Below are 144,179 nucleotides of genomic sequence, written 5' to 3' on the forward strand. Positions count from 1 at the left end.
GGTATATGATAGTAGACAATATGGAAAAGGTAAGTGTGAATACCAGTAGAACAAGGTTATATGGGTTCAAACTGGGAAAAGACAAATATAATACTGAAATGGAGTTTTTTTTTTCTCAGGAAAGACTGATCAAGGGTATGAACTCCTAGATGGGGTAATGAAGACATAATCCCTGGAATTATTTAGCAAAAACACTTGGTGCTACAATATATGGCATGTATGGTATATTTCTGAATGGATAAGATGGGCCAAATGGCTCTTATCTTTATTTATCTTGTGATTTCTCACACAGTCACCTTAGGCCCACATAAATCAGTATAGGCAGCAAACTTGATCATATTTATACATATTCTGAATAGTACAAATAACATTAACCTGAAAGAGACTACAGCCTGCACAAGTCGCTGCCCCATTCAGTCCCTTATTCTGAATAATTCTCCAATAGTGGGACTTAATAGCAATAAATACAGTATCAATGGAAATATGTTCTTAGAGAAGACCCAAAAATGCTTCTACCATTCTGATAACCTTTGAGTTTCTATTTCATGAAATGTTTTTCAATTCCTTTGTAACTACTGACTATACATTGACCCAAGTATGTTACATACTTCAAGCTTTCTTACAGTATTGTGGCGCATGTAAGATAAAATACTATTCATATTTAAGACTAGTCAGGCTGTTTCCAAGTAAGATCCGCTTGTCTTAAAGTAGCAGAAGGATTGTTTTGGCAATGTTTTGCTTCCTTTCTGTTCTGGGATTGTTGCAGCCTCTACTGACTGTGTCTCCCATGTATAAATTCATCATTCTGCCAATAATTATAGCACAAACGGTCTAACTCATATGTTACTAAGTATGATCACAGTCAAATTCTTATCATGGTGGAACAGTCGCAAAATATGATTACAAAAATGTTAGATTGTCAAGTGGGCTTATACCGTGTCGCTTCGCGAGAACATATTGCGCCAAATAAATGTGATTTAGGAGCAAAGCAATAATACAAATGTTACAGCAAATAGGATCCTAGGGCAGGAATGTGAAACTTAATAAGGTGGATTTACAATACATTTTAAAATAATTCATAAATTATAATTTTAAAATATCCTCGCTGTTATTGGAAAATGACCAAAAATTTGTGTTTGTCGTTTACTGTGAACCACTTGAATTAAGCGGGCCGTTTTCCTGCCCTGAACTATTTAAAGGTTTTATAACACCTTTAGTTATTTTGGTTAACAGTTTAATGAAGAGCAGGGTCACATTTGGACAAAACGTACATACTCATTAACGTGAACGAATATTAGCTACACGATCATCTTGCCTCTGGCGATACTACATTTCTTAAAACTCTTCGTCCGTTTTACTAAGCTGTCAAATACAAGGGGTATGCCGTTTGGAAACAAAAATGAACTAGTCAAGGTTTGAAATGATGATATTGATACATAACTCCCGTTTTGCGTCTCCTGTTCGATACGTTTAAGGACATGCAAATTTGAAAGGTGACCGGAGGCTCCGTGCTCCAGTAGGTCTGATTTATCCATGGTAAAATTTTCCTGAAATTTATTCCAAATTAGATTATTATAACGACAAAGGTGTTGTTAAAATATACATAACGTGTTAATAAAATTGAACGTTCCACACTCAGAGTAAAGTATAACTCTTTTCAGTATTTTCGAGGGGTTTTTTTAGGCAAATGCTCCTGAGATTATTCCATGTTGAACTGTTCTGAGACATCAAAATTGCCCTTCTCTTGACAGTTTCCAGCATTATTGCTTTTGTTTCAGATTTCCACTGCCTGCAGTATTTTGGGTTTCTTTAAAATTATTTTAATCCTGGGTTGCAATTAACCTTAAAAATAAATAGAATCACGCTAATTATTACCGAAGATATATTGTACCTAACAGCCAATAGTAAGACATACAGAGCGGAAAACTAGAGCCTTGATTTGATTCCCATGTGACAGCCCTGGCAAATGATCATGAGGGTGCTGGGCTCTATATTCCCCTGACAGGTGGGAATGAATTTGTATTAAACGCTGCCCCGTTAGAGAGAATGAGCGGAGCTGGATTTCTTCCAATTGCTCCGTGTCTTGTTGGGGGTCCGTCCACTCCCGGTGTAATCAGCAAGCCTTCAAGATCGAGCTCTCACTCTCCCACCGCGTAGCCTGCTTCTCCTAAGTGCGACCCCGTGAATCTGAAACCACAATGAAGAGATTTGGAAGCTATCCGTTTTGATCAATCCCTTCAGTCTTCCAGTAGCGCGCTCGCTGTTATCTCCTGCCCAGAATCGAACTGGCAATAGCCCTTCTAGATTTCGTTGTCACCTCCTCTGCCAGCGAGTTCGCGGTGTATTTACTGAGTCCTCAGGCAAGGCTAATCAGTTCTGTAATTATTAAACAGGTAAAGCGGATGGCCCAGAGGGAGGGTTTTTTTGGGTTTTTCCTTTTATTTTGGTTCATTTTGAAAACGAAAAGGTGGAGGGTTAACAAAATGTGTTGGTGTATCAGTGTGCCAAACAGTTCCGTTTTGATCTTTTAACTTGCAAAAAGGCAAGTTGAATAAACTGGAATTAAGATATAGTGTGGAGGTGATAATTGTACTTAATTAAGTCTGTTTTGGAAAACGTTTATTTCATGTGACAAGCAGTATTTTTTCCGGGTGAAATGGTAAGCATGTCATTCTGTTTCAACTGTTTTAGACGGTGCTGCATTTCCGGACAGAGGGAAAAAACAATCTCCAGATTTGCCTGGCAGCTGAAGTCCACGCTAGCTGGAAGGAACTTGTTAGGTACAATTATTGCAATATTGATCCTACAATCTTGCTCCAAAACAGATGGAAGCTAGAATTTATATCAGATAAAACTGCGTATGCATGCGCGATATGTTTGCAAACACTGTTAGCGTATTTTTCCAAATATTGCTGATATTTAACGCTGTTAGAGTTTAACAACAACAATAATTGAGTTAACTTAAAAAGCAAACATGCAATCTATATTTACTATATGATCGAATCATTCGAATGGAAAATGACTCGCGGGCGGTACTTTTCTATGTACATAGCCTAGGAACTATTCCACATATATCCATTGTATAAAAACAAGTTATCGAATGTCACACAGGAACCTGATCAATAGAATTAATGGTCACTGTTTCAAATGTACGGCTCGTCCTTCTTGTTGTTTCCTGATGTGTTCGGTGCAGTTCGAATCGGTAAATTGATTGATTAAGGGTTCCGTGTTCTCCTGTTTCCTAGCTTGGATCGGTCACAGTGACTGACATTTTTTGCTGTCCCTGCCCTTAAAGCCCAATTGACGAGTGATCGAGTCTTGAGGCGGTTAAAGATCTGAAGTGCGCAGGGCTCCCATGATCAAAGCCAAACTCCCCAGCCTAATGTCTTCAGTCGTGGCTCCAGTCCAAGAGTTTAACAGGATGGAGACCAAGAAGGTGGAGCTGATCCTGGTAAAGGAGCAGAATGGCGTTCAGTTCACCAATTCAACTCTGAGCAGATCTCCCCAGCCTTCCGGGGAAGGAGATAGCGAGACCGTGAACAGGGAGACTTGGGCCAAGAAGATCGATTTCCTTCTCTCGGTTGTTGGCTTTGCCGTGGACTTGGCCAATGTCTGGAGATTCCCCTATCTTTGTTATCGCAACGGCGGAGGTAAGAAATCTACACCATCAGTCCCTCTCTGCCTTTCTCGTCTCTCTGAAATCTTTTGACCTCTTCTCTCATGCTCCTCCGAAGAAATCGTGCATCAGCCCTAACCTATGTTAACAATATATCGGATTGTGTGTTTTGACAGCACGCTGATTGGACCACAGTGATAATGACCGTTTGTTAGTTTAGCTTTTTTATCCCAGAGGCTAAATCAAAACTAGGTAGTGTAATCTGACAGTATGTCCCCCCACCCCCTACCCCTTCCAAATCATTTCCCGCCTGCTCCGTGACTGAGGTCAGTTAAATTCCGAGTGTGCTTTCAGTTAATTTATTGAATTAGTAATTGCAAATATAATGAAGTATTTCATTGAGATATCAAAGAATCGGCATGTCTTTGTAACTTAAATGAGTGAATTGACAAAATGAAAACATGCGATTATTCCGTTTGAAGCTCTTTTATCTGCTGGCAAGGACCTATGATTTGTTACAGAACTCCCTTCTCTCCATGTACCATATTGGCGACTTCTGTTTGCAATGCAGTTATTGCTCTGTGACTAAACCCTAAGGACAATGTAATTGTACATCAACAGCTCGAGTCTCCTCGCTGAGGCTGCGCTGCCGTAAGCATGCTATAAGATTCTTTGTTTTCCCCTAGGGGCATTTCTCGTTCCTTATTTGTTCTTTATGTTCATTGCTGGAATGCCACTATTTTATATGGAATTGGCACTGGGACAGTTCAACAGGGAAGGGGCAGCAGGAGTTTGGAAGATCTGCCCCATATTTAAAGGTAAACAGCTCCTTTTGCATTCATTCATTAGGTCTTTTGAAAATGGGGCAAAAATTCAGCTAGGGTTTGCACTCTCGGTCACTTCTTATTGTCCTGTATGAGAGAGTGCACCGTGTGAATGTCGAATAAGGTAGCATGAGGCATTTTTTAAACAGCCTCAAGAACAAGTCTGTCCACACTTAAAGAACGGGTGAAGTTGCTTGTACACTGGAATTATCGTTTAGCGTGAATCAGACATTCAGGAAAGGAGCGAAGAAAACTAGGAAAAATTAAAATTGCACCGTTCCTTTTTTTGCTAGGCCATGTATTCATCCAAACTCTGAAAGGAGGTTTTTACAGTATTATAATTATTAATGCATCCATTAACTGCAGAGCTATTGCTGTTGGAAAGATTCTGGTCTACCCTGTTAAAGCAGATAGCGACGCTAATCTCAAAACTAGATAACCGCGCAATTTTCAATGTTGAAAGTCATATACAGTACTTCATGTCAATGTCCTAATAGATGTTGCGGTTTGAACTGTCACACAGTCCCTCACAATTGTTTTTAGCTTCAGTGTTCTAAACAAAAAAGTACATTTTCTCGGTGCTTTTGTTAAGAAGTGGGAGTATTTCAGAGCAGTTTATCCCGGGGATTGTGGGGAAATCAGACATTGGGGGTGCAAAAGCTCACTGCAGAAACTTGAGTTCAGAGCAAATCGCACATGTTTCTCTGAGGACTTGGCTACGCCCAATGCTAATCTTCTCATATTTCAGCTAAGACATTGTGTCAATAGTTTCATGGTGCAGGCGCACACCCTTCAATATGGGAAGCCCTGTAAGGGATACTCTAAAAACATCCTCCGATCTCTGAAGGAGGAGGGGCATATTAGTGTGGTGGTGAAAAAGTCATATGGGACACTTGCCTTTATCAATCGAGGCATAGATTACAAAAGTAGGGAGGTCATGTTGGAGTTGTATAGAACCTTAACAAAAATAGAATTACCTGGAAAAACTCAGCAGGTCTGGCAGCATCGGCGGAGAAGAAAAGAGTTGACGTTTCGAGTCCTCATGACCCTTCGACAGAACTTGAGTGAGTCCAAGGGGTGAAATAGGATTGTATAGAACCTTGGTGAGGCCACAGCTGGAGTACTGTGTGCAGCTCTGGTCGCCACATTACAGGGAGGGTGTGATTGCACTGGAGGGGGTGCAGAGGAGATTCACCAGGATGTTGCCTGGTGTGAAACACTTAAGTTATGTAGAGAGATTGGATAGACTTGGGTTATTTTCGTTGGAGCAGAGAAGACTGAGGGGTGATCTGATCGAGGTATACAAGATTATGAGGGGAATGGACAGGATGGATAGGGAGCAGCTGTCCTCCCTAGTTGAAGGGTCAGTCACAAGGGGACATAAGTTCAAGGTGAGGGGCAGGAGGTTTAGGGGGGTGTGAGGAAAAACTTTTTTACCCAGAGGGTGGTGACGGTCTGGAATGCAGTGCCTGGGAGGGTGGTGGAAGCTGGTTGCCTTACAACCTTTAAAAAGTACCTGGATGAGCACTTGGCATGTCATAACATTCAAGGCTATAGGCCAAGTGCTGGTAAATGGGATTAGGTAGGTAGGTCAGGTGCTTCTCCCGTGTCAGTGCAGGCACGACGGGCTGAAGGGCCTCTTCTTCACTGTGATTCTGTGATAATGTTGCTGTGTAAAATATTCTTTATAACAGTAGCTGTCAGAAAAGGCTTATTCGATATTTATTACTATCTCTCTTTGCTCAATAGTTTGGCTCTCTAAAATCATCTACAAAGCTTTTGGTTCAAGTTATTTTGCAGGCCTATTGTGATAAATACCAGATACAATAATCTGATGTTGAAATTTATTGAAAAGCATTGGAAGGAGACTCAAAATACCTTCTCGTAATCCTGGTTCTCATCCAATGAGTTTAAGTTTCATTTAAATCAAAGTTATTTTAGAGAATTTTGCATTTGTGAATAAATTTTTATTGTATGTGTATAATGGCATGGATTTACACATTAAGGATCAATATTCCTTGAAAGAACTCCATACATTGTGTCTTTAGCTTTAAATGTTATATTGAAGGAGATGTGGAACATCATAATTTAACACTATTTAATGAAACAAATGGTTTACCACAGCCAATATTCAAATTTACTTCTGTAAATTCTTCTGGTATAGAAGAATAAACAGAAAAGCAAGATGATAAATAAAAAAAACATAATTCCAGTATAAACCTGAGCCATAAGGAAAGGTTTTCTGAGGCATTGTGGAGTTTGAGTAATATTCCTGTAGTGATAGAAGTGCTATGTGTGATGTGCCATATAACAACCACAACACAAATCAATCACACGTGCATGCCCCATCAGAAAGCCTCTGAAGCAATATGAATGTCTCTGAAGTCAAGTTTATTAATGCATATAATAATGGCTAATGATATCCTTGGCAATCAAATAATTAATAATGTTGCATTTGTTAATTCTCTGGAGTGCATCATCATTCATTAAGTGTGCTAGTGGTTGCTATCTGCACTCATTGGTTGCTGCTGGCATTACACAGACCTCAAGTGGAGTAAAATCGTTATAAAGCTGACAGTGTAGATATTATTAAAGCATATGCACTGATATCCTGGTGTGATTTCAAGATAACAATCTAATGTCAGACATCAGTTAATACTTATAGAATACTTACATGATGAACTCGCAGTTCGTAACACTTTTGAAATCCTCAGTTAGATTTCACCCTTGTAATCACTATCCACTATTCTCCATGTTATCAACCTTTGGAGTCACATTTTTTGTATAGTACAATGAGTGGGATTGTCATGATTTTATTTGTATAAGAAATGTTCTTGATTCTACTTTTAAAATAACAATGAAGAGCTACACCAGACATTGATTCTCTGTTATCTGCACAATTATTTTAGGTGTTGGCTTCACAGTTATCCTGATTGCACTGTATGTTGGTTTCTACTACAATGTAATCATCGCCTGGGCTCTCTATTATCTGTTCTCATCCTTTACCATGGAGCTACCCTGGATCCACTGCAACAATAGTTGGAACAGCCCCAATTGCTCTGACTTCACCAGCTTTACCCAGCAAAACACATCCACAAAATATTATGAGTACAAAAGCAACCCTGCAGCTGAATACTATGAGTAAGTAGAAGAGCTGCTCCAGGTATTAGATGCTGTCTTTCATAGCATTACCTTTGCCTAAAAGCAATTTATCCTTTTTATGTTGTAACGCTGGTTCTGATTTGCTAATTCTTCTGGTGTGTGTCATCATTCCTGAAGAGTACCTATAGCATTGGTTGCTAAGGTTATAGTTTCTGCTACTTTGGGATTTTATTACAGGGGAGGTTTAATAGGGAATACAATTCCCAGGCATAAAGTAACTGAAAGTGCCAAGAAGGACACTATCTGCCTGCCCCTGCAATTAAGAAAAAGATGGTGTCAGATAGGTGACTCCTCTATCTCTTGCCATCATAACTTTCCTATTTCTTTCTCTCTCTCACTTTCTTCTGCCTACTTTGTCTTTTCCTTTTTGTCTTTTTCCTTTGTTGTCTCTTGTTCTCTCTAGGCTTAATATTTTTATGGTCATTGTTCCTCTCTAGTTCACTTTCTTGTTTCTTCTAAGCTTTAAATACATCACTCTTCTTGCAGCATTTTTCTCTTTTGCCTTCTCTTCCTCTCTCTCTTTCTTGTTTTCTCTGTTTAATAATGTTTTCATGATCATCGTTCCTCTGCACTTCAGTTTCTTGTTCCTTCTAAACTTTAACTATATCATTCCATTTCCCTTCTTCTTCCTGTGACTAAACAATTTTAAAAGCAAGGCTCATCACATGATTCCTAACTTTAACTCACAAATTTGGCAAAAATTCAATCAAAAGAAAAATCTATGATTCTAAGTTGTCAATCAAATTGTTTTCATTATTTCATTTAAGGCGTTTGTGAAAGGTTTAAAAATTCCTACCGTATGTGCTTATAGGTATGTGACAAATATAATTGGACTGGATCTTGTTGAAGCGGGGCATCTTGCAGCAAGCAAGCCCCATTAGTTAAACCTTTCTCTGCTGCTCAAACATTTTTGCACCATAACTTGCTGGAAGTGCAAGCTGATAACAACACGATGAGAGCAACTGGGACCTCAATGAATAGCAGGACCGAGTATATCTCTGCAACCAATAAGATTTAAGGATTGAAGAAGAAATTCAGAAGGGGTATGAATTAGAGTCAGATAAGGTACTGAAAGAGAAATACAGAGAGTGAAAGAAAGATAGAACTAAGAGAGAGAAAAAAGTGGGAAAAAGGTGTAATGTTTAAAACTTCTAAGAGCAATTTAACAAGTGACTGCACAGTTTAAATTGTTCAATTTCTGAAACAGAGAATAGATGATATTGCATTAGCAATTATCACATTGTTAAAAAGGAATCACCAGGCCTAACTTTCTGTGGCTAGTTTAATGGGCAATTAATTCATATGTGAACCCTGTAAGTTCTTAAAAACAATGTGTAGGCAAGAACGAGATGTCATTTTGTGTGAAACAAATAGAGGACCAGGGTAAGTAGATCAACAAATTCTGCAAATTCACAATTTATGGCATGTCTGTTAAACCACCGATTTTGATGGTTGATTTGCACTTTAATAATGGTATGCATCGTTAACACAATGTTATTTTTCCGGTAAGATCCCGCCCTTAAAGGAAGATTCTATTTAACAATGGATGAACCCAAGATTTGGGATTAGAGGTCAGTTTCCCATTTGTATATGAAGATGCAGAGAGTTTCCAAAATATTGACCTTTATCTGTGCCCAAAGAAGTTTCTTGGCTGCATTAGCTTCAAATGTCACCTGTCAACATTCACAATGATAGACAGAACTGATTAACTTCCCACTAATTTTTGAGTTGATCTCTGATTTCAAAAGACAAGAGCATGGGAAATATTTTCTCTCCATGGTGCCATGCAGAATTGGGTGGGGTAGCAGAGAAAAATTAACAAAATTTCAGGCAGTGATGTTCACCATTAGCCTCACTGCCCAACCTCAGTTTTCTTCTCACTGCCTCACCTTTCACAGTTGGCAGTACCTTTCATTTTACTTAAAAAATGTGAAACTTCAAATATTTGCACTTCAATATGAATTTTTCTGGTGTTATATTTTGAATGCATTTTATTTGTTGGAAAGGTACATTGATACTTCAGGCTTGTTATCATGTCTAGGAATGCAGTGCAGCACTGGGAATAGTACATGGTGAATAATTGAAGCATGATATGTAGCCTAAAGTACTCACAGTTCATTCGGGTTGGGAATGGGAAGGGGTAAAAGTCATGTTATTTAGGGCTACTGTTCTTATCTGATATAGGTAGCATACTTTCTACTCAGTCTGATTTCATCTTCTAGTAACTAATTTGATTACTGTTCAGGGAGAAGTGTTGTGCCAATTAACCCTTCAGAACTGCATCCCATAAAACTTGATATTTTCCAGTACTAGCTGGAAGCCAAACATTATCCATTCAGATTACAGAGTGCTCCATAAATGTCTCCACCACATATTTATTGTCTGTGGGGAGATCTCCTTGTTTCTCCAATTCTGGCCTTGTATTTCCTGACATTTATCACTCCACCATTGGCGACCATCTAAGCTCTGAACTTCCCCCCACTAAAACTATTCACCTTTAAGACTCTCCTTAAAACCGACTTGTTTGGTTATCTGCTTGATATATCCCCTTATGCCCCTTATGTCATGGTGTCTGAATATATTCTTGTGAAGGGCCTTGGGAAGTTTATTGCATTAAAGGCACCGTTTAAATGCAAATTGTTGTTTTTGGGAAGTGCAGCCTCTCTTAGTAAGTAGTGAGAGTTGAATTAGCTGCATTCTGTGGGGTGCAGTAAACATGGTACTGGATCTGCCAGGACAATAAGAGCAGTCATTGACTCAATGGCTTCTTGTACTGCCACCCAGTGTAGTTAAACCTGCAACATATCTGGAGTATATGCAGGAGGGTTTGCCTACTGGCTACAGCTGATTCAGTAGTTAGAGAAACACTGTTACCTTGTTTTCTGTCCTTCCAGCTTTGCTGGGTTTTTTACCCTGACTTCTCAATAAATAACACTGAAAGCATCTTCAATTAAAGCAAAACTAATCCAGAATTTCCCCCATCTATGGTTTATAAAGTACAGTTTTCATTCCTTGGCTGTTAATATAGTACACGGTGTAGGGTGTTGTAGTGCTAGTGTCACTGGACTAGGAATCCAAAGGCTCAGGCTAATGCCCTGGCAGCATAGGTTTAAGTTCCACCATGGCAGCTGGTGGAATTTAAATTTAACTGATTAATTCAATTGATTAATAAAAATCTGGAATTCAATGCTATTCTCAGTAAGGGTGCCATGAAATATAATCAATTTTCGTAAAAACCCATCTGGTTCACTAATGTCCTTTAGGGTAGGAAATCTGCCATCTTTACCTTGTGTGGCCTACATAGTACTCCAGACTCTCAGCAAGCCAACCAAAGGCCTAGCAAGCCACTCAGTTCTGCAAAATAGCTACAGAAAAGTCAAAAAGGAATAAATCTGGGGATGGGCCACCGAGCATTGACTTAGGCAATGGAAATGACAACAGCACACACAGCTGTGTCGACCCTCGACAAAGTCCTCCCTACTAACATCTAGACTTGCACTAAATTGAGAGAGCTGTCCCATAGATCAGTCAAGCAACAAACTGACACAATCATACTCACTGAATCATACCTTATAGCCAATGTCCCAAACTGCACCATCACCATTCCTGGGTATGTCCTGCCCCATCATCAGAAAAGGCCCAGCAGAGGCAGTGGGACAGTGGAGAGGGTGTTGCCCTGGGAGTCCTCAACATCCATGAAGCCCAATGGCATCAGGTCAAATATGGGCAAGAAAATTTCCTACTGATTACCACCTACCACCATCCCTCAGCAGATGAGAGATGCACTCCTTCATGTTGAACCGCATGGAGGAAGCACTGGGCGCAATGTACTCTGGTTGAGGGCTTTCAATGTCCATCATCAAGACTGACTCAGTGGCACAATTATTGACCAAGCTGGCCGGGTCCTAAAGGACATAGCTGCTAGATTGGGGCTGTGGCAGGAGGTGAGGGAACCAACAAAATGAAAAAACCTACTAGATATTGTCCTCATCAATCTAACTGTCTCAGATGCATCTGTCTATGACAATGTGGTTGGGAACGACCACTACACAGTCCTTGTGAAGATGAAGTCCTGCCTTTATACTGAGGATACCCTCTATCATATTGTGTGACACTACCACATGCTAAATGGGATAGATTTTGAACAGATTTAGCAACTCAAGACTGGGCATCCATGAGGCGCTGTGGGCCACCAGCATCAGCAGAACTTTTTCAACCACAATCTGTAACGTAATGGACTGGCATATCTCCCACTCCACCATTATCACCAAGCCAGGGAATCAACCCTAGTTCAATAATGAGTGCAGGAGGGCATGTCGGGAGCAGCACCAGACATCTAAAAATAAGGGGTCAACCTGATGAAGCTAGAACACATGACTACTTGCATGCCAAATAGTGGAAGCTGCATGCAATAGACAGAGCTAAACAATCCACAACCAACAGATCAAATCTAATGCCCTGCAGTCCTGCCACATCCGGTCGTGAATGATGCTGGACAATTGAACAATTAGGTGGAGGAGGAGACACCACAAATACTCCCATTCTCAATGATGGGGAGCTCAGAACATCAGTGCAAAAGATGAGGCTGAAACATTTGCAACCATCTTCAGCCAGAAGTGTCGAGTGGATGATCCATCTCAGCCTCCTCCTAATGTCCCCAGCATCACAGATGCCAGTCTTCAGCCAATTTGATTCACTCCACATGAAGTGAAGAATTGGATGAATGCGCTGGATACAGCTAAGCCTATGGGTCTTGACAACATTCCCGCAATAGTATTGAAAAATTATGCTTAAAAACTAGCTGCACCCCCTAACCAAGCTGTCCCAGCACAGCCACAACATTAGCATCAACTTGACAATAAGAAACATTGCCCAGGTAGGTCCTTTCCACCAAATGTAGGACAAATCCAATCCAGTTAATTACTCCTCGTCAGCCTCCACTCAATTATCTGCAAAGTGATGGAAGGTGTCATCGATAGTGCTATCAAGTAGCACTTACATAGCAATAATCTAATCACCGATGCTCAGTTTGGATTCCGCCAGGGCTGCTCAGTTCCTGACCTCATTACAGTCTTGGTCCAAATATGGAGAAAGGATCTGAACTCAAGAGGGGAGATGAGAGTGACAGCCCTTGACATCAAGGAATACTTGACTGAGTGTGGCATCAAGGAGTCCTGGCAAAATTGAAGTCAATGGGAATTGGGGTGGAAACATCCACTGGTTGGAGTCACACCTAGCACAAAGGAATACAGTTGTGGTTGTTGGAGACCAACTATCTCAGTCCCAGAGTTTCTCAGGATAATGCCCCAGCATCTTCAGCTGCTTCATCAATGACCTTCGCTCCATCATAAGGTCAGAAGTGGGATGTTCACTTATGATTTTACAATGTTCAGCACCATTCATAACTCCTCAGATACTGAATCTATCCATGTCCATGTGCAGAAAGACATAGACAATATTCAGGCTTGAGTTAGTAAGTGATGAATAACATTCACACCGCACAAGTACCAGGCAATGATCATCCCCAACAAGAGAGATTCTAACCATCTCCCCTTGACATTCAATGGCATTACCATCACTGATTCCCCCACTATCAACAGCCTGGAGGCTACCATTGACCAGAAACTGAACTGGACCAGCCACATAAATACTATGGCTACAAGAGCAGGTCAGAGATTAGGAATCCTGACTCCCCAAAGTCTGTCAACTAACGACAAGGCACAAGTCAGGAGTGTGATGGAATACTCTGCACTTGCATGGTGAGTGCAACTCCAACAACATTCAAGAACATCATCCAGGACAAGCAACCCGCTTGATTGTCACCCCATCCACCAGTGTAAACATTCACTTCCTCCACCACTGACACACAGTGGCAGCAGTGTGCATCATCAAACAAGATGCACTGCAGCTACTTGCCAAGCCTCCTTCAACAGCATCTTCCAAACCCATGACCACTACCATCTAGAAGGACAAAGGCAACAAACTCTTGGGAACACCACCATCTGCAAGTTCTGCTTCAAGCCACATACCATCCTATATCACCGTTCCTTCACTGTCACTGGGTCAAAATCCTGGAACTTCCTCCCTAAAAAGCACTGTGGGTGTACTTGCACCACATGGACTGCAGCGGTTCAAGAAGGCAGCTCATCACCACCTTCTCAAGGGCAATAAATGCTGCCCTAGTCAGCGATGCCCATATCCCATGAAAGAATTAAAAAAACACATTCAGACTGTACAAATCATACAATCTCAGCACTGTTACTAAATGCTGTAGAATTCACCTGTTGGACAAAATTACAACTTCCATCGTCTCACAGACAGTTTGTTGGAGACCGGACAAACTGTGTTTCTTGGCTCTGGTGCTGAATGCAATTATCTAGTTTTATGAGAGAACTCAGCCTGGCAACCAGTCATTTTACGTTGCATTTGAAACACAATAGCTTTGTACGAAATTAAGTGGCTTCAAGCTCATTATAAGTAGTGGGACAGAAGTGCTGACATTGTCTTCTCCCATAGAAAATATTGCAAGCATAAGTTTGTTAAATGCTAATTTTGCTCAACAAAAAGGTACAGTTTTGCCATCATCCATGCTAAGGCAGAGACAAATGTAGCATAAAGGATATGCAACAGGCCCAAAATTGCACAATTCTGCTCCCAGTATGCTTTCAAGTGAAAAATAAAATGACTGAATATTGAGCTGTGTTCTCCCAGCATGGAGTCCCATTTGAACAGAGTGCAGGTCAGAATGGCCAGTCTGTAATGCCCTCAGTTTTTCATCCATTGATTTATGGCTGCAAAATCAGGAGCGATGTGCTTTGGACATGCTGATCTCTGCCTGATTTTCCAATTAGTGTTCTTATCAAGATTGGAAGTGGAGTTTTGCAATTTTGGGATACACTCTAATACATCCTGATGAAAAACACCTTGTACCAATTTATTATTTGAGGACTGACTTTACGAACGTGCGCTACTAGCGATGAGGTTTACCCTTTGGCTGCAGATATCATGCAATCATGGATGCGACACCCATGATTTTAATTTTGAAATACAAGAAATTATTAGGTTTGCACATATGATTCCCTGATAGTTCCTTAGCTCATGATCATAAAATTAATCTTATGATCCAGCAGCATGATGTTAAAAAAGGCTTTTTACAGACTCTTGTGATTGAGATGCAGCAAGTTCGTTGATTCAGATGCATAGGTAATATTCCCAGCTCTTCCACCCTCAGTAACAGCAGTATGTGCCATCTACAAGATGCATTGCAGAACTCATGAAGGCTTTTTTGACAACATGTTCCAAACCCGCAACCTCTACTACCTTGAAGGGCAAGGGCAGCAGATGCATGGGAACACCACCACCTGAAAGTTCCCCTCCAAACCACATATCATCCTGACTTGGAAATATATCATCGTTCCTTCACTTTCACTGGGTCAAAACCCTGGAACTCCCTTCCTAACAGCCTCCTGTGGCCTAAGAAGGTGGCTCACCACCACCTTCTTAAGGGTAGTTAGGAATGGCAATAAATGCTGGCCTAGCCAGCGATGCCTGCGCTCTGTGAAAGAATGAAAAAAAACCTGTGTAATCATTCAAAAATTCTGACCTCTTTTGTTTTTCCAATTTTCACTTATCTGCCATTTACCGCTATGCCTTCAGCTGCTTAGATCTTAAGCACTGGAATACCCTTTCTAGACCTTTCCACCTCTCTACTTTTCTCTCCCTTTTTTAGATGTTCCTTAAAGCTTACCTTTGACCAAGCTTTTGTTTTGCTGCAGGTGCTATATAAAAGCAACTGAAAGTGGCCGCCTGAATAAGTGTTAGCTTCCTGCTACAGAAATTGATTTCGTAGTTGTGACTGGGGTGTGAGTCATAAGCTCTGTATAACAGCAGACAAAGTTTGCTACTGCAAAGTGTGGGGAAGCACAAAGTGACCTGAGAACAGAGTGCTTCATGAACCGAATGCTTAGTTGGAAATTTGGCACTGAGGGGGAGGTCCTCCTGTTCATTCTTTTTGTTTTACCTTCAGTAGCTGGTGAGTCTTCTTTTTTGTTTCCAAGCTTGGAAACTGTAACCTGTCATTGCTTTAACTATCTAAATTAGTAAATAATTGAATAATTAAATGAGTAAGGTTAAAGAGACATGGCAAAGCTGGTGGTGTGTCATGAATGTGACATATGGAAATCTATGAAAAGCATTACGTTGATAGATTGATGAAGATTGGGTTGTTGTCCTTACAGAAGAGAAGGTTGAAAAGTTTTCAAAATCATGAAGGATCTCCTTCTTCCTGCCAGATTAAATTCTCTCCCACCAAAAGCATCTTGTGGGATGGTATTAAATTCCACCCAAAGAGGGATATAGATAAGTTAAGTAACTGGGCAAAAATTTGACAGATGGATATAAAATTGGAAAATGTGAGACTATCCGCTTTGGTAGGAAGAATAGAAAAGCAAAATATTAGTTGAGAGGCTACAGAATGCTGTGGAACCGAAAGATCTGGGTGTCCTTGTACATGAATCACAAAATGTACAGCAAGTAATTAGAGAGACAAATGGAATGTTGGCCTTTATTGTGAGGGGTATGGACTATAAAAGCAGGTAAGTCATGCTACAACTGTAACCTCAACATAGCTACAACTATAACCATTAGTGAGACCACACCTAGAACTCTATACACTTTTGGTCTCCCTATTTAAGGAGGGATATACTTACATTGAGAATAGTTCAGAAGGCTGATTGCTGGGGTGAAGAATCTTATGAGGAATGGCTGAGCAGATTGAGCTCATTAGAGTTTAGAAGAATGAGAGGTGATCGTATTGAAACTCTCACACACACACACTCTCAAACACACACACTCTCACACTCTCACACACACTCACACACACTCACACACACACACCCGGTAGCAAGTGCCTTCGCCCTTACCCAGGTCCTGTGGCCTCACTCCCTTGCCTCCCTGGCCCGGCAGCCTCTCTCTCTCTCTCTTCCCTGGGCCCTTCAGTACCTTCTGTCTCTTCCCCACATGCATGCGAAAGAGCGCATGGATCTCCCTGAGGCAAAGTGCAGCCTCAGGGACATCAGCTCAGATTTGAAACCTCAAATAAACATGAGAAAAAAATTTCACTGCCATGTTCCCTCATGTGACACTGTCACATGAGCTGGGATATGTCCATAACTTTTATTTTGAAATATTCAGAGATTTTTAAATCACTCATGAAACCGCATCCTGCCCATGGATGAGGCTTCATGTTTTTTCAGAAGCCTGTCTGGGCTCCAGGCCTGCCCGACAACCTTAAGGTTGGATGGGCAGGTCCATTAATGATTTCAATTCATTTTTTAATGGCATTAATAGGCCATTAACAGGTCGGCGGACACGCAGTCGACCTGGCTGTGCGCCCACTGACCAGAAAATCTAAATGATGTGGGGTGACATCAGGACGCACACCCGATGTCATCCCGTGTCATTTTACACGTTGGCGAGTGCCCCCCCCCCACTTCACCAAGCAGAAGATTCTGCCCACAGAATAGCTTCAAGGACCACAATGGGCTGTGGCTTGGACAAGTCTGCTTTAGTGCCATTAGTTTGCTTGGTACTTTTTCTCCTGTAATAGTTTTTGTTTTAAGTCACTCCTCCCATTTTACCCCTTGAATTTCTACTGGCTTTTAGTGTCTTCAGCAGTGAAGACAGATGAAAATATTTGAGGCAAAAGTCGCTTCCATTTCCTTGTTTCATGTTATTAATTCCCTAACCTTGTCCTTTAAGGGACCAACATTTACTTCAGCTGCTCTCTTCCTTTTTATTTATTTGTATAAGCTCTTACTGTCTGTATTGATATTTTATTGCCCGTTTACTCTGATATTCTGATTTCTCCCTATTTACTAGTTTATAGTCATACTTTGCTGGTTTCTAAAATTTTCCCAACCTTCTTGGCCTACCACTAATCTCAGCAATGTATGTCTATTCTTTCAATTTGCTACCATCCTTGGCTTCCTTCACCACAGTTGGTTCATGATTCTTGTAGTTTTTCTTTCTCAATAGAATATATCTCTGTTGAGAGTGATAAATTATCTTCTTAAATGTCTGCCACTCCTTATCTATCATCTAACTTTTTAACTTATTTCTCAGTCCACTTTAGCCAACTCTGTCTTCATATCTTTGTAATTGCCTTTATTTAAGTTTAAGACACTAATTTCATACCCACATTTCTCACCTTCAAACTGAATGTCAAGTTCTGTCATGGTATTATCAATCTTGCCTCAAGGATTCTTTACCATAAAATTATTAATTAATACCATATCACTACACGCAACCAGATTTAAAATAACCTGTTCTCTGGTTGCTTCCACAATGTATTGTTTTAAGAAACTGTCCTGATTACATTCTATGAACTTATCCTTGAGGCCACCTTTGCCAATTTGATTTGTTCAATTTATATGAAGATTAAAATCACCCACAATTACTGCAGTATCTTTCTTACAAGCCCATTGTTAGGGAGCCTAAAAACTACTCCCATCAGTGACTTATTTCCTTTGCTATTTCCTAGATCCACCCAAACTGATTTTGCATCTTGATCCTCCTGGACAATATAATTTCTCACTACTGTACTGATCCCATCCTTTATTAATAGAGCTACCTCACCTTTCCTTTTTTCTTATCCTTTTGAAATACCAAATACTCTTGAATACTCAGTTCCTAGTCTTAGTCACTTTGTAGCCATGTCTTTGTAATGGCTATCAAATGTTAGAATCATATCTCTCAGGACTGAAGTTTTATTTTATAAAATGGAAGGATTTGGCATGATCTGGACATGTGGAAGCTAACCAGGATTTTTTTTTAAACAAGGTCATAAGTTCATCTTGGAACAGTAAACAAACAGTTTAAGAAATCACCTGACCTATATGGTACTTGAGAAGGAGTTGTTTGTACGTGTTGAACTGCAAAAACTTTCATTAATGAAAAACTGGAAGACAAACGGCAATCACATAGGAGAGGAAAAAACTTAAGTTGTGAACCAGGTTGTTTTGAAGGCAGTTTTTTTTTGGAGAACAAGTTGAGGAAAAAAGGCTACCTTGACTGGCTCCCTCTTTCTACCGTACTTAAAGGGGTTTTGCAGCATCCGCCCCTGTTTGCGCTCATATAATCAAAAACAGATAAGAGAAAAAAAGGGGTACAGGGCTAGACAATGATTCACATAAGAGTTATGCTTTCAACTGAGTCCAGAATCAAAGGTCCAGTGGCGTATTCCTTCAGAGGGTAGCAGGCTGAAACTGTTGCAGGGTGATCCGACTTTCCAGAAGTGAGGACTTCCATGAGGAAAGAAGGCACATAGAGATGAATCCGTTTTATAGGCACCGATATAGGAATTCCAATATTCCAGTGTAGACCATGGCCAGGCAATTTACCTGGACAGAGCTCTTTCTGCTTCTACCTGTTAGATGGTAAAATGGTAGGCTGTCTGGGCTCAGTTCCACACAGCAATATTACAGGTTCTAGTAACTTGGGGAGGTCATGTGACATACCTTCCACTTCTTCTCCTGAGTTTTGGACAAAGGATGTATTTTCCCAGGTCTGGAATATTGAGGTGTTTAATAGAGGAGTCAGTGTTTCTTTTGTCCTTACAGACATGCCACCCCTGTTGGCAGCTTTGCCTTAGAAATGTAAAGGGTGGTGGTGCATTTCTTTGGAATTTGAGTTTCTGTGGCATTAGCACCTCTTTAAAGATAACAAGGTCCCTGTTGGTTTCTGAAGGCTCTAAATTCCTCTGGTGTGAGTCATGGCTAGTCAGGGAAAAGCCTTTGTCTATTTTTAAAAATATAATTTTATTAAGTAGCTAGGTTGACATAGATAGATATACTTTCCTTCCTGTTTTCTGGATGGGTCAGTACCCTCTCCTTTCACCGACCAGCAGCAGGTTATTTAGATGGAGTGTAATATAAGGAAGGGTGCAGTTATTCACTTCGGTCGTAAGAATAAAACAGCAGGATATTTTTTAAAAGATGAGAAACTTGTAAATTCCAAAGATTCACACCGCCTTCAGTGAAGAAATTTCTCATCATCTCAGTCCTAAATGATGTTCAAAGAGACTTGTGTATGGTTGTACAAAGAATGCAGAAAGTTAGCCTGCAGGTACAGCAAACAATCAGGAAGGCAAATGACACGTTGGCCTTTATTGCAATGGGATTGGAGTACAGGAATAAAGATGCCTTCTAACACTTGTACAGAGTTTTGGTGAGACCGCATCTGGAATACTGTGTGCAGTTTTGGTGTCCACGTTTAAGAAAGGATACAATTGCATTGGAGGTGGTACAGTGAACGTTCACTAAATTGGTCCCTGGGATGAGGGGATTGTCCTATGATGAGAGCCTGAGTAAATTGGGCTTATATTGTCTGGAGTTTAGAAGAATGAGAGGTGATGTGATTGAAACTTTAATAGGGTTTAATAAGGTGGATGCTAAGAGATTGTTTCCATTGGTCAGGAAGTCTTGAACACAGGGGCTGGGATTTTCCATGCCCGCCAGTGTTGGACGTGTTCGGTGGGGTGAGCTGACAATAAGGCGCAATTGGTTTCATGCTGTCGTGAAACCAGTTCATGATTGTCCCCTCAACCTGCTGATGGCAGGCTGCGTTCCCCACCATCGGACGTCGGGAACCTCATTGTAATACATCAGAATATCATTATTAGGCCTGCCCACTGGAATTGCTCTCTATCCCCCCACTGCCCCTGGCTGGATTGCTTGCCCAGATCCGTGGGAAAACACGCTGACATGTTTGACAACAGCACATACATGACGTGCACCTGGCAGGCTGCACTTTACTCGGGACTTCAAGGCTTGTTTGTCTATCTTGCTTTGGTCAGCACTCGCAGTCATCAGCACCAGGCTTCATAGACAGCACCACATCACTTTTAGGGGGGCTCATGGGCAGGTCTCTACCTACCAGACCAGCCATATTTGGGTGGCTTTTCAATGGCTGCAGGGCTAGGGCTTGCTTGGCGAAGAGGGAGAAGAAGCCTCAGGCAAGGGAAGAAGCTGCAGGACGAGGGCTGTACTGGGCAAGGAGGGTATCCCAGGGTGTGTGTGGGGGACATGTTGATCTGTGCAAGTGGCCTCAAGATAGTGAGGGCTGAGGAGGCAGTCTCCAGAGGAGATCAGGCCAGATGGACATGTGAGGGTATGTGTGTGAGAATGGGTGGTGATGTCCCTTGAGCTGGCAGTGAGTGAGATGCCAGTGGATGTATGATGTGCTTGAGTATGTGAGTTTAGAGTGATGAGATGGTTGCCATGCCCTGGCTGCATGAATGAGACCTTTCCATCCTCTATCTCCATTGGATGGCCAACCTCTTCTGTGCAGCATTGGTAGTGACCAATTGGCCATGCTGGATTGGTGATGTCGCTGCCCATCCTGCGGCCAGAGTGCTTCCAAAAGATATTCGAGGGACACGTCACTAAACCAGGGGGCTGCAGTCTTTTGCCTTTCCTGTCTTCTGTGCAGCAGTCGTGGGCTGGAAGCGTTGAGAGGTGTGCACGCGGCTGCACACTTTAAATATGGCACCTGACGTGATAAAGCAGCAAAATGATGGTGGGTGGGCGAATGTGGGCCTGCCTGGTGTATTTCCCAGGAATGCATAACTAATGCGCCGGGTTTGAAATGGTATGGTATGAAAACCCGCCCACTACTGCACTTAGTACACATCAGCGGCGATTCCACCCAAAGGCTCAGTCTCAGGAAAAGGGGCCAATCATTTAGGACTGAGATGAGGAGATGCCTATTCATTCAAATAGGTGTAAATCTTTGAAATTCTCTACCCCAGAGGATTATAGGTGCTCCATTGTTGGATACAGTTAAGTATGGATAGACAGATTTTTGGTCTCTCAGAGAATTAAGGCATATGGGGAGCGAGCAGGAAAATGAAGGTGAAGCCCAAAATCGGCCATGTTCGTCTTGACTGGTGGAGCAGGCTCGATGGCCCATGTGGTCTGCTCCTGCTCCTATTTCTTGTGTCCTTATGTAAACCTGCCAGGCTTCACATTGGGCTTCTCCCTCTTCCCATTATATCGGAGCAGCAATGGGATGAGGCCCCAGCCTGTCAGCCTGACCCCAGCGGGATCCTGGACTTACCTGAATGTCAGAGAGTCCATCGCTGAAAGCCACCTCCTTTGTCTACCCACAGTACTGGCAGTGATACCACTCCTGGTTGGTGCTGCTGTTGTGCAGAGCTGCCAATCTCTGATTGAAAATGGACAGAAGTCCCACGTCATACTAATTAAAGGGTTGTTGGTCAAAAAAATTAAAGCGGGGCAAGCCAACTGAGTAGAGGTGGGCTCGTCTGCACCAACCCAAGATGATTTGGATGAAAGGGCTGACTGTATGGTTGCTAAATTTTCTGATGACATAAAGATAGGTAGGAAAGTAAGTTGTGAAGAGGACATAAGGAGTCTACAAAATGATATAGTTTAAGTGAGTGGGCAAAAATTTTGGCAGATGGCTTATAACATGGGAAAATGTGAACTTGTTCACTTTGACAGGAAGAAGTGAAAAGCAGTACAATGTTTAAATGGAGAGAGCTTGTAGAACTCAGTGGTATGGAGGAATCTGGGTGTCCTGGTACATGAATCACAAAAAGTTAGTATGCAGGTACAGCAAGTGATTTAGAAGGGCAAATGGAATGTTGTCGTTTATTGCAAGCGTATATAAAAGTAGAAAAGTTTTGCCACAGTTGTACAGAGCATTGGTGAGACCACGTCTAGAATACTGTGTACAGTTTTGGCCTCCTTACTTATGAAAGGATGTAATTGTATTAGACACAGTTAGCGAAGGTTCACTTGACCAATTCGTAGAATGAAGGGGTTACCTTATGAGCAAAAGTTGGGCATTGGAGTTTAGAAGATTGAGAGGTGATCTTATTGAAACGTAGAAGATCCTGAGGGGACTTGACAGGGTGGATGCTGAAAGGATGTTTCCCCTTGTGGGAGAGACTGAAACTGAGGGTCACAGTTTACAAATAAGGAATTCACCATTTAAGATGAGAGGAGGAGAATTTTTTTTTCTCTGAGGGTTGTTAACCTGTGGTATTCTGTTCCCCAGCTAGGCCAAATGAGATGGATTCTTGATTCACAAGGAAGTCAAAGGTTATAGAGGCAGATAGGAAAGTGAAGTTGAGCCACAATCAGATCATCCATTATCTTATCAAATGGCAGAGCAGGCTCAAGGGGCCAAATGATCTACTCCTGCGCCTAATTTATAAGCTTGTATATTTGTATGTTATCAATTTTTAGCTCATCCACCATCTCAACCACTTCCACTTTATATGTGATTCGGGCAGAATCTTCTTCCTTGGTAATGACAGATACAGAGTAATATCATTTAGTATCTCAGCCCTGCCCCTGCCTCCATGCATAAGTTGCCTTTTTGGTCAATAATCAGCCCCACTCCTCCTCTTACCACAGTGTTACTATCTATCTGCTTATAGAAGATTTTTTGATTCCCTTTTATATTAGCTGCCAGTCATTCTGGAACTCTCTCTGTATAAGGGTGGTGGAAATAGAAATGATGAATGATTTCAAAAGGAAATTGGGTGGGCACTTGAGAGAAATAAACTTGTAGGGCTACAGAAAGAATGGGACTGATAGGTTGCTCTACAGAGAGCCAGCATGAACTTGATGGGCTGAATGGCCTCCTTCTGCGCTGTTATGGCTATGATTCTTCTCAAACTCTCCTTTGCTTCTCATTTCTTTTTTCACTTCCTCTCTGAACTTTCTATATTCTGCCTGATTCTCAATTGTACCATCTAACTGACATCTGTCATATGCATGGTTTTTCTGCTTTACCTTATTTTCTATCATTGTCCCCATCCAGAGAGCTCTAAATTTTTTTGTCCTAACTTTCCCCCCATGGGAATGTATTTCAGCCGCACTCAAACTATCTCCTCTTTGAATACAGCCCATTGTTCTGTTACAGTTTTCCTGCCAATCTTTGATTCCAATTTACCTGGGCCAGATTTGTTACCACCCCACTGAATTTGGCCCTCCCCCAGTCAATTATTTTCACTTCAGATTGCTCCTTCTCCTTTTCCATAGTTATCCTAAATCTTATGATGTATGATCACTGTCCCCTAAATGATCCCCCACTAACATTTGATCCACTTGACCCACCGTATTCCCCAGAACCAGATCCAGCAACGTCTCCTTCCTCATTGGGCCAGAAACATGCTAATGTAGAAAATTCTCCTGAACGCAAATAATAAACTGTTCCCCCTCTTTACTGATAGTAATGCTACTGTATTACCATTCCAATCTATGTTAGCATAATTAAAGCTCCCCATTATAACTATATAATTCTTGCACCTCTCTGTAATTTCTTTGCAAATATGCCCCTTGATACCTTTTGCACTAGATGTGGCCTGTAGAACACACCTAGTTGTGTAATAGTACTTCTATTTTTTATTGGCTCTAATCAGATAGATTTTGGCTTTGACTCTTTGACATTCTCATTTTCCAGCACTGTAATGTTCTCCTTAAGTACATCCTTCCTTTCCTTCCCTCTCTTTCCTTCACACCTTGTATCCAGGAATATTTAGTATCCAGCCCTGCCCTCTTTTGAGCCAGATCTCTGTTGTCACCACAACATCATATCCCCCCCATGGCTATCTGCGTCTGCAGCTCACCAACCTTATTTACCATTCTCCACACATTGCATGGTGAACTTAATTTAGATCTTTTTTAATTCCCTCTTATTCTGACTCCACCTAATACAATAATATTTCCTACTCTTGTGCTATCTGTCTCTTCCAATTCTCTTGCTCCTTATTTTTCCTGGCTCGCACACCCCTGCTATATTAGTTCAAATCCTCCCCAACTTAGGCCACCACCAGAGTATCGCATCCAGTTCTGGTCCTTGCACTTTAGCAAGGATGTGAGGGACTTAAAGAGGGTGCAGGAGATTTACCAGAATTGTTCCATGAATGAGGGATTTTAACAATAAGGAGAAGCTGGGGCATTCTTCTTGGTGCAAAGGTGATTGAAGGGAGATTTGATAGAAGTGTACATGATTATGTGAAGTTTAGATAAGGTAACCAGAGAAAAGCCTTTCCCATTAGCTAATGGTACAAGATCTAAGGGGCACAGATTTAAGGTTTTGGGCAAGTGATGCAGGGAGGATGCGAGGAAGAACTTTTTTAACACAGCAATTTGAAACAACCTGGAACTTGCTGCCTACTAGATCAGCGGAAGCGTTAATTATGAATGATTTAAAATGAAATCTAATGGACACTTGTGAGAAATAAACCTGCAGGGCTAAGGGGATAGATTGGGGGAATGGATTGCTCTACAGAGAACAGGCATGGATACAAAGGGCTGCATAGTCCCCTTCTGTGCTGTAATGACTCTATGACTGTTTTGTGTGGTACTGAAAACCGATTGATTAAAAGGTATTGATATTTTCTCTTCGCTATTAGGTTATATAGGATCTCTATTAGTTACTCTAGAAATAATCTAGTAAATTTCCATACTGGTTCATCAGTAGTGTATCCAGTTTCATTAAAGAGGACAATAGCAATTTTTGTGGTACTACAATAATAATATAAATTATAATGCAAAGTAAATCTGTGGTATTAAGAGAAGTCTATTAGTGAACTGAAAAGTTAAAAACAATTCTTGTCTAAGTAAGTTTTTTTAAATTTTTGTTTCTAAACAGACGTGGTGTTCTTAACCTTCATGAAAGTGTCGGGATCCATGACATTGGCAAGCCCAGGTGGCAGCTCACCTGCTGTTTATTTGTGGTTATTGTCATCCTTTACTTCAGCCTGTGGAAGGGAGTTCGAACTTCTGGCAAGGTTATCCCATTATTCTGTTAAATTCTAACATCAATGAGCCATACAGACCAGCAGATTTAACGGTGGTTCCGCCAATGCAAAAAAAACAAAGAGGCTTTGAATTGTATATATTTTTATTTCTGAATAAAGGCATTCATGTTTCTGTTTGGATAACCAAAACAAGTAACTTTAGATATGAAGTTGCCAGCCTTAATATTTGTTTCTCTGTGGAGGCTTGAATCCAGCCCAGTTGCGTTCTCACTGATTCTTAATAAAGTTCGATCAATATTACAGAAGTCCACATTGGAAGCCAGATTCAAGATTGTTAGCTTTAACAAGTAAATAATTAATGCTAGGTCATATTAGTATACACTAACATTGGGATTGCTTCTCAGAATTTAAGATTATTAAAGATGTTAAGCTTTGATAATTGTTAAGAATTGGTAGTATTGGCTTTTGCCTCTGACATTCTCCCCTTTTTCAAGATTTCCCTATTTACCTATTTAATCAATCACATTGATTAATATTTAATGAGATGAAGCAAAAAAATAAATCAAAAACTGATTTAATTTACAATTTTTAAGCGAATGAGCAGAGCAGTAAATCTCAACATTTTTGATTTCATTTCCTCAGAAAAGAAAATAATATCACACATCATATTGCCACATTTAGTAACTTAAATGTTCACTTTTCTGATCAACTCTTTCTTTGATTCTAACTGACTCAATCTTATGAAGACCTTGGGTGGAATTTTTCGTGCCCGCTGGTGTCATGTTCGGCATGTGGGCATGTTCAGCTGCATAAGCCGACAATATGGTGAGAAGGTCAGAAATTGGTTTCACTATGTCGTGAAACCAGTTTGCGGTTGATTGTCCGCTCAGCCCATCGATGGCAGGCCACATTTCCCACATTCGGACGTCAGGAACCTCATTGTAATACACCTGCATATCATTATAAGGCCAGCCTGCTAGAATCATTCACCCCCCCACCAAACCCCACTGGATTGCCTGCCCACACCAACTTGTTTCACAGCAGTATATATAAGACATGCACTTGGCGCCTGCAGATGACCAAAACCAGTGTTGCCAAATATTGCGCATGTCTAGGGACCTGGTCGGTCACAACTGCCACTTACTGCAGGATTTGGCACCACAGGGGTATGGAGGGCATCCACTGCCCATGGCTGTGAAAGTGACCATGGTGCTCAATTTTTATGCCAGTGGCTCTGTTCAGGGCTCCACAGGCGACCTCTGTGGGATATCACAAGCCTCCACCCACAAATGCATCCATCAGGTCAGGGATGCCATCTTCACAAGGGCACACAACTTTGTACATTTCACCCAGGACCAGGAAATTCAGAATGCAAGAGCGATTGGATTTGTCCAGATCTTGGGTTTCCCACAGGTGCAGGGTGCCATCACCCGAACTCCATGGCGCTCAGGTCTCCATTGCAACAAGCAGTCAACTATTGTACCGCAAGAGATTCCACTCACTGAATGTGCAGCTGGTGTGTGACCACCACAAACACATCCTGCAGGTCTGTACACGGTTTTCAGTGAGTGTCCATGACTCCTACATTCTCAGTAGGTCTCAGATCCCTGAGTCTTCCAGTGTCCACAGAGGCTGTGGGGATGGCTCCTCAGGGGCAAGGACCCCTTGTATGTTGGTTGTTGTAGGCTGCACCCTCTTTTTACTGTTTTGTTTTCAATTCAGTCCCATGCCCCTGATCTATGGGCACCTGGTGCAGAGGGGGGCCGGAAGGGAGGAGGACCTCTTGGTGAACCTGCTCCTGGGCCTGGCCAGGTTGGCCATTAACAGATCCAGGCAGTGGGTGATTGAGGGACTCGTCCAACTTGACTGTCTGCCCTTCTTCTGTGGCCATGTTCACAGCCGGGTGTCCCTGAAGAGGAAGCACTCAGTGTCTGCCGGCATTGTCGAGGCCTTCCATTCTTGATGGGCACTGGGGGGACTGGGTGCTTTATCAATCCCTTTAATTATATTTTGATTTAATTTTGGTAAGTTTCCTTTGCATTTTGTCTTTTGTTTTTGCAGTTTCCCTTTAAGGGCCTGCCTTTTACTTTATCTGTGATTTTGTTAATTTAGTTTAATTGTTTGACTCAAAAAAGTTACATCTTATTAACCTTGTGCTTTGTTGCTGTCTGGGATGGAGATCCCCAGTGGGGGGCCCTCTATGGGGGGTGTTTTCCCACTTTCCACTAGGGACCTGGGGTGGAGGGTGTTGCATGCAGCAGTCCCATATAATCATAGGATGTGTCACTTTACGGACTCACAAGATACCTGTGTTTTCTGTGGCCTTGTGGAATCCATGGACCACACTTCTGTAAGTTGTTGTAGGCTGCACTCCCTTTTTAGTTACTTGAAAAAACCTTTGTTTTCGTTTTGTTTGCACTTCAGTCCTATGTTCCTGATCTACGGGCACCCAATGCAGAGGGGGCCGGGAAGGAGGAGGACCTCCTCGTGAACCTGCTCCTGGCCAAGTTGGCCATTAACAGGTCCAGGCAGTGAGCGATTGAGGGGATTGTCCGACCCGACTGTCTGCCCCTCTTCCGCGGCTACATTCATGGCCTGGTGTCCCTGGAGAGGGAGCACGCGGTCTCTGCCGGCACTCTCGAGCCCTTCCGTGCTCGGTGGGCATCACGGGGACTGGGGTGTTTTATCGACCCCTTTAATCACATTTTGATTTAATGTTTGTAAGGTTCCTTTAAATTTTGTCTTTTCTTTTTGCAGTTTCCCTTAAAGGGGCTGCCTTTTACTTTGTCCCTGATGTTGTTAATTTAATTTATTTGGGCAATGTTTTACATCCCGCAGGCGGGTGCACACCTGGCCAACTGGGTGTAAATAGCACACAATGACGTCAAGCAAGAGTCCCAATATCATTGCGCACTCGGGTGATATTTCGGTCGATGGACATGCGCAAGAGTCAGCAGCGCACCCACCAACAACTAAGAGGCCTATTAAGGGCATTAATATATTCATTAACTGGGATTTTACGCTGCTCGTCCAAAATTACGATTAGCGGGCGAGCAAATCGGCCCGGCGGCCTTTGGGTTTTTGAGGAAACTTCATCCACGGGCGGGATGAGGTTTCTGATATTAATTTTAAAAATATAATATTTTGACAGATTTTGAATATTTTATAATCTGTATGTTCATGTGAGGGAGTCTGTTGTGTAGACAATTTTTCCTTCATTTCCAAATCTTCATTTCATGGTTTAAAATTCTTCAGCTCCCCAATGCACGCTCCCCACCCCGCCTGGGCAGTCGCCATCCTCCTGGCCCCCCCACCCCAGCAGCGATTCATGCTGGCTGCCTGTTAATTGGCCAGTGTGAAATTGTGGCCGGGAGCCAATTGAGGGCAGCGGACCTCTTCCCGGACACCCCTGGGCCCGCCCACTGCACCCGTCTGACGACCCAAAAATCCTGCCCTTTGTGTTGGAACAAAAGAGTTACATCTTCCTAACTTTGTGCCTTGTTGCCATCCGGCGGCGGAGGTCCCCAGTGGAGGGCCCTTTATGGGGGTGTCCTTCTTCTTTCCATCGGGGATCTAGGGTGGAGGGTGTTACACACAACATTCCCATACAACCACAGTGTCGGTTCACAGGCTCCCAAGGTGCCTGCGTCTTTTGTGGCCTTGTGGAGCTCGTGGACCATGTTTACATAGGGTGATATAGGCTGCACCCCCTTTTCAGTTATTTGAAAAATCTTTTGCTTTTGTTTAGTTTGCATTTCAGTCCCACGCTCCTGATCTATGAGCACCCGATGCGGAGGCGGGCTGGGAGGGAGGAAGCCCCCCTCATGAACCTGCTCCTGGGTCTGGCCACATTAGCCATCAACAGATCCAGGCAGCGGGCGATCGAGGGGGTTGTCCAGCCTGGCTATCTGCCCCTCTTCTGCAGCTGCTTTCGTGGCCGGGTGTCCCTGGAGAGGGAGCATGCAGTGTCTGCTGGCACCATCAAGGCCTTCTGTGCTTGATGGGTACCGCAGGGGCTGAGGTGTTTTATAGATGCCCTTAATCACATTTTGATTTGCTGTTATAAGTTTCCTTTAAATTTTGTCTTTTGTATTTGCAGTTGCCCTTTAAGAAGCTGCCTTTTACTTTGTCCCTGATTTTGTTAATTTAGTTTATTTAATTTGCAACAAAGAGTTACATCTTATTAACCTTGTGCTTTGTTGCTGTCTGGGATGGAAATCCCCAGTGGGGGGCCCTCTATGGGGGGTGTTTTCCCCCTTTCCACAGGGGACCTGGGGTGGAGGGTGTCGCATGCAACAGGCCCATACAACCGTAGTATGTGTCAGTTCATGTACGCCCAAAACGTCTGTGTCTTTTGTGGCCTTGTGGAGTCCGTGGACCATGTTTACATAGGGTGTTGTAGGCTGCACCCCCTTTTCAGTTACTTAAAAAACCTTTTACTGTTGTTTTGTTTGCACTTTAGTCCCACGCTCCTGATCTACAGGCACCCGGTGCAGAGGGGGGCCGGGAAGGAGGAGAACCTGCTCCTGGGCCTGGCCAAGTTCCAACAGATCCAGGCAGCAGGAGATCGAGAGGGTCATCCGACCTGACTGTCTGCCCCTCTTGCGCAGCTACATTCGCGGCTGGGTATCCCTGGAGAGGGAGCACCTGGTGCCCGCTGGCACCTTCAAGGCCTTCCGTGCTTGGTGGGCACCGCGGGGACTGGGGTGTTTTATTGACCCCTTTAATCATATTTTGATTTAATGTTTTAAGTTTCCTTTAAATTCAATCTTTTGTTTTTGCAGTTTCCCTTTAAAGGGCTGCCTTTTAATTTGTCCTTTGATTTGCTAATGTAGTTTATTTGGTTTGTAACAAAAGACTTACATCTTCTTAACCTTCCTAACCCTGCTGCTACATCTTGGTGCTCCCCTGACATCCACAGCGGAGGTGGAGGCAGCCTGCTGACTGCTACACCCTGTCTGTGATGTCCTTGACAGGCGTCCTTTGGAGGGCCAAACCCAGAGGGCTCCTGCCTGCTTTGGGGGTCCTGCACATGGCAGTGACACCCTCCTTTACTTGTGGAGCAGGAGCTGCTGGGGTCACAGGAAGAGGGGATTCAGATGGGGGCACACTCCCGGAGTCACCTGTTTGGATGGCCACATGGTGTGCACCTGCTGATCCTCCTCCCTATGGGTGCCCGATTCCCCTTGTTGACTCCTTGAGGAGAAGGGGATGTTGGAGTGAAATCGAGCTGTCCGCACCCCTCTCGTGTACACACTGTTGGAAGCCAAGTATGACTTCAGTGATGGAGTTCAGCCCATGCAGCAGTGTAGGACTGATGTCCTGGATCAAAGTCTCCATGGCGACCGCCATCCTGTCAGAGTTGACCTCGATGCGTTGTGATGCTGGCGTTATCACCTCAGCCTGAAGGCAGACGAACTCCTCCATCATGCCTTACAATCTGAGGAGTGCAATGGACATCCCTTCCTCATGTTCCTGAGCTTGCCTTTGCAGCTCCAGCAACTGAGGTATGGCCAAGCCCAGAGGATCTGACTTGTATTCAGCAAATCTCTGGCCTCCAGAAGTCCTCTGAGTTCTGGGGATCTGGTAAGGAACTGCCACTGCCTGCTGTGGATCAGAAAGTGCAATGTGCTCAGCAGCTTGTGATCCCTAGGCTACTCTAAAGCTAGATCCGAGGTGTGTGTTTCTGCACTGGTGGAGGGTTTGGTGAGCGCTGTGATGGGACTTCAGGGAGGGTGCCTTCAGATTCCTCTTCAGAGGTTTCTTCGGGGCTTTATTGGAGGCCCTGGGTTGTGGATTCTGTCGGCTGTTTGGCAGATGTGCCTGCGAAAGCAAGGAGAGAGAATTAGTACATGGCAGGGGACTGTGGAACAGGGCACACCACTCACAGCACAGTTCTCTGATGGATATTACACTGTTGGATCCTCACTTGGTAGAGCAGCGCCAACCTCATGATCAACACAGGATCGGTCCAGATCCCCATCAGCCAGCTGGATGGCTCTATTTTCAAAGTCCGTGATGACCTTGATGTCAGGCAATCCTCCACCACTCTGTGACCTCTCCCTCTTGTTTGCCAGCTCGTCCTGCATGAATACAGATGGAGAAAGTGTAAGCAGGATGTCTGCCAGGTCAGATGATAAGTATGCTTGACATGTGCGGGTGGCTATTGACGGGATGAGGACAATGAAGGTGTGTGTGAGAGAGTGAATGGTGATGTCCCTTGAACTGGCAGTGAGTGAGGGCCCTGCGAATGTATGATGGGTTTGAGAGTGTGAGATTTGAGAGTGATGAGAAGAGTAACTTATCCTGGTGGAACAAAGGAGATCATTCATCCTCTTTCGGCACTGGGTGGCTGTCCCTTTACCAGACCGGTGGCACTGACCACCACAGTCACTGCCTCCCATGCAGGAATGGTGATCCTGCTGCCCCTCCTGTGGCCAGAGCAGGGGTGGAGGACATCACAGTGGCCTCCAAGTCCTGCTTCCAAAAGGCACTCGAGAAACACGTCACTAAACCAGGGTGTCAGTCTTTTTGCCTTTCGGGGCTGTCCTGTCTGCTGTGCAGCAGTCCTGGCCTAGAAGCACTGAGTTGTACACATGGCTGCAATTTAAATATGGTGCAAATGAGAGCCCGACTGCCATGCAAATAGCGTATTTCCCAGGAATGCATAATTAATGCAGCAGGTTTGGGATGAAACGGCGTGAAAAGCCACCATTGCAGCTGGTGGGTTAAACGTCATTTTTACCCACCTGCTACCAGACTTAGTGCAAATCTGAGATTATTCCGCCCCTTGGCTCTAGACTATTTCTCACTGTAGGCCTCCTACAACTCACCTGGAGTGAAGAATGTACTTCCCTGTTCTTTAATTCATTTTATGGACAGAAAGCCAACAACCAACCCTGGCTGGCATCAAAAACAGGCTTTAGAGCCTTAGAGATGAACAAGGGACCTAGCTCGTATTTTCACCCTCTTCTAGGAAATCGGGCATCGGAAAGCAGAGGAGGGAGTGGGCCTGCTGCACTCTGGCTTCTTCAATGGCCGCCACCAAAAGATTAACTTTGAAGAAGAAGAATTCTTTAATAGACATTGCCGTGATGAGCAAGAGTGCATCCCCCAACACCACAGTGTTCTGACTGGTCATCCCTTCGCTGCCACTGCATCCACTCCAAAGACTTACCTTTGGACTGCTACCGATGGGGCAAGCTGACTGGAATTCATCAGTGCAAGAGATAAGGCTGAAGCATTTGCTACAATCTTCAGCCAGAAGTGCCAAATGGATGATCCATCTTGGCTTCCTCCGGAAGTCCCTAACATCACAGATGCCAGTCTTCAGCCAATTCGATTCACTCCACGTGATATCAGGAGATGGCTGGAGGCATTGGATACTGCAAAGGCTATGGGCCCTGACAATATTCCGGCAATAGTACTGAAGAGAAAAAAAAACAGAATTACCTGGAAAAACTCAGCAAGTCTGGCAGCATCGGCGGAGAAGAAAAGAGTTGACGTTTCGAGTCCTCATGACCCTTCGACAGAACTTGAGTTCGAGTTGCACTCGAACTCAAGTTCTGTCGAAGGGTCATGAGGACTCGAAACGTCAACTCTTTTCTTCTCCGCCGATGCTGCCAGACCTTCTGAGTTTTTCCAGGTAATTCTGTTTTTGTTTTGGAATTCCAGCACCCGCAGTTTTTTTGTTTTTAGCAATAGTACTGAAGACTTGTGCTCCAGAACTTGTTGCGCCCTTGGCAAAGCTGTTCCAGTACAGCTGCAACACTGACATCAATCCAGTTATGTGAAAAATTGCCCAGGTATGTCCTGTACACAAAAAGGAAGACAAATCCAACCCAGCCAATTACCACCCCATCAGTCTACTCTTGATCATCAGTAAAGTAATGGAAGGGGTCATCAACAGTGCTATCAAGCGGCACTTGCTTAGCAATAACTTGCTCACTGATGCCAGTTTGGCTTTTGCCAGGGCCACTCAGATCCTGACCTCATTACAGCCTTGGTTCAAACATGGACAAAAGAGCTGAACTCCTGAGGTGAGGTAAGAGTGACTGCTCTTGACATCAAAGCTGCATTTGACCAAGTGTGGCGTCAAGGAGCCCGAGCAAAACTAGAATCAATGGGAATCAAGGGGAAAACTCTCCACTGATTGGAGTCATACCTAGCAAAAAGGAAGATGGTTGTGATTGTTGGAGGTCAGTCACCTAAGCTCCAGGCTATCACTGTTGGAGTTCCTCAGGGTAGTGTCGTCAGCCCAACCATCTTCAGCTGCTTTATCAATGACCTTCTTTCCATCATAAGGTCAGAAGTGGGGATGTTCGCTGATGATTGCACAATGTTCAGCACCATTCGTGACTCTTCAGATACTGAAGCAGTCCATGTCCAAATATAGCCAGACCTGGACAATACCCAGGCTTGGGCTGACAAGTGGCAAGTAATGCAACACAAGTGCCGGGCAATGACCATCTCCAACAAAAGAGAATCTAACCATCGCCTCTTGATGTTCAATAGCATTACCATCACTGAAACTCTCACTATCAAAATCCTGGGAGTTACCATTGACCAGAAACTGAACTGGACTATCCATATAAATACTGTGGCTACAAGAGCAGGTCAGAGGCTAGGAACCTTGTGATGAGGAACTCATCTCCTGACTCGCCAAAGCCTGTCCAGCATCTACAAGGCACAAGTCAAGAGTGTTATGGAATACTCCCCACTTACCTGGATGAGTGCAGCTCCAACAGCACTCAGGAAGCTTGACACCATCCAGGACAAAGCAGCCCGCCTGATTGGCACCCCATCCACAAACACTCACTCCCTCCACCACCGACGCACAGTAGCAGCAGCATGTACCATCTACAAGATGCACTGCAGGAATTCACCAAGACTCCTTCGACGGCACCTACCAAACCCACGACCACAACCATCTAGAAGGACAAGGGCAGCCTATAGATGGGAACACCACTACTTGGAAATTCCCCTCCAAATCACTCATCATCCTGACTTGTAAATATATATTGTCGTTCCTTCGCTGGGTCAAAACCCTGGAACTCCCCCCTTAACAGCACTGTGGGTGTCCCTACACCACATGAGCTGCAGCGGTTCAAGAAGGCAGCTCACCACCACCTTTGTAAAACTTTGTGTATTTTTAAATTAATTCTGAAATTATTTTGTCACAATTAAATAGTATTTTATATGCCTAGGTACTAGATGAAAAATCAATGTCACCAGAAGTGAAATTGTAAAATATGCAGAAAGCCTGCTTTTCATAGGTATGATCAAAATGTCTTACTGTGTTCCTACGTTTGTGTTCAACTATCTTTATATATAGTTGTACATTAAATTTATTTTTGAGACTTTTGTGCTTATATTGTGAAGGTGTTAATGAGCATTGAATTTATCCTTGTTTTAAATGCTTGGAAGCTTCAACGTAGGTGAAACCCAGTCCAATAGAAATCAATAAAACATGCAAAAATGTCAAATTCAACTTGTTTTCCCTTAATATATAACAGGTCGTCTGGATTACTGCCACTATGCCATACGTGGTTCTCACTATCTTGCTGCTTCGTGGAGTTACTCTTCCTGGAGCAATAGATGGAATCAAAGCGTATCTCAGTGTTGACTTCTTACGTCTCCGTAAAGCCTCAGTAAGTCTTTAAGACCACAGTCTCAATGTTTGTGTGGTGTTCAGTTATAAAAGAGGCACTGATCTTTTCCCCCAGTTAAAACATGGGTGCACATGATTTATGCTGTAATAAAAACATATGGTATTTAAGTACCAAAACCTGTATTTATTACATTTTAAACACCTGGCAGATTAACAAAAACAATTAGAAAATGAACTTGGGAGGAGAAAAATAAAAAATGAATAATTTAGAGAACACTAAATGTGTTTGAATAAAGCAAGTAAAACATTATAAATGCAGAGTACCTTAAACAAAAACAGAAAAAGCTGAAAAACACAGCATGTCAGCATTTATAGAGTCAACAGACAAGTTAATGATTTGCTAATGAGCTTATCATCCAAATAAACATATTAAAATTTATTTTACTTTAAATTGAGTGTCAACCTTTAACATATTTATATTAAATTGTTTCATCCAACTAACATTATTCATTGAAGCTAGAAGGATTTTGCTCTGGATCCTCTGTTGTTTATATTGTTCTAAAAATAATGGAGGGTGAATACTTCTAGCAATATTAAACTATTTGTTGATACTATCAAGCCATATATTAAATAGCACAACTGCAAAATTATGCTTCTTAGTGCCCTTTTTTGGACCAGGAGTGTCATTTAGTCTACAAAGTGTTGCCCACTCTGTGAAAGCATGCTCCTGGTACAAATTATGCCAGTGATCATTTTGGTGTGTGCAGGAAATATGCAGAGTTGGTAGATCATGATGTTAATCAGCTTCTAGCTGATTTGACATCAGTACTGCCATTTTGGAGCTCAGTGCTTCAGCTCATGCCTTCTCTTAATCTCACACAGCTTAATATGTGTTCAGCAGCAGGAAAACCCCTCTCCCACTGCTATTTAAAGGGATCATTAACCATTTTCATGTTAGTCATTAATTGATTTCTACTGGCTGCTGCTTCGATTGTAGAAGAGTTTGCTGGCTTCTGAAATTCATTAAAAGTTGTGGAAGTCTTCAGGCAGTGTGCAGCAGATACTGAAGGACTTTGTCTTGTCTTCAACAATTCTGCACAAACCACTTGCTCTCAGACATGGGTGCAATGGTGTGCATTCCCCTTAGACTGCAACATTAGAGGAAAAATGGACAGACATGACACAAGGAGATCCTTACTGAAATCTTCCAACTCCTACAGCCACAATTATGCTCTCAGAGCAGTTCAAGGATGGCATTGTTAGTGCCTATGGTAACTGTGGCCACGAGTTTTTATATATCTGGTCCCTTTTAGCTGGAGCAGCATCTCTCAGTTTTACATCCACTATAGCACTGAGGTTCTCTATTCCAAGGAAGCTAAATTAATCTCATTTCCTCTTGCCAGAGAGTCAGGCAGTATGAGCATGCAGTCACTAGGATCGCCAGCTTCCCTCTGGTGCAGGGTGCCATTGACTGTATGGACATCGCTTTGTGTCAACACTGCATGTCAACACTGAAATGTATCTCAACAGGAAGGGATTTTACTTCCTCAATGTCCAGCTTGTCTCTGACCAAATCCAGCAGATCATGCAGGTCAATGTCCAGTATCCTGGAAGCAGTCATGATACCTCTTTTCTACGATAGCCCACTGTGCAATCTACATTGGAACCATTATGCCAAATAAGAGGCAAAATTACGAGGCGACAAGGGCTATCTTTTGATGACGTAGCTCTTGACTCTGATGCACAACCCACACACAGGTGGGAAGCATGAAATGTGGTAAAGCATACAATTGTGATTCTGAAGAAAACCACTTCTGCTGCCTGGACCACTCTGGAGGAGCCCTGCAGTACTCAACAGAATGTGTGCCAGGATTCATGGTGGCCTGCTGTTCCAGCTGCACAAGCTCACCATCATGAGGGGGCACTCATTGTCATCAGCTATATTTGAGCTAGCTGAGAATGAGGAAGAAGAAGCAGTAGAGCAAGGAAGGAGGCAACCCAAGACAGTCCCTTGCTGTCTGTGGTTGACTCATCTGGATGTGATACCAGTAAATACAACCCTAATCCCCCTTCACCAACAATTCTGAACCTTACCATGTCTCAGTTACTGACCATCACAATGCCCTCTTCATCACAATGCTAAAATAAAAGCAATCCCAAATAAACATTCCAAGCCAAACTTCATCAAATAATGCCATTTGCATACAAGTGTCAACTACTCACTCTTGTGCCTTCCCTTTGCACATGTTTTCCATGAACCTTTTGCCTGGACCAGGGTTCCTATCCAGGGCTATCCTAGTGGCTGCAACATGGCTGGTGAAAGGTGGTCCTGCAGGTCAGCCTTGAGCTGCTTTAGGCCGGGAAGTCTTGGCTGTGAACTGTACCATCTTGGCAAGGGTGGCAGCAGTCTAAGCTGGCTGGCTGATAGGTATTGGCAAGGGCACTGGCAGAGCAGCAGTGGTGGAAGAATGAATACAGACTTCATGCGAGGGGAGAAAGGTGCATTCTTCCTGGAGCCACTGGCACTCCTGAGAGCAGCGTCTCAGCAATTCTAGTAGTGGTTTGGAGGAGAGATTGCCGTGGCAACTTGCAAACCCCTGAATCACTGGTATCTGCAGCCATGACGGTGGCAGTCTGTGCTCACATGAAAGCAGTCTGATTTCCCATGGAAGCATGTTTTCACTGCAGCACCCAGATGTCTGATGGCTTCTGCTTGTGCTACAATGAGTGCTGAAGTTGTATCAGGGTTACTGACCATCACAATGTTAAAATAAAAGCATGTTGACCCATGCTTGGATCATCAAATGACCTCATGGAGTTGGCCTCCGCTTTCATGCTGGAAGGGATGGCCTCCAGGACTGTGCAAAACCCGACTAAAGCCAAATTGGTGCCAGACTCCTTCATGCTCTTTGACCTTGACAGCAGGCTTTCAGGCAGTTCTACTAATACACTAAGCATACTAGAAATAGAGGATTAGATGGGGGCTAAAAAGTGAGGTAATTAAAGTAATTAGTATCAGCAGAGAAAAAATACTGAAGAAATTTAAGGAACTAAAATCTGACAGATTCTCAAGACCTGAGTCCTACATCATAGGGTTCTAAATGAGATAGCTGCAGTGATTGTGGGTGTGTTGGATATGATTTTCCAAAATTCACTAGATTCTGGAATGTTCCCAGGAGATTGGAAGATAGCAAATATAACACTTCAATTCAAGATAGGATGGAGAGAGAAAACAGGGAACTACAGGCCAGCTAGTCTGACAGTCATCGGGAAAGTGCTGGAATCTATTATTAATGAAGTCTTAACAATGTACTTAAAAAATCATAGTATAATCAGATATAGTCAACATGGCTTTATGAAAGGGAATTCATGTTTGACAAATTTATTTGAGTTTTTTGATATGACTAGTAGGATGGATAAAAGGGAACCAGTAGATGTAGTATATTCGGATTTCCAAAAGGTATTTGATAAGGTGCCACACAAAAGGTTAATATGCAAGATAAAGGCTCGTGAAGTTGGAAGGTAATATGAATAGAGGATTTATTAATGGACAGGGGTAAAAAAAGGTAGGTGTAATGGAGCTAAGACCTCACACTATATGTTTATGAACTATATATATAATACTGGCATGGCCACTTCCTAAAATTTTAGAACTGGACAAAGACTTTAAAAATGCTGAAGCTATGTCTGCCTGTAACCCTGAGCAAAAGGAACTTCCTGGCAGTATCAGAGAAGCCAGCACCTCATTATCTCTGAAGGGATGTTAACGATCTGTGTGGTTTCAGAGATCAAATCCAAAGGTAATTCTACAAAGGCCACCTATATTTCATAAGCCACTGGAGTCTTCCAGTCTGCTAGGACAAAGAACCCTGCAACCTCCTTTGGAATTCTTAATGGTTGGGACATTAACAAGGCTTTGTCAAAGCCAAATTGGACAGGTGGGAGTCATGTGACATGATCCCTACCTGGAGGAACCTGTAACACTATCTTGCTGTACTGCAAATCGGTCTGCCATTTTCCACATAGCAAGCAGCAGCTCAGAAAAAGGGGTCTTTCCAGGTTTGAATACCTGCCACCCCACCCCCCGCATCTACACTGTTTCCACTGGAACCTCTCAACTCCTGTATCAGCACCTACAGGACTAATTCATTTTTTTGTGTGCTTTTCTCATCATCAAAATCATCTCTATTATAAAAGTGAATCATCCAGCATCAGTCTTCAACCTGCTGACCGCTGTGAAGGAATTTGCCATTGGACTCTGGGCTCACATGAAACAATACCTCTTTTATTCTGTGGTTTTTGCCCTGTAAATCTTTCTTCTTCTATCCCTCTTATTATACAAGTGTAAAAGGAGGCTTCATTGTGCCTCTCCTCTCGTGTTCGCGTACGTGCGAATAAACTACCCCTCTGAGTTGCCCTATCTCGAGTTTGCCGTGGGCTATTATTATTGGATCACATCAAAACTGAGAGGTTGGGAAATATGCCACTGCAAAAAAGGAGGAAACCAAAATCAAAACGTTTTTCTGTTTACAGACAGGCAGTGAGTGGAGAAATCAGGGCTGTTTAAATTAAACACTCTCCTGTCTGTAACAGTGGGCATAAATGCAAGAATTTTCAAGTTGGCAGGCTGAGACTAGTGGATTGTTACAAGGGTTAGTGCTAGGGCCTCAGCTATTTATAAAGAGACAGAGAGTAATGTATCTAGGTTTGCTGATGATACAAAGTTAGGTGGGAATGCAAGCTTTGAGGACACAAAGGGGCTTCAAAGAGATTTGTACAGGTTAAGTGAACGGGCATCAAGGTGGCAAGTAGTGTATAATGTGGGGAAGCGTGAGATTATTCAATTTGGCCAAAAGAATGGAAAAGGAGAATATTTTTTAAATGGTGTGGAACTTGTAAATCTTGATGCTCAGAAGGATTTGGGTGTGTTCATAAAAAGAACACAGGAAGTTAGCATGCAGGCACAGCAAGCAGTTAGGCAAATGAGCGTGTCTGAGAAAATTGAGTGCAAACCTGAGAGTTTAATGAGTTGGGGAGTTTGAAGTGATAATTTTGTTTTGTTCTTAAATTTTGTTCCTAAAATCTAATCTAGTGTGTAATTAGCAAGTAACTGGAAAGTATTGTGCAAGTAGACTAGGTTTCTTTCTTGCAGTTTAGACAGGGTAAACACATTCTGCTGCGAGAGCTGAGCAGCTAATTAGCTAACTGGGTGAATATGGTTCTCTAGCCCCAGTTTAGTTAACTTTAAATACAGGGTTCTTTAGTGCAGCATCGGCAAATGAGTGCAGCTGAGGAAACTGAGTGAAAACCTGATAATTTGGTGAGTGCGGGAGTTCAGTGAAGTCAGAGAAGGAGGTGTTCATTTCCTTTTGCTTTTCTACCACTCTCACCATGTAGGAATTGATTCTTATTCTACAACACGGAAAAGAGCTAACTGTTTACCCAAGGTTTAATATAGTATACAAATTGGTGATAAAGTTAATAAAATGTGTTTAAAAAACTACATAAGTGCACAATATAATTAAGTAAGCAATTAAAATACATTAAGAATGGCAGGACAGATGATGTGTCAAGGCTGCAGCATGTGGGAATTCCTGGATAATATTCTGATCCAGGGCAAATGCATTTGCCGTAATTATTTACAGCTCGAGGAACTTCAGCTCACAGTCATTGATCTGGAGGCTGAGCTGCAGACACTGTGACACTGAGGGGGAAAGTTACCTGGATACTTTGTACCAGGAGACAGTCATGCCACTTATGATAGGGTCTTCTGATTTGGTCAGGGACAGGTGGGTGTTGCTGTGAGTGAGGCAAGTAAGGGGACCCAGATTGCAGAAGTGTCAGGCTTGGCAATTGTCCACTAGGTTTGAGGTTCCTCAGCTTGTTTGGATGAGAGCGGGGGCTGCAGGGTGGATAAACAAACTGACTGTGGTACAGGAAGTCATTCAAGTGAGGGGGGAGGGAAAGGAATGTAATGGTAGTAGGGGACAGTATAGCGAGGAAATTGACATTGTTCTCCGTAGCAATGAGCAAGAGTCCAGACGGTTGTGTTGCCTGCCTGGTGCCAGGGTTTGGGACATCTGCTCAGGGCTGGAGAGGAGCTTGCAGTGTGAGGGGGAGAATCCAGTTGTTGTGGTTTGTGTAGATACAAATGACATACATAGAGCTAGGAAAGAGGTCCTGCATAGAATATAAGGAGCTAGGCACTAAATTTATAAAGCAGGACCTCAAAGGTTATAATCTCTGGATTATTAGCTGTGTGCAAATTGGCACAGGGTACATAAACTTAGAGAGATGAATACGTGGCTCAAAGACTGGTGTGGGAGAAATGGGTTCCAGCTTGTGAGGTACTGGGGAAAGTGGGGGCTGTACCATTGGGATGATCTACACCTGAAACCTGTGGGGACCAGTATGCTTAAAAATCACATAACTAGGGATGTAGAGAGGGTTTTAAACTAAATGGTGGGGGCAAGGGATTAAATGTGGAAAGGTGTGGTATATCAAAGAGTAGAGACAAAGTAAGAGAGGAAAATAGTAATGTGTGAAATGAAAGCCAGAGAATAGCAGGGAGGGACAGAGAGAAAATAACCTAAGAATGCACAAACAATCAAGACTATGTATTACAAAGATAACAAAAAGACAAAACTAAAGGCTCTGTAAACAAATTGATAGCATGTATTGAAGTAAATAAATGTGATCTGATAGCCATAATGCAGATGTGGCTGCAGGATGAGAAGTATTGGGTCCTGATTATTGAGGGGTATATGACATTCAAGAAGAATAGGAAGCTAAGTAAAGGTGGAGGGGTAGCACTGTTAATCAAGATTGGCATTTGTACAATAGTTAGAGATGACCTTGGTTCAGGAGATCAGGATGAAGAACTGCTTTGGGTGGAGATGAGGAATAGTAAGGGAAAGAAGTAATTAGTAGGAGTGATTTACAGGCCCCCTAACAATAACCACAATGTAGGACAAAGGGTACAAGAAGAAATAGTGGGTGCTTGTGATAAAGGGATGGCAATAATCATGGGTGACTTTAATCTGCATATAAACTGGGAAAATCAGACTGGCAGTAGCCTGGATGAGGAGTTCATAGAATGCTTTTGAGATAGTTTCTTGGATCCAGCCAGAGAACAGGTTAAATTAGATTTGGTATTGTGTAATGTGTCAGGATTAATTATGACCTCAGAGTAAAGGCACCCCGAGGTAGCAGCAACCACAATATGATTGAATTTTGCATCCAGTTTGAAAGGGAGAAGAGTGGGTCTCAGACTATTATTTTAAACTTAAGTAAGGGCAACTATGTGGCCGTGAAAGCTGAATTAGCTGGAATGAACTGGGATACTAGACTAGGGGATAGTTCAAGACAGAAGCAGTGGCTGACATTCAAGGGGATATTTCAGAATACTCAGAATAAGCATGTTCACTATAAAGAAAAATTCTAAAGGGAGGACCCACCACCCGTGGTTGACTAGGGAATTTAGGCAAAGCATCAAACCCTAGGAAAAAGCATATAACTGTGCAAAGGTGAGTGGCAGGTCAGATGATTAGTTAGAATATAAAGAATGGCAGAGAATGACTAAAAGGTTAATCGGGAGAAAGAAATTAGAGTATGCAAGGAAGCTAGCTAGAAATGTAAAAATGGATAGCAAGAGTTTGAAAAGGAAAAGAGTAAGTAAAGTGAGAATGGGGAGTTTATAGTAGATATTAAGGAAATGGTGGATGAAATGAACAAATATTTTTCTTCTGCCTTCACAATAGAGGATACAAAATCATTTCAGTAATAGCTGTAAATCAGGAGCTGGAAGGGAGAGAGGAATGAAAATGAAACTTCCAAAGGTTCAATACAACCTTTTTGAAACAGGCAAAGCTCAAAACTTGTAACTCAGGCATAAGCTGTCACTCTTTTCTGAACTCAAAGCACAATTCTACAGTAGAACATTGGTTATCCAACATGATAGAGGGCAGAGAACCAAAGCTGATTGAAAACCAATGTTCCACTGAAATGAAGTCTCTGTTTGTCATCTGTTGAGAGCAATGAGACAGAGGAGCAGTGTGATCAGCTATTCAGGGAAGAATGGAACAGCCTCTTTTATATGACTTTTCTTATGCTAAGTTTCTTTTTAAATATTTTGCTAGCTCAAGCTTGATAAAACTAACTACTGGAGTTCAGCTGTGTTTAGGCGATTGGAAGACAGCAAAGCCTGTTGATTGACTTGGCAAAATGATAGAATGATTTCAGAAGTTCAGCTGTTTAAACATAGATAACACATCATAACCTGAAATTCTGAGCATGTACTGTGTTGTGGAAAAACAGCTAGAATCATGCAGCACAGAAACAGGCTATCATCTCACTGAGTCTCCTGCAGTGTTTGTCTCCATATGACCCATTTGATCTCTTGTTCACTCTCCATGCTCTTTAATATTCCTGTTTTTCAGCTGTTTGAATTTTTAAAGAACACAAGGACTTTGCTTCAACAATGGTTTGTGTTAGAATTATTCACATTCTAACCACTGTTTGTGTAAATAATTATTTTCCGACCTCTCCTTTAATTCTTTTATGATTATCTTAAATTTGTGCCCCTTTTGCCACCATCTGACTAATTATTGGAAACAATTCATTGCTATCTTACAATATCCTTTCACTTCCTTGATGACTATCAGGTCACACTACCATCTTCTCAACTCCCAAGAAAAAACACCCAAACATCTCAAGTCTTGCTTGATAAGTGTAAACATTCAACTCTGCGCCATCCCAATGAATCTATGCAGCAGCATTTTCTTTGTTTTCATATCCTTCCTATAAAAGGTACTTAAATCTTTGTCAAAAACTCAAACTGCAACTTAATCAAAGTCTTGTAAAAGTTTAAGATTATATCCTTCACTTTGTGTTGAATTCCTCTGAACAAAAAAATCAGAGATTCCCTTTGCTTTATTAAGGCCTTAACTATCTGTGCTGTCCTCTTTAATTATTCATGTATCTGCAAACCAAAGTCCCATTGCATCTCCACTTCATTTAAAATGTAGCCACTTAAGATATATTTCTTTTCATTAATCTTGTTTTCAAACATCATGTATTCTATCATCAATGTTCTGCACTGAACTACAACTGTATCTTTCTGATCATCTTACCATCCTATCTGTCCTCCTGCAGTCTTGCACAATCTTCATCACAATTTGCATTACTCTGCATCGTGATTTTGCATGCAAATTTTAATATTGCTTCCTTAAATTCTAAGTCTAGATCATATATTGCAGGCAAGGCAACTCTGAGTGGTCCCTAACACAGACCCATGTGGAACACCACTAACCATATAGGAATGGAGAAACAGGAGTGGGCCATTTAGGTGATTTGCTAATGCTCTCGGGACTAGTGCTATTATTAAACTAACTGGGCAGGGGTGTGGGAACCAGGAGGTAATAGTAGAGAGGAATACCAAGGTAAACAGAATACTGGGAGAGATGGATAACACTAGAGTATGAAATGCTAGGGGCGGAATAGTCCCAGATTTGCACTAAGTGCGATAGCAAGAGGGGAAAAGAGCGTATTACCCAACAGCCACAGGCTTTTTACGTCGCATCGTCCCGATTCTGCCTCATTAATCATGCATTCCCAGGAAACATGCCATTTTGATGGCAGGTGGCCTCCAATTCTCCCACCACACCATCACCTTGCCACTTCCTCCCACCGGGCACCATATTTAAAGTGCAGTCGCACACACTCTCTTGGTGCTTCCAGCCTAGGACTGCTGCACAAGAGACATGGCCCGAAAGGCAAGAAGACTGCAGACCTCCAATTCAATGACACGTCCATGGAACACCTTTTGGATGCCATGGAGGCCGCCAAGATGTCCTTTAATCCCTCTCTGGCTGCAGGAGGGGCAGCAACATCACCAATCTGGCTTGGGAGGCAGTGGTAGAAGTGGTCATGCCAACACCCTGTCACCAGTGCCAAAAGAGGATGAATGATCTCCTCCGTTCCACCAGAATAAGTCACTCTTCTCATCACTCTCAACTCTCGCACTCTCAAACCATCACACATCTACAGGGCTCTCACTCACTGTAAGTTCAAGGGACATCACCATTCACTCTCTCACACACACCTTCATTGTCCTCATCCTGTCTATGGGACCACTCACCACCCACACGTGCCAGGCATACTTATCATCTGGCCTGGCAGGTGTCCTGCTTACACTCTCTTCATCTGTATTCATGCAGGACAAACTGGCACCCAAAAGGGAGAGGTCACAGAGTGGTGGAGGAATGCCTGGCATCAAGGTTCTAACAGACTTTGAAACCAGAGCCGTCCAGCTGGCCAGTGAGGATCTGGACTATTCTTGTGCTGATGGTGAAGTTAGTGGCTCTATACCAAATGAAGACCCAGCAGTGCAACATCCATCAGGCAACCATGCTGTGAGTGATGTGTCCTGTTTCACATGCCACTGCCATGCACTAATTATCTTTCCTTGTTTTTGCAGGCACATCTTGGAAACAGTCGAGGGAGTACACAGCACAGGTCCTTGACTCAAGCCCCAAAGAAACCTCTGAAGAAGAATCTGCTGAAATCCCAATTGAAGTCCCGTCACAGCCCTCAGCCACACCCGCCACCAGCGCAGAGACACACACCTCGGTGCGACCTAGCTTTAGAATAGTCTCAGGATCACAATCTGGTGAGCACATCGCACTGTCTGATCCACAGCAGGTGGTGGCAGGGACCCCCTTGGTGTCCGGCATTCAGAGGACTGTTGGGGGCCAGAATGTTGCTGTGTCCAAGTCAGATGACGAGCCTCTGGACTTGGTCATGTCACAGTTGCTGGAGCTGCAAAGTCTCGGGAACAACAGGAAGTGATGTCCACTGCAATCTTCAAATTGCAAGGCACGATGAAGGAGTCCATCCGGCTTCAGGCTGAGGTTATATTGCCAGCATGCCAATGCACTGAAGTCAACACTGGTAGAATTGTGGCCGCAATGGAGACCTTGGTTCAGGACATCAGTCCTGCACTACTGTACGGGCTGAACTCCATCACTGCTACCATAGTTGGCCTCCATCACTGTCAACACGAGAGGAGTGTGGGGCAGCTTGATCTCACTCCAGCCCCCCCTTCTCAAGGAGTCAGCCAGGGGCCCACAGGCACCCATAGGGAAGATGATCAACAGGTGCACATCCCGGGGACATCCACCCAGGTGACTCCGAAAGTGTCTGGCCCATCCAAATGCCCTCCTCCTGTCACCCCAGCAGCTCCAGCTCTATATTGCCACACCACCAGATCCCGAAAGCTGGCTAGGGCCCTCCAGGCCTTGGCCTTCCAGAGGACACCCATCAAGGTCACCACAGACAGGGTGTAGCAGTCAGTGGGCTGCCTCCCACCTCTGCTGTGGATGTCGGGGGAACACCAAGACGTAGCATCAGGGTTAGGAAGGTTAAGAAGATGCAGTTGCATAGCCTGGGCATGGGTGTTAATTACTTGTTCACTATTCACTGTTGTAAGTAAACTCCCAAGAATGCCTCCCTGCCTATGGCTCCTTGTTCTGACGAGCAGTGTTCATGTTGCTCAGATGTGAAGCTTTAGTTCCTGCACAAGATAAAGGCAGGTGTCTCAGTCCAGGGCCTCTTCCCTGTGCAGTGTGTAATTTTCAGACCAAAGTGATGGTCCTGCCTCACACTCCCTGGCCACATTACTGATGTCTGCCCCTTGATGGTGCTTGTCATTGCTGCCAGAATGTCGTGGGCAGGCATCACAGAGTTCCATCATTCTCTCTGTGTGCTCTCAGCACCTTTAAGGTGGGGTTGGCCGCCATCTCATCAGCATCTGTGACCAGTGACGCTGTGCTCCTGAAGGGGTTGGGTGCTGAAGGCTGACAAAGGATCAGGTGCATTTAAAGTTTCACAGCTGCAGCTCCATGGTATGACTCTGATCACAGAGCTCAAACAAGTCTGCCCTCAGCCAGACAGGAGTCAGACATTCACAGTGGAAATTTGAAGATCTATGGAGTGTCCCCACTGAAAGTCGTCATCACCCTCCTGGAATTGAACAACTATTAAGGCCTCCGCTGCTTCTCCATGACAGAAGGCTTATCACAGAGGGTATGTGCGCTGCCGTCAGCCAGACTGGAGTTTTTTGTCTGCACTGGAGTGCTGCTTTGGGCTGCATTAAAGTTCTTCAGTTGGAGTTTCATGAAAGAGGGACTTTTAACAGTTCATTTCCATCTAAAGTCTAATCTTCCTTTAATTTAGCAACTAACTAAAAGTTGCTCTTTGGATTGGGAGAAGGTGAATTTTAGTCCAGCTTTAAAACAGGGGTTATGTAGGCTCTGTTTACAGATGCAGATAGTAATTAGTTAACTGGCTTAAACAGGTTTTCAGAAGCTAGATTCAGATAGCATAAAAGTAAGTCATCTACAGCACTGCTTTTGTCTGCACTGGAGTGCTGCTTTGGGCTGGTTGGAGTTTGGTGAGAGAGGGATTTCAGTGAAGAAGGAGGGAGGTGATCCTTTCATTTTCTACCTTTTCTCAGTAAGAAGACTGGTGGCCTTGGTAAGTAGTACCTGGTAGTATTTCTTCTGTCCTTAATATTCTCTAAACTAGAGGAAGTAAAAGTAAAGGGAGTAATTTAAGGGTAAGTCATAGCAGGGCAGCTCAGCAAAGTGGAATGCTCCTCCTGTGTGATGTGGGAAAACAGGGGCACTTCCAGTGTCCAGGGCGACCAGGTGTGCAGGAAGGGTCTCCAGCTGCAGCTACTCAAAATCCATGTTTTGGAGCTGGAGCTGCACTCGGAGTCACTGTGGAGCATCCGCAAGGATGAGATCTTCGTGAATAGCATGTACAGTGAGGTGATCATATCGCAGGTAAAGAACGCACAGGCAGAAAGGGAATGGTCGACCACCAGACAGAGTAAAAGCACTAGGCAGGTAGTGCAGGAGTCTGCTGGGTCCATCTACCTTTCCAACAGATTTTCCGTTTTGGATACTGCTGAGGGAGATGGTTTCACAGAGGAATGCAGCAAGAGCCAAGTCCGTGGCACTACAAGTGGCTCGGCTGCACAGAGGAGAGGAAAAGACTAGAGAGCAGAAGTGATAGGGGATTCTATTGTAAGGGGAACACGCAGACGTGACACCAGGATGGTAAGTTGCCTCCTGGTGCCAGAGTCACAGATGTCACTGAATGGCTGCAGGACATTCTGAAGGGGGAGGGTGAAGAGCCAGAGGTTGTGGTCCATATCGGTACCAATGGCATAGGTATAAAGAGGGAATGATGTCCTGCAAGCAGAATATGGGGAGCTAGGAAATAAATATAAGAAGCAGGACCTCAAAGGTAGTAATCTCAGGATTACTGCCAGTGCTACATGCTGGCAAGATCAGGAATAGGAGAATAGGGCAGATGAATGCATGGCTGGAGCAATGATAAAAGAGGGAGGAATTTAGTTTCCTGTGGCATTGGAACTGATTCTGTGGAAGAAGGGACCTGTACAAGCCAGATAGGTTGCACCCCGGTAGGACCATGACCTCGCAGGGGCTTTCACCAGTACTGTGGGGGAGGGTTTAAACTAGATTGGCAGGGGGATGGAAACCTGAGAGGGGAGACACAAGAGAGGGAAACAGAGATAGGAATAAAAGACAGAAAAGTGGAAAGCAAAAATGGAAGGCAGAAGAAACCAGGGCTAGCAGCAAATAGGGCCATAGTACAAAAAATGTCTAAAAATATTAAAAGACAAAACTCTAAAGGCACTGTATCTGAATGCATGGAGCGTTCGCAATAAGCCAGATGAATTAATAGATGTAAATGGGTATGATATGATTGCGATTACAAAGACATGGCTGCAGGGTGACCGTAGCTGGGAACTGAATATCCAAGGGTAGCCGATATTTAGGATGGACGGGCAAAAAGTAATAGGAGGTGGCATGGCGTTGTTAGTTAAAGATGAAATTAGTGCAATAGTGAGAGAGGATATTGGCTCAGAAAATCTAGATATAAAATCAGTATGGGTGGAGTTAAGAAGCAACAAGGAGTGGAAAACATTAGTGGGAATTGTCTATACATCTCCAAACAGTAGTGATAAGGTAGGGAACAGCATTAAACAGGAAATTTGGGATGCAGGTAACAAGGGCGCTACAGTAATATGGGTGACGTTGATCTACATATAGACTGGACAAATCAAATTAACAATGCTACTGTGGCGGATGAATTCCTGGAGTGTGTACAAGATGGTGTTTGAGACCAGTATGTCAAGGAACTGACTAGGGAATAGGCTACCCTAGATTTGGTTTTGTGCAATGAGAAGGGGCTAATTAAAATCTTGTTGTGTGGGGTCTTTTAGGGAACAGTGACCATAACATGACAGAATTCTTCATTAGGATGGAAAGTGAAGTAGTCTGATCTGAAACTAGGGTCCCAAATCTTAACAAAGGAAACTACAAAGGTATGAGGTGTGAGTTGGCTAAGATAGATTGGGGAACTTCTTGAAAAGGTGGATAAACAATGGCTAATATCTAAGGAATTAATATATGCATTGCAACAGCTGTGCATTCCTTTCTGGAGCAAAAACACGACAGAAAAAGTGGCCCATACATGGCTAGCAAAAGAAATTAAGGATAGTATTAGATCCAAAGAGGAGTCATATAAAGTTGCTGGAAAAAATAGCAAACCTGAGGACTGGGAGCAGTTTAGAATTCAGCAAAGGAGGACCAAGAGATTGATTAAGAGGGGAAAAATAGGGTATGAGAGTAAACTTGCAAGGAACATATAGAAGCTTTTACAGTCCGCTTTTAAGTATGTAAAAAGAAAAAGATTAATGAAGACAAATGTAGGTCCCTTACAGTCTGAAATGGGAGAATTTATAATAGAGAGCAAGGAAATTGCAAAGTAATTAAACAACCAGGAGGAAGACACAAATAACTTCCCAGAAATACTAGGGAACCAAGGGTCTAGTGTGAAGGAGGAATTAAAGGAAATTAGTATTACTAAAACAATAGTGCTGGAGAAATTAATGGGACTGAAAGCTTATAAATCCCCAGGACCCGATAATCTACATCCGAGGATACTAAGGGAGATGGCCAAGGAAATAGTGGATGTGTTGACTGTCACCTTCCAAAATTCTAAAGATTCTGGAATAGTCCCAGAAGATTGAAGGATGACAAATGTAACCCCACTATTTAAAAAAGGAGGGAGGGAGAAAACAGCAAATTACAGACTGGTTAGCCTAACATTAGTAATAGAGAAAATGCTAAAGTCTGTTGTAAAGGATGTGAAAACAGGACACTTAGAAAATATCCATGGGATTAGACAAAGTCAGCATGGATTTATGAAGGGGAAATCATGTTTGACAAACCTATTGGAGTTTTTTGAGGTCATAACTAGCAGAATAGATAAGGGAGAACCAGTAGATGTGGTGTCTTTGGATTTTCAGAAGGCTTTTGATAAAGCCCCACATAAGAGATTAGTGTGAAAAATTAAAGCACATGAGATTGGGAGTAATATATGGGCATAGATTAAGAATTAGTTAGCAGACAGGAAACGGGATAGGAATAAATGGGTCTTTTTCAGAGTGGCAGGCGGTGACTAGTGGTACCATAAGGCCCAGCCCTTGGGCCCCAGCTATTCACAGTATATATCAATGATTTGGATGAGGCAACCAAATGTAACACTTCCAAGTTTGCTGACCACATGAAACTTAGTGGGAATGTGATCAATGAGGAGGGTGTTAAGAGGCTTCAAATCAATTTAGACAATTATAATGCTCTCGTCGGGACTTGGAAAAACGTATTAATTTTGCTTCCAATCTCCACCCCTCTATCATTTTCACATGGTCCATCTCTGACACTTCCCTTCCTTGACCTCTCTGTCTCAATCTCTGGTGATAGACTGTCCACCAATATCCATTACAAGCCTACCGACTCCCACAGCTACCTCGACTACAGCTCCTCACACCCTGCTTCCTGTAAGGACTCCATCCCATTCTCTCAGTTCCTTCGTCTCCGTCTCATCTGTTCTGATGATGCTACCTTCAAAAACAGTTCCCCTGACATGTCCTCCTTCTTCCTTAACTGAGGTTTTCCACCCACGGTTGTTGACAGGACCCTCAACCGTGTCCAGCCCATCTCCCGCGCATCCGCCCTCACGCCTTCTCCTCCCTCCCAGAAACATGATAGGGTCCCCCTTATCCTCACTTATCACCCCACCAGCCTCCGCATTCAAAGGATCATTCTCCGCCATTTCCGCCAACTCCAGCATGATGCCACCACCAAACACATCTTCCCTTCACCCCCCCCCGGCAACATTCCGTAGGGATCGTTCCCTCCGGGACACCCTGGTCCACTCCTCCATCACCCCCTACTCCTCAACCCCCATCTATGGCACTTCCCCATGCCCACGCAAAAGATGCAACACCTGCCCCTTCACTTCCTCTCTCCTCACTGTCCAAGGGCCCAAACACTCCTTTCAAGTGAAGCAGCATTTCACTTGCATTTCCCCCAACTTAGTCTATTACATTCATGGCTCCCAATGCGGTATCCTCTACATTGGAGAGACCAAACGTAAACTGGGCGACTGCTTTGCAGAACACCTGCGGTCTGTCCGCAAGAATGACCCAAACCTCCCTGTCGCTTGCCATTTTAACACTCCACCCTGCTCTCTTGCCCACATGTCTGTCCTTGGCTTGATGCATTGTTCCAGTGAAGCCCAACGTAAACTGGAGGAACAGCACCTCATCTTCCGACTAGGCACTTTACAGCCTTCCGGACTGAATATTGAATTCAGCAACTTTAGATCTTGAACTCCCTCCTCCATCCCCACCCCCTTTCTGTTTTTTACCCCCTTCCTTTTGTTTTTTCCAATAATTTATATAGATTTTTCTTTTCCACCTATTTCCATTATTTTTAAATCTTTTATGCCCTGCTAGTCTTTCCACCCCACCCCCACTAGAGCTGTACCTTGAGTGCCCTACTATCCATTCTTAATTAGCACATTTGTTTAGATAATATCACTACCTTCAACACCTCTGTGTTCTTTTGTTCTTTTGTCTGTGACATCTTTTGATTATCTGCTCCTATCACTGCTTGCTTGTCCCTACAACCACACCACCCCCCCCCAACTTCTCTCCCCCATCCCCTATCTTAAACCAGCTTATATTTCACCCCTCTCCCTATATTTGCTCAGTTCTGTGGAAGGGTCATAAGGACTCGAAACGTCAACTCTTTTCTTCTCCGCCGATGCTGCCAGACCTGCTAAGTTTTTCCAGGTAATTCTGTTTTTGTTTTGGGTTTCCAGCGTCCGCAATTTTTGTTTTTATCTCTCAATTTAGACAGGTTGAGGGAGTGGGCAAATACACGGCAGATGCAGTATAACATGGATAAGTGTGAAGTAATCCACTTTGGCAGGAAAAATAGAAATGTAGAGTACTATTTAAATGATGATAGATTGGGAAATGTTGATGTACAAAGGAACCTGGGTTCCCTTGTACACCAATCACTGAAAGCAAGCATGGAGGTGCAGCAAGAATTTAAGAAGGCAAATGGGCTTCATTGCGAGAGGACTTGAGTATAGGAGCAAGGATGTCTTACTGCAACTGTACAGGACCTTGGTGAGACCACACCTGGAGTGTTTTGAGCAGCTTTGGTCTCCATAACTAAGAAAGGATATGCTTGCCATAGAGGGAGGGTAGTGAAGATTCACCAGACTGATTCCCGGGATGCAGGATTGTCACATGAGAGATTTGGCCGACCAGGTCTGTATTCACTGGAGTTTTGAAGAGTGAGAGGAGATCTCATTGAAACATAAAATTCTGCCAGGGCTGGACAGCCTGAATGCAGAGATGATGTTTCATCTGGCTGGAGGTCTAGAACAAAGGGCCACATTCTCAGCATATGGGGTAGACCATTTAGGACTGACATGAGGAGAAACATTTTCACTCAGAGGGTGGTGAACCTAAGGAATTCTCTGCCACAGAGCGCTGTGGAAACCACATCACTGAACATATTTAAAAAGGAAATAAATAGAGTTCTGGACTCTAAAGGCATCAAGGGGTATGGGGAGAGAGTGAGAATCAGCCATGATCATATTGAATAGCGGAGCAGGCTCAAAGGGCTGAATGATTTACTCCTGCTCCTATTTTTCTATGTTTCGAAGTCAAACATTCACAGATGCAATGTGAGGATCTCTGGTGTCTCCTCACTGCACGTCATCATCAGCCCCCACGAGTCAAGCAGCTATGAAGGCATACTGAGGGCAGCTGGTTTGTGTGGCCTGTGTGATGGCCTCATTTCCATCATCCTCACCTTCAAGGACCTCCTCACCTTCATCCCCATCAACATCCTTCTCTTTGGAGATGTCCAGCTCCTCCTTAGCTGGCTCCTCACCCCGTTGCAGCTCATGTTGTAAAGGGCACAGCAGGTGACGATGATGCGTGACACCCTCTGTGGACTGTATTATAGGGTTCCACCAGACTGGTCCAGGCACTAGAACCTCATTTTCAATACTCCAATTGTTTGTTCCATCTAGGTGCAAGTTGCAACATGAGCTTCGTTGTACTTTCTCTGTGCTGCAGTCTGAGGCTGCAACACAGGTTTCATCAGCCATGTGCTCTGCAGGTAGCCCTGGTCCCTGAGGAGCCAACCCTGCAGCCTCTATGGACCCTGGAAGATGTCAGGAACCTGAAACCTGCTAAGGATGTAGGAGTTGTGGACACTCCCTGGGAACCATGCGCAGACCTGCAGGGTGTGTTTGTGGTGATCACACACTAGCTGCACATTCAACAAGAGGAAGCCCTTGCGGTTGACATGGCAACCGCTTGTTGCCACCGAGATCTGAGCATCACGTGAGTGCAGTCGATGGCACCCTGCACCTGCAGAAAACTGAGATTTGGGCAAATCCCAGTGCTCTTGCATCCTGGCTGCCCTGGTACCTGGCGAAATGCACAAATGAAGATGGTGTCCCTGCATTTTTGTGTGGAGGCTTGTGATGTCCCACAGAGGTCACATGTGGAGTCCTGAAAGGAGCCACTGGCATAAAAATTGAGTGCTACAGACAATTTCACGACCACTAGCAGTGGATGCCCTCCATGCCCCGCAGTGTTAAATCCTGCAGAAGGTGACAGATGTGACTGACCAGTTCCCTGGCAGTCTTCGGTGACACTGGTTCTTGATCATCTGCAGGAATGAAAGGCAGTGTATATAGACCCTGGGTCTAGCTAGGTACTGACCAGCTGTGGCTCTTTGATGGTGTTGGGAAGCCCCAACCACCTCTTCTTCCTGAGGGTGCTGCTCCTCCCTCTGCACAGCCAGACGCCTCCGCTGCTCTCTTTTCTGTCGTCTCCACTCTCTGTACGCCACAAGGCATACAGCCAGTTCTCTTGACCAGCCAGGCATTGACCATTTCCAACAAGAGAGAATCTAACCATCGCCCCTTGATGTTCAATGGCATTACCATCTCTGTCTCCTGCTGTCAACATCCTGAGGGTTACCATTGATCAGAAACTGAACTGGACTAGCCACATAAATACTGTAGCTACAAGAGCAGGTCAGAGGTTAGAAATCCTGCAGTAAGTAACTTACCTCCTGGTCTGTCCACCGTCTACTAAGCACAAGTCAGGAGCGTGATGGAAACTCTCCACTTGCCTGGATAAGTGCAGCTCGAACAACACTCAAGAAACTTGACACCATCCAGGACAAAGCAGCCTGCTTGACAGGCATCCTAACTACAAACATTCACTCCCTCCACCACCAACACACAATAGCAGCAGTGTGTACCATCTACAAAATGCACTGCAGGAACTCACCAAGCCTCCTTCAACAGCACCTTCCAAACCTATGACCACTGCCATCTAGGAGGACAAGGGCAGCAGATAGATGGGAACACCACCACCTGGAAGTTCCCCTCCAAGTCACTCACCATCCTGACTTGGAAATATATCACCGTTCCTTCACTGTCGCTGGGTCAAAATCCTGGAACTCCCTTCCTTACACCACTGTGGGTGTACATACACCATTTGGACTGCAGCGGTTCAAGAAGGCGACTCACCACCACCTTCTCAAAGGCAAATAGGGATGGACAATAAATGCTGCTCTAGCCAGTGATGCCCACATCCCATGAATAAATATTTTAAAAATCCACTTTAATTTTGGCAGAAATCCTGGATAGATCTATAAATGGCATTTCTCAATTCTGCTGAAGTTACATCAGCCAATTGAGGGAAGCCCTAAAGAAGTTCCTGGCATAGTAGGACTAAATAATGTGTAATTTACTGTCTTAGTTCTGTTTTCTTTCTCACATCTCATTTGATGTCTTTCAATATCCCAGCACAATTTTTGTTTCTGCAAAATTCTGGAGGAGAAGCTATGTTGTTTCTTCTTTAGCTTCCCTCAAGATTCTTGAATTGAAATCAGCAAATCTCAGTGACAGGTCTCTTTTAAGCTTGAGTAACTTCGTTAGCCGCATTTCTCCTTGAATGATGACTACTATTTACAGTTAAGAATCATTCTACATCCAACTCTGGTGCCATTTTGAAAAAAACCTACTACAGCACCTGCCTATTTCAGGAAGTAGATCTCTTTTAATGAGAAAATTAGAGTCCTAGGACCTGATTGCCATTTTAGATTGGAAGTAGTCAGAGTGTGTGCCATACAATTAGATGCACGATGGAACCTGAAGAGTCTTTGCAAAGGTAAGCTTGGAGTTATTTTTGTGGACCATGGAGGAGCAGGAAGTGTTCCCCTGTGGCCCACAAGAAGAACCTGGTCGGCCGCCACTCTTGGACCCTTCCATTCTGCAATCACAAGTTGCCTCCACCATAGTTACTTTATTGCTGGTTATTGCAGCCCAAAAGAAGTATGCCATAATCAGCGAGCTGCATAAGGGAAATCCTTTCAAAATGGCATTGACCACATTATCCAGGTTAATGGGTCAGTCAGGTTACCAACCTCATTTTGAGATTGTCACTGCCCTGTTAATGCTGGGAGCAACAAATGAAAATGTGTCCTTGAAGACAGATGGACAAGACTTTTGTACAGATGCTAATGTAAAACATAGCTTAGAAAGAAGATTAGTTGGGCCAGATTTTCAATGTGGGGCTGGGAACCTGACACACGGGTGAATTCTGTGTCCCAACTCTGTGCCCGAGCTGTGTCAGTATCACAACGTGACTTTTAATCTTAAATGGCCTAATTGGCCAGGAAGCGAGCTCAACGCTCAATTAGAGGCACCAAGCACCTCCAGAAAGGGGGAGCTGTCTGCCTAGGGCCAGCAGCCAAGGTATGCAATAGCCATATTGGAGGCTGCCGCTGCTTTGTTGATTTGAGCAGGCCGCTCGTCAGAAGTGGAAGAGCGGGACTGTGGCCTTGCACGACTGGTAGGACTAGCACTTGTGCCGGTCTTGGTTGACTCCACAGGTTTGTTTGAAAGACCGCTGTAAATAAAATTATTTGGGCTTCGCAATGAACCCAAAAGCTGTGCATTGACATAGACAGAACTGGTCTGGATCACCCGAAAAAGTCTACTCTGCATTGGCTCCTTAAAAAGCTTCCTAAGGAGCTTAAGGTGCTCTTAATTAGTGTCAGCTGCAGTCCCTGCTCCGTCCCTCCTGTTGGTGCTTTGAAAATTTGAAACTGTCATGGAGGTGTCGGGATCCCGAGATAATCTCTGGGACTATGATTTTCAAATCTCGCTCACAACCGTTCTTGCCCTGCCCCAACCTGCTATTGAAAATCCAGCCTATTGACTAATTTGTGTGCTAAGTGGTAGATTTTTGTTTGCTTTATGAAAGAAGGGGAAAATAATACTGGTTAGTTTATGTTTTCCAATAATGTGTTAGTTGTTAAGCCGAGGAGACATTTTACAGATACCTTTCTCAGAAGTATAATTTTCAAGTGGCATTTGCTTTGATTATTTACTTGGGGAAGTTGCAATGTAAATAGATCCTGACTTTTCAATAGCACCTGTGGCAACTTTGTTTTAAATGTCAATAGCTGATCAATATTGAATAAATCAGTTCATTTTTAGCAAGGTAAGTCTGTAAATTTATTGACTGCCTGCATGCAGCGTTTTACTCTGCAGTGGTGTTCACACTAATATGTTGAACTTGTACAAGCAAACACATACAAAAGACATCAATTTATGCATCCTTCCCCCGATTGCCAATAACCAAGTATGGAGTGGTAACCTACAAAACAGATTGTACAGATGCACACTGCAACAATTTACAAAATTGCCCTTATTTTAATATTGTCTTTGATCTCTGTGCTGAATAGGATCCTGCAATTATCTCTAATAACAGCTCTTTTTCTCTCCTTTGTGTATCTGTTTTGTTCTTAGGTTTGGATAGATGCAGCTACACAGATATGTTTCTCGCTTGGAGTGGGGTTTGGTGTACTAATAGCATTTGCAAGCTACAACAAATTTAATAACAATTGTTACAGGTAGGTTATGTTGCTTTCTTTGGTTTCTTTGTATGATGCTTCTAATACCTTTTGGAGCACAGTACTCAACAACTTGCCTTTAGATTGATTGGCTATTAGTTAATACTATCCAGATCATTCTCTTCCAGTTTTCTTATCAAGAGCCAAACTGGATCATTCACTGCTAATTTGAGCACTTCTTGTGACTTGTACAATGGGTACTACGTGTCCCAATTTAAACTTCACCGACTTTGAAAGAACCTCCTGTCTAAGAGGAGAATATTTATTTGGTTGCTTCTGTACAGTTAGGGAGTTGATCCCTACGCTAGATCAGGAAATGATGGGAACCTTCATGTTTCAGGCCCAGCTCATCATTTTATTTCTTGTGAAGGATTTCTGAAACCATTTGGGAATGTCTGTAATGCCATTTGAGAAACAATGGGTGGGATTTTCCGTGCCTGCTGGTGCTAGGCATGTTTGGTGGAGTGAGTGGACAACATGGCGAGTTGGCCAAAAATCAGTTTCACGATGTCGTGAAACCAGTTTGCAATTGTCCTCTCTGCCCGTCAATGGCGTGCCGTGTTTCCCACTGTCAGACATCAGGAACCTCCTTGTAATATATCTGTATATAAGCCCATGATGCCAGAATCATCCCCTCACACTGGATCATCTGCCCACGTGGGCACAGAGCACGTCTTGACAACAGTGACGTACAGAAGTTGCGGGTGAGGTTGGGGGTGCGGGGAACGAATGTGTCGGAGAGGGGGGCAGTGTTGAGGTTCAGAGGGGGGATGAAGGAGTCCCGGGGGCAGGGAGCGAGGGTGGAGGAAGGAGTCCAGCGGGGGAAAGGAATCCGGATTGGGGGATGTCCAGGTCAACATGCTAAGGAGGACTCTGTTGAGTCCCTGACTGCCTGGTGTGGACTGAACTGAGGGTGGGCGTGGTAAGAGGGAATAGTGAGAATGACCAATGGCAGAGTAAGGCAATAGGGTAGGAGGGTTAGGGTGCGGTAGAAGGGATGCTGAGGGTGGTTGGTGGGGACTTGGAGGTGGACACGGAACCTAGGGATGGGAAGGAGGAGGTCAGGGAGGTTAATGTGGATGGGGTTGGGATTTACGGGAAGGAAGAGAACATGCACACTCACCTGGGCATCCCCAAAAGAAAAGGGTTGTGGCTGGTAGATCACGGAGGGGAGGTGGAAAGTGATGCTGGGGGTTTGACAGTGATGGATGAAAGGAAATGGGTGACTCGGGGAGGGGAAAGGATGGAAGGGTGCAAGAAAAACTGTAGCACTATCATGCTTGCTAAATCGAAAGTGAAATGAGAGTTGTGGTGGACAAGAACAGGCACTGCAAGGGAGTGTGATCAGTGGGTGGGATGAAGATGCAGGCCAGCTGAAAGCGAACCCCAGCAGGCAGCATTAAAAACTCTGAGATGAGTGGTCTGTGGGAAGGATCGTGTGTGTGGGAGAGTGCTTGCATGAGGCTCTGAAAGGCCCTGCACTCGTGGGCCAGCTGCATGCAGCTGAACTGCTAGTTGGTGGTGGTGGGGTGCAGAGGGGTGAATGCAAAGCCTGTCAATGAAGCTGAAAGACACCATTACACATTATTCAGTGAAAGTGAATATATTTTTAGATTGTAAAGTGACAAAATGTGTTCACCATATATGATCAGAATTTCTTAGGTTTTGAACACCTTAGATTTCCAAGTGCTGCCCTGACATCCACAGGAGGGGGTGGAGACAGCCTGTGCAATGATTGGTCCTGTTGTCTCTGATGACTTCGGTGTAGGTCCTCTAGGGAGCCGAGGCCTCGGGGGCCCAGGTTTGCTTTGGCTGTCCTCCCTTGGGCCAGCTGCTCCTCTGCGGTGACAGAGGATGTGATTGAGGGGGCTCACAGTCAAAGGGGACTCAGAGGAAGAGGACAGCCTCTAGGATTCCTGAGCAGAACACCTCCTCCTCCCTTCGGATGCCTGACTTCTTGAGGGGAAGGAGCACTCGGGAGACATTGAGGTGCCCTATTTCTCTCTTGCATTGCCACTGCAGAAACTCACCTATGGCTACTGCAATGGAGTGCAGGTCTGTGCACAACTCTGCTTTCTGCTGGACTAGGGTCTCCATGGCATCTGCCATCCCTCCCCATGGAGACCTCCTTACGCGCACCTCTGGGTATCACTTCATCAGAGAGCAGGCAGACAGACTCCTCCAACTTGCATGCCACTCTGCTCAGGCTTCCAACAGCTCCGTGTGATGTTTCCTGCCTTCTACTGACTCTCCACAATGAGTTGGAAGGCCAAACCCAGAGGGTTGTCAGCTGACTCGAACCTCACAAATGTCTCTTCCCCAGCTGTCCTCCGAGTGTTGGGGAGATCAGCTGAACCTGCTTCCTCATGCTGTGGATACGTGTCCATGCAGTGACCACCAGATTGTGAACCTGAGCCTGCCCTAGATCTAGGTCCCACCGAGGTGTGTGTGTCTGTGCTGGTGGAGGGTGTGGGTAAACACTGTGACAGGTCTTCCAGGCTGCTTCTTACCAGCTCTTCAATGGAGGAGGTGTCCTCTTGGCTGGAGGTGAAGGACTGGATGGAGCTGAGGGACTGGCTGGCTGGTGTCGGTCCCTTGGCAGAGCTCCCTGTGCACCCAAGTAGAGATAATTAGTGCATGGCAGCAGAGTCAAAAGCAGGAGAGAGAGCACTGACATTTGTGTTGAGAGAGGGATGATGTGATGCAGGATCCTCATGTAGGTGTTCACTGCTGACATCACTGTCGCCGCAGGCACCATCCACATTCTCACCAGTCAGGGCAATGGCATGTTCCTCAAAGTGAGCCAGCTTCTCCTGCATGAAAAAAGATGGAGAGAGTGTGAGCAGGACACATGGCACTGCATGGAAAGTTTGTGTGTTGAACGGAGCCATGGACGGGATGAGGACATGAGATCGAGGGGGTTTGAGCCTGATGGAGATGTGAGAGTGTGTGTGAGAGTTAATGGTGTTGTCCCTTGAGGTGTGAGATCCCTGTGGATGTGTAATGGGTTTGTGAGTGTGTGAGTTGAGAGGGATGAGAAGAGTGACTTACCCTGGCAGAACGGATGAGACCATTCATCCTGCAGTGTCACTGGGTAGCTGTCCTCTTTTGCAGGGCATTGGCGCTGACCACTGCTGCCACCGCCTCCCATGCTGGATTAGTGATGTTGCTGCCCATCCTGTGGCCAGAGCTGGGGTAGAGGACATCGCGGCAGCCTCCACTGCATCCAAAAGACACTTGAGGGATGCGTCATTAAACTGGGGGTGTGGGGGTGGGGAACTGATGTCATCTTGCCTTTCGGGGCCATGCCTTTTTTGCAGCAGCCCTGGGCTGGAAACACTGAGAGGTGTGCTCATGGTTGCACTTTAGATGTGGCGTACGGTGTGATCAAGCAGTGAGGTGATAGCGTGGCAGGCGAATGAGAGCCCATCGACCCACCATTGAAACGGCTTGTTTCCCAGGAATGCATAATTAATGAGGCAGGATTGGGATGATATGGGGTGAAAAGCCACCATTGCGGCCAGTGGGTAAAACATTTTTTCCCACCTGCTACTGCATTTAGTGCAAATCTGAGATGGTTCTGCCCAATGTATTATGTTTCATAACTGTTACATTACTTTTAGCATATATTTAAGGTATGGCATCGCATGATAGAACTTGTAATAACATATTATTTTAATAGTGAATTACAGGAATCATTCACTAGCTTGAAAATATTACAATTATACTTTGAATGTACTATATTGTCTCCCACTACTATGTGTTTGACCACTAGAGTGCTTTATGGAGGTAAATTATTTTGGCATGTTCATTTACTTTGCACATCAAATTGTTTCTTGAGTTTTTTTGCTCTCTGGGTTAACTCAAAATTCATGTAAGTTTTCCCTGCACCAATCCAGAATGTTAAAATTTCAAAGACCTTGTCTTCTGATGGAGTGAAAAATTGACCTTTAGATCTGACTTCAGCCGAGTAGAAACAGGTTTGGAATGATTTGGGCTGCAGATCAAAAATGCCAGCATTTCAGAAGCAGTTAACATTTTTAGATAAAAATAAAGGAGTAGAATTTCAGCAGTGTCCTCCTGATCTTCCCTCAATCATCCAAAACTCTGTAACTTTTGTAGAAGATCATTGGAAACCATTCCTGAAAGGTGCAGCCAGCCTTTTCTCTAGACTTTCTGCTAATCTCTTACTAAATATACAGCGGGAAATCGGGAGAATCCCCATGGAAATTCTAGATTAAAATGGATACGAAATAATAAAAATTCAAAGTTAAAATTGAAAATGCAGAAGAAAGATATGGGCCGGCAAAGAGAGGACAAATGGTTTTATCATTTAGAACTCTGACAAGTAGATCTTCCACAACATTAATCAAGTTGAAGATGCATTTCTTTCATCTGCACCTGTCTTACTTTTGCTAATCTTACTCTCTGTCTCTTCCTTTCCCCTTCTGCATTTTTGTGCCAATTTTCTGAGCTTTTCTGCTTTATCTACAGTTGGTGCTTTTTGTGCATCACTTGGAATGTTTTCATTATTTGCTGTTCTATTCCGGTGAATATCTGGTGTTATATCTGTCCGTATACAGTTAATGACATAGCCTCTAGCTGTGCCCACCATGGTGGTTCTACCTCACCCCTTTTCTTTGTGCCCATCATGACTATGTAACATGTATGGACTAAAAGGGTCACCTGCACTAAAGGCAGAATTTTCCGAGCCCGCTGATGGCGGGCGTGATAGGAGGTGTGCACAGAAAATATGGCACGACCTGCTTCACGACCGTGTGAAAACAGGGCCGTGATCGTCTGGTCAGCCTGCTGACAGCGGGCTGCATTTCCCACCATCGGTCGGCAGGGAGCTAATTGTAATGCATCAACATATAATTAAAAGGCCATCCCACCAGGCTCTTGAAACCCTGCCATATCATTCATCCATGTTGGCAGGAAAGCACGTCAACGTTTTTCACAACTGCACGCAGGTGATGTGCATTTGGCAGCCTTCACTTTGGGGGAACTGAGATGAATGAGCAGCAGAGTTCTCCACAGCTCGCCCATTGTTCTATTCACCAGAATAGAACAGCAAATAATGAAAACATTCCAAGTGATGCACAAAAAGCACCAACTGTAGAAAAAGCAGAAAAGCTCAGAAAATTGGCACAAAAATGCAGAAGGGGAAAGGAAGAGACAGAGAGTAAGATTAGCAAAAGTAAGACAGGTGCAGATGAAAGAAATGCATCTTCAACTTGATTAATGTTGTGGAAGATCTACTTGTCAGAGTTCTAAATGATAAAACCATTTGTCCTCTCTTTGCCGGCCCATATCTTTCTTCTGCATTTTCAATTTTAACTTTGAATTTTTATTATTTCGTATCCATTTTAATCTAGAATTTCCATGGGGATTCTCCCGATTTCCCACAGCAGGCCTTGGGGCGCCAGGGGTGGTGGGGGGTGGTGGGGGGAGGGGGGGTGGAGGTTGCAGGGGGTGAAATTGGTGGCTGGCCCCGGAGGGGACTGATGATGTGGGGGTGGAAATGTCCAGGTGCAAGTGCTGGTCAGCCTAGGAGGCCACCGTTATCAGTTGGGGGGTGGGGATGGCCAAGTGCTGCCCTGGTGCTGCATCCCGTGCACAGACATTCGAGGTGGGGGGCAAGGTAAGCGAGGGAAATGGCCATGCATTAGGGACACCTGTATAAACTGACCATGCTTCTGCAACTGAGATAGATCAGGCACAGCCACAGTGATATGATTGGGGTCAGGCTCCTAGCCTGGCCACCCAGGCAACCAACACGGAGGCACCAAAGACCCACCAACCGCTCAATACTTTACACTCCACACTGCATTCCCCATCCCATACCGGTCCCCTACACCTCCTTGGCACAAACTTCGAGTCCGCCACCACATTATTGGACCACAGAGCAGTTGGACTGCACACGTTGTACAATCTCCTCGCCAACACTGGCCATGGAGCAGTCACTCTGAAGACGGTCACAGACCCTTGCAATCTCAGCATCCTGGTTTGCACCAGTGTCCCCCATGTCGCAGGTCGACAAAGCAGCCGTGCAGCACACTCATCCCTGGCCATCCGAGGGGTGAGCAGCACTCTCCGGGAAGCAGTAAGGAGCAGTCACCCAGGGCCAGGAAAGGTGCTAAGTACATCCATGATAACCATGTCTCTCTCCCTTTCATGCTGCAGGAGGACCATGTGAGGATCATGGATCCTGGTGACCCAGCTGTATGCCTGATGGCCAACCGAGACTGTAGAAGGCGGAGGAGAGAGCGACTGAGTCACTGGCCGCGCAAAGGCAGGAGCAGCAACCACATGAAGGGGCAGCAGGGGCTCCCGCACACGCTGCCCAGGAGCGACAGCGAGCCGTGGCTGGTTGGAGCCAAGTGACACCCAGGGTCTATAGACGCTGCCTGCTATTCCTGCAGATGACTGAGAACCAGTGTCACCGATGACTGCGCATGTCCAGGGACCCGGCAGCTCACATTTGCCACTTACTACAGCACTTGGTTCCAAGGGGACATGGAGGGCATCCACTACCAGCAGCTGTGAAATTGACCTCAGTACTCGATTTCTATGCCAGTGGCTCCTTTCAGGGCTCTACAGGTGACCTCTGTGGGATATCACAATCCACCACCCACAAATGCATCCACAAGGTTACGATGCCATCTTCTCCATGGTGCAACTTTGTGCATTTCACCCGGGACCGGTACAGCCAGGATGCAAGGGCCATTGGACTCGCCCTGATCTCGGGATTCCCACAGGTGCAAGGTGCGATTGACTGCACTCATGTGGCGCTCAGGTCTCCATCGCTACACTCAGTGGACTTCATCAACCACAAGGGCTTCCACTCACTGAATGTGCAGCTGGTATGCGACCACCAGAAATGCATCCTGCAGGTGCACGGTTTCCAGTGAGTGTGCATGATGCCTACATCCTGAGTCGCTCACAGATCTCTGCAGTCTTCCATGGTCCACAGAGGCTGCAGGGTTGGGTCCTCTGGGACAAGGGTAGGCTGTGGCTGATGACACCTGTGCGATGGCCTCAGACTGCAGCAGAGCGATGCTATAATGAGGCTCATGCAGCAGCTTGCAGCTTGGTGGAGCAGACCATTGAGATGCTGAAGATGTTGTTCCGGTGCCTGGACTGGTTTGGTGGAGCCCTGCAATACCGTCTGCAGAGGGTGTCACACATTGTTGTCATCTGCTTCACCCTTTACAACCTGGTGCTGCAATGGGGTGAGGAGCTAGCTGAGGAGGAGATGGGGGAGCTGGAGGTCTCCTTGGATCAGGAGGACACCGATGAGGATGAGGGTGAGGGGGTCCTCATTGGTAACGATGATGGGGATGAGGCTCTCACACTGGCTAGACCAAGGCAAGCGCACTTGGGAGGGCCTCTAGCTGCGTGATTTGTAGAGGATGATGATGACATGCAGTGAGGTTTCCTTGTAAATCTTCACATCGCAGTTGTGAACGGTTGACTCCGTTCTGGCTTATGGCAGTGCACACACCCTCTGTGAGAATGTTCCTGTCATGGAGATTCAGTGGAGACCCTAATAGTTGCTCAATTACAGGAAGATGATGATGACATGAAGCAAGGACACCCATAAATCTTCACATAGCCCCTAAGAATGTCTGACTCCTGTCTGGCCAAGGGCAGTTCGCTTGTGCTCCATGATCAGGGCCATCTCAGAGACGCAGCCATGAAACTTTAGACGCTTCTGATGCTGTGTCCGCCTTCAGCACCTCAGCCCTTCAGGAGCTGGTGCACAGCATCACTGGCTGCAGATGCTGGTGTGATGAGGTGCTGAGAGCACACAGATTGTATGACAGAACTCTGTGGCACCTGCCCACTACATTCTGGCAGCAATGACCAGCACCGCCGAGTTGCAGGCATCAGTAATGTTTCCAGGGTATGTGAAGCTGGACCATCACTGTGGTCTGAAGGCTGCACAGAGCACAGGGAAGAGGTCCTGGACTGAGACACCTGACTTTATCTTGTGCAGAAAGGCTCCACATCTGAGTGACAAGAACACTGCTTATCAGAACAAAGAGCCACAGGCAGGGAGACATTCTTAGGAGTTTATTGCCATTAATGAACAGTATGTACAAGTGATCAACACCCTTGGCCAGGCTGTGCAACTACTTTTACCTAACATTCCTAACCCTACCGCTACATCTTAGTGCTCCCTGGACATCCACAGCAGAGGTGGAGGCAGCCTGCTGACTGTGACACCCTGTCTGTGATGACTTTGGCAGGGGTCCTCTGGAGAGCTGAGACTTGGAGGGCTCTGGCCAGCTTTCAGGGTCCTGCTGTGTGGCAGTGGCACCCTCCTCGGCCTGTGAAGCTGAAGCTGCGGAGGTCACAAGAAAAGAGGATTTTGATGGGCCGGACACCCCCGGAGTCACCTGGTGGATGACCCCAGAGTGTGCACATGTTTATCCTCCTTCCTATGGGTGCCCGAGACCCCTGGATGACTCCATGAGCAGAAGGGGTAGCTGCTGGAGTGAGATCGAGCTGCCCAGCACCCCTCCCACATACACAATGTTGGAGGCCAACTATGGCATCAGCAATAGAGTTCAGCCCGCACAACAATGCAGGAGTGACATCCTGGACCAAGGTCTCCATGGCGGCCGCCATCATGCCATCGGTGTGTTGCAATGTTGGCGCTATCACCTCAGCTTGAAGGCAGATGGACTCCTCCATCATGCCTTGCAATCTGACGAGTGCAGTGGACATCCCTTCTTGATGTTCCCGAACTTGCCTTTGCAGCTCCAGCAACTGTGACATGACTGAGTCCGGAGGCTCGTCTTCTGACTCGGACTCAGCAACGTTCTGGCCTCCAGCAGTCGTCCGATTGCTGGAGACCTGGGAAGTCCCTGCTTCCGCCTGCTGTGGATCAGAAAGTGCGATGTGCTCACCAGATTGTGATCCCGAGGATATTCTAAAGCTAGGTCCCCCTGAGGTGTGTGTCTCTGCGCTGGTGGAGGGTGTGGTGAGCGCTGTGACAGGACTTCAGGGGAGGTGCCTTCAGATTCCTCTTCAGAGGTTTCCTCGGGGCTTGATTGGACCTGGGTCATGGACTCTGTTGGCTGTTTCCCAGATGTGACTGCGGAAACAAGGGGAGATAATTGGTGCTTGGCAGTGACCTGTGATAGAGGACACATCACTGACAGCATGGTTGTCTGATGGATGTTGCACTGCTGAATCCTCACTTGGTAGAGCAGCACCAACCTCAACATCAGCACAGGACAGGTCTCAGTCATCGCCAGCCAGCTGGATGGCTCTGTTTTCGAATTCTGTCAGGGCTTTAATTTCTGGCATCCCTCCACCTGTCTGCGACCTTTTCCTCCTGTTGTGAGTCAGTTTGTCCTGCATGGATAGAGATGGGGAGAGTGTATCAGGATGCCTGCCAGGCCAGATGATAAGTATACCTGGCCTGTGTGAGTGATGAGTGGTCCCATGGATGGGATGGGGACAATGACAGTGTGTGTGAAAGAGTGAATGGTGGTGTCCCTTGCACTGGCAGTGAGTGAGGGCCCTGTGGGTGTGTGATGGGTTTGTGAGTGTGTGGGTTGGGAGTGATCAAAAGAGTGACTTACTCTGATAGAATGGAGGAGATCATTCATACTTTTGCAGCACTGGGTGGCTGTCCTCCTCTCCAGGGCGTTCACACTGACCACTGCTGCCACCGCCTCCCAAGCCAGGTTGGTGACATTGCTACCCATCCTGCGGCCAGAGCAAGGGTAGAGCACAACCTGTTGGGCCTCCACAGCATCCAACAGTCGCTTGAGGGACCCGCTGTTGAAGCAGGTGGCCGCAGTCTTTTTGCCTTTGATGGCCATGTCTCCCAGGCAGCGGTGGTGAGCTGGTGGTGATAAGAGCTTTGCAGGCGCTGCCTTTTAAAGATGGCGGCCGGTGTGATGCAATAGTAGGGTGATGGTGGGAGGGCAAACGACAGTCCACTCACCATAGAAATGGATTATTTAGCGGGACTGAATAAATAATGAAGCGGGCTTGGGATGATACCGCCTGAAAACCCACCATTTTCATCGGCGGGTATGACTCCATTTTACCCGCCCGCTACTGCACTTAGTGCAATTCTGGGAAAATTCTGCCCAGTATTACTATTCCTTTTTTGTGTCCTGTAGCATTCCATGGAAATGTGAGCAACCTGCATTCATTGTAGTATCTGTACCAGTTTGTTATCTTCATGCCATGTAGCTCAAGTTCATGTCCTTTGAGACAGTCAAACCTCTATTTATCATCATGACTTTATGTTCCTTTGTGCCGTGGTCTATCTGTCTCATGTCCTCTGCTTGAACTTGCTGTATGTTTGCCATCCTATAGTACTATGAATATTTGCTTTGCCTGTTTCTCAATGAATGCTTTTGTGTCCTTGTGTTCACACATCTGTGATGTCCTCCCATTTATTCTAAGTCCCATCTTTGCTTTTCTGATGGCTCCCTACCACTCTGCTCTTTTCTGTTCAGCTTGTCCATCCATCTGCAGTACCTGAAACTATGGCAAGCAAACATCCTCTTTTCCAGCTGGAAAATAAGCATTTGGTTTAAATCACTTAACATGCAATTCCAATAGGAAAAGCACTTTAAAAGGGGCAAGCACCAGTTGCTGTTAGTGGTGTGTTTTGGAGAAGTTAAATGAGGGTGGAGACGGCTGGAAGTTGGATGAGTGGGACCTGAAGTTGTGCCAAATGCCTAAGAACAGTGAACAGTGGAAGTTGGCTGGTGGCCAATGGCCAACATGCCATCAGGAGAAAAAAGACAACTGTTTATGCAGATGGCAGCCCAAAGTTAGGCAACTTCCACCCAGGACTTGTCTTGGGGATGGGAGGCAAGCAGACTAGGCACCTGAAAATCTTTGCAAAAGAACTGGAACGTGGAATTAACAGGACACAAGGGGAGCAGGTTAAGCAGATCACTTGAGGCTGAGTGCCTGAGGAAGGGAAGGGGAGGAAGGAGGGCGAGGGAGAGAAAAATATGAAGAGGTAAAGAAAATTGTGATTCTGTGAAAAGGGAGGGGGCGGGGGAGTGGTAAGGGTTACAGGGAGTACAAGGAGCAGAGAGAGGAGGTGAATGCATACAAAACATAGCAGTGTAAATGGGCAAAGGTGCTGCAGGGTCATTATTTGACTATTGATCAGAAAAGGTAGGTGAGTGTGGAGGTCATAAACTATTTTAGATGGAAGGTTGGACAGCTGGGCCATGGACAAATTTATAAGCTTTATTCATCTTTATCAATATATTCACTGTGTACCAGCAATTACATTGGTGCAGCATCAAGCACTGCCAGATGTTTGGAATTGCTATGAAAGTTAAAACACGCAGATCAATGGCAGTTGATTAAGGAGCCATGTAACATCATAGGGAGCCATACTTGCATTACAAATCACATTGTGTTACGCTCATAGCACCATCTACAGTGGAAATACTATTACATTGCAATCACACACCATTTTTGAGCATTTTATGGTATACATATTAATAGTATCAAATGTCATGATAATAAAGCTACTCTTGAAATCTCAAGACTATTGCAATAATATTATATTGTTATATTCCAGAAAGTGAGAGGTACCTGTAAAATATGATGTACGCCCAAGTTATGCTATGGTCATCACACTGCACTTAACTTAGTGGCAAAGAAGCTCCGTGAATTCATGGAAGCACAAACACAGACGTTCATTTACCAGTTAGTTTAGATAATGTCTAGGAAAGGTTACTCTGTATCCCACTTTCAATGAAAAGCAATGAAAACTGGGAATGCTGGAAATCTGAATTAAAAACAGAAAATGCTGGAAATACTCAGCAGGTCTGGCAGTGTCTGCAGAGAGAGAAATAAAGTTAAAGTTTCAGGCCAATGAACTGGGAAAAGTTAGAAATGTAATAGGTTTCGAGCAGGGGTGGATGGGAAAAGGGACAAAAGGAAGGTCATTGATAGGAAGGAAGACAGGAGAGATTGAACGGCAGCGAGTTAGTCTCCTAGGGCCAAAGAGAGTGGTGAGGTGGTAAGAAAAGAAACAAAGATGTGCCTAGAGCAGATGTGCTGCTGCCTGAAAACAAAAATAAGAGAAAAATCAAAATATGCAAAGTAGGAAACAAAATGGGGGAGTGGTGGGTGTGGAGGTGGGTTGAGGCAGGGAGCATGGTGCAGAGATTATGTTCTGAAATTGTTATTCTCAATGTTGAATCTGGAAGCATTTGGAGCATCTTGCATATCTGTAGGAGCTATGTAAATGAGCTAGATCAGTCCATCCGTCACTTTGTGCAATGCAAGCCTGCAGGAATGGGATCCCAATTGCTTGCTATTTTTCCAGCCTTTGGTGGAAGCCATGTATCTTTTGGCCAGACTGACATGTTCCACGCAGATATTTACTTCATATGTTTGAGTTTTTAAACATATCATAAGGATGCGTCTTCCCACAACTGGTGTAAAATCTGTTACCTTGAATTCCTCCCATCCCTCCCAAGATTCAAATTGTGTTTGACTCTCCCTTTTGTTTTTAGGGATGCTATCGTTACAAGTTCTGTCAACTCCGTGACAAGCTTCTTCTCAGGTTTTGTTGTCTTCTCTTTCTTGGGCTACATTTCAAAGCGGCATGGAGTGGCTCTGGAGGATGTGGCCACTGGAGGTGAGATCACAGAGTTGATTTTGCCCTCTGTACTTTCACTTACCATTATGTATGCCAAATAGACGTGTAAAAAAAAAGGAAAGGGCCAGTGCAGAATAGCAACATCATTTTCTTTGCAGGTGAAACACCCCATAGGTTCATCTGTGAAAAAAATCTACATATGAAATGACTGAGAATGAAGTCAATTTACAGATGACTAAGTCAGATAATATCAGATTCACCAATGTTTGTTTTAAGGAACTCTAATCCACAAACATCCAGAATGATTACACACCATTTTATAATTTGCTAAATTACTTTTACATTAAGTTAATACATTTGGATTCCTTTTTAATTTTGTTTTACAATTTGCTCTCATGAAGGTACTGACTTATACAGGGCTCGTGAGAGTCTAGACAGTGACTCTTAGTGTACTCTTTCACCGTAGAGGCTAAGGCTGAACATTACGTCGAACAGAGTGTCAAAGTTAAACAGTTATTGGCTCATTAGATCAGCAAAGATTAAATTTGTTTCCCTCCACCAGATTTTTAGTATGTTTTAAATATACTTTGTTGCTGAGGTCACTTGCTATGACACTGAGAACCTATGTACAAAATAGCTGCACCCTTGAGAAGTGGGACAAAAAAAACCTAACAGATCCTTTGTCAATCACAGCATACAGAAAATGTTCGCACAGAAAGCAGACTGCCATTCACTTCCCATCAGAATCTAGGACAGCTAGCATCTGGCTGGCTTTGGGTTTATAGTCTAATTTGGGTTTATAATCTAATTTGGGTCTATGAACTAGATGCCCATTTCCTTCAATTTGAATTTTATCCCTTCACCAAGTAGTGCTGAAAACAGTCATGGAGAAGTCTGGTGCCTGTACAGTTCGGTGTGGTGGGAGATTTGGAGACAATTCAGAAAACATGAGCAGGACTATTCTGACGTTTGATGAGTGTAAATAACTTCCACGTTGACAGCAAAAATGTGTTTTTCCTAACTTGTTGATGCTGAAGAATAGAATCCTTTTCTATTTCATTCGTTTGGTGTCAGCATCAAACACTCCAGCCATAAAAAATAGTGAAGCTTCTTTAACTTAATGGACAAAGAGGGAGACTCCATCTGCATTATATGCAACAAAATTGTAAACCTTTTCATAAAGTATTATTTTATTACATTAAGCACACAGACAAAAATGTGCACTAAATCACCTAGGCACAGTTGTAAACTTTGTACACTTGTAAAGGAATCTGCTTGATTTTCCTACCATTCAAATAAATGGAGTAAAATCAGGCAGTTCCTTTCCAGGTCAGCAATGCAATTCTCTTCCAATATTTGCTCTACCCAAATGATTCAGTGTACCAGGTCACAGACCAAGCTTAATCTCCCCAAATGTCTTATCCAAATATATTTGATACTAATCTCAGAAGGCCAACGTCAAATTAACCAACCTTACAAATGTAAATATACATGTCACAAGTTCTCTTAATTGGAAAACTACTTTATTTATATTTTCAGAAGCCGGATTGGTCTTTATCATTTACCCAGAAGCTATTGCCACTCTTCCTGGTTCATCAGTTTGGTCAGTCATCTTTTTCATCATGCTTCTGACATTGGGACTTGACAGCGCAGTAAGTGCATTCAATGTTATATTTTGGAGGTCAATTAAGCAAATAGATTATAGTTTTAATCTGTAATTACCAGCTCTGTAATTCCCTACCTCCCTGCAATTTCGGCCAGCCCTACAACTCCCTGAATCTGTGCTCCTCCAATTCTGGCCCCTTGATCATCCCCATTGGCGGTTGTGTTTTCAGTTGCCAAGATACTAAGCCCTGGAATTGCCTCCCTAAACCTATCCACCTCTTCTCCTTTCTTTCTTTCTTTAAGATGCCACTTAAGACCTTCACCTTTGAAGCTTTTGGTTATCTGCCTAAATCATAGAATCTTAGATACATAGAATGGTTAAACACAGAAGGTGCTGTTTGGTCCTGCATGTCCATGCCAGGTCTCTGGAAGAGCAACTCTGCTAGGCCTTTCCTGGTAGCCCTACAAGTGTTTTTTCTTCACGTGCTTATCCAGTTCCTTTTTGATAACCACAATTGAATCTGCCTCCACCACACTCCCAGACAGTGCATTTCAGATCCTAACCACCCACTGATAAAAACATTCTTCCTCATGTTGCTTATTTTGCCAATTGCCTTAAATTGGTGTTCTGAGGTTCTCGAACTTCTGTCAACAGGAATTGTTTCTCTCTATTTACTCTGTCTAAACCGCTCATGAATTTGAACACCTCTATCAAATCTTCTCTCAACCTTCTCTTCCCTAAGAAGTTCAACCCCAGCTTCTCCAGTTATATGGATAGATTGAAGTATCTCAGCCCTGGAGCCATTCTCTTAATGTCTCATTAGGAGTCGCAGTGTCAAATTTTGTTTTGACAACTCCCCTGTGAAGCATTTTGGGATATTCTGCTCAATTGGAGGTGCTATATAAATACAAGTTGTTTTTATTTTTTAGTAATCAATAGAGTGAAAACGTATGTAGCAATAGTACCAGGGCTGAGTCCTTGAAGCTTGCAGTGCTCTGTAAAACCATAGAACCATTGAAAAGTTACGGTGAAGAAAGAGGCCATTCAGCCCATAGTCCCTGCACCAACCAAAAAAAGAAAAAAGAAAAAAGAAACTAGCCACTCATTTTAATCCCACTTTCCAGCCTCTGGTCCGTAGCCTTGCAGGTTACAGCACTTCAGATGTAAATCCAGGTACCTTTTTAAATGAGTTGAGTGTTTCAGTTTCAACCACCAACTTAAGCAGTGAATTCCAGACACCCACCACTCTTTGGGTGAAAACGTTTTTCCTCATGTCCCTGCTAATCCTTCTACCAATCACCTTAAATCTATTCCCCCTGGTAATTGACCCCTTGTCTAGGGGAAACAAATCTTTCCTGTCTATTCTATCTAAGCCCCTCATAATTTTGTACACTTCAATTAGGTCACCCCTTAGCCTCCTCTGTTCAAAGGAAAACAACCCTAGCCTATCCAATCTCTCCTCATTGCTACAATTTTCAAGCCCTGGCAACATTCTTGTACACCTCCTTTGCACTCTTTCCAGAACAATTATGTCCTCTGTGACCTGCGAAAAGAATATATACATAAATTATGTAATTCAAGTAAATTCAAATCCTATCTCCCAGTCATAAAATAATCATGCATGCTGTCTGCTGCAAATATTAAAGCCCACAGGTATTCTCTAATAAGGGAATAAGGCCTAGCCCAGAATTTCATCAGAGCTGCTCCCACTCCCCTGTTAGAACTCCACCTTAAGTGCGGCAAAAAATCTGTATGCTTCCATTTCCCACATGTTTTCAGGGATAGTCTGAGTCCACACTCCCAGCAGGAGTCAGAAGCTTAAGTCAGAACTCCAACCTTTTGGAAAATCATAGACAATATATATGTGCAAAATATGCAATGTCAGCAGGAAAAGCTTCTTGCTAGGGGACAGACTTATAAAATAACTACATTTTTCTTCTTATCTGAGGCCTTGCCATGGATTTTGAGCTAAGAATAATGAAGAACCTTTCAGCACTCACCATAATTAAGGAATAAATCATACAGCCCTTCCAGCATCCACACATGAGTAGTTAAATGTGCAAATTAGCCCATTGTTGCCCAGTATGTCCTGATGCTCCAGAATATTCATTGCATCAGTATTTCACTGAGAGACTTGGTATTCAAACACATAAAATAATGTGAAGTTGGTGGGGGCAGGGGGCGGGGGGTGGTGTGCTTACTCAATATAAGGAGAAATTAGGCTGCATAGCTCCCACGTTTATGTACTACATAGTCTCCTCATGTTGGAACATTGGCTCCAAGATGTGTGTGTACAATTCCAACAATAAGTGTGCTAGGCACCATCTTGGCGAGTGAATTTAATAGCCGCTGGCAGCATGCAGAGCAAGGAGATTATGATGTCATTTAATGTGCATTGCTAATTTGATGCCAGAGTTGCCACCTTTGAACACCATGTTCCAACCTGTTCTAACATCGCACAGGTGAACACAACAATAAATGTTCTGATAAACTCCCGCTAGTGCTACTTAAAAGCATTATGAACTCCTTATAACTTAGTTGCTGGACTATTTCTTTTGGCTACCAGTACAATTATAAGTGTTTTTGTATCTTTTCTGTACTTGACTAAAGTCTCAATAGTCCACAGGGAACGGTCTGAAGACCTTTTTGTTCATTTAAAAGCTTCTGCTGAAACAAGTTGCTTCCAAACCTGGGCGATTTGGTAGACCTTTCTCTTGGAATAGAGCATGACTGGGAGAATGAAAAGAAACCACACAGAGTTAGACCAGTTGCTGGAAGAGAGAGGAGGAGGAAGGGGAGAAGAGCCCTCAGTATGAAACTGTATTCATGCAGGCTTTTTAAGGAGCAATTTTCTTACCTTAACGTCAGATAGGACCAAGGCTTGAAAAGTCTGTGCTTCACTAAAGAAATCTGTCAACTGCTTGCCCTTATAAAATATTGTGGCTACAAAAGCAGGTCTGAGGCTAGGAATCTTGCAGTGAATAGTCACCTCCTAACTCCCCAAAGCCTGCCAACAATCTACAAGGCACATGTCAGGAGTGTGATGAATAATCTCCACTTGGCTGGATGAGTGCAGCTCCAACAACACTCAAGAAGCTTAACATCATCCAGGACAAAACAGCCTGCTTGATTGGCACCCCATCTATAAACATGCACTCCCTCCACCATAGTGGCACAGCATGTGCCATCTACAAGATGCACTGCAGGAACTCATCAAGCTTCTTTAGACAGCACCTTCCAAATCCACGACTATTACCATCTAGAAGGACAAAGTCAGCAGACACATGGGAACACCACCACCTGCAAGTTCCCCTACAAGCCATGCACCATCCTGACTTGGAAATGTATCGCCGTTCCTTCACTGTCACTGGGTCAAAATCTGGGAACTCCCTTCCTAACAGCACTGTGGGTGTACCTACACCACATGGACTGCAGCGGTTTAAGAAGGCAGCTCACCACCACTTTCTCAAGGGCAATTAGGGATGGGCAAGAAATGAGGCCCTAGCCAACCACACCCATATCCCATGAATGAATTTTTAAAAACCCAGAAGTACAGCATCCAAGCAGAACAAGGGCAGCACTACTGTGGCTGTCAAGGTGACCGTGACACACAGCCTTTATGCATTTGGTTTCTTCCAGGCTGCTGCTGGAGATACAAGCAACATCACACAGCTTGCTTTGTACTGCTGCATAATGGAAGTCACTGAGGCTCTATACACAGGGCAGAAAAGATTAGAGCAATGGCAAATTCACCTACATCCTGATGTATGTATCATGCCAATACCCTTATTCTGTCCCCTCAAGTCTACTTGAGCACACTGCTCTTCAACACTAACTAACTTACTTTGCAGTTGCACCCATCCCTTTCTAACTATGCCCTTTCTCACATCCCCATGTATCCGGCTATCACTGGCAATCATCCCCAACCCAAAGCAATGTCCTGTCTCTTCCTCATTGTCACCCTCAACAAATACTCTCCAACCATCCATTCAACACTTATCATTATTCTCAGTCATAATTTTATTCTTCCCCTCCTTGAAGGGAAAGTTTCCATCCCATCTTCCTAAATTAGATTCCAAGTCAAATCAAGGAGAATAGAACACAAAATACAAGGGAGAGGCAGAAAACTGGAGGTGCCCCTCCAGCCATCTTGCAACTGACAGATGCTGCGGAAGAGGTGATGGACCCCAGCACAGTGCCTGACGATCAGAGATAGGCATGTCCCAGCTTCCTGGTGACAGAATTAAATATCAGGTTGCCAAATGACATATAACATTCACTCAAATTGATTTTATCTCAGCAGCGAGTCAAATATGATCATGTGGATAATGATCACTTATTCATGTTTTTAATCTCCCACAGGGCCTTCAAGCATCCAGTATAAGGTGACGCAAGAGGATGACAAAAACTCCTTGGAGGAGGTCACTCACACTGTCACAGGTCTCATTCAGACCATGCACTATGTCCCTCAGTGGAACTAGTAAGCAAGAAAGTTGGGTTTTCACTTGGTGACTCGCTCGTTAAAAGTGAACAAGAGCAGATGGTGGAGACAGGGGGAGCTTTGGTGATCTGTGTTGGAGGCCACAGGATATTCCATGCTCTGCTCAGTTGATGCAATGGTGAATCTCAGCAACCAATGATAAAGAGAATACGTCTGGCATAGCAACAAAGAACGTGCAATGTGCAGAGAGATTGGAGGAGTCTGACTCAAGTATGAGTGGCATGGTGCAGCAGGTCTTTGCGATAATGGGCAAAATTGTCCCAGATTTGCACTAAGTGCTGTAGTGGGCAAGAAAAAGAATGTTTTACCTGCCGGCCGCAAAGGTGGCTTTTCATGCTGTATCATCCTGCCTCATTAATCATGCATTCCCGGGAAACACCCCATTTCTATGGCCATCACCTCACCACTTCCTCACGCTGGGCACCATATTTAAAGTGCAGACGTGCGCCCACCTCCCAGTGCTTCCAGCCCAGGATTGCTGCACATTAGGCATGGCCCTGAAAGGCCCCCAATTCAGTGATGCATCCCTGGAACACTTTTTGGACACAGTGGAGGCCTGCCACAATGTCCTCTACCCCCATTCAGCACCAATGCCTTGCAAAAGAGGGCAGCCATCCAGTGCCTTAAGAGGATGTATATTCTCATCCGTTCTGCCAGGGTAAGTCACTCTTCTCATCACTCTCAACTCTCACACTCACAAACCCATCACACAATCACAGCGATCTCACAACCCAAGGGACAACACTAACTCTCACACACACTCTCACATTTGCATCAGACTCATATCCTCTCGAGCTCACGTCCTCAAACCATCCTTGGTCCCACTCTTCACACAAACACTCCATGCAGTGCCATGTGACCTGCTTGCACTCTCTCCATCTGTTTTCATGCAGGAAAAGCTGGCTCAAAGCAGCAGGGAGAGGTCCCAGACAGGGGGTGGTGTGGCTCTAGAGCAGGCTCGGGTTCACAATCTGGTGGTCACCGCATGGACACAACAATGATTTTCCACCTTCTGTGAGCTGCTTCACGGCAGAGCCATTTCCATGTGAATCCACCCAGCATGTGACAAACATTCCTCCAGGGTCCAGTTGCTGTTGGGCTCCAGCATCTTCTGCACCAAATGTCAATGATGGGAGCAAGACCCTGACAGTGAGGTCCGACTTCTCAATGTCACACTTGTCAAGACGTGTTCTGCAGCGGCATGTTTTCCCACTGATGCGGGTGGTAAATTTGATGTGGGGGAATGATTCTGGTGAGTTGGGCTTATAATGATATGCAGATGTATTACAATGAAGTTCCCAACGTCAGGAGGTGGGAAATGTGGCCCACCATTGATGAGCGGAACGGATGATTGCAAACTGGTTTCACAAAACTGATTTTTGGCCTTCATGCCATATTATCCACTCACAACCATCATGACGCCCTACGCCAGCAGGCACGGAAAATACCGCGCAATGTCTTCATCTGCGGATGGAGTATCCACATGCAATGGGCATTACATGTGATAATCAAATGAGTGCAAGCAGACCCTCACTAATAACTTGGACACTGGATTCCACACTAAATGGGATTCATGAAACTCTAGCCTTGGCCTATCAGTGCCGCCTTGATCTGCAGCAAAGTGCTCTTCAATTAATTGCTAGCAAGAATGTGTGGTTGGGCCATGATGAGGAAAGTGGTGAAAAGGGACGTGGAAGTTGAGCTCTGCTCAAAAGTGCTTCCAATTCTCACCCATTGCCCTCACCTCATGCCTTGTGTCTTGATGGCTGAGTCTGTCCCTGCACAAGTGCAGGTTGAGCAGTCTTTGGCAGGATCCTCACTGGCTCCTAAATATAGAGGATGTTGACCAAGATCAGTCAGAGCAGGGATCTAAGGAGCCTGTCCCTACCTCTGCTGGAGCCACAGGCATTGCACCAAGTAGAAATGCTAGAAAATAGAAGACTAAATACTTGTAGTCGCATGTTTGTTAGATAATGTTAGATTGTTAATTTATGTGACTCAAAAATAAAATGGAAACTAATTTGTTTTCACCACTTTCCTGTCTTGCCCATTTCTGGTTGCTGCCTGGCACATGATCTTTTCACTGGTGATGAATGGTAAGACAGGAATTGACACCTGACAAAGGTGGTGGGGCTTGCTTCTTGCATAATTGTTTTATGTGGATAGAGGGAGGGGGTAGAGGAAATGTGCCTTTTGTCTTTCATTGATTGGATGCTCATGGATGTCATCAGGCACATTTTAAATGGGTACCCCTTGTCTCCAAACAGCCAGTTGTTGTGTTCGCTTCAAGGTGCAAAGAGACTAGACAGGGTGGACTGCAGCAGGGCGAAAGCATCAAGGCAGCTGCCTGGGCATCATCATTGGTAAAGTTAGCATAATTGCCTGTCTTGCCAAACAAGCCATCAGTCACCTGTATTCTGCATTTGTGTGCTGTTGGTTGCAAGTTCCTGCGAATGTCTCCAGCAGAGCCCAGGAGGAAGCCAGAGGCAAACAGTTGAGGGTGGTTGTGACTTTGACAGGCACTGGTGAAGCATGGCCACCAAGTTTACTTGGCACCAGATCTTGCTCCAGCAGGCTGCAAATATCTACCACGTGACATTAGACTCTGTTGTTCAAAGATACTTATCCTTCTCCTCTACACACTGTGTTGTGGGTATGGCCCTCATCCAAGCTTCAACTCTGCTTGTGCTCTTTCTTCTTTGGAGCAGCAACAGCCTGTTCCTCACATAATTGCTTCTCTTGCTGCTGATTCCCCTGCTGGTGCTGTTGATCATCTTGGTCATCATCTGAGATCCAGAGTAAAATGACATAAGCAGCACCTATTCTGATGTAACAGATCAAAGCTCCAAAGTGGGGATTAGACATACAAACCTCCAAAGATGGAAAAGTAATTTCTCAATACAAGCACTGTGAATAAAGCAACAATCAGGCAAGAAATCAGCTGTGAGGTTTCAGCACTTATTAGCATATTTCCCTGTGATGTCTTCAGCCCCGTCAATTGCCATTGTCTTCTCACCTTGTTTTACTGACAAATTCCAGAAAGCGTGGGAAACCCATACAGCCACAGTTAAATTCCAAAACCATGTTAATAGCACTGTAATAGAGGGCTTAGCATATTGAAATTGGCAACCTGCCTCTCCAAAGGGAGTTGCTCACAAGGAGCATGACATGATGCAGTCAAATGCAGAATTTGGCAAGCTGGATCCCGCTCTCTGATGTGCTGTCAATTTTGGTGCTATTAACAACCCAACCCCCGCCCCACATACTCCCAAACCTACACACCCCTGCAAGTTAAAATTCATTCTACATATCTCAATGAGGATTCTTCAATCTGGTTGAGGGGACATACCCTGTTACTTGCCCTATTCACACTGGTGTCAGATCCCCTGTAAAGGACATCACGCTGCTTCAATTCAGATTATAGCAAATCATACGGCTGTAACTTCCGGGCTCCAGGGCAGCGTATCTGGAGGGTACCCCAAAGATGTGCTGGGGAACACCCCACCCCACCCAGAAGTTCCCAGGTAAGGATTGCACGGCAATTGCCCAGGAATTTCAAACTTCCTTTGGGCAATTGCCCTGCATTGGAAATCAGCAATCGTTATCCAGAAAAAATTCAAAGAATACACTTCTAGCTTCTGAGTAACTATTATATTGACCTCCCCCACTACAGCCCTGTTCTCTCCCAGGACTTCCACCCTCTCATTGTGCCCAGGGACTCCCCCCAACCCCTGAATCCCAAGGAACTCCCCCTCCCCCCAGGGGCAATCCCCAACACCCCCACTGCTACCCCCCACCACAACCCACCCTTGACTGCCTCCGATGACCCGACTCAATTGGCACTCCACTGGAAGTTATGAGCCTTGGTATAGAAGCCCACAAAGTGTAAGTACAAGGAACACCCTGTGCAAATCATTTACCACTGACTGCAAAATCTAGACCATTTTTTGGAAAGAGCTATTTTCTTTCCAATTGATAAATCTTCCCTGACTTAATATGCTACCTGAGTGTGTTAGGAATTCTTCCATCTCCAACCAGTATTTAGAGGCTGTCACTTACGTGCATGCCCATCCTTCAACTGGAGTTGGTTGTCCCACACATCCTAAGAACAAGCCCATAGATCCATTAATAAAAACAAAAAAACTGCGGATGCTGGAAATCCAAAACAAAAACAGAATTACCTGGAAAAACTCAGCAGGTCTGGCAGCATCAGCGGAGAAGAAAAGAGTTGACGTTTCAAGTCCTCATGACCCTTCGACAGAACTTGAGTTCGAGTCCAAGAAGAAAGTTGAAATATAAGCTGGTTTAAGGTGTGTGTGTGTGGGGGGGGGGGGGGGGGGGGCGCGGAGAGAGAGAGAGAGAGAGAAGTGGAGGGGGTGGTGTGGTTGTAGGGACAAACAAGCAGTGATAGGAGCAGATCATCAAAAGATGTCAACAACAATAGAACAAAAGAACACATAGGTGTTAAAGTTGGTGATATTATCTAAACGAATGTGCTAATTAAGAATGGATGGTAGGGCACTCAAGGTATAGCTCTAGTGGGGGTGGGGAGAGCATAAAAGATTTTAAGATATTTAAAAATAATGGAAATAGGTGGGAAAAGAAAAATCTATATAATTTATTGGAAAAAAAAGGAAGGGGGAAACAGAAAGGGGGTGGGGATGGGGGAGGGAGCTCACGACCTAAAGTTGTTGAATTCAATATTCAGTCCGGAAGGCTGTAAAGTACCTAGGCGGAAGATGAGGTGTTGTTCCTCCAGTTTGCGTTGGACTTCACTGGAACAATGCAGCAAGCCAAGGACAGACCTGTGGGCAAGAGAGCAGGGTGGAGTGTTAAAATGGCAAGCGACAGGGAGGTTTGGGTCATTCTTGCGGACAGACTGCAGGTGTTCTGCAAAGCAGTCGCCCAGTTTACGTTTGGTCTCTCCAATGTAGAGGTCTGTCCACAAGAATGACCCAAACCTCCCTGTCGTTTGCCATTTTAACACTCCACCCTGCTCTCTTGCCCACATGTCTGTCCTTGGCTTGCTGCATTGTTCCAGTGAAGCCCAACACAAACTGGAGGAACAACACCTCATCTTCCGACTAGGCACTTTACAGCCTTCTGGACTGAATATTGAATTCAACAACTTTAGGTCGTGAGCTCCCTCCCCCATCCCCACCCCCTTTCTGTTTCCCCCTTCCTTTTTTTCCCAATAAATTATATAGATTTTTCTTTTCCCACCTATTTCCATTATTTTTAAATATCTTAAAATCTTTTATGCTCTCCCCACCCCCACTAGAGCTATACCTTGAGTGCCCTACCATCCATTCTTAATTAGCACATTCGTTTAGATAATATCACCAACTTTAACACCTATGTGTTCTTTTGTTCTATTGTTGTTGACATCTTTTGATGATCTGCTTCTATCACTGCTTGTTTGTCCCTACAACCACACCCCCCTCCACTTCTCTCCCCCCCCCCCACCCCACACACACACATCTTAAACCAGCTTATATTTCAACTCTTTCTTGGACTCGAACTCAAGTTATGTCGAAGGGTCACGAGGACTCGAAACGTCAACTCTTTTTTTCTCCGCCGATGCTGCCAGACCTGCTGAGTTTTTCCAGGTAATTCTGTTTTTGTTTCCCATAGATCCATTTCTCCTTCTTTGAAGTTCAATCATTTGATTAGAAAAGTTGCCCCACACAAATATCTGCATAACAAAAATGAACCATTTTTATATTTGGTGTGTTATTTTATTCTTTTTTCTTGAATATTGTACTTGAAGATTTGAACTTGGTTGCTTCAAGCTGCCTGTTTCAATCTGCAGACAATTTTCTTTACAATCTAGCATTCCACTTTTTCCCTATCAATTGCCTAGGCATCCTGTGAAATCCTATGTTCCTATGATCCTATGAACTGTTTGATCAGATGCAGTTGAGCAATAGAAATACTCTCTGGTTAAGCCCCCCTTTACCTTCTGTCCATTGAAACATAGTACTTCGGAGCATAAGGAGACCATTTGGCCCTTCAAGCTTGCTTAACCATTCAATAAGATCATGACTGATCTGGTTGTGGTCTCAGCTCCACTTTCCTGTCTGCTCCCCATAACCCTTGACTCTCTTGTCTATCATTGGGTTAAACTATGGGAGACATGATAAGAAAAGATCCAGATTAATGGCTTCAGCAAGAACTAACAGAATATTTTATTGTCTCACTTCACTTTTCTTTCCCTCTAGTTTCTATCCTGCTTATTATTTCACTCTTCCTCAACTTTTTAATTATTTTGCAACTCTTTGGTGATGTTGAGCTGGGAAAAGTGCAGGTCATTGAAGAGGTCAACTGTGTATTTGTCAAATTTACACATTTGGAAGTGGATCTGGATGGCCGCCATAAATACATGTTGGCCTGCATCAATTTTACTAGTAAATACATAGTAGATATAATAATCATTAGTGGTGGATGGAAAATGTTGTATATTTGCCATATGCTTTCTAACTATTTGTTCTTGTACTTACAGATGGGTGGCATGGAGTCAGTCATTACAGGGCTAATTGATGAATTCAGAGTCCTGCGTAACCACAGAGAGATCTTTACACTCTTCATCATTATAATTACCTTTCTGGTGTCTCTCTTCTGCGTAACTAATGTAGGTAACTTTTAATGAGAGTTATTTTCAAAATAAGGATTTACTGGAACTTTTCTGATGGTAAACATACAGCCTATTGCATAGAGAAAATTGACTCTGAAACTATTCGAAGAATGGGACCGATTAGTTGTGGCACTAAACTTTACCTGATGAGAGTGATCAGTTTCATCCTTGACTCAGTATTGGAATTACTTTTATTCTTGGCAGCATTGTTCATTCCATTGTATATTCTGCTATCACCTCTCTTGGAATGTTTTTGTTTCTAGGGCGGGATCTATGTGTTTACTTTACTCGACAAGTTTGCAGCAGAGACATCCATTTTGTTTGGAGTGCTTATAGAAACCATTGGAGTTTCCTGGTTTTATGGTATGTTAACATTGATTTGGATAACCAGCCTTTTCTTTATTTAAATAGTAGAAATTCTTGTCAATTCATCTAATCTTTGTGTTGCAATGCAGGGCAGTAATAGTTTATTGACAGCTATCTTTCATTCTTTTTTAGATATCAATCTGATAATACACTGCTAGGTTAAAGATCATCAGTAGTCAGCATAATGGAACAGCAAGTCACATAAGAAATTCTGCATAAAAACCCCTTCCCACTGAGAAAAATGCCTCTTTTTCTGCCGTCTTTTCAATGGCACCCAGTTAGAAGCCCCTGTATCATTGGGCTATCACAGCTGTGGTTGCTGAACAAGCCATATCATTTAAAATCAGCAAGTAGGTTAAGCAGTATAACATGTCCAATTACAGAAACCATGGATTCTTTCAGCTAGAGGCAGACAGATAATCACATTGTGTGTAGTTTGTACAGGGAATAGTTTGTTGGCCTGAATGGATTTCTAGCTCTCTACTTCTTGATGACCTTATTGGAATAAGCTGTCCGCCCCTTAGAGACAGACAGCACCAGGCATAGCTAAAAATGAGATGCCAACCTGGTGAAGCTATAACACAGGACTACAGGCAAGATAAGCAGCAGGAGAAGCATGCTGTAGATACAATAAGCAATCCCAGAACTAATGGATCAGAATTTAAATCTACAGTCCTGCTAAATCTAGTCATGTATGGTGGTGGACAATTGAGCAACTAACAGGAGGAGAAGGCTGCATAAATATCCCCATCTTCAATATTGGAGGAGCCCAGCATGTGAGTGCAAAAGACAAGGCTGAAGCATTCGCAACAATCTTCAGCTAGAAGTAATGAGTGTGTATCCATCTCAGCACCCTCCTAAGGTCCCCACCATCACAGATGCCAGCCTTTAGCCAATTTGATTCACTCCATGTGATATAAGGAATGGCTGAGTGCACTGAATACAGCAAAGGTTATAGGTCCCACCAACAGTTTGACTAGAGACTGTATTGCCAAAGACAATGTCTAGAATTAGTCAACCTGTTCCAATACAGCTACAACACTATCATCTACCCGACAAAGTGGAAAATTGCCCAGGTATATCTGGTCACAAAAAGCAGAGCAAGCCATATCCAGCCAATTAAAATAATAATAATATGTTACTTTTATATAGCATCTTTAATAAAACATCCCAAGGTGTCACCCAATCAGGCAACTGTCTATCAACAGAAAAGTGATGGATGGTATTGTCAAAAAGCTTAATCGGCACTTACTCACCAATGCTTGCTCACCGATGTTTAGTTTGCGTTCTGCCAGAACCACAAGTTCTGCCAGGCCCAAGCAAGGACAAAAGACCTGAATTTCAGAGGTGAGATGAGAATAATTGCCCTCATTTCATGGCAGCATTTGACCGAGTGTGGCAACAAGGAACCCTGGCAAAACTGAACTCAATGGAAATCAGGGGAAACTTCAGCACTGGCTGCAGTCATAACTAGCATCAATGTGGTTGCTGGAGGTCAATCATCTCAGTCCCAGGTCATTCCTGCAGGAATTGCTCAGGACAGTGTCCTAGGCCCAACTATCATCACCTGGGGAAGAATTTTCCTGTCGGTGAGCAGGGCCAGGGGTGTGTCCCACTCACCAACACATAAAATGACGCGCGGTGACATCGGGCGTGCGTCCCAATGTCACCGCGCATCATTTAGATTTTCAGTTCGGCGGGTGCGCAGCTGAGTCGTCTGTGCGCCCACCGAAATGTCAAAGGCCTGTTAAGGCCATTTAAAACCTAATTAATTCAATTTAATGAGCTGCCCATCCAATCCTAAGGTTGGCGGGCAGGCAAAGAGCCCAGGCGGCCTTCGCGTTTTTCATGAAACCTTAGCCATGGGCGGGGTAAAGTTTCATGAAGTGTTTTAAAATCGAATGAAAATTTATACATTTATTCTTTGACATGTGCCAATTCATGCGATAGTGTCACATGAAGGGACATGTTTTAGAAGTGTTAAAAACCATTATTTAAAACTTTAAATCTCCGTGCCTCAGGGAGATCTCTGCGCTCTTTCGCGTGCATGCGCACGAAAAAGCGCAGGGAACCTCTCAGGGATTCCCGCCCCCACCCCACCCCCCCCCTCCCCCCACCCGCACAGGGAGCATTCAGCATTTCTGGGTGAACTTAATTGGCCCACCCACATAAAATGGCGGCACACCCCCTGCTTCATCAATGGCTGTCCCTTCAGCATAACGTCAGAAGTTGAGGGGGGGATGAAGTTTGCTAAAGATTGGACAGTGTTCAGTTCCATTCACAACTTCTGAGATAATGTTAACGGTTTGTGCCTGCATGATGCAAGACCTGGAAAATAATCAGGTTTGGGCTGATAAGTGGCAAGTAACATTCACACCACACAAAGTGCCAGATAATAACCATCTCCATTAAGAGAGAACCTACCCATTGACATTCAACAGGATTACCAGGGAAGAGAAACACGAAATGTGTGAGTAAAACATTAGAGCAGAAGAACAAGTTAGAGCATATGGCCCAAGTACAAAAGCACAGAATATAATGAAAACATTGAAATGAATTGTAAGTGCAAATTCAACCTGGAGGATATAAAATAGCAGCTATGTTTGGGACATGACTGCATGATGCTCAGGACTGGAAACTAAATATATCAGGCTATAAGTTCTATAGGAAAGATAGGGAAAATGGTAGAGAGGGAGGGGTAGAACTTGTGATTAAGGATGAAATGGTAAGAGAGGATATAATGTGAGGTATCAGGCAGTGGAGACTTGTGGGTGAAACTAAGAAATAGAAAAGGATTTCAGACTGTTGTAGGAGTTCTGCATAGGCTCAATCATAGCAGGTGAGAAATGGTAAAGTGCATAAAAGCAGAAATTAGACCAGCATTTCACAAAGGCAGAATAGTTTTATGGCAGCTTTAGCTTTCATATAGATTGGGGTAAGCAGTGAATTTCTTGAATGAGTCCTGGAGAGTTTTCTGCAGGAGAGTAGCTTAGAACCAACAAAAGGGAATGACACATTAGATTTAGTAGTGAGCAATGAGACAGATTTCAATAAAGCCTAATGGTGCATGAGCATTTATCCGATAGCATTCATAGTATGATTGTGTTTGACATAGTGTTTGAAAGGGGGAAAAACAAAACATTAGGATTCTAGATTTAGGTAAGGTAGCCTGCAGGTCTCTTGATGTTCATTTGCCCACAGCTGCAGTCGCCATTTTTCCAGGGGCAGGAAGGAAGGGAAAGATCAATACAGAATGGCCAAAACCGTTAATGCAAAAGCGCAATGGGAGTTCACAACAGTCAACCCAGTGAGGAGAAGGAGAACATAAGAAATGTTTTTTTTTCCCCAATGATAAAGCATGTTTAATTTTACAACATAGATCTCGTGCTCAGTGTATTTGTAGAACAAATCAATGTATTTTAGATGAGACAGAGATTGTTGCAAGAAGCCGGCCAAATTGTTCGTAGGTAAAATGACAGAAGATCAATAGAAGGTGTTCAAAACAGTATTTATACCTAGGGGACAAGAGTTCTACTTGCTAAAAAAGACAGCTATGTACAGCTATATAAATCCAAAAGAAAAAGCATGCAAAAGTGCAAAAAATAACTAGAGATCCTGGCAAACGGAAAAGATACAAAGAACAGCAAAGGATGACAAAATAGGTAATAGCAGCTACAGATAGGGAGCAGGATAAGAAACTCTCAAGGGATATCAAAATCAACACAAAAAATCTTCTGCAATTATATTAAGCAAAAGAAGGTATCCAGGAGAAATGTTCATCTCTTAAAAATTAACAACAGTGATATTGTCAATGAAAATAAGGAAATAGCAGACATGCTGAATAATTACAATAGAGGAAGAGGTCAGCATGCTGAAAATCCCAAGGAAACAAATATTGAATTAAGGACAGGGACTCACCAACACTAACATAAGCAAAAGTTATGAAGAAAATAATGGCACTAAGGAGCGATAGATCTCTAGGAACAAATGGTTTCCAATCCAGGGTTTTAAAGAAAGTAGCTGTGGCCCAACTATAATCTTCCAAAGTTCTGTCAATTCAGGAACTGTCCATTTAGATTAGAAACCTGTGCATGTCACTCCTCTATTTAAAAAAGGTGACAGAGGGGAACAGGAAACTTGTCATGCGCCAAGAGAATATGTCACTGTTAGTGCAAAAAAATCTCATTTGTACATGGGTTTGTTGTTTGTGGTGCTTGTGAGGTTCAAGTCTTTTGGATGTTGCTGTCTGGATTTTGCATAGGACCAGGTTCAAAGAAGCAGAGGTGTTGCATAATATGAGTGACCAAGTTGTGTGTAATTGTCTGACAAAGCTGTGGTTGTAAATTGCATAATACTGAAAGCTGTGCTTTCGACAGGCTTTATAAACAGAGGCATAGAGTACAAAAGTCAAAAGGTTTTGCTAAAGCTTTATAAAACAGTTCAACCCTACTGTGACAATGGTTCCCAATTCTGGGCACTGGAAAGGATGTGGAGTGGGTTAAAGGGGAGAGGATAACGGGCCAAGAAACAGGAGAAGCACCAGAGCCAATGATTTCTCTCCTTGGCCCTGCTAGTGTCCCCAAGGATTCATCCTCGGATCCCTTCGATTTCTCAATTACATGCTGCCTCTCAGTGATAATATTCTCATAGTAAAGGCAATGCTACATAGCAGTGATTATAACATGATTGAATTTTGCATTCAGTTAGAGAAGAGTGGGTCTAAGGCTAGTGTCTTAAATTTAATAAAGGCAATTATAAGGGAATGAAGACAGATCTGGCTGAAGTGGATTAAGAAAACATGTTAATGGATAGGTTAGAAGACATTTAAGGAGATATTTCATAAGACTCAGCAAAGATACACTCCAGTGAGAAAGAAAGACTAGGAGAAGGGTACGTCATTCATGGCTAACTAAGCATGTTAAAGATAGTGTCAAATTGAAAGAAAAAGTGTACAATTCTGTGAAGATTAGTGGCAGGTCAGAAGATTGGACAGAAAATTTTAAAAAGCAAAGAATGACCAAAAAGAAAAGGTGGAAGAAACTACAGTATGAGAGAAAGCTAGCTAGAAATATCAAAACAGAGTGTAAGAGTTTCAGGTATTTAAAAAGAAGATTAAGTAAAGAGAGCATTAATAATAGGAAATAGCAAATGCATTGAACTAATAAATTTGTCTGTCTTCATAGTAGAAGGCACAAATAACATCCCAGAAGTAATTGTGAATCAGGAGGTGAAAGGGAGGGAGGAATTACAATTACCAGGGAAAGGATACTGAGAAAATTATTACAACTTATGGCTGACAAGTCCCCAGGTCCTGATGGACTTCATCCTAGGGTCTTAAAAGAAGTAACTGCTGAGATAGTAGATGCATTGATTTTAATTTTTCCAAAATCTCCTAGATTCTGGGAAGGTCCCATCAGATTTGAATAGAATGAATGTAACTCCTCTATTCAAGAATGCAGTGAAACAGAAAGCAGGAAACTACAAGCCAGTTAGCCTAACATCTGTCATAGGGAAATGCTGGAATCCTGAAAAAGAGGTTATTGTAGTACACTTAGAAAATCTTAATGCAATCAGGCAGAGTCAACATGGTTTTGTGAAAGGTAAATCACGTTTGACTAATTTAGGGTTCTTTGAGTAAGTAACAAGTGACATAAATCAAGGGGAACCTGCAGGTGTGGTGTTTTTGGATTTCTAAAATGCATTTGAGAAGGTGCTACATCAAAGTTTACTGCACAAAATAAGAGCTCATGAAGTAGGGGTAACATAACATGAATAGAGGATTGGTTAGCTAACAGAAAAAAGTAGAGATAAATGGTTAATTTTTAGGTTGGCAAGATGTAACAAGTGGAGTGCCACAGGCATCAGCGCTGGGATCTCAACTATTTACAATCTATTTATAATTTACTATCAATGACTTGGATGAAGGGATCAAATCTATAGTTGTTAAATTTGCTGATGACACAATGATAGATAGGAAAGTAAATCATGGAGAGGACATAGGAGTCTGCAAAGGGATATAGGTAGGTTATGTGAGTGGGCAAAACTTGTCCACTTTGTCAGGAAGAATAGAAAAGCAGCATATTAGTTAAAATAGAGAGAGATTGCAGAACTCTGTAGTACAGAGGGATCTGGGTGTCCTGGTACATACATCACAAAAACGTTAGTATAGAGGTGCAGCAAGTGATAAGGAAGGCAAATGGAATTTTGATGCTTATTGCAAGGGGAATGGAATGTAAAAATAAATTTTGCTACCGTTGTACAGGGCATTGATGAGACAACTTCTTGAGTACCATGTACAGTTTTAGTCTCCTTTTTAAGAAAAGATATAATTGCATTCGTAGTGCAGAGATGGTTTTTTCAACTGATTCCTGGGATAAAAGGGTTTGCCTTATGAGGAAAGGCTACAGGTTGGGCCTGTTTTCATTGGAGTTTAGAAGAATGAGAGGTGACCTTTAAGATCCTGAGGGGACTTGATAGGGTGGATGCTGAAAGGATGTTTCCCCTTGTGGGAGAGGCAAGGACTGGGAGAAACAGTTTAAAAACAAGGCGAGTCCCATTTAAGATGGAGATCAGAATTTTTTTTTCTTTCTGAGGGTCGTTGGTCTGTGGGATTTTCTTCCCCAGAGAGCTGTGGAGGCAGGGTCATTAAATACTTCTAAGGCTCTGTTAGATTCTTGATACAAGGGAGACAAGGGGTATTAGGGGGTGGACAGGAAAGTAGAGGCCACAATCTGCCATGATCTAATCAAATGGCGGAGCAGGTGTGAGGGGCCAAATAGCCTACTCCTGCTCCTAATTCATATGTTCGTATGTATCCTAAATCATAGTGTCAATTTTCACAAGAGCTGACGACACCCAGTGCAACCTCACCACCTCCTCTCCTGACTCCTCCACTGTCTCTCAGTTACTAGTTTGCTTGTCTGACATCCAGAACTGGATGAGCAGAATGTTTTTCCTATTAAGTATTGGCAAAACTGAAGCCATTGTTTTCGGTCCCCACTCCAAACTCCGTTCCCCAACTATTGACTCTATCCCTCTCCCTAGCAATTGTCTGACATTAGACCAGACCATTTGAAACCTCGGTGTCATAATAGAACTTCCAACCCAAAGTATCTGCGTCATCTCTAAGACCGGCGATTTCTACCCTCAATGACATCGCCAAACTTTACCCCTGCTTAAGCTCATCTGCTGCTGAAAACCTCATTCATGCCTTTGTTACCCCTAGAATTGTCTATTCCAGTGCACTCTGGGCCAGCCTTTGACACACTCTAACAACCATAAAATTGAGTTCATCCAAAATCAGTTGCCTGCATCCTAAATTTATCAATTCCCATTCACCTATCACCCTTATACTCTCTGACATACATGAACTTTCAGTTAAGCAACACCTCAATTTTAAAATTTTCATGCTTGTTTACAAATCCCTCCATGGCCTTGTCCCTTCCTACCTCTATAATCTCCTCAGGCTTACAATCCTTCTAGATATCTGCACTTCTCTAATTCTAGCCTCATCCCAATTTTAATTTCTCCACTGTTAGTGGCTGTGCCTTCAGCTGCCAAGATCCTGAGCTCTGCAGTTCCCTCCCTAAATTTCTCTGCCCCTCTATTTCTCTTTCCTCCTTTTAAGATGCTCAGTGCCAAATTTTGCTTTATAACACTCTTGTGAAGCATCTTGGGACTTAATATCACATTAAATGTGCTTTTTAAATACAGATTTTTGTTGTTCTATCCACTCCAAATGGGAAACATTTGCAAAATACCTGACAAACCTGCCAAGTAAACCAATCCTTGCACCTTAGATTGATCGTAAATTTCTTTTCTAGGCGTTGACCGTTTCAGCAATGATATTGAGAAAATGATAGGGAAAAGACCTGGCTTATACTGGAGGCTGTGCTGGAAGATTGTCAGCCCCTGTTTCCTTCTGGTGAGTCAAAAGAGGTGTATTTCTTAAAATTAATTTCAGGATGTGGGTATCACTGGCAGCTTGAACATTTATTGCCCACCCTAGTTGTCCTGAGACTATGGTGATACAACTGTGTGGCTTTCTAGGTAATTTCAGGGAACAGTTAAGAGTCAACCATGTTGGTGTGAGACTGGAGTTGCATAGTGGTGAGATCGGGTAAGAATGGTCAATTTCCTTAGTTAAAGAACATGAATAAACCAATTGATTTTCACAATAAAAATATAAATAAATCAATCTGACTGCTTCATGACCACTGATACCAGCGTTTTATTATTTACTCAACTTTTCTTATAAACTACCATGGTCAGATTTGATTTCACGGAATTATTGGTCCAGTAATATAATTACTCTATCACTATACCTGTTATATCCAAGTGTATTTTCATAATGAGAGATCAGAAAAGTTGTTGATTACCAACTCAACTCTGAAAGCTGAAACATAAACATGGATTATGTAACCTGCAGACAGTTATATGAAGCTGATGGTTGTTTATAGATGTCCTCGTATTGCAATGAGGCCATTTTAGCACAGTGGAGAATGCAATCTTTCTGTCTGTGCTTTTCTTAGAATTACTGTACATGCTGTGCATGTAATTTATTCTACCCTTTACATCTGATTGTTCCAGTTCTTTCTTAAATCACAGACAGCTGTGATATAAATTGACAAACATTTGTATATTGATTAAGATCAAATTTTAAAATTGCTTCAACTTCAAGTAATTGGATTTTTTAAGCTGGCAGATGGTCATTTTTCAATTTACAGTTTCCAATCTATCTTTGTTCAACTTCTGTTTCAGATGCCATCATCATGGTACTGGTAGGTGATTAGGCTTAAAAGGTAGATGGGACCACTTATAATGCAGGATTTCCAATCATCACCACTGTACGCCGCAACATTCAAATATGTAGAACCCATTTCTTTGGCTCTACAGGTGCCATGTTGTGTCCACAGTGTGTGCACACTTTTGTTGCTGGCTATGTCGGACATCAGTGAAGGTGTTAGCGCACATGCAGGGAACATCCACTGGAAGTATGCAGAGTAGGCAGATCATAAGAACTGTAAGCATGTAATGCTGATTTGACTCCAGTGCTGCCATTTTAGAGCTCATCATTCCTTTACCACCTTCTCTTAACCTTGCACAGCTGAACATCTGTTCAGCTGCAGGAAGAAGAACACTCCACCCCCAAATCCATAACTAGTGCTACTTAAAGGGATCATCAGCTCCTTACAATTTAGTTGCTGATTGATTTCCACTGGCAGTTGCTACAGCTGTAGAAGGTGGTTTCCAGAGTTATTTATATTTGCTGAACTCTACTGGGAGTGGCTTGGCAGATGCCGAAGGCCTTTGCCCTGACTTCAATGATTCTGCATAGATCAATTGCTCCCAGACATGAGTGTAGTAGCTTCCCTCCCTCTTGGACTACAGCATGACGGGAAAAAGCAGATGCACCACAGAGCAGGACAGGCCACTGTAAGAGGGAAGCAGGGAGAAGAGTTTTTAGCAGGAGACCATGCCCACCTAGAGTCTTCAGGGAGCAATTCTCCACCTCAAGACCAGGCTTCTCCACCCCACTAAGTAAGTCTTCAGTAAGATGTCCTCACTGAAATCTGCTACCTACTGCAGCCTTAGCAGATAGCAAGATCAGCATCGTCAGCACAGTGAGGATGACTATAGTCATGAACTTTTATACTGAGGCCCTGTATTTCATGAAAGCTGAATAAGTTTTATTCTGTTTTGCCAGTAAGAAGTAGGCAGAGAGAGCACCTGGTTTCATAAGGATTGAGGCTTCTCAAAGGTGTAGGGTACTATTGACTGCACACGTGTCACTTTGCAGCCACTTCATGTCACCTCTGAATTGTACTGCACCAGAAGAGGTTCCTTCAAAGTCCAGCTGACATGCTGGCATACCTAGGGTATCATGCGGATTGATACCAGCATTCTGGCAGCAGTTATAATTCCTTCATTCTGTGGATTTTGTTGTGCCATCTTCATTTGAGCCACCACGGTAAATGAGTGGGTAGCTACTAGATGATGATGGCTATCCACTGACCACATTGCTGATTACTCCAGTGCACACCTCATGAACATGTGAGCAGCATGAGTATAATGAAAGCCATGCTACTGCACAGAATGTGCTCGAGCACACCACTGGGTGCTTAAACAATGCTTCTGCTGTCTGGAGCCCTCTAGAACAGCCCTGTCATACTCTGCGGAGCGTATGTCAAAATTTGATTTGGCCTGCTGCGTGCTGCATGACCTCACCATGGTGAAAGCAGAGCCCTTCCAACCAATTATATGTCAGTCAGCTGAGGAGGAGGAGCTGCAGGAGGAGGCAAAGCAAGGGATGGAGGAGGCAACCAGCATATCCCATTTCTGGCTGAGCTGTCCATGAGGCAACCAATTGTGGAAAACATGAATATAACCCCAATTCTCCAGTAATCAATAGTCCCACACTTAATTTTCCTTAATGACTGATCTTCACAGCATCCTCTTAGTCACAATGCTAAAACAAAAGTCATCACAAAACAAACACTGTAAACCAAATTTCTGAATCAAACATTGCCATATCGGATACAGAATTCAACTATTGATTCTTCTACATTCCCTTAGTCCATGTCTTGCAGATATCTTTGCCTGGCCCACTGCTTCTATGCAGTGCTACCCCAGTGGCAGCAACATAGTTTGAAGTATGCTGACTTTCAGTGGGGAGACTATGGATGGCCATGCAGAATGATTTGGAACAGCTCTGGCCCAGGAGACCTGGCTTTGAATTGCACCAGCGTGGGTGGCAGCAGTCTGGGCTGGCTGGCTGATGGGCAACAACAAAGGCATTGACAAAGTGGCAGTGGTGGAAAGATAAATGCTGCCACTCAGAGAGGTCAGTAGGTCCCTGCTCCATGCTGCCACAACCACTCCCCTGTTACGGTGCCGTAGCAATCCTAGGAATTTGCTGGAGGACAGATTGTTGGACTCTGGTAAAACGCTGCAAACCCCCTTGAAAACTGAAATCTACCATTGTGAAGACAGCACGCTGAGCCTTCATGGCAAAAAACTGAGCTTGCATGCATTCAGCCTGCCCTTCCACTGCAGCACCCAGATGTTGGGTGGCTTCTGCTTGTGTTGAAATGGAAGCTAAGGAGTAAGCTATCAGATGCTGCTTCACAGGTGGGTCCTTAAGTATTGTCATGGAGTTGGCCACCACTTCCACTCTAGAGAGGATGGGCTACAAGCTCCATGGAAAGCTCTGTTCCAAATTGATGCCAGGTTCCTCCATGTTTCAGAACATATGACTTTAAAAACATAAGAAATATCAGCAAGAGTAGACTATATGGCCCTCGAACTTACTTTGCCATCTAATAAGATCATGGCTGATCTGATCTTGGGTTCAAATCCACCTCCCTGCCTGTTCCCCGTAATCTTTGACCCCTCTATGATTCAGGAATTGGTCTATCTCAGCCTTGAATATATTCAATGACCCAGCCTCCACAGCTCTCTGGAGTACAGAATTCCAAAGATTCACAAGTCTGAGAGAAGAAGTTCCTCCATCAGCATCTAAAATAGACGGTCTCTTATTTTGAAACTATACATTCTAGTTCTTCCACGAGGGAAACACCCTCTCAACGTCTACCCTGTCAAGATCCCTCAGAATCTTGTAGGTTCAATAAAATCACCTTTCATTTTTCTAAACACCAGTGAGTATAGGTCTAAACTGCTCAACCTTTCCTCAGAAGACAACCCCTTCATACCAAAAGATAAAAACAAAAAAACTGCGGATGCTGGAAATCCAAAACAAAAACAAAAACAGAATTACCTGGAAAAACTCAGCAGGTCTGGCAGCATCGGCGGAGAAGAAAAGAGTTGACGTTTCGAGTCCTCATGACCCTTCGACAGAACTTGAGTTCGAGTCCAAGAAAGAGTTGAAATATAAGCTGGTTTAAGGTGTGTGTGTGGGGGGCGGAGAGAGAGAGAGAGAGAGAGAGAGGTGGGGGGGGGGGGTGTGGTTGTAGGGACAAACAAGCAATGATAGAAGCAGATCATCAAAAGATATTGTTGTTGACATCTTTTGATGATCTGCTTCTATCACTGCTTGTCTGTCCCTACAACCACAACCCCCCCCTCCACCTCTCTCTCTCTCTCTCTCCGCCCCCCACACACACACCTTAAACCAGCTTATATTTCAACTCTTTCTTGGACTCGAACTCAAGTTCTGTCGAAGGGTCATGAGGACTCGAAACGTCAACTCTTTTCTTCTCCGCCGATGCTGCCAGACCTGCTGAGTTTTTCCAGGTAATTCTGTTTTTGTTTTTGTCCCTTCATACCAAGACTCAACCTAGTCAACCTTCCCTGAAACTGCTCCAATGCAAGCATATCCCTCCTTAAATAAGGAGACCAAAACTGTATGCAGCACTGTAGGTGTGGTAGTACCAACACCCTGTAAAGTTGTAGCAAGACTTTTTTTATAATCCGTTCGCCTTGCAGTATAGGCTAAAATTTCATTTGCCTTCCTAATTGCATGTTGTACTTACATGCTAAATTTTTGCGATTCATTTACAAGGACACCCAGATTCCTCTGTACCACAGCATTCTGCAGTGTTTCTCCTTTAAATAATATTTTGCTTTTCTATTCCTACTAGCAAAGTTTTCCCGCAATATACTCCATTTGCCAAATTTATGACCACTGTCGTATCTATATCCCTTTGCAGACTCTTTTTTGTGTCATCCTCACAACTTACCTTCCCATCCATCTTTATATCATCAGCAAATTTGGCCAAAGTACAGACAGTCCCTTCATCCAAGTCATTAATACAAACAGCAAATAATTGAAGCCCCAACACTGATCCCTGTGCCACCGCAATAGTTACATTTTAGCAACCTAAAATTGACCCATTTATCACGACTCTCAATTTCCATTAGTTAGCCAATCGTCTATCCATGCTACTACAATATCCCCAACAACATGGACTCTTATTGTGCATCTGCCCGAATGCCTTTTTGAAATCCAAGTACATTATCTCAACTGGTTCCTCTTTATCCACCCTGCCTGTTACGCCCTCAAAGACTCAAATAAGAATTTGCCAAACACAATTTCTCTTTCATAAACGAGGTTGACTCTGCTTGATAGTAGGATGATTTTCTAAATGTCCTGCCACTACCTCCTTAATAATGGTTTCTAGTATTTTCCCAATGTCAGATGTTGGGCTAATGCCGTACAGTTTCCTGCTCTCTGCTTTCGTTTTCTTGAATAGGGACATTACATTTGCAGTTTTCCAATCCATTGGGGCCTTTTCAGAATCTCGGGAATTTTGGAAGGTTACAATAAATGAACCCATTTTCTCTCAACTACTTTTAAGACCCTAGGATCCAGGCCATCAGGTCCAAGGGACAAGTCAGCCTTTAGTTCCATAAGATAAAAGCAAAGTACTGCAGATGCTGGAAATCTAAAACAAAAGCAGAAAATGCTGGGAAAAAGGTCTGAAGAAGGGTCATAAGGGCTCAAAACGTTAACTTTGTTTTTTTTTTTCTCTCCACAGATGCAGTCAGACCTGCTAAGTTTTTCCAGCATTTTCTGATTTTGTTTAGTTCTATAAGTTTGCCTAGTACTTTTCCTCTGGTGATAATGATTGTTTAAAGTTTCTCCCTCCCTTTCCCCCCATGATTTTCAATTATCATTGGGATTCTTTTAGTGTCTTCCAATGTGAAGAAAGATACAAAATATTTGTTCAAAGTCTGCCATTTCCTTAATTGTTTCCTATTATGAGTTCCTCAGTCTCATCCTCTAAGGGCCAATGTTTACTTTAGCTACTTTTATCCTTTTTATATGCTTCTGGAACCTCTTACTGACTCTTTTTATATTTCTTGCTAGTTTATCCTTGTAATCTATTTTCTCCCGCTATTATTTTTATTCACTTTTCTGATTTCTAAAATATTCCCAATCTTTTGGCCTACCACTAATTTTTTTAACATTGTGTGTCTTTTCTTTCATTTTGACACCATCCTTAACCAAGCCACAGATAGTTCACCCTTCTTTTAGAACTTTGCTTTCTCACTGGAATATACCTTTTTTTAAAGAATTATTAAATATCTCCTTAAATTTCTACCACTGTTTATCTACCGTCTTACCTTGTAAACTATTTTCCCAGTCCACTTTAGGCAACTCTGTCAACATACCTTTCTAATTGCCTTTACTTAAATTTAAGGGCAGGATTTTGTGTTTTGGGTCAAGACCCCAACTGACTTTGCCTGAATTTTTCAATTAATGGCCAGAGGGCATGCTCACTATCTAATTAAGGAGAATGTGTTGGCTGCCGAAACTGTAAGGCCTCCAGCACAGAAAGATTGCAGTCTGGCATTGCAGATAAGAAAGAGGAAGGATGTCTCCATCTTGATGTGCTGTTTCAGCATGTCTAAAACTTTCTCGGTAATAAATGGTAAAACTGCTGGGCCCCAATTGTGAAGTGGAAGCCCCACCACAGGGAAGCATGCTACAGTAGCTGTGGCCAGTTAGGTAGGGTGGGGCTGGATTGCAAAGTCATCCGGGAGTTCTGACTTCCTAGTCTGCTGCCAGGAACCTTCTTCCAGCTGCCAAGCTTCCAATGCCCATGGGAGCCCACCGACCAACTGCCTCTGATCAGTGGCCTCAATTGACCAGTTAATTACCTTAACTAGCTACCCATGGCATGCTGGCAGATAGCCGTTCCACTCCTGAAATGGCCTTCCCCACTTGGGGACGGGATGTTACCAGCAAACTGACACACTGGCCATCAGTACAAAATTACATGTCTGCCCACCCCCATTCCTGTCCCAAATTCTGGACAAAAAATTCTGCTCTCAAACATTGGTTTAAGACCCATGTTTTTCACCCTCAAACTGTGTGAACATATCCATTGTGTTAAGATCATTCTTATAAGAAGATGTTTTATTATGAGGTAATTAATTAATCTTCTCTCATTACATGTTACCAGATCCAAAATAGCTTATTCTCTGTTTGGTTCCACAATGTATTGTCCTAAGAAACTTTCTCAAATACACCTGTGAGCTGGTCCTCAAGACTACCTTTGTTAATTTGATTTGTCCAATCTATATGAAGATTAAAGTCGTCCACATTTATTGTAGTAGCTTTCTGACAAATTCCCATTATTTTTTGGTGTATACTCTGTTCTACAGACAAGCTAAGGGTAGGGGGCCTATAGAATAATCCCACCTTTACATTTTTCCTTGCTATTTCTGACCTCCACCAAACTGATTCTTCATCTTAATCTTCTGAGCCAAGATCATTTCTCATAGTGCACTAATCTCATCCTTTATTAACTGATCTACTCCACCTCCTTTTCCTTTCTGCCTATGCTTCTGAAATGTCAGAATATTGAATATCCAGTTCCAGGCACCTTGCAACTATGCCTTTGAAATGGCGACCAGATCAAATCTACTTGGTTCTATTTGTGCCATCAATTCATCTATCTTGTTACAAATGCTGTGTGCATTCAGAATAAGAGACTTTAATTTTGTCTTTTTACCATTTTTCTGTACTCTGACCATATTTGCTGGTACACTCACGTTTGCACAATTCTCCCTTCCTGTCGCACTCTGGTTATCATTACCTACATGTCATTACTCTGCGTTATTGCCTGTCCTTTCTCTTTACATTTCTGAATTTCCCTTGACTTGAATACCCCTCCTCCCTTTATGAAGTTAAAGCCCCATTGCACATGAGATTTCTGACAGGCTTCTCAATACATTAAGCATTTCAGTGTGTTCATTGAACATGGGATCCCCATCAAAATCCTTGTCTGAGAACTCTTCAGCAGAACTCATGTGCAACCTTGCTATCTGGCAATCTGTCATCTACTATCCTTGCACTATCCTTGTCTCTGCCTTGGCAGCAGCCCACTTGTCCCAGGTGCTTCACCACATGCAGTTCATGCATCTAAGCTATCCTCTAAAATACAGAGCATGTCAGTACTTGTGCTGTTGGCTATGAGTGTGATCGCGAGTGACAGTGTTTCTCCTTCAGCACTGTTTTCCTGCTCTTCTGCCACTACCTGGCTAAGTCATATTTCTTAGTTATCTGAAGGGGGAAAGGCATAAAGATAGAGTTGCGGGGAGGGGTGGTGGGAAAATAAGAGGTACGTACTTGCATCATCTGCAGCTTGTAAATCAGTAGAGATTGTGGGATGAGGGGGGAAATGAGCTATGAGAAGAATTAGGTATAAGCATAAAAGCATCTTCCATCGTTCCAGTCCTGCCACTGGCCACAATCATGGCCACTCCAATGATGCTGAGCACCATCTCCTTCATTTGGGCGAGGACATGCAGCCAGGCCTGTTTCACACTGTTTAGGTGCTGTTGCCTCCGTTTATGGACCACTTTGTCCCGCAAGAGAGAGGGAAATTTGTCATTGAGTGTGGTGTAATATGTTTGGGTAATGTACCTGTCATGGATGAATAGCTGGTAGTGTGTACAAGCTTTGAGGTGTGGATTTGAGGCATTCAGAAATGCTTTGTGTGTGAGGGTGAGGTAAAGCAATAAATGTTAAATATGAGTTGTGATTGATGGAGATTGTTGGTGGGCGAATGATGAGGATGTGATACACTGAGCAGTGTCTGAAGTTAGTGGTGCAGGTGGTGAGATATGGGTTTGAAGATGTATTCACTGACCTTACCATTCATGTGAACTTCTTGTGACACTGTATCCCAGCCCTCAGGGCTAGACCCCCAGCATTAACTGCCATAGCAGTTTTGGTCCGGCAGCCTTCAAAGTGTTTGCCTAGAAGGTTTCTGGCCCTGGTGGATATGTGACATCTCTCCCCTTCTAAAGCTTCTCACCCAAGGCCTCCAGAACGACGTAGGAAAATCTTGGAGTGCTCTCTTTGTTATGTTGTGTCAGTCTTGTGTCTTTCCAAGGGCAAACACACTTTTACAATGTCTTCCAGCTCCAGTCAAAATGCACCTCTACTTTAAGATGCGCAGACTAGCTTTAAGCAGTGCAGGGTAGCTTTGACTCGTGTAGACTCTCACTATTTTGCATCCCCTGCTCAGATGTGCAGTCACTCAAAATGCACTTAGTTATCCTCGCATCTGTTTTCAGGTCTTCTTCAATTTCATGTCATAGTGCTTTAATCATAATATATGAGGTCAACAGCCACAAGGAATGAATTAACAAGCTGTTATATCTGCGCTAATGATTGCATTGAAACAATCATTAAGAGTGTGTTATTTACAAACGAGTGTGCTGTTGCCTCTCAGAGCTTTCATTATAGAGGAGATATATTTCCTAAGTCAATTTTTGAAGTTGAGTGCCTATCATTTTAGTTTCTATATGGATATGCACAGCCACTGATTGCAAGTAGACCCATAAACAGCTCCAAAACATGGTCCCACATTTGTGATTGTGACAATTTTTTGTTGCCCTGCAACATGTGGGATTGCTAGGCCATCAGTGCAACACTGGGCCATTACTACAAAATATACTCTGCTTGCACATTAATATGAGGCCAGCTCATAATGTTTAAATATTTCTCCCAGTACATTGTTTATGATGCACTGAGAAATAGACAGGGGGCGAGGCAGCAGTTCCCTGAGAAGCTGCTTTAACCATACCATCTTTTGTGGTGGAGTGGGACAGGAGTAACAATGGGGTAGGGGAGAATGATAGCAGCATACGGACCTTTTGAGGCCAAACTGCACACAACAGGAAATCCTAAGTGGCCTTAGAAGAAGGTCAAAGCCAAGGGAATACATAGTCTTTTCCTACTTCTTTGTAGTGCTCATCTGCAACAGGCAGACCGTAAATGGTGCTCTTCTCAGTTGCACCAGCTGCTTAAGGGGATCTTGATATACTTTAAGCAGATTGATTGGTTCCCAGCATTCTGGGTACTTCCTGCTTACAATGTCCAGCACTCAGCCCATGATGTGTCAGCTAGATCCCAATCCTCCATGTCTGATGTTGCAGGCACTGCAGTTATCATGAGCTCCAGGTTGCAACATTGGCCACATTCTACTACTGGTCAGGTGACCAAATATTGTGTGAAGTAGATTCCATCAATTTTACTTCATTCTGAAAAAATATGATCAGCAATAAATAATAAATACGAGGTGGGGGATTTCAGCACCATTGTAGCACAATGAAGGCATGTTAAGTATTATGGCATTATCACTAATGAAAGTCTTATCACCTCCATTTACAGTAATCAGTAACTTTAATGTGAACCTTTGTTTGAGTTATTCATCAAAACCTTTTCAAAGTGTAAAAGCTGTTTTAGGCTGTACTTAAAATTTGCTTTATCTGTTTCCATTTTTCCTGTCGGCTTGTTAAATGAAGTTTGTTGTGGTCGTCAGCATTTCAACATTTAAAGCACCGGAATATGACAATTACATCTTTCCAGACTGGGCCAATGTAATTGGATGGTGTGTTGCTATATCTTCAATGGCAATGGTACCCATTTATGCAGTGTACAAATGCATCAGCCTGCGTGGGTCCCTGCGTGAGGTGAGCACATCTGTGAGGTTCCATTATTTAGTAGTTGTTTTCTGATTCCTTTTTGTTCTTTTCATGGACTTGAGGGACATTAGATGGTTTCTTGTTCCTTGTTATTGTCCTCCATCTCTCAAACTCAGAGAATAGATTTCACCCTTCAGACATGATCAAACATCCCAAAGACCATTTATTGACACAAATGGACCCTATTTCAAAACTTACTTCAAATTTCACAACTTTTATTAAAATCAGAAGGGTTTGAATGTATGATAACTCCCACAGGTCCTTACAGTGAATTTTACAGTTGAACATTGCTGAGGTGCTTGCTGCTGTTTGCAATACAACAACAATAGAAAATGTACAATAGAAAATGCTAGAAATATGCAGCAGGTCAGTCAGCATCTGTAAACAGAAAAGACGGGATAACATTTCAGTTATAATCATTCATCAGAACTGAAAACCGAGAGCATTTTCATTGAAAAAAAGCAGACGCTCCTCCACATCCCACCCGACCAGAACTGTGCTCTGACAAAGGGTCTTCACATTATGTAACAGTTCTAAAATAGAATTGGTGCAAGCCTGGGAGGAGGTGAACTGCTTTTTGTCTGACCAGGGAGGTGGCTGGTAATATTCCAATGAAGGAGAGAGAAATGATGAAAAGAGGCAAGTGTGTAACACACATTTACTCCACAACCTCAAAAGGAAATTGTCTTAAACATCTCAAAGAAGAATACCATCAGCAATGTATTTGCATAATTGAATAGCATTCCAATTTACTAAGAATTTTTGGAAATAATCCAAAATTTCATTTTTTTTCACTGGACATTAAAAGAAGCATTTACAGCTAATACTGAAATGGCTAAAACACTTTATAAGGTAATAGACAAAGAATAAATGTCAAATATAAGTGTAAAAGGATAGGAGCTAGGGTGATAGCACCTTTAAAGACATCGGCCCTAGGTTTCGTGAAGGCAGGGAAAGATGTGAGTGGGTGAAAATGCTGGAAGAGAATTCCAGAAGTTGAATATGGTGTCTGAAGGAATGGCCACCAAGGACCAAAGGAGGGAACCGGGAACAAGAATCAAAAGGCATCAGAGAAACAGATGGTGCCAGCAGGGAAATATGCCTGAAGAAGATTGCTGGGCTAAGATGGGGTGAGGTCATGAAAGGATTTGAAAACAAATCAAAGAACTAATCAATTTATTGAAAATGGAGGGCCATGGGAGTTGAGGATAATGGGAGTGCCGGGTTTTGTTGCAAATGTAGATAGAAGCTGCAGCATATTAGATTTGTTGTAGAGGCTGCAGTAATAATGGCATTGTTTGAATACCAGAAAAGAAAAGCTAGGATTGAGACAGTTCATGTTACAGAGGTGAAAGAAAGCAGTTATGGTAACAGGGATGGAGGAATCTGAGATTAGGGCCATTCAGTACATGGCTGGGCAGTCTAGAAAGTTGATGGAGTTCAAAGGAAACAAGATAATTTCAAAAGAGATTGACATAAATATCACAGGAGTAGTTGGAATGTGAAAGGGCAGATTTGATGGAGCTGGGGTGTTGTTTTTCAGAGGACAGGACATGTCCGTTTGAAACGGGCAGAGGGATTGCAGAATAGCAATGACAAAATAATTGGAGAGAGTTCCCTTGTGAGAGAGACTCAGAGGCTTTGAAGCCAAGCTTTGACAAGGGCTAGAGGTGACCATGAGTATGTGAGAGGGGTGTTGGAGAGATGAGTGTGGAGTGTAAGGTTTAGGTGAGTTGGGACTGAATTTAATGGAGGCCAGCCAGCATTGTCGCTGCTAGGCAAGACCTGCTGAATTAAGTGACACTCAGGCACCTGCTTGGACAGCGGCAGGCTTTCTGCGGATCAAGGACCCTGAGGGCAGAAGTCCCACCAACCAAGAGCTAGCCTATGGTTGACCTTTGGAGGCCAGCAGCACTATTGAATCACAGCACCACAGGAAGGCAGTGGCTGCTACCAGTACTACACCTACCCAAGGCTGAGGATCATCACCAGGCCACACGTGATTGATTGCTGGAGGAGAGTCGCAGGATGGGGATTGCAGAGGAGAGGACGATTCCCGGTCCCTTGGTCAGGTGCTGAGTGCCTTTGACAAGAGGCCCCACTACCATACCCCACGAGAACCTACAAGCTACCCCGCACGGGCTTGTTTGTCATGCCCCCTACAAGGCAAGCCCCAAATCCATCGCTAGGCTAACACCAGAAGCAGTGGAATGAGGCCCTTAAATGGGCCTTAACTGCCCACTTAAAGGCCTCAATTGGCAGTGAGGCAGGAAGGATGTCCACCGGCCTTCCCCCCACAGCCTTAATCAGGTTGGAGGCAGGAAGGCAACAGGATCCCCACTGTCACCCTCCGCAACCTCACCACCCACACCGAAAAATCACCACCCCCTTACCATTAAACTTGACGGGGGGGAGGACATTAAATTTTGCCCTGGAGGGCAAGAAAGTTGATTAAAATGGGAAAAGGGGGTTAAGAAAATGATCGAAGTCACTGAAGGGAACGTGTTGCTTAACATAGGGAGAGTGGATAGATGGGTAAGAGGATTCATTGAACAAGGCAGTGAGAGAACACTGGATTAAAATTCTGAAATACAGATATAGAAGAGACAGATATTCAAAAGTGGTGAAAGTGCCAGAGCAGTGGGGGAAATATTTTCAATAGTTGGTACTCCATTTGCATTCATGTCTAGGATTATGATAGAGTAAGCTTCTGTCTGATAATAATGCATAGAATCTTGTTTATCATTTCAGAGGTTAGCTTATGCAATTACACCTGAGAAGGACCATCATCTGGTGGAACATGGAGAGATTCGCCAGTTTACTGTGAGTAACAACCAGTGAATAATGGACTTCAGGAGTATTATCTTGTATTGATGTAATATAAAACAAAACATTTTTGAAGACAGTTATATGCTTTTCAAAAGAATTTATAACATAAAGAACTATTTCGCTTAACTCATCTTTAAAAACTTTAAAATTAAATAACATAGCTGAGACTAGTTGAAGATAACAGCCTGTAACAGGCAGAATATAATACACTATCTTGCCACCAAAATTATGTAAAGAATATATATGAAGAAACAGATAACAAAAGTGGTTTAATGAAGCACGAATAACAGAGTTTATAGTCTATTATGGTTTCTGAGGGCCACATTAGATAAAATATCCAAAGTTTTCCATTATGATTTATGTCTTTACCATGGATGTAAAGCAAGATGTGAATTTTTTTTGGTCAGATATGACATAGTGAAAAGGGAAAAATGGGATAAACCAAACAACAAAAAGCCAGGAAAATTATCTTTAATTTTTCACTCTACAGACAAAGGGCCTAGATTTAGAAATAGAGGAGAATAGATCAGAATTTTGTCTATTAATTCATCTTGTTCCCAGTGATGCCCAGCAGCACAGGGCAGAATTTCAGTGAGGATTGATTCCACTGCATCCCTCTCCCATTGTAAACTTAAATCCATCATCCAATGTCACATCTAGCAGATGCTAGAAGTAGCTGTGTGGATGGGTGCTTTACAGTTATGTTAATAGACTGATTTTATATGTTACTCTTTGAATTATAAATGCTGTAGGAATACTGGATGCAAGAAATGCCAGCATTTTACTGAAATTCAGCATTGCTAAAACTAACAGGATAGGTTTTAAAGTTTAGATTCCCACTCCCTCTTCTGAAAGTGCAATTGATCAGTGGCTGTTTGATACATTTTTGAGCTTCTACCAATACTGTTCTGAACAGATGCATCTGTGCAGGTAGATTGGCGAGGACAAGGTCAAGTAGGCTTTTCTCTTGTGTTGGTTCTCACCACCTGCTGCAGGCCCAGTCTAACAGTTATGTCCTTCTGGACTCAGCCAATGACAGTAGTGGCGCTACTGAGCCATTCTTAGTGATGGACATTAGCGTCCTCCATCTAGATTACACTTTGTGCCCTTGCTACCCTTGGTGCTTCTTCCAAGTGCTGTTCAACATGGAGGAGCACTGATTCATCAGCTGCAGAGCAGTCAAAGATGGTCATCAGAAGGAGATTTCCTTTCCCATGCTTGACCTGATACCATGAGGCTTCAATGAGGCCTGGAGTCAATGTTGAGGACTCCCATAGCTGCTCCCTCCTGACTGTATACCACTGTGCCACCAACTCTGGTGGGTATGTTTTCCCAGTGGGGCAGGATCTAGCCAGGGATGGTGATGGAGAAATCTGGGACGTTAACTGAGAGATGTAATTATGTCGGGTTGTTGCTTGGCTAGTCTGTAGCACAGTTCTCCCTAATTTGGCAGTGAGGAGGACTTTGACTGGGATTGGCATTCCTTTGTCATGTCCAAACCCAATGCCTAGATCTATGCCATGTGGTCTGGGTGATTTTATTCTTATTAAACTTTGTTTTGGTGGTTTGGGACAACTGAGTGCCTTGCTCTGTCATTTCAGAGGGCAGTTAAGGATCAAACACATTGGGTCTGGCATTGTATATAGTCTAGATGAGGTAGGGATGGCAGATTTCCTTCCCTAACCCAGTAGTTATTTGGTCATCATACTAGGTTTTTATTTCTGTTTTATTTGGTTAACCCGCATTTAAATTCCACACCTGCTGTGGTAGGATTTGAACTGACATTTCTATTAGTTCAGGCCTCTGGATTACTAATCAAACAGTATATCCATTATACTATTGTACCCGGTGCAGTTGGGATGGGACCTGGAATGATTTGACAGCAAGGGCAGAGAGCAGGCTCTCAGCAGACCCATGATCCCTTCCTGATGCCAGGTCCCTCGGTCAGTCACTAAGCACCTTTGAACGAGGGACTCCCCCTGAAAATCTGCAAGCAACCCTAAGAGGATTTACTTTTTGAGCTTCCTGCATGGTGAGCCCTTCACCTGCCCCGGGTGAATACCAGCGGCGGCTGGATAAAGCCCTTAAGTGGGCAATTAGGGCCTCAATTGGTAGAGGGGCAGAAAGGCTGTAGACTGGAATTTCTGCCTTGGACTTAATCAGGGAAGAGGCAGGAAGGCAATGAGGTCCTCACCTGCTGCTCTCCCATCTGTGTCAGATAAACGGCACAGCATCCTCCCTCATGCTTTGTTCTCCTGAGTTCTGGGCTTAAAGGCTAAAGGTAAGGGAGAGTTGAAATACAATGGAAAAATTCAAGTACACCATCATATAGAGAGAAAGTGTGTGAAGGGCATACAAACTAAGTGTGAAAGGGAGTGAGTGATATGCAATGACAGAGATTGTGTAACAGAACTACTTCTATATGGTTGCAGTGTCTTAAGTTCTTGACACTTGTGGACCCAACTATAACTTCAGTGTAATCTGACCAGATTTGTTAAATCTGATGTCCAGGAAGACTCATTGGGTACAACCTGACGTTGGGAGAAAATTCACAGGAGGGTAGCAGGACTTACCCTGCATTTTACTATCAGCAGCCAATTTGCCGCAAGGGAACGACCCAATTAACAGTGGCAGGCAGCTGTGATTTTAAAAGGCAGCTGTGGAGCATTCAGGCAGCTGTATGCCAGGAGTAAGAAAGAGGTGGTGGACTGTTGAGGTGGCACTGCTGGAATGGAACGGCTGGCCCATGCTTCAGCAGACCTGCTTTGAAGTTCTTGTAGAAGCAGTCCACAAAAGAAGACATGTCCTCTTTCCAGAAGACAGCAGGAAGAGGCCACCAGTCAAAAGCAAGAAGGCAAGATGGCTGGAGGTGGCAGAAGTTGTGAGCAGCTGCTGAGTGGTTGCCAGAACCTCAATCTGGCGCAGAAAGAAATTTAATAACCTGCTCGGGTCTGGAAAGGTGACTGATATTAGCAGTTGGCATCTGCAAGCCCAACATAAGTCAAAGGCACCCATGAAATTGGAGGTGAGGTAGTGGACCCTGCATGGGCTATATCAAGTGCCAATGTTAGCATCAAGGCATCCAGTCAACATGCAACCAACACCTTAAGACATGGCACGACACCTTTACGTTGCTTAAAGTGAGCAGCACATAGGCACAATGAGACAGCACTGGCATTGGCCATGTTCATGCTTGCTGGAAAAGAAGGCTCAGAATGCCAACATACAGGAGGAGGAGTAGTTGTTATCATCTTAACACCAGTGGAGGAGGAGACCATGCAGATTAGATGGATTATTGTAGAGAAGCCTGTCACTGAGGGTGAGGCAGATGTAGGGGGTATGGAGAGTTCCAAAAGATTCGGTTGTGTCCAACATTCCCCAGACTTTGTATGGCATTAGGCACCTGTGAGAGCCTTCACCACCACTGGAAGCTCTTCACCAGTGGGAGGCCCAAGGACTCAGTTGAGGAACCAATTGTTTCACTTTAATATTTTATCCCCACCAGGTCCTACATAAGAACATAGAGCAGGAGTAGGCCATTCAGCCCATTGCACCTGCAACAGATGAGGGACAGATTAGTGATACATTGATACTAGAAAGCTCACAGGATGTAATACCATTAGAAGATAATGCATTACTTTATTCCTGTGCATCCTCCAACAGTGCAGCTACACACAGGTTGGTGGGCTCTGTTGTGAATGGAGAATTGGTGGAACTATCTAGTGAGCAGGTAGCAGAGACAGTGACAGCTGCAGGGACTTCCTCTCGAAAGAGTGAGGAGAGGCCCAGTGATGCTCAGCTCCGTGCAGTTGGTGAACCTCGGGTGTCGTCAGCAGAGGCTCCAGCTGCATAAAATGTGTGAAGATCATTTCCAGGGTCAGTGAAGTCCCATGCGCAAATAATGAAGTCAGTGGAGCGATGAATGGGTGAGATGGGCCAGTCACATATCTCCCTGTTGCCAGGAGCTCAACCACAGGAGGCCTCAAATGGCAGAGGAAAACCAGGCTTCAGGCAATTGGACCTCCTCTCAGTGCGCTTCCATTGCTCCAAACTCATCCTTAGCCCCTTCAGTGGTGACCTGCACACTGGATCCTGCTCTGATGATTGAGGTGACAGGCACATGACAAATGTGATGGGCCCCAGTAGAGATCAGATACCTCAATGATGCAGGCCAAGGTCATCTAATGCACCAGAGCAAGAAAGGCAGCAGCCTGTCTCCACATCAACTCAAAGGGGACACCTTGTAAAAGTTATAGTAAGCATGTGCCAAGTTGCATGGGCTAGCACTGGACCATATTAATTTGTGACATGTAAATTTGTGTTGTGGTTTAATGAAAGAAAATGTTGAACTGCAAACCTGTACATTCATTCCAAAACAGCAGTTGACCTTAGCCAGATGTCAAATCTAATGAGGCTTATCCAAATATGGTAAGATGGTGATGTGGCGGTAATGTCACTGGACTAGTAACCAGACACCCAGGCTAATACTCCGGGGACAAGGGTGCAAAACCCACTACAGCAGCTGGAGGAATTTAAATTCAATCAATAAATCTGGAATTGAAATCTAGCCTCAGTAATAGTGACCATAAAAATATCATTGATTGTTGTTAAAAACCCATCTGGTTCACTAATGCCCCTTTGTGGAAGGAAATCTACCATCCTTACCTTGTCTGGCCTACATGTTACTCCAGACCCACTGCAATATGTTTGATTCTTTATGCCTTCTGAAATGCCTAGGAAGCCACTCAGTTCAAGAACAATTAGGGATGGGCAACAAATGCTGACCTTGCCAGTGACACCCACATCCCATGAAAGAATGAAGAAAAAAAACAAGGGCTTGATCAAAAAAGGCGAGGCACTCGAGAGCACTTGTTTTAATAATGGCTTTTGCACATTGTTGTCATGGGCACAAAGAGATTATGAGGATCTCTGATGACAGGGCAATAACCTTTGCTTCTGGGATGGAAATTCTTGACTCATTATCCTTGTCCACTTGTGCTTAATTGAAACATCTGATCAGAGAGTTGCCACATTTGTTAGTCTGTTGTTGCCTGGAGCCACCTTCGAAGGGTGGCACCTCGTGAGGCGCTTCATAACCACCCTCCTCTGAGGATGTGGCTCGCTCGCTGTCATCCTCTGGCTTCAGCGCTATTCCCCTCTATAGTGTCAGGTTGTGCAAAGTGTAGCAAATGACAATGATGTGGGATACCCTTGAGGGTGTGTATTGCAGGGCTCCCCCAGATCTATAGAGGTACTGAAACTTCATCTTCCAGAGGTTAATGGCCTGCTCAATGGTGGCCCTTGTAGTCATGTGGCACTGGTTATATTTGTCTTCTGCCTGGCTGTTGGCTTCCTGGAAACCTCGTACAGACCTGCATGAATCACACACATCCTGAACATTAAGCAAGTGAAAGCTCTTCCTGTTCATAAAGGCACATGGCTGCTGTGAGGAAGTCTTAATGGCCACATGAGTACAGTCAATGATCCCCTGCACCTGGGGCACCCAACCATGGCCCTGAAGCCTTCCTGGCCTGACTGACCTGATCTGTTATGAACCTGATGTATTGGTCAGTCCCACAGTACATAGCATCCAAGACCGTCTTTATGCAGCAATGGGCTGTTGACTGAGAGAGGCCACACAGATGTCCGGACAATCCCTAGAACAATTCACTAATGCAGAATTTGAGTGCCAGTGTCACCTTTAAGGGGCAAGTTTTGGATGGCTGCCACGTTGCAATGGCCTCAAATCCTGTTCCATTATTCCACATAGCTCCACCCCCACCTCCCTGGAAAGGCGCAGCCTGCATAGGCATTGTTGCTTGGACATCTTGATGAAGCTGAGCCTCTGACAGTACACCAGTTGCACTGGGTAGTGCCTTCTGCGACCAGGCTGCTCTCGTTGCCCCATGCGCCCTCCTTATTTACCTCCAATGGTTTCCTCCAGCCGCTGGAGCTCCCCTGGCCTCTGCAAAGCCACTCCATATGGCTGCATACCCATCTCTGGGCCACTCTCATCCTCACTAGAGGAAGAATCAAGAGTCTGAAAACACTAAAGCCTTTGCCAGGTAAAGCCTTCACTGCCTTGAGACTTTAAAGTTTTGCCCTGATTCAAGTGGCTCCTTATGACTTTGGAAACACCATTCTACCAGAACCAACTCTCTTTGGCCCCACCCTCTGCAAAGCCACCAAACCTGAGAGCCTGGCTGCTGGGTTGAGCACACAGGCTGCAGACAGGTTCACAGACTGACCATTTATCCTCCCAACACTGCTGACTGATTTCTCGCCTCATTGCACTTGGCAACCCTCCAACTTGCTTCCTGTGTGCTCTGGTAAGATTGCAAGTACCTGGTAAAATCCTACTCCATTGGCCCCTTAATGCCTTCAGTCTGCCATTGATCCACCACACCAACAGTCTTTGGAAAAATTGACTGACGGTGGGAAGAGATCGGGAAACCGGCTTGACATGGGCCCAGATTATTTTATCGCCTCCCCCTCCCCCCTGCCCCTCCATTCCTGCCTTCATGGGGCCAGTAAAATTCTGCCTATTGTTTAAAATATGTCACATTTATTTTGGAGCAATTAAAAAACTGCAAGTACAAACACCCACTTACCATCAATATAAAGGCAGCTTCAGAGTCAGTGACAGAAGAAGACACAAGACAAGGAAAGACTTGCACAAAGTGATGGAGAATAAACAAATACAGAGACAACAACGAGATATATGAGGTCTACAAAGAGGGAGGGAAACCAAAGAAGACAAAGCAAATAGAAAGAAAAATCTTTCTTTCTGTAAATGTCCTGTATGTAGTCAAGCAGAGGAATATTTAGACAAAGAAAGATTTTTTTTTTTAATTGTGTCTATAACCATGCAACACCAAAAGAGATCAACATTTCTCTGCAAGCCACAATTCAATAAATAAAGGTAAGATTTTCAAAATTAAAAACTTAATTTTTACTTTTGACAGCTGCGCCATTGGCTCATGGTGTGAAAACATGGCACAAAGGAAAGGAATTGGGAAATACAGACTAAAAGGGGCCATAATGAAAATATCAGCTCCTCAACACAAGTGAAGTACGACAAAACAGCTCAGAACGTTATACTTTAAACAATGAAAACGTGAAATTTGTTGTGTAAGTGATGCTACATATACTGTGACACAAGACATACTTCCATTTCTTTGACACTGCGAGCTGCATCAGTCAAAGCGAAATGGAAGATGTTTCTATTTTCCATGCATATAATTTGATTAAGCACTATCAAAACGAAAGAGTTTAGAACAGTGTCAGAAAACGTATTTTAAGAGCATTTAATTTACATTAACAGGATTATTTAGGGTTATAGACTTCAGCTCTTGAATGAAAACCTAATACTTAATTTACTTGTACCTTAAATAACTAACCCAGAATATTAAAGTACAATTTTTCTTCCTGACAATTGTATTAAGGTACAATACAAATTCAAGGACGACTACTGTTGATATGTCTTTTATCTGCAGTTTAGTTTCAAGAGATTCAGGACACTTGGATTATTCTACATTTGAATTGGAAGTTGTCCCATTTAACAATATACTGTATCTTTTTAAAGAATTAATCTGAAAAGACACTTCATATGTTAAATTGACAATATTTATTAGAACCTGCCAAAATTAAGTTTGAAATCAGAGTTGTTGATAATTAATTTGTAGGTGATTAAAAATTGTTGATGTTTAACTTACACAAAAGACATATAGTGAAGTCTTGGTAAGTCAAACTTGGATACATTGAATAACTTGATATGTTGATATTTTGGCCTTTTCCATGTCACTAAAGTAAAATTTTACTTCAATATATTGAAGTTTGATTTATCAAAGAAATATAGTGGTTCTACAGATTCAGCTACCCAAAGCACAGCCCTGCTGAACTACGATCCCAAGTTGCTGTACACATTGTACTGTGTTAAAACTCACACAATTTGTCAATTATAAATTCTCTGGTGGTTTGACCCTCCCAACCCCCAAAAAACCTCTGCAAAATGAGTCTTCCTCTCCTCTTTCTTCAGTTCATGGTCAGTGTGAGACCAGGAGTTGGAGGAATATTGGGCCAGATTTTGCTGGGGCATCTCATGGCATGCGCATTTAGACTTGTAAGTGCATGTTTAGGTATAAAAAATTTTGTCCACAAAGATGCTGAAAGTGCAAGCTGTCAATAGTACAGTGTGGGTTACAGGGCACCTGGCCCTTAGTGAATAACAGGACATACAATGTATCTCTTTAACCAATGGGATGAAAAGAATAAGAAATAAACAGAGGAAGGACTGAGAAGGGACGTGAAATAGAGTGGGTAAATTCAAAGTTAAATCCAATGCAGAAAGAGAAATAGAGGAAAAGAAAAAATGCATTAAAAAGAGGAAAAAGAGACAGAAATAAAAAGTATCAAACCAAAAATTAAGTTTAAAATTTGATATTTTTAAAATCTCCTAAAACAATTCACAACCTGAAGGATGAAGCTCCACACTTACAGTTGTTCACTTTCTGAGCAAGTGAGATTGATTGGCAGACATTGTAAAGGGTACTATTTTTTGTTCATTTGTGGGATATGAGTTTTGCTGGTATGGCCAGCCTTTATTGTACATCCCTAATTGCCTTTGAGAAGGCAGTGGTGAGCTGTCCTCTTGAACTGCTGCAGCCCATGTGGTGTAGGTAACCCGACTGTGCTGTGGAAGGAGTTCCAGGATTATGGTCCAGCAACAGTGAAGAAGCAGCAGTATAAGTTCAAGTCAGGATGGTGTGTGGCTTGGAGGGGAACTTGCAGGGGACAGTGGTCCATCTGCTATCCTTGTCCAAGATGGTAGAGGTTGAAAGTTTGGAATATGTTGTCAAAGGAGCCTAGGCAAGTTGCTGTGGTGCATCGTGGATATGGTAGAAACTGCTGTCATTTTGTATTGGTGGAGGGTGTGAATGTTTAAGGTATGTTGTTAATTACCAGGCACAATCTTCTGTGAGGAGTTCAGTGGTCAATAAATGTGTAAATGTAGTGACTTCATGAAAATCATGAGGCAGTTAAAGGCAGGATGCCATTTTCATCAAACTATTAGTGGAGTGGTACTATTCAGTCAGCAATTTGTGACAATTTGCAATTCACAAGGTATCTCTTCTTCACGACATATTGCTGACAAATTTGAGTATTGATAATGGTGAAGATTGTTATTTTATCATCAAAATCTGGCCCAAACTTATCTCTGTGGCTGGGTTTGCCTATTTACGTTTAATGAACCCAGCTCCAGCCACGTTCCAGTGCCATTCTCTCACTGGTGAGTTACTCCATTTTCTACAGTGCAGAGGCTGCCACACTAAAACAGACAAACCCAAAGGTTTAGGAAGGATTATTGCTGACTCCTGACTTTGCACTGACTGTTCCAGGCACTGACTGAGGGTTAGAGAGAGAAGACCTGCAGAGAAGGAGAACAGCAGTTGAAAATAAGGGGAGGGTTGGCAATCACAACAGTTACAATGAATGAGTTGGATTTATTTTGCACACACGTATAGCAGCCTGAAACATTAGTTCCAGTTATATTCTAAAACGACAATGTCTTTTGTCTTTCAGTACATTTTGATTCTGCTGTACCCCAAAAGATACGGGCACTGTTATGTCACAAGTCTTCAGGACTTGAGGTATTCTGAGCCAGGCAGCTAATGTTTTCACAATGAAGATGAATGCGTATTCTATTTATATATGGATTTTCATCTTTTTAATCAGCATCAGCATGCTGAATAAGACTGTTAGCTTTATAAATTTGTTGCTTCTCAGAATTTCTGGCAGAAACTGTTTGACAAGAGTTTACTGTGACTATAAATTACATTTAGTCCTTCTCAGTTTGTTAAGGAACCATCAGGCCAATTCATTGTAGAGAAAAGCAGTGTGGCCAGCCTTAATGCCACCCACAATTATAAATTTTTAGACGCAGAGATGTTCCAGTAATAATCAACATATCAGAAAAATCAGCATTCCAAAATTCTGTAGTGTTTCAGTCACGAGAAGACAAGATGAATTAGTGGCTCCAGCAGAGTCAATCTGCAACTAAATCAGAGCAGCTACAATCACTGTTTTAGTTATTAATTAGGAAATAAGTGCCTAGGTAATAATGGTTAATAAGTAATCTTCTGCTTTTTTAATCCCGGAAGGTAACTTCACCTGGAGCATGAAGCAGGGTAATCACTCCATCACAACTGGGAGTCAAGTTCCTCGTCATTGTAAAACCTGGGAGCTGGACCACTAAATTTCAGCTTGAAATATACAAACAAGGTTCGTTCTGACATAGCAGATGGATTGCAGAGAGGCTTATAAAGGGTGATGGAACCCGGGTTAAGCAAAAATGCACAGGAATTTTTAAGGTAGGAAAATCAGGTGGAAGCTGCCTCGATTTCAACCATTTTTAAAATACTTCCCCAAATCCAATCACACCTTTGGAGCCTCTCAGTAATTTGACAGTTGCATCATAGCTGACCTGTTGTATGTTTCAGTGTGAGGACCAGTGGCCCATCTCCCAGGTTTTACAATCTCAATACACACTGGGAAACTTAAACGAGATTTATAAAATGCAGCAGCCACCAGAAACAGCTGATCAAGAAACTAGGCATTTTGGATACTGATCTCTTCAGCTGCTAATTGCTTTTTTAAAGCCTTTTTCTGGCACTTTGTCTGCAAACACCTAGGGTGGAATCCTGTGCCCTCCCCTGTGGCAAGTTAGGTGGTGGAAGGGCATTTAATCAGATGGGAAGTTAACAGGGCTATCAGCTTTCCCCCTCCACCCCGATTAATCCCGGAGCAGGAAAGCTCATGAATGGCCTTCCCATCCTGCTGCAATTAATTCCCACTTCATCACCTCATCCTGTTATCAACTCAGTGGTAGGGTGGGGTCTTGCCATCCAGGGAACTTGATAAGTAATCATGTGCGGTGTTGCCTGCGGGTTCCTAGGGGGTCCTTTGTTCAAAAGAACTTGGGATCAAGGAACCTGGCATGGGGAAGGGTGACTGAGAGCCAACTCCGCCCTGGCTGCCAACCCTACCTACCACCTCTCCACCATGCAACCCCCACCCTGCAACTCATCTCCTGCCATTATTCACCTCTGGTCTGGGGTTCAAAGACTATCCTAGGCCTTAGGTGGGTATTGTACTGGCAGCAATTATCACCTCCCCAGCGGTGTTATCGTTCAGTACAGCAGTCAGCCTCTGATTGGCTGGCAGGTCTTGACAGGCGGGACATCCACCCTGGGTTCCATGATCCTGGGGAAGGCCCACTGCTAGCCAGTCACATGCCTGAGTGGAAGAAGATATGGCAGGCTTTCCCAAAAAGAGTCCAGCAGGAAGACACTTGTTGCCTCCACAAGATTCCAGCTCTTGGGCTGACTTTTCCGGATGGATTGCGATCCCAATGTCGGCCTCAATTCCTGGCTGGGAGCCCAGGATGTGGCTGTGACAGGACATCGAACCCAATCTTCCCAGGTGGCCAATTAAGAAGCTACCTTCAGAAGCCCCGTCCAATTAGGGACAACACCTGAGTTTCAGAGTCGAGAGATCCATTCAGTGCAGCCTGTGGATATGGCCACCAGCTGCCTTCACAATGTCGGCACTGCTGAAGGGTCAGCAGCACCACGGAGGCACTTTCAGTAGGAGGGCAGTGACTGCCATTGCAGCAAGAGCTATGTTAGTGGAAACATTGGCCTCCATGAAGTGGTTGCAATGCATGCCTTCTGCTTGAAGAATCTGAGCACTGTAATTTGCTGCCAACAAATTAATATAAGGCTTCAAATGGACCTCCTGCTGCATTGCCTCCTCTACTGCATTGCTGGGCTCCCAACACAGTGGGCTTTTGGGAAAATTTCAATCTGTGGCCAAAATAGGGGCTAATTGCCAGATCACAAACCCTAATTGGCCACCCACCACTGCCGGACTGTTACAATGAAAAGCACATAGAGGTGGGAACCTGTTGGGGAACCAGCCTGACACCATTCCATAGAAATTTCCAGGCCCCCTCTGCCACCCTGGTCCTGTTTCCGTGTGCTTCTCAGAGTGTCAAAACTACAGGCCCCCACACCACAGCATCCATATCCACAGTGAAGGCTTCTCAGATCCTGGTATCCCATTCCCTTGTATGTCACCATGACCAAGGAGGGGATGGGCCAAAGGAGAATTAGGCAACATTTAAGGAATGTTGCAACCTACCGGATATTGCAATCCTGCCCCATTGGAGGGCCTCTCTGAGGGGTTGTACATAAGCAGAGTGAACTTGCCAAAGAAGCAGCAGAACAGATCTGAAACCACGACTAGATCAATAATATAATTTTCAACCTTGGCTCATAACTCCCTTGATAGCCACGAACAAAAGCAGAATAGCAGGTACCAGGATCATACTCCACTGGCATGTGAAGCAAAGGTTCAGATGTTGGACAGATCAGGAGAGATACTGCACCATAGCCCTACCAAAATCTCTAAGGTCATTGTAACCTGTTGCCTATTGCTTTGCCTTACAAAGAAGCAGATAGAAGAGGAAGGCACAAGCGCAACTATTGGCAGTGGAGACCAATGAATCCCAGCCCAAAAGCAGGCCTACTGATCCCCAAATCCCTCAGTCAAGTAACAATGCCATTCAATCATCTTCACATTTTCTCAAGAAGTGGACCCACACACTGACCTGAATTTTGTGCTCGTTGGGTGGAGGGCACTTGGTGAGCCCTAAAGCGGACGCAAAATGCTTTTCCGCCTGCAATCTTATACTGGGCTGGCTAATTAATGGCCATCCAGCGTGAAACGCGCCCAGAGAAAGACTCAGCACTGCCGTTGGGTGTGGGAAGAAAGTGGGCACCAATGTCACTGCGGGTGCTAGTGAACGTTTTCAGTGAGCTCCCTGAAGGCAGGCAGGTGCCTCACGGAACTGCAAACCTCGAAATAATAAAAGAAAGCACAAAAATGCTGCAAAAAATGTCCATGCAGTACAATCAAGCACCTGAAAGCAGATCTTATTCAAAAAAACAGTCCCCAGATATTTATTTTTATTTTAAATCCTAACGGAGATTTCATCCCGCCCTTGGATGATGTTTCATCAAAAATGTAAAGCCAATTGGCCCGTCCGCCAATCATAAGATTAAATGGGCCACGAAAAATCACTGACAATTGGGCTGTTAATGGGCCTAGTTGCCCTATTAATTGTTGGTGGGCGCTCTTTTGACTTTTGCGCGTGACCGCGGAGTGAAATATCATGCGAGTGCGTGATGACGTCTAGATGCTCGCTTGGCGTCATCTCGCACGATTTCATGCCCGTTCGGGTCAGGCACGCGTACGGGCCAGTAACATTCTGGCCACTATCTCCACCGTTGCCCAAGGATCTACGACTAATACATGGACACCAATCAAATCCTCTTCTGGGACCTTATTCCATTTCATTCCATATGAATGTTCTGGACACAACTGAAATAGAAGAAACTTATTTTGCTCCCCCTAATATTATGAGGTGCACATGTGCTCAGTGTGTCTCACTAGAGCACTTCCCCTTTCTGAAAGTATGTGACAAATCTGCCTTACGATATCCATATGTGCCAGTTGGGATGGAGATGTTCCAGAATCAACTCATTTTGGGTCATAAGATGTTCTTGCACCCGCTGAAGCAAAATCTAATGCTGCTGTGTTCACCTTTTCATGTTTACAGTCTTGCTCACCTCACAGAGCAGCCCTACCGATAGCAATTTAAGATTGATTTAATTTAAAAACTAACTCATTTTTCTTATTTCATCTTCTTCTATTGACATTCAAATGTTTTATATAATACCAGTTTAAATGCTTTTTCCACACCAATCTTCAACATCATGAGAAGCTATCAAAGGTTCTGCCCATTGACAGAAAAAGCATGAAAATCACAGCTACAAATTCCAAATAAAGAAGAACACAATTTTCTTTCTTCAGGAACAAGACAACAAAGGCATCATTGCATGTTATTAACATTTAAATAACTTAACCATCTCTTTAAATTAAAACTCAAATTATAATGATGGAAAACAAAGAACCTATTCTACAATAACAGATGTTTATGTTCCTCATGCATCATCTAAGAAAGTATAAAGAACAGTTAATGTACAGATTTATCTGAGGAACAATAGTTTACTTTTAATTTAGTAGCACTTTTATGTGTGCACTGCCAATGCTTTGATGATTGTGCCCACCCAAGGTTGATGTGATACTTGTTTATGACTTATGTATAGTACTTTTGGTTTGTGAATTGTGTACATACCCAGTTATTTTTATGTGCTGTATATTCCATGTTATATCATGTTATTCTGATACATGTTGCAGATTTCAGTGTCTTGATAATCATTACAGTAAAGTAATTGCTGTCAGTTTCCTTCTCAGTTCTAGTATTTGATTTCAGTATTAAAATAAAAATCTTGTCTCATTTACCAGCTAATAAAGAGTGGTAACTTGTAATGGTCAAAAGCAACAATAAACTTCAAAATAAACTATTATGGTCTTAAAAAGATTTCTGAAATTTCATGATTATTACTTGGTGCTTTTAAAAATGTCTTTATATGCTCTTCCTATATTGCCAGTTGAACTAGATTTAATAGCCCTGAAATTTGGGAGCACTCAGGAGTTTGGGAGGATGGGAGTGTAGAGCAAGGGTGGGGTGAAGAGTAAATACCGTGCTCCAGAATAGTGAGGTCTGAAGTTCCCGAGATATCCGAGATATTGGTTTCGGACCTCACTGTAATGTAGTCAACGTTTTGAAACTGCCTTCTGGTAAAGACATGAATGAAGCCTGGAGAACACTTAATTGCAGCTGTCCTCAGAGGTAAATAAGTTTGGCCCCATTTTGGGGCACTAGGTGGCCCACTTTTTAGGCCAACGTTATATGAAATTAAATTACAATAATGAGCTTTCTTTATCCAATCTTTCAGAGGTATATTTTGAAGGACCCACACTTCAATCTACATTATATTTTTCTAGTCTCATATGTTCTTTTTTAAAATAGTCTCAAACAAATTTCATTCAATATTTTTATTAGTCTCCACTAAGCAAAATACAAATATTCCATTATTTTGAAAATCTGTTAATTTTGTTGATGCAGTATTTTTCAGGGTGATGTTAGTAAAGAAGAGCAGGGGACAGCTTACCTCACTTAAATAGATATGGTGCTAAGCATGGGAAAACAAAAGCATGGGAAAATTATAAACAGTCTAAATGATTACATTAGTCTAGCCATCTTCAAGGAGCAACTTTGAAAGTATGAATAATAAGAATGGTCATAGTTTATAGTCAATAAACTAACTTTTTAAAATCTGGAAATGTACAAAAAGGTTATTCAATATATCCAAAAAAAGAAAATATACATAACCTCGGAGTAACTCTTCATTATGAATTTGTAACCAATCTACTCTCTCACGGTAAGGTCTATACATTGTTTTTTAAATACCCTCACTTTGTTCTCTATTCATCATTCTCAAATTTTCAGTAAGCTCTGTGAAAGTAGCTGTGGAGACAGCCAACTTTTTCTAACATTATTTTCTGCACGGCCTTTAAGATTTTAATCTAGCCTCCTTGTAAACTGTTACTTTTATTTGTGAAGTCAAAGTAGTGTGAGACCATCTCATCACAGTGCTGAAAATTGGTGAAGTGGCAGAATTTGGTTGCAATCATACCTTGATCTTTGCTTCTTGTCTAAAGAAAAGCAGTATAATTGCACTTATTTTGGAGTTGTTTTAGACTATTTGGGTTATTTTCCAATATAAGAAAGAATATAATCTGTTACGATCCTTGGCCAGATCCAACTTGTTGATGAAATCACGTTAGGGACCAATAACACTTTGTTTAAAATAGATGAAGCTTGCAATTTAAAATGCTTACTAAGTGAATAAAGCCACAAGATTCCATGGGTTTTAAAGAAACAAAAATAAACTTTACTATGCAAGTTAAAAAGAAAAACAATTTACAATATCTATCTTGTACTCTAACATTCAGAGTAAGTATGAGGTACATGTAATTAATAGGAAAACAGTGGCCAAACACTCCACACACTACACAACAAATGACAAATGTGGTCAACGCGTGGATTTCAGGGATCTTTCAACAAGCCACCTAGACTAGAGTCGCAGTGTGAGCCAACCAATCTCACTGGAACTTCGCCTTTCTTATTAGGATTTCTAATCTCCAACTTTGAAGATCTTGCCTTTGAATTCTCTCCAAAAGTTGCTCCCATTTGGATGGCTTCAATGCCAGCCTACCTCACAGGATTGCAATCTTACCTTCTGAGATTAGGTTCCCCTGGATTTCAGAATACAGTCAAGTTTCAACTTACAAGCACAATTTCGATCTTTGGCCATGCCAAACAGAACACCACCTCTCCAAAGGGGTACCTTTACGCAACAGCACCTTTTTACTTAAAAGTTTGCTCCCCACAGCCCTCCGTCTAACTTGGAGCCTGTTTCTCTGCTCCTTTTTTCTTAACTGAGGCCTGTTTCTGTCCCACGTCTATGTCCCTTTACCTGGGAATTCCTTTTGGGGCCTCTCCTTATCCCTGTCCCTTGGACACTTCAGATTAAAACTGACTGGCTGCCTGAAATTGACTGTTCACTGAGCCTTGAACTGATCTGGTGCCATCAAAAAACTCCAAGAGGATCTCACCCTTGTTACTAGGCAGGATCAAATGTAATAAACAGTGGAGCATCCTGTACCTTAAATGTTAAAATCTCCACAGACTACAACCTTACATAGCACACAGGGACACAAAATGAACTGATTTCATAACACCTTTTCTCTCGGGAGAAAGGAATCTTCACTACAGTGAAGTTTTCTTTATAATGGCTTCACACTTCCTTTACAAGAAGTACCTAACATCATAAACTTTTAACAAATAGCTTATTACATACCAGACAGATAAACCTTTCATTTTGTTTCACAGTTACACATGTTGCATTATAAAGTTACAAAAATGTAACCAAAACAAAAGCCAATAGAGGTAACAACTAGGATTAACATGATTTAAACACTATTGAATTATCGTAACTCCTATTCTGCCTTTTCTCCCACACCCTTTCTTGAATTTTGAATGGAACCCCAATAATTACATGGTTCTTAGTCATAATCTTTTCAAACTCAACCAAAAATAATGAAGGTACATTAAAATTTTCTTTAGGAACATCTTAACTAGCTTGTATTTCAATTTTGTACTAGGGTCTTCGATCTTGCTGGTGTGACTGCAAACCAATGCTCTAACAGTCTTCCCTCCTTCAAATATGGATACGCATCAGTCATATTAAGCGATACAAATGACTTTCCCCTAGGTTTCTCAACTTGAATGCAGAAGAACATGGATTTTTTATTACTCTTCCCCTCTGTTAATGGAAATATACCTTCAATGAGCCCTTTAGGTTCACGATGCAAATCATATATGTCTGATTGGCAACCAACTTCAAAATTATCTTCCTCACTCATTTCTTCCATACAGATTTTCTCTTCATTGTTTTGATCAGCACCAGATGAATAAACTCGCACTGAGGGACTTTTCCTCTCTTTACTCAAGCCATTTTCTAGTTTATCCAAGAGATATACTTCTGAACACATTCATAGTTTTCCTGTTGACATTTCAGAAATGGAACCTTCATTTTCACTTCTTTCACAATTTTTTCCAATTAGTTGTTTACTCTCTTTATTTCTAATTCTTTTCCAAGCTTGTTAATCTTTTCATTCATCTTAGCAACTGCTCTGGTGAGTTTAGTTGTCTTTGTTTCAGAGTTTTCTGTGAAACATTTAAACAAGCTTAACAACTCCAGCTGGGCCATCTGTTCATTTCAGAATCTTTCTTCCATAACCACTGACCGCTCCTTGTGGCCGGAATTGTCCCAGATTTGTACTAAGTGTGGTGGCAGTTGTGAACAAAGACTTTTACCTGCTGGCCACAATGTCAGGATTTCACACCTTATTGTCCCCTTCCCGGGGTGTCCCACCTCATTGATATGCATTCGTGGGAAACACACCGGATAGCTGGTGAGCAGCCTCGGATTAGCCCGCCATGCCATGACCTCAGCACTTCCTCTTTCTGGGCACTATCTTTAAAGTGCACCAGAGCGCAGCCTACTTCATGTCTACAGACCAGGAATGCTCCAGGTGACAAATGGACCCGAAAGCAAAGAAGATGGCAGCTCTAAAATTTAATGACACTTCTCTGCTATGCACCGTGGAAGTCTACCGTGATGTCCTCTACCCCCACTCGGGTCACAGGAGGTCCACCAGAGTCACTAATTCCACCTGGGAGGCAGCAGCGGTGGGCAGCACCACCGGACCACAGAGGAGGCCAGCCATCCAGTGCAGCAAAAGGATGAATGCTCTTATCCCTTCCACAAGGGTAAGTCACTCTTCTCATCACTCTCAACTCACAAGCCCATCATACATCCACAGCGATCTCACACCTCAAAGGACAACACCACTAACTTTCACACACACCCTTACATCTCCATCAGGCTCATATCCTCTGGAGCTCACATCCTCATCCTGTCCGAGGCTCTGCTCACCACACAAACATTCCATGCAGTGCCATGTGCCCTGTTCACACCCTTTCCACCTATCTTCATGCTGCAGAAGCTGGCTGACAATAGGACAGAGAGGTCCCAGACCGCAGTGAAGTGGCCCTCATTAGACAACTCAGTCACTTTGAGAAGCATGCTATCACGATGACTGGTGGGGACATGAACTGTGCCTGCGACGATGATGAGGTCAGCAGCGAACACCCACATGAGGATCCTGAACCACATTGTCCCTCTCTCAACACAACTGTGAGTGCTCTCTCTCCTGCTTTTGACTCTGCTGCCATGCACTAATTATCTTTACTTTGGTTCACAGGGGGCTTTGCCAAGGGACTGACACCCTCAGCCAGCCAGTCCCTCAGCCCCATCCACATCCTCATCCCCAGCCAAGAGGACACCTCCTCCATTGATGAGCTGGAAATAAGCAGCCCGGAAGACCTGTCACAGCGCTAACCCACACCCTCCACCTACGCAGAGACACACACCTCGGTGAGGCCTAGATCTAGAACAGGCTCAGGTTCACAATCTGGTGGTCACCGCATGGACACATGTCTGCAGCAGGAGGAGGCAGGTTCAGCTGAGCTCCCCGGCACTTGGAGGACTGCTGGGAAGAGCATCTGTGAGGTCTGAGTCAGATGACGAGCTTCTGGATTCAGCCTTCCAACTCATTCTGGAGAGTCAGCAGAAGTTGGGGGAACATCGCACAGAGCTGTTCAAAGGCCTCAACAGAATGGCACGTGAGTCAGAGGAGTGCATCTGGCTGCTCTCTGATGAAGCGGTGTCCACATGCACGAGTATGGAGGTCTCCATGGGAAGGATGGCGGATACCATGGAGACCCTGGTCCAGCAGAATGTGGAGATATGTGCAGACCTGCACTCCATCACAGTAGCCATGGGTGAGTTCCTGCAGTGGCAATGCGAGAGGGAAATAGGGCACCTTGACATCCCTCCAGGTTCTCCTTCCCCTCAGTGAGCCCTCAGGCACCTGAAGGAAGGAGGAGTGGCAGCTTGACATCCCGGGTCATCCACTCAGAATGTCCACTCCCTCTGAGTCCCCATACTACGCATCTCAGCTTTCATGTGTAAGTTGGTTCTCTACACCGATCCGATTTTCCTTCAATTGCTCATTATCAGCAATAAGCTTCTCGGGTTTTTGGAGTTTGGTAAGATCAGCATGATCAAGTCCCTGCTGCAATACAATGGACACCATGTTACTGTCTACGCTAGTCAAATCATTAGCCAGAATAAAATCTATCACTTCCATAAGTAAACTAGGAACTATTTCCACTGTATCAATATCATTCACTAAGGGCAAGATTTTTACCTCGTTGGACGGGCCCAGGAGCGGGCACGAAGCCAACCGGAGCCCGCAATCAGGCCCCGAAATCAATTTCACACTGGCTGGCCGATTAACAGGCAGCCAGTGTGAATTGTGCACAGCAACACTGAGCGCTGGTGGAGTGAGGGTGGGAGGAGGGCGAGAACAGAGGTTTGCGCATGCGCATGGGTGCGCACAATGAAAGCTCCCTGAAGGCACGGAGCTGCCTCAGGGAGCTGAAGATTTTTAAAGTCGAAAATGAAGAATTTACAAATGTTAAAAACATGTCCCCTCTTGTGGCTCTGTCACATGAGCAGGGATATGTTAGAAATGAAATTTCAACATTTTTATTTTATTTTTAATTCCTGTTGGAAATCTCATCCTGCCCGTGGATGAGGTTTCATAAAACATCCAAAGGCCACCTGGCCAATTCGCCTGCCTGCCATCCATAAGGTTGGATGGGCAGCAAATAATTGCATTCAATTAATACTTCAATGGCCTTAATAGGTCTGTTAATTGTTGGCAGGCACGCTGCCGACTCCCGTGGGCGCCAACCAAACTATCACGTGAATGCGCTAATTCGCCGGGACACTCGCCTGATGTAATCGTGCGCCATTTGATGCTCGAGCAGGTCAGGCGCGTGCCCACCTGCTCAATGAAAGATCCTGCGCTAGGTCAGTTCATAAATTGACTTTATGCAAGGGAGTAGGTCATAAACCCCATTAATACCCACTATTAATGCTTTTTCCTTGATCAAACTATCCGGAACACAAATTGTATCATCAGCCACCATCAAAGACTAATCTCCCCAATGTCCCTGAAACTATTAAGCTGCTTCCTTGTTTTGTTGGAGGAATAATGGAACACTTACCCCTTCAAGACAAAACATCCAGAACTTCCAGTAGCCTGACTCCCTTTAGCAGTATTTCAGGAAGAATCAGCTTGACTACCCTGAGCCGTACCCCACTTTCAAGTATGTTCTGAGGGAGCACGTTTCACCTGTACTATTACTATGGTTTTAACACCCATTTCCGTTTCTGGTACAGCTTTTAACATGGGTTCTCTAGGTGGCCTGATTACCGCAACTGGTTTACTGTTTACCTTCCAATAATGGGCTTTGAGGTGGTCTGTCTTACAACAATTAAAGCATACTGATTTCTTTACATCGCTTTTATCCTCTATACTATCATTTTTCTTGACTGGGAGATCTTCTGCTTTCTCCATAAAGCTAGACTCATTCTGTTCCTACAGTTTCCCTGTTGGTTTACAACTGGTGATCTACTGCCCCCTAGCTGCCTACATGATACATCATACCCATCTGCCAGAACCGCTGCTTCCCTTGCCCTAGAAACCTTTCGGTCATCCAGGTGTGACCTAATAGCTATTGGGATGCTATTTTGAAATTCTTTCATTATCATTAGCTCCCTCAGATTCTCAAACTTTTGTTTTAACTTCAGGGATCAAAACCACTGGTCCCACAACATTTCTTTCTTCCTAGTAAATTCTACAAATGTTTCATTCAGTCTTTTCTTTACAGCCTGAAATTTCAACTGATATGCTTTAGGGACAAGCTCATAAGCATTAAGGACTGCAGTTTTACCCACCTCATAATTTGAAGATGTTTCTTCTGAAAGGCTCAAATACACATCTATAGCCTTCCCAACCAAAACGCTTTGCAAAATGAGAGTCCAAGTGTTACTTGGGCACTTTAGTTGGTTAGCCGTCTTTTCAAATTCGATGAAATATCTCTCAACCGTGTCTTCAGTAAATCTGCGAAATGAACAAAGACACTTTGTTATAACAAAGCTCTGAATGGGACTTGATTCCTCACCCAAACTACTAGACTCTGTTTTGATCAGTAACCAACGCTTTTCTCTAGCCAGTTCATGCTGTCTGATTTCTTCCTCTCTTTAAAACTCAAGCTTTTGTGTTTCCATTTCTTTTGCTCTATCTTTTTCTTTTTCCTTTTTTTCCAATTCGAGCTTTTGCAATTCCATTTCTTTTTCTATTTCAAATTGTTTCATTTGAAAATGAATTTGAGCTAATTCAACTGAATTACTATTTGAGTTAACTTTTCCTTCCAATCCCAGACACTGCGCTGTTACCACAATCACTTCTGCTTTCTTAGTCCCTGCTTTTATTTTAACTCTTTTACTAACGTGATTAACCTAACCTTAGTTAATTGTAGCAAACCACTCAGGGATAAATCTTCCCTCTCCAGAAAAGTCTTAGCAATTGACAAAGCCATTCTGCTTTTCAATCAGTATCGTGAAATTCACTATGGAAATCTTAGAAATCTTAACCTTAGCAAGCATCAGCACACATATTTGTCTATGGATTCGAGATCCCACAAGAACCCCCAATTTATGTCATGGTCCTTGGCCAGACCCCAAGTTGTTGGTGAGATCAGTTTAGGGACCAATAACATCTTGTTTAAAGTGGATGAAGTTTGCGATTCAAGGTGCTTACTAAGTGAATGAAGTCCAAGATCCCATGGGCTTTGAACAAACAAAAATAAACTTTACTTCACAAGTTCTGAAAGATAAAACCATTTACAATATCTATCTTATATTCTAACGTTCAGGGTAAGTATGAGGTACATGTGATTTAACAGGAAAACTGCGGTCGAACACACCACAGTACAAAATAAATGACAGTTGCGACCAAAACATGGATTCCAGGGATTTCTCAACAATCCACCCGCCATGGCTTTTCTAAGAACAGTTCTCCAACATTCAAATGAGCCAAGAGCATTACCTGAGGTGACTCAGGTTGGCCAAGGAGGTGCCTTGATGCAAGGTGAGGACAGCTCTGCCAATGGTCATGAAGGTCACCATTGTTCTCACCTTGTATGTCCCCAGTCCTTCAGGTGGGAGACAATCACAAACTCCTCTCAGTATGCTGTACATCACGGCATCTGGAAGATAATGGGGGCTATTTGCACAAAGCTAGTGGATTTCATCCTCAACTCCCTCAGGAGGAAAGAGCAGGTTAAGGGCACAGGGTTCCCAATGGTGCACCCATATGGTTCTGTGAGTCCCCCAGGACAATGGGGAGAGCTCTAGGAATTGCAAGGGCTTGCAATAAATGCACATTTAGTTTTTTAACTCACCAAGAAATTAATCTCAGTGAATGCCTACTATCCCACAGCGACAATACCGTCATCTTGCACCATTCTGCCCCACCCTCCATCTTCTGGCTTCGCGGAAGAAAAAGAAGCTGCTGAAGTGAGACAAGTCTCTACATGTGGCTTCCTCCATCTCAACATGTGAGTAAAATAGATCTATAATGAAAGCAAGGGAGCCATCATGAAGCAGGCATTTGGCTTCCTGAGGCAATGCTTTCACTACCCTGACCACTCAGTGATCATTGCAGTGCATGCCAGAGAGGTTGCTATGTTTGTGTTGATCTGCTGCATCCTCCACAACCTGGTTATTATGAGGGCTCTGCCATTGTCTCCTGCAATTCAACAGCAACCTTGGAAGGAAGAAAAGAGGAGGAGGCAGAGAGGAGGAATCCTGGACCCTGTGTAACTAGATGCACTGTGAGGCAATGGATTGTGAGACTCCACTGAAACATTTCCCATCCCAACATGCATTGGAGGGACAGAGGACATAGCATAGCTCTGGGGGCAGGGGACATAGCTGAGGTACTACATGAATACTTTGCATCTGTCTCTAGGAAGGAAGAAGGTACTACTTAGGCCATGGTAAAAGATTGAGTAATTCGGATGCTCGATGGGTTTAAAATTGAAAAGGAGGTGGTATTAGATAGGTTATCTTTACTAAAGTTGATAAGGCACTGGGACCAGATGAGATGCAGCCAAGGATACTGAGAGAAGTGAGAGTGGAAATTGCAGAGGCACTGGCTATAATTTTCCAGCCTTCCTTAGATTCAGGGGTGGTCCTGGAGGACCGGAAAATTGCAAACGTTACACCCTTGTTCAAAAAAGGGTGTAAAAATAAGCCCAGGAACTATAGTCCATTTGACCTTGATAGTGGGGAAACTTCTAGAAACAATAATTCCAAACAAAATTAATAGTTACATAGACAAATACAGGCTAATTAGGGAAAGGCAGCATGGATTTCTTAAAGGAAAATCATGTTAACTAACTTGCTGGATCTTCTTGAAGAGGTAACAAGGCAGCTTGATGAGGGCAATGCTGTTGATGTGGTGTACATAGACTTCCAAAAGCCGTTTGATACAGTGCCATACAACAGGCTTGTGAGCAAATCTATAGCTCATGGAATAAAGGGACAATAGCAACATGGATACGGAATTGGTTGAATGACAGGAAATAGAGAGTAGTGATTAATAGATGCTTTTCAAGCTGGAGGAAGGTTTCTGGAGTTCTTCAGGTATCAGTACTGGAACCCTTGCTTCTTCTGATGTATATTAATGACCTAGACCTTGGTGTACAGGGCACAATTTCAAAGTTTGTGGATGATATAAAACTTGGGAACAATATGAACTGTGAGAAGGATAGTGTAGAACTTCAAATAGATATAGACAAGTTGTGGAATGGGCAAACAGGTGGCAAGTGAAGTTCAATGCAGATAAATGTGAAGTCATTTATTTTGGTCAGAAAAACATGGAAATACAATATAAAATAAAGTGTACAACTCTCAAGGAGGTGCAGGAGCAGAGGGACATGGGTGTATATGTACATAAATCATTGAAGGTGGCAGGATAGGTTGAGAGACCAGTTAAAAAAGCATACATTACCTTGGGTTTTATTAATAGGGGCATAACGTACAAGAGCAAGGAGGTTACGTTGGATTTATATAAGTCACTCGTTTGGCCTCAGCTAGAGTATTGCACCCAGTTCTGGGTGCCGCACTTTAGGAAGGATTAGAGAGAGCGCAGAAAAGATTCACAAGAATGGTTCTAGGGATGAGGAACTTTGGTTATGAAGACAGATTGGAGAAGAAAGAAGGTTGAAAGATTTGGTAGAGGTATTCAAAATCATGACAAGTCTGGACAAAGTGGAGACGGAGAAACTGTTCGCATCCATGAAAGAATCAAGAATGAGAGGGCACAGCTTAAAGTAATTAGTAAAAGAAGCAGTCTAACAGAAAATAAAAAGATATGTTCTTTACAACAGTCAAACAGGGATAAAAAGATATGTTCCTTACAACAGAAATAAAAATTAAACTTAACTTAAAGATATACCTTATTCTTAATACATCCAAATACAAATATAACTTACTTAAACTATCTATTTTTCCTAAAAACATAGATTTAAAGTAATTCTAGCAGAATTAGAGGGGAATTGAGGAGAATTTTTTCTACCCAGAATGTGGTAGGTGTCTGGGAGTCACAGCCTGAGAGGGTGATAGAAGCAGAAACCTTCACTTTAAAAAACACTTGCACACGTACTTGAAGTGCCGCGATCTGCATAGACACAGTGGGCCGAATGGCCTTCTTCTATGCCATTTTTGTTTGTTTCTGTGGCTTGGATCTTATGGCCCCTGTAAGGTGTGTTTTCAGTGTGGGAGTCGCATAAAATATGTTGGAAGCTCAGCCCACCTCCTTCCTGCCCACCCCCATGATATCCCCATAATACAGGTGGGTCGGTAAGTCGCCCATTAGGCCAAATGCCCTTAGACCTATGAAGTAGCAATTTTAAGGGCCTCAATCTGCCTTTGCTGCCATAAAATGCTGGGCTGTGGCAGGTGGGCCAGGATGTGAATGCTGTTTTTGAAAGGGAAGGAAGTTTAGGAGGAGGACACATCAATCAGGGAGTGCCCTGTCCACATTGGGGGCACTCCTCCCCAAAATGTCACACCTCTTTGGTTCTCCGCTGCCTATCTTCCAAAACCCCGCACCCCCACACCCCTCTTCCCTACTCAGTCGTGCCTTCAATCCCTCCTACTCTATAAGCCCAGAACTTGCCTATGTTCAGTTCCTGCACCTCCTTGCAGTCCCAGCAGCGTCCACTACAGAGCTATGGTGCTGCCAGGAATGCTAGGGCTGCCAGCTAAACTGATTGGCCAGCAGCTCTCGAGGGTGGGACTTCCTGTCCACTGAAGGCTGGAAGTCCGACCCTGAGCCTGTTTGGCCCGGCCCCAGCACATTATTACTGAGAGGCAGGCTTTTTAAAAGTCAGTGTTCAGGAGTGACTTTCCTTCCTCTTTCCAGGGGAAGAGCAGTGTGCTCCCCTTTACCCCTCCCCTCCCCCGTGGCCCCCCACATAAAATCCAGCCCTATGTTTCCAACTAAAAACTGGTTCAGATCTGATAAGGGAGCATTTAGGACAGATAACAGGAAATTCTTCATACAAGGAATGATCAATGTGGAATAAAAGTCCAGATGGAGTATTGGAGGCACAAACATTGGAATCATGTAAGAAACAGCTGGATGCTACAATGGATGTGTTTGAGGTGGGGGCTATTTGGATTTCTTGGATGGATCACATGGACTGAATGGCCTTCCTCATCCATAGGTATCATATGCCAGTAGGCTTCCACAGATTACATTTCTCTACCCCTGTTCCCCACATAACAACCATCATGTTCTCTGAAGTATTTATTTATTTCAATTAGCCCATTCCATTGATACAGCTCCCTGAAGAAATCATGTGGTCCGCACTTTCTGGTAGGGATGGATTATTTACTGATGTTTCAATGGACTCTACTAATAACACAAGGGAAACTCTAACAAACCAGACTTAAGCCATTTAAACTCATGCATTCTTTAGTGTATATTTTTGTATACATCCCCATTACCATATTTTGATTAGTTTTCACAGAAACTTGAGCATTTTAAGCAATTATAGAAAATAATGAGGAAAAACAAACAAAATGAACCTTGATAATTTTGGTAAAAAAATCTTTGATATATTTAAATTGAAGGAGAAATAGACAAAAATTCCCAAACTTTTACAAAAAAGAATAATTTGCCTTAAGTCTTATTGCTCTGAATGCTGACTTTGTTGTGTGCTCTGATCTAAACTGTTGGGGGGGAAGGGGGGGTAAAATGCTTTGCTCAGTGGATATGTCATGCAATACTACAGCTGATCCCTCTCTTGGTAATAATAAGCAACAGAGTCCTTCACACAAAAGAAACAATAAACATTGAACAAGCAAGTGAAGTGGGAGACAGCTGAACTGGAAGGTAGCAACGCTAAGGTCTGCATATTGTTGAGCTTAAAGTTCAGGATTGGGAACATTTCTGGCAAAAATAAAAGCTCAGTACTAACCTAATAACAGGACCAAGTGTGCGTGTGAGCCATGAAGCTTGTGCAATTATGAGTATGGGGAGCATTATGGCCAGAAAACCATAAGGATTAAAGGATTCTAGAGAAAATATTTTGAAAATGGCGATTTCAAGTTCTGGAGAGAAATTGCAGTTGTTTGAAAAAAATTGTTTTTTTTCAAGAACAGTCATCAATCATACATGTGATCATTATTATATCAGATGTATTTTTGATAAAAGAAATGATACAACTGTTCTGAGCCTAAAGATACTGTTAAAAATGTTAATGAATAAGGGAGGACACAGCTGTTCACACAGTAACACTGAATGGCACCAGAGATTATTCATATAGCTGTCAATTGTCATTATAATTGTTGCCTACTAAATGATTCGGCTTTTAAAAAAATAGCCTTGCAACTGTCCAATCATAAATACTGAGGTTCTACTACAATAAATGGCTCATCATTGATATCTCTTTTTCCTAAAATCATATAATTTTACATGCAGCAATACTCCTCATACGTTACAAGGGGCATTTTTTTTTAGAACCTCATGTACTATTTTTCCTCTTTTCAAGGTTTTCTAGTATCACACATCAGCCTGAAATTCTCCGAGCTTCTACCAGTCTGCCACTGTAGCTGCAGCAGGAGACTGGTGAAACCCCAGGGGAATGGTATAAACGGTAGTGTTCTAGAGGCAATAGAATCCCACGACCCAATATCTTAATTTAAGAAAGTAAATGTATAAATGACAATGATCTTCCATAAGATTTTACTAGGAAATGCATAGAAACTGCAGCTCGGATTGAATTTCTCATAACTGGGCTAGCTATTCACTGCCTTGACTGCTTTAAGTGTGATTGGCCTTTCCTCCTTCTGGCCTAGTTATCCTATTACTCTAGAGGAACCCTGGAAATAAAGGACAACTCCAAACTCAACTCCATCATTACCCACATCCTTTGAATTCTTCCTATATCCTCAATTCTTATAATTGATATTGGATGCAAACAATTCATGGACTTCTTTCATTCCAAAATTAAGGTTATTTTTGGCTCCTCCACCTGCTCCTCCCCTCTGCAGTTTTGCCCTGACTCTCTGCTCCCCAGATCACTTCTGGTCATTTTCTTCTCAGCATTTCTCATCCTCTGCCAATCCTCCTCCTGCCAACTCAATTTCCTTTTTCAACCAATGCTTCCAGTCACTGTAAACTAACACCTATCATCAAAGATCGTTTCCGCTCCATTCAAAATCGATCATGGATATTCGCAAATCACATATTTATCTGTAATTTGCCCTTTCTGTGCAAGTTCCTTGAAGGTATCATTGTGACCCAACTGTATCTTCATTCCTCAGGCAACTCTGTTCCGGTCCTTCCAATCCAATTTCCACCCTTTGTAGTCAAAGCCATTGACATTATGAAACATTGTTCGAAATATTTTTGGTTAGTTCAGTGATGTGCCAAGTTTAAAATAAAAATTAAAAATAGTTTCAAATTGTAGAATTCATCAAATTAAAACCAGATATTACAATGCTAATTATTGTTATTGTGACTAGATGAATAGGCATTGTTCTCAACCTTCTCAAGCCCCTGCTACTTTCAGTATTGTTGGTCATTCCATTCTAAAACAATGCCTATCTGCCATCATGTTCTCCCTTGCAATCCTCTCATGTCTGCCACCATGCAATTACAATATCTTTTCAAATGGTTTCTCTTCTTGTGCTCAAATTATCACCTTTGGCTAACCCAAGGCTTCATTGTTGGCCCCCTTCTATCCATTCACTTGGTTCAGTAATAGCATTCATCTCTGGATCAGATAATTATTGGTTCAAATCCCTCTGCAGGACCTGAGTTCATAATCTAAATACTTGGGGCGAAATTTTTCTTCAGAGTTGGGAGTGCAGAGTTGGGAAAATTCCCAACCCCGCAAAGCTGACTTGGGAGAAAGTGCCTCAGACAGTCAGGTTTTCAATCTGGCATGGTGGGCTATAACTGGAGTTGGGCCTGCGGTCCCAATAGACAGTGCAGAGGCAGCTATAGGAGCTGGCTGGTGTCAAGGCATGCCATTTAAAAGACCTTCCTGATTGCTCTGCAACTTCATCCCAGTTGTTAAAAAAAAATAAAACCATAACCATCCCTCTAGACCTCACCCCTCACACCCCCTCACCGCACACACACTCATGTCCCATCTATGCCAACCTATGCCCTTCCACCTACCCCCATGGTCCTCATACCCTCCATGCCATGCTATGCCCCTCTAGTCACCACTCCCCCATTGCTTTACAGCTCCATACCAACTTAGTGCCAACCTCATGCCAAACTATAGCCACCCACACCGACAACCATTTGCCCTTAGATCCTTCATGCCAACCTACCCTGTATCCACCATGGACAGAGCTCAGGAACCATGCTAAGATGAAATAAAATAAAGTTCAAAGTGTCTATTAATGATTTCACTCTTTTAAAAAAACACTCTCATTGTTAGAAATGCTTTCAATACATTTAAATTGCTACAAATACTTAATCCTTTATGAAAATAAACATTTCATTCAAGCACTTAATCCCTTAGAAAAACAAGCATTTGTATTCATAGCCCCACATTAAAGACTTTATAGCTACTTAGAAATGTCAATCAAACTGTGAACTTACAGCACTCCCCTGCACCCCCCCCCCCCCAACCCCCTCCACCCCCATCCCCATTGTGATAATGATAGGTTATGGAATCAACCACGCAGCACTAATCCTATAATGATAATCCTAAGCCATTTGTCAACAGACATAGTGAAAATGCAAACAGCCACAGCAGGCTGATTTGTTTTAAATTTAAAGGGCTTGGGGATTTAAATGCCCTCACAGCATAACAGTTCCAGTGAGATTTTTCCACTTTTTACACACATTCATAGCTAATTTTAACAATCCTGAAGTGTCACGCTTCAGTCACTTACCTCTCCCAAAGAGCATCTTACCACTCCCAAATGGGTACCTGAACCTATCCAAAAGAGCCCCTTACCTTTCCAAATGGGTACCCTACCTCTCCAGCAACCTCGGACCTTTTGCTCAAATATCTAAAGACCACAAGTCGTGTTTTGCACATTCACGAACAAAAAATGCTTCTGTTTGAAAGCAGTTACACTTTTATATATGCACATTGAAGTATGATAACTGTATTGATTTCATTTGTTGATATTAAACGTGCACCAATAGCTTTAGAATTGACAAATGTAGTTATGAGAGGGTGCAGAGGAGGTTTACCAGGATGCTGCCTGGTCTGGAGGTTATTAGCTATGAGGAGAGGTTGGAGAAACTCGGATTGTTCTCACTAGAGCGACGGAGATTGAGGGGCGACTTGATAGAAGTTTACAAAATTATGAATGGCATGGACAGAATAGATAGTCAGAAGTTTTTTCCCAGGGTGTAAGAATCAATTACTAGGAGACATTGATTTAAGGTGAGAGGAGAAAACTAGAAAGGAGATATGCGGGGCAAGTTTTTTACGCAGAGGATAGAATTCGCTGCCAGAGGAGGTGGTGGAAGCAGGTACGATAGTGGTGTTTAAGAAACAGCTTGACAAATACATGAATAGGATGGAAATAGAGGAATACGGACCCCGGAAGTGCAAAATGTTTTAGTTGACGGGCAATATGATCGGCGCAGGCTTGGAGGGCCGAAGGGCCTGTTCCTGTGCTGTACTTTTCTTTCTTTGTTCTTTGTTCATTAAAGATGAGGATATTTGTGGAGCCTCTTCCTCCAGTGAGTTGTTTAATTGCCAACTGCACTTCACGACTGTATGTGGCAGTACTGCAGAACTTAGGTCTGACCTGTTGGCTGTGGAATTGCTTGGTTCTGCTTATCACTTGCTGCTTATGCTATTTGGCATGCAAGTAGTCTTGTGTTGTAGCTTCACCATGTTGGCACCTCATTTTTAGGTATAACTGGTGCTGCTCCTGGCATGTCCTCCTTCACTCTTCATTGAACCAGGGTTGATCCCCTGGCTTGTGGTAATGGTGGTAAAGTGGGGGATATGCTGGGCCATGAGTTTACAGATTGTGGTTGAGTAAAATTCTGCTGCTGCTGATAATGGCCCACAACACCTCATGGATGCCCAGTCTTGAGATGCTACAGTTGTTCGAAAGCTATCCTATTTAGCATGGTGGTCATGCCACACAATACAATGGAGGATATCATCAATGTTAAGACAGGACTTCATCTTCACAAGGACTGTGCAATGGTCACTCCTACCGATACTGTCATGGACAGATGCATCTGCAGCATAGATTGGTGAGGATGAGTCAAGTATGTTTTTCTGAAGCCCTCCTCTGAAGAAGGGTCATACAGACTCGAAACGTCAACTCTGTTTCTCTCTCCACAGATGCTGTCAGACCTGCTGAGTTTTTACAGCATTTTCTGTTTTTGTTTTTCTCTCTTGTTGGTTCCCTCGACACCTGGTGCAGACCCAGTATAGCAGCTATGTCCTTCAGGACTCAGCCAGCTCACTCTATGGTTATGCTACCAAGCTACTCTTGGTGATGGACATTGAAGTTCCCCACCCAGAGGGCATTCTGTGCCCTTGCCACCCTTAGTGCTTCCTCTAAGTGGTGATCAACATGGAGGAGCACTAATACATCAGCTGAGGGAGGGCAGTATGTGATAATCAGCAGGAAGTTTCCTTGCCCATGTTTCACCTGGTGCCAAGAGACTTCATGGGGTCTGGAGTCAATGTTGAAGACTCCCAGGGCAACTCCCTCCCCACTGTATACCACCTCTGCTGGGTCTGTCCTGCCAGATATTCTCAGGGATGGTAATGGTGGTGTCTGGAACTTTATCTGTAAGGTATGATTCCATGAGTATGACTATGTCAGGCTGTTACTTGCCCCCAGATACATGTCAGGAGGATTTTGCAGAGTTGACAAGGCTGAGTTTGCTGTTGTCGTTTCTGGTGCCTAGGTCAATGCTGGGTGGTCCATCCAGTTTCATTCCTTTTTATTGGCTACAGTTGAGTGGCTTGCTAGGCCGTTCAAGAGTCAATCACGTTGATTTGGGTCTGGAGTCACATGTAGACCAGATTTTCTTCCCTAACGGACATTAGTGAAGCAGATGGATTTTCGCAACAATTGACAATGGTTTCACAGTCATCATCAGATTTTTAATTCCAGATATTTATTGAATTCAAATTTCACCACCTGACATGGTGGGATTTGAACCCATGTCCCCAGTGAATTACCCTGAGTCTCTGGATTACTAGTCCAGTGACAATACCACTACACCATTGCCCCCACAACCGCACACCTCCACTCCCCCAATATTGCAGAGATACTGAAGGAAGCTGCCTCAAGCAAGAGTGGCACTGTGTTTCAGAGTGTTGGGATAAATCTTCTATACAGCATCAAACAAGGCAATCGAATGAGTGCATGCACACCTTCAGAAATGGTTTACACATTCTGTAACCTTAAATAGGGTTTATGAAACCCTAACCTAGGCCTATCAGTGCCCCAGTAATCTATAGTAAAGTGCTCTCCAGCTCATTACTAGCAGGGAAGGTTGGATGGGCCATGAGAGGGATAATGGCTAAAGGGACATGGAAGTGCGGATTCTGCTCAAAGGGCTTCCACCTCTCTCCTGTCTGAGTAACCCAACATGTTGCCTTATACACAGGTATTGAGTTGGCTCTTAACAAGGTGAAGGTGAAGGAATCTTTGACAGGATCTTGCAGGCTCCAAATTCGGGAGGTAACCAGCCAGAAGCAACTCCACAGTCAGAGCAGGGATTCAAGCAGCCTATCTCTAAACTCTGCTGAAGCCATAGGGGTTGCACTATGTAGGAATACTTGGAAGAGGAAGAGTAGTAGCACAAGTATATGAGTGTGATAGACATTGTTATATGGGTGTAATTTTACAGCCCCTCCCGCTGGTGGGATCTTCCAGTCCCACTGAAGTCGGTGGAGTTTTGAACAGGTGGCTGCATTTTCCGGGCCTGCCCACGCCACAATGCGCCCTAAATTTTTGCCCATTATTACATTTCTGTTGTATATTTTGAGCATGTATATATGCTGGATCCAGTGACCGTCGTTTGCTGGGGCTAAAGGATCCAGGTTGCATGCTTTGTTCGGGGTTACCAAGTTGGTACAGAGACAGAGAACATCAGGATGTCGTTGTTAGAATAAACACATGCTGCTTATTTACAATCTAACTCTCCAACTATACTTTTGTGTTCACAACATGAAAAATCTGTCTTCGCTCATCAGTCACTAACCCAAAACTCTCCCACATAGAGGTAGCCCGTGCTACTCTTATTGGTCAATAAGATCATGTGACCTTACATTACAATACTTGTCTTAAAGGTATATCATGTCTCAAGTTACTACATCCCTCTCCTTTGCTGAAAAATATATTTTACAATTTTTCTATACATCAGGTTATTTACGCAGTTCAAATATCCACAGAGTCAGTCTCTCTGGAGGTTTCCTTAAGCTTGTAGAACATCTCAACTCCACAGCTTCTTAAGTTTGCATTAGAGTCTCCCTTACTGAAGTCGTCTGAATTTCAGGTTCTACTGCAGGTACTTGTAAATTTGTTTCTTCAACTCTTTCAGATACAGTCAACCCTTCAAATACATTTGTACTTGTTTGAATTCTTTCCACAGGAAATGTTGATTCAGTCTCGAGCACTGGTGGAATCACTTCTGGATATTTGGCTTCCCCATTTCGTATGTGATTCACATGTCTTCTTATTATTCGATCTTCAACTTTCACATGGTAGGAAAGAGGTCCCGTTACAGCACTTACTTCACTGAGCAACCATACCGTCCTTCTCTAAAATTTTTCATAAATATCTTATCTCCCACATGAAACGTTCTGTCTCAGCTGTGTCAATTGTGTCCCATTTTCTGATTTTCCTGCCTACTTTCTACCTTCCCCCCAAGTTTGGCATAATTAGGCTCAGCCTCGAAAGAGGATGGCATTTCATTAACACTTCTGCAGGTGTGACACCTGTTGTCGAATATGGGGTGGTTTGATAGTGGAATAGAAATCGTGCTAATTTAGTAACTATCGAATCTCCAGACAATTTTTTAACTGCTCTCTTAGCAGATGAAAGAAGGATGGTATGGAGATGTTTTCATATGAACAATACCATTGAGGCTCGTAAATTGATTAAATTCAGCACTTGAGAATACTGTTCCATTATCTGATGCTAGGACTTCAGGTAATCCATTTGTAACAAAGCTTTGTCGTAACTTGTCTATTGTCACTGAAGATGTGAGTGACCTTACTTCATATATATGAATGCGCGTCTGTTATAACGAGAAACATTGTTCCCATAAAAGGACCCACATAATCAATGTGTACACAGACCCATGGTCTTCCTGGCCATTCCCATGGGTGTAATAGGGCTGTTGCGGGTAATTTTTGAATTTGTTGACACTGGATACAACTTTTTACAATGTTTTCCAACTTTCCATCCATTCCCAGCCACCACATAAAGCTGCGTGCTATTACCTTCATTTTAGAAATTCCGGGATGTGCACTGTGAAGTTCAGATAACAGCGGCTTTCATCCTTTCGGAGGAACAATTACACGAGCTCCCCACAATAAAATACCTTCTTGGCTGGTTATCTCATATCTTACCTGGAAACAGTTTTAGTTCATCGATTCTTGTGTTTTTGATCAACCAGAAAGAACTTGATTTTTCATTTTGGATAAGACGGGGTCTCAGTTTGTCTAATCTTTAATTTGTTTAGCACATATCAGTGATGAGTCCAGGAAGTTTAATAACAAGACATATTCCTGAGGAATTGGAACATCCTCATCTTTTGCCTGCAAGGGTAAACGACTGAGCGCACCTGCATTCACAATTTGACTTCGGGCCTATGAATAAAAGTATACTCATACACTACCAAGATCAGTGCCCATCTTTGTACCCTTGCAGAGGCAATAGCCTTGTCTTCATCAAATAGTCCTAATAATGGCTTGTGGTCCATTATGATAGTAAAGTGACAACTATGTACATATTGATGAAACTTCGTAACACTGAAAATGATTGCCAGGCCTTCTTTCTCAAATTATGAGTACTTTTCCTCTGCAGCACTAAGTGTTCTCAACACATAACCTATAGGTCAATCAGATCCATCATGCATTCAATCAAAAAGCACCATTCCTATTCCATAAGCTGATGCCTCACACATGAATATCAACTCTTCCATTGGATCAAAATGTACCGGAAGTGTAGATAACTGTAACAACTTTTTAACTTTTGTGAAAGCTTCTTCTTGTGGTATTTGCCATGACCATCTCTGATTTTTCTTAAGCAAACGATATAACGCTGCCATCTGTCAATAGATTAGGCAAGAAGTAGTTAATCATCCTTAAAAATGATTTCAATTCGGATGTATTCTTTGGTTCTGCGGTTTCTTTAATGGCTTTCACTTTTTCTTCTCTGAAAGTCCATTAGTTCTTAGTGGGAAGATTTAATTCCATTCAAATTTAATTTCTTTCAGCCAGTTTCGTCCAAGAAGGCTAGGTATCTCGCTTGCTATTACCATCAAGGATAATTTCACTGTATGACCTTCATAATTTACTGAGACTTTACATACCCCTTCTACACTTCCTCCTGTATAAGTCTTCAATTTTTCAACAGTTTCTGCTAAATTCAGTTTACATTTTCCCTGATTCAAGTATTGAAAAGTGTGCTGGCCAGTCACCGCTGTGGCTGCACCAGAATCCACCTCCAGTCTGATAGGTTTCCCATTCACTCTCATGGTTACGTGGATAGGCTGTGTTCTTCCTATCTTTAAATTATATGATGAATAGATATCAGCATCCATTATTTCAGGCTTTTCAATGCTGTTTATCTCATTGGGTTTTTGCCTTTGTCTGACAGTCTGCCTGATTCTATCTTTACAATTTCTCATACTCTCTGTAAGGTTGAGGTCACCTAAAATTCTGCAGCCCCTGTGTTAACTAACCTACACTGACTCCCAGTTAAAGCAGCTCCTCAATTTAAAATTTTAAAAAAGCCTGAAGTAATGGGTGCTGATCTCTATTCATTATATAATTTAAAGAAAGGAAGAACGGAGTCCATCCACGTAACCATGAGAGTGAATGGGAAATCTATCTGACTGGAGGTGGATACCGGTGCAGTCACAGTGGTGATTGGCCAGCACACTTTTCAATACTTGAACCAGGGAGAACGTAAGCTGAATTTAGAAGAAACTGTTGAAAAATCGGTTTTCAAAAACAGTTCCTCTGACATGTCTCCCTTCTTCCTTAACCTAGGTTTTCCACCCACGGTGGTTGACAGGGCCCTCAACTGTGTCTGGCCCATCTTCCGCGCGTCTGCCCTCACACCTTCCTCTCCCTCCCAGAACCATGATAGGGTTCCCCTTGTCCTCAGTTATTACCCCACCCGCCTCCGCATTCAAAGGATCATCCTCCGCCATTTCCGCCAACTCCAGCATGATGCCACCATCAAACACATCTTCCCTTCACCCCCCGGCAGCATTCCGCAGGGATCATTCTCTCCGGGACACCCTGGTCCTCTCCTCCATCACCCCCTACACCTCAACCCCCTCCCACGGCACCTTCCCATGCAATCGCAGAAGGTGCAACACCTGCCCCTTTACTTTCCCTCTCCTCACCGTCCAAGGGCCCAAACATTCCTTTCAAGTGAAGCAGCATTTCACTTGCACTTCCCTCAATTTAGTCTACTGCATTCACTGCTCCCAATGCAGTTTCCTCTACATTGGAGAGACCAAATGCAGACTGGGTGACTGTTTTGTGGAACACCTTCGATCTGTCCGCAAGCATGACCCAGACCTCCCTGTCGCTTGCCATTTCAACACTCCACCCTGCTCTCATGCCCACATGTCCATCCTTGGCCTGCTGCAATGTTCCAGTGAAGCTCAACGCAAACTGGAGGAACAGCATCTCATCTTCTAACTAGGAATTTTACAACCTTTCGGACTGAATATTGAGTTCAACAACTTTAGATCATGAACTCTCTCCTCCATCCCCACCCCTTTTTTGATCACCCCCCCCCTTTTTTCCCCCAATAATTTATATAGATTTTTCTTTTCCCACCTATTTCCATTATTTTTAAATGTATATCCATCCATTGCTTTTTCTCTAACTTTTAGCCTATTTCGATCCCTTCTTCCCACCCCACCCCCACTAGGGCTATCTGTACCTTGCTTGTCCTGCTTTCTACCCTTAATGTCACCTTAATGGCACATTCCTTAGATAATATCACCCCTTCAACACCTCTTTGTCCTTTTGTCAATGACATCTTTTGGCTATCTTCACCTATCACTGGCTCTCTATCTAGCTCTACCTGTCCTCCCCCCCCCAACCTTAAACTGACCTCTCCCTCCAGCAGCACCACCGCACCCTATTTCTAAGCTGCCCGTGCCCCCAGTTTAATTTTATTCTTCGTCTCATCCGACGCCTCAACAAGAAACTTTGTCTCTTTCTTTCAGATGCAAAGGAACGCAAGCTCCAACAACTCATCGACACCAACACCCATCCAGGATCCTCCACCCCTGCCTGTCCCTTTGTCCCCATCCCATCTTCCAATCCCAACCCTGGCCGTGTATTCACCATACCCCCTGACCTTCCCCTCTCCAATGCTGAATGTTCAGCGCTCAGCAAAGGGCTTTGTTTCATACCCTTGCGCCCTCATCTCAATGAATTTCGGGCTCGGCACGATGCTGAACTCTTCTTCCGCTGCCTTCGTCTTCACACTCACTTCTTTGGGCAGGAATCCTCTCCCCGTTCAACGGATCCTTTTACCAACCTCCAATATTCTCCCTCCACCTGGACCCCTCCCTCTGGATTCTTACCTTCTCTTGATCTTTTCACTGAGAACTGTTGGTGTGACGTTAGTCATCTCAATTTCTCTGCTCCTCTCACCCACTCTAACCTGTCTCTCTCTGAACTTGCTGCACTCCGTTCTCTCAGGTCCAATCCTGACATTGTCATCAAACCTGCTGACAAGGGTGGTGTTGTTGTTGTCTGGTGCACTGCCCTCTACCTCGCAGAGGCTAAGCGTCAACTTGCAGACATTTCCTCCTACCTCCCCCTGGACCATGACCCCACCACTAACCATCAAGCTATTGTTTCCAGGACTGTTACTGACCTTATCTCCTCTGGAGATCTTCCTTCCACAGCTTCCAACGTCATAGTCTCCCACCCTCGGATGGCCCGCTTCTACCTCCTACCCAAAATCCACAATCAGGACTGTCCCGGCAGACCAATCATGTCAGCCTGTTCCTGCCCCACCGAACTCATTTCTAGCTATCTTGACTCCATTCTCTCTCCCTTTGTCCAGTCCCTTCCCACCTACATCCGTGATTCCTCTGACACCCTACATCATATTAGCAATTTACAGTTCCCTGCCCCCAACCGCCTCCTCTTCACCATGGACATCCAATCCCTCTACATCTCCATCCCCCACCGGGATGATCTGATGGTTCTCCACTTCTTCCTCGAACAGAGGTCCGAACAATCCCCTGCCACCACTACTCTCCCTCCATCTGGCTGAACTTGGTCTTTCACTAAACAATTTCTCCTTAAACTCCTCTCACTTCCTCCAAATAAAAGGTGTGGCTATGGGTACCCGCATGGGCCCCAGTTATGCCTGTCTCTTTATGGGGTATGTGGAACATTCCTTGTTCCAGTCCTACTCTGGCCCCCTCCCACAACTTTCTCTGGTACATCGATGATTTCTTCGGTGCTGCTTCATGCTCTCGTCGGGACCTGGAAAAAGTTATTAATTTTGCTTCCAATTTTGTCCCTTCCATCATTTTCACATGGTCCATCTCTGACACTTCCCTTCACTTCCTTGACCTCTCTGTCTCAATTTCTGGTGATAGACTGTCCACCAATATTCATTACAAGCCTACTGGCTCCCATAGCTACCTCGACTATAGCTCCTCACACCCCGCTTCCTGTAAGGACTCCATCCCATTCTTTCAGTTCCTTTGCCTCCGTCACATCTGTTCTGATGATGCCACTTTCAAAAACAATTCCTCTGACATGTCTTCCTTCTTCCTTAACCGAGGTTTTCCACCCACGGTGGTTGACAGGGCCCTCGACCGTGTCCGGCCCATCTCCCGTGCATCCGCCCTCACACCTTCCTCTCCCTCCCAGAACCATGAAAGGGTCTCCCTTGTCCTCACTTATCACCCCACCAGCCTCCGCATTCAAAGGATCATCCTCTGCCATTTCCGCCAACTCTAGCATGATGCCACCACCAAACACATCTCCCCTTCACCCCGTCTGGCGGCATTCCGCAGGGATCGTTCCCTCCGGGACACCCTGGTCCACTCCTCCATCATCCCCTACACCTCAACCCCCTCCCACGGCACCTTTCCATGCAACCGCAGAAGATGCAACACCTGCCCCTTTACTTCCCCTCTCCTCACCGTCCAAGGACCCAAACACTCCTTTCAAGTGACGCAACATTTCACTTGCACTTCCCTCAATTTAGTCTACTGCATTCGCTGCACCCAATGCGGTTTCCTCTACATTGGAGAGACCAAACGCAGACTGGGTGACTGCTTTGCGGAACACCTTCGGTCTGTCCGCAAGCATGACCCAGACCTCCCTGTCGTTTGCCATTTCAACACTCCACCCTGCTCTCATGCCCACATTTCCATCCTTGGCCTGCTGCATTGATCCAGTGAAGCTCAACGCAAATTGGAGGAACAGCA

At 43.5% G+C, this 144,179-nt stretch overlaps 1 protein-coding gene across 1 annotated transcript; it reads left to right on the top strand.

Moving 5' to 3' along the window:
• The first annotated feature begins 3,355 nt into the window (after nucleotides 1–3,355).
• On the top strand, nucleotides 3,356–111,409 carry slc6a3 (solute carrier family 6 member 3). Its single transcript, XM_041184285.1, has 14 exons — nucleotides 3,356–3,650; nucleotides 4,303–4,434; nucleotides 7,350–7,581; nucleotides 25,291–25,429; nucleotides 34,915–35,049; nucleotides 57,309–57,412; nucleotides 69,937–70,061; nucleotides 71,562–71,674; nucleotides 82,632–82,760; nucleotides 83,027–83,126; nucleotides 90,953–91,053; nucleotides 101,412–101,579; nucleotides 104,343–104,414; nucleotides 111,386–111,409. The coding sequence occupies exons 1-14, from the start codon at nucleotides 3,356–3,358 to the stop codon at nucleotides 111,407–111,409; spliced, it is 1,869 nt and encodes a 622-aa protein (XP_041040219.1).
• Nucleotides 111,410–144,179: the final 32,770 nt, after the last annotated feature.

The sequence above is a fragment of the Carcharodon carcharias genome, chromosome 3, assembly GCF_017639515.1.
Source record: "Carcharodon carcharias isolate sCarCar2 chromosome 3, sCarCar2.pri, whole genome shotgun sequence".
In the NCBI taxonomy this organism is placed as follows: domain Eukaryota; kingdom Metazoa; phylum Chordata; class Chondrichthyes; order Lamniformes; family Lamnidae; genus Carcharodon; species Carcharodon carcharias.

Coding starts and splice junctions, on each gene's coding strand:
- slc6a3 (XM_041184285.1), top strand. CDS start 3,356: ATGATCAAAGCCAAACTCCCCAGCCTAATGTCTTCAGTCGTGGCTCCA. Junction 4,435..7,349: donor GATCTGCCCCATATTTAAAG/GTAAACAGCTCC, acceptor CAATTATTTTAG/GTGTTGGCTTCACAGTTATC. Junction 83,127..90,952: donor TGGAGTTTCCTGGTTTTATG/GTATGTTAACAT, acceptor TTTCTTTTCTAG/GCGTTGACCGTTTCAGCAAT.